Below are 144,179 nucleotides of genomic sequence, written 5' to 3' on the forward strand. Positions count from 1 at the left end.
CCCCAGGTAAGCCCAGCAAGCATGTCTGCACTCAGGAACTGGGAAGCCCAGTCACATCCTTTGAGAAACAGGCTCTATCACTTGCAACATGGAGTTGTCTGCATATTTCAAGCACAGCTCAAACTGGATTTACACTGTGAATATGGAATACAGGGGACAAAGAGCTTCCAGCTTCCTTAAAGCAGTCCTGGAACAGGAATCTGTCCTGTCTTTCTCAACTGCTATGGTGATATCTCTGTTGCTGGAATATCTGTCTCTCACTGTTCCTTAAATAGGTAGTTGTTCTTAGCATGCAGATAGTTTCACCAAAATAAGCAAGGGGCAATGCAAACACTTATGAACTCTATATACAAGCTAAGTTTCCCCTGTGGTTACATTTTCTTCAGTCACTGAAAATACTTCTTTTTGTTCCCTCCATGTCTAGTTAAGTAATTGGGCCTCCTGTTCATATATTCTGCACTGCTTCCACAAACACAACCGAGAACCCCACGTGGGATGTTATTTTTCATCCTTTGGTTATCTGTCAATCACACTAAGACTTCAGCTTGTCCTTCAAATCCTGGTAAATAAGAACTCAGCATTATAAAGTGGAAATCCATGTTTAAAAGGTACTTTGCAATATAACTTGGCCCATGGTGAGTTTCTCTGTCCTCTAATTTCTCAACTTTTTGGTGTTTTCTTGATAGCTATCTAGAAACTATATGACTCACAACTCAAGAATAGAAACTTTAAGAAGATTTAAGAGAAACAAGAAATGTCTCATTGCAGACATGTATTTTAAACTGTTTCCCCAGAGTTAAGAAAAGAACTTAAAACACAGACACATGCAGACACAAACATAATTTAAAATTTTTGAATAACAAGCCTTATGTTTTATGCCAGGAATGTAGACTGGAGCAGAGGGATTACAAACTTGAATGTGTGACTGAAAATATACATACAGATGGGAGGGCATTAGAATCCATGTTGCTTATTTCAGAGCAGATGGAGACTATTTTGTATTACAACTATTATTTGGGGAAAGAACTAAGTTGTGCAATTCCCAAATTTCAGTGTAACTACAACAAAGTAGGCAGTACTTTTTGTGTCAGGAATCAGATGGTTTTAGAGGAAATACATTTTTAAAAAATGCAGCTGAATCATATAAATGGTTCTGTTGCTTTCTCACAGGTGCCTAAGCTTTGGCAAAACAAGAACCTTAATAACTAGTTCACTCCTTGTACTTAATAAGACATTCTAATCTACTCTTGCTTTTAAAAATCTCTTAAACCACTGTTCCCTGGCTCAGGGTTTTCTTATTAATATTGCGGGGTGATTTTAGTACACATATAAAGATGACATGATTACATTAAGATGCAAAAAACTCACAAATACTTAGTTGGAAAATGTCAGGGAAAACTTACTGGGAAAAATTAACTAATTTTTGATTATCAAATCATTTGTCAATGGAAGAAATGGGAACATCAGCTCTTGGGACTAGTTTGTCATGAGACTAAGTAAATTATACAGTAGGTTACTACTCCCTCTAATTCCAGTGATATACTAGTTACTGTGTAGTTTGAAACTGAACTTCAATACAGAGTTCTGTAGAAGTATTTGAACTCTAGAGATTTTACAATGATCTCTGAAAGAAACCAAACTATAGCAGAATGAAGAACACAGATTTGTTTTGGCTTAAATCAATGAAGGAAAAGGTTGTAGGAGTTGTAGGGGAGTGGGTGTTGGTCTCTTCTTCCAAGTATCAAGGATGAGATGGAATGAAATGAAATGAAATGAAATGAAATGAAATGAAATGAAATGAAATGAAATGAAATGAAATGAAATGAAATGAAATGGCCTCAAGTAGCTCCAGGGGATTTGAGATTGGATATTGGGAAAGTTCTTCTCTGAAAAGGTTATCAAGCATTAGAACCAACTGCCCAGGGAAGTGACAGAGTCACTGACCTGGAGACATCTACAGGAGATGCAGATGTCACGCTTAGGAGTGTGGTCCAGTGGTGAACATAGTGGTGCTAGGTTAAGTCTTTGACTTGATGATCTTAAATTCTTTCCCATCCTAAACTATTCTATGATTCTATTGTCAGGACAGGAGGAATGGCCTTACTGCAAACTTAATAAACAGGACAGAAAGGACATTAAGACAGGTTTATTCAGGAGTTTGTCATTAATCTGACCCATTTTAAAAGCCAATAAATGTTGCCCTGTAGAGGATTTACTCTTGAGGCTTTCTGGTTTACAATTACTTTTATAGGTGAAATAAATATGCCTTGGTTATTTAATATATTGCCATTATTGGTATTATTAAAAAAAATAATTGTGCTTGAAAATAATGAACATACTTGGTTGGTGGCTTTTTCAATATGACTGTTCTTGAAGTGTATGTATTAATAAGTCAGCTTAATCATACACTGGAAATATCTTTAACGTTTAATAAACCTCACCCCAAAAAATAATCTAAAAATGTAAAAACATAAATTATATTTCTCAAAGGAAATATTTTCTTTTTATTGTAATTTCCATACAACTGTTTTTATCAGGTGAAATACAACACAAACAGAATTTACAAAGGCCAGACTTGTTGCTTTTCAATTTTCATCTGCCATGACTGTCTTATGATTTTCAAATATCAGAAGCATTTTACAAACAGTACAGTACACCATTATTAACAGTGCAATGCAAAAATTAAATATGATTCCTCAAATTTCTAAGGAAACCTCTGATTCCTCCTCTCCACTGGCTTTAAATTAAAATAAATCCAAGACAGAATGATGAAGCCGATCCACGCAGAAGGACTGTTCACACATTTTCTGAGTTTGATAAGGGGACACCCAGTCACATAATATCAGCCCACTGCTGTATCTAAGCTCAGGTAAATATCCTGCCAAGTGAAGTTTTCAGAGAAGAGGTGGAAGGACAAATTGCCACATCCCGGTTCCAACACTGAGCCATACACAACTGCACATCTCTGAAGGAAACAAAAAGAAGAATATTGTTGTCTCATACTCATTTTAATAAGGGACTCAACGACTTCCTCAAATATTATCACATGTACGTTTCTATATATTTACTGTACAAGGATGTCAATATATTGATTATTGAGTGAGATATTTATGCAGTAATGAGAGCTGCATTTTCTACCACTTCTTGCTCTCACCAATTCTTCTATCTGTGCCTTGTCAGGATCTTACTGGAGGGTTCTATCTTTGATTTTAACTCAGCTAACTCTCTTATGAGCACTGTCTTGTAAGTTAAGATACTTCTTCAGTGTCAAAAGAAAATAATGTATTTTCCATCCATAACCATGTTACTTCTATAACTTTCAGGAAGAAGTCATGCCTGTGTCAAAACTTTTTTATTTTCTTCCCTATACAATGTTTTATGCAGTGTACTTGCTCTGGCTTGTTTTCTCCACAGGGAATTCCCAGTATACAAGAAATTATTTGGACTTCAAAACTACCAAAGGGAGCTTGTCACACCTACTTTTCTGTTACTGCAAGGTCTCCAAGACAGTGCTATCAGCTCTGCAATTAAATGTGCTACAGACAGCCAAAATTGTATCTACTGTGACCACATCATTATTAAAAAAAATTAACTTTCAGCAATATTTCTGAAATATTATTGCCCCTTTCAAAAGCACACTAAAACTACTGAGACAACCAGTTTCACATCAAAACATGCACAGTAAATGAACTGCCCATATGAACTGAGTTTGCCATAGAACTGAAATTTTTCCCATCTTGTTACAGTGTCTCTTTGCCAAAATGGCTCTTCCAGCTTGTGTCTTTTCCATCCTGCTCCTTGGCAAGTATGTGACAGAAGTAGTAATATAAAACAGTTCACAGGTATTTAGCATCTCTTTGCATTCACAGACTCAGTTGTACTACTTTGGAAGGCAGTCTTCTGTTCCAGCTACTATTGCAGACAGAGTCAGAAAATTAAGTTCTGCAGCTGATGTAAATGGTTGTTTGCTCTTTTGAGTAGAAAGAAATAAAATAAGTGTTTCTCCCCAGTTTTCCTTTCCTTGCAGAGTTTCACATCTGAGACTTTTTTCAAAGACAAATTTTCTGTAAGTGAGGGTTTTTTTACTTTCTTGTCATCAGCTCCTTCTTTATTTAAATCAGAAATTAACGGCTTATCAAAATTGCTTGAAGTCCTTAGGGGCCTATGTGGCTGAACATGCTGCCAGACAAGCTACTGAAACTCTGAGGAGGTTAAATTAACTGATGACAAAGATTTCAGACTATGACTGTCTGACTACACTGGCACTCTGGTCTCCGTGCAACCATAGCTCATCTCTTCCCAAAAACCAGTAACTAGTACCCAAGTGATTACTAACATAGTAATAGTCTGTGCACCTATCAAATATAAAGGAATAAAGGACATGGGAGTTATTATAGAAGGAAAAAAATTTCTTAGCTGTACTCTTAGAGTAGAAGGAAACAAAACCTAGGCATGCTGTGAGAGTGTCTCCTATGCCTTGATGTTTTCATCACTTTCTCAAATCCTGTAGCTGCTGGCTGGGTATGCCAGACTTCCTCCCTGGATATTTTAACTTTTTTCAGAATGGCCAGTTGAATCCCTTGGCTGGGATGAGGTTCACATCCCACAGCAGCCCAGTGAGGAAGCAGTGAGCTTTCCCTCAGCAACACAGATTTTGCAGGGAAGTGGTATTTTTCCTTTACAATGCTGCCTCCAGCAGTCTGGATCAGTGTATTAAAGGACAACAGCCATGACCCTGGCAGCACACCTGTGCTGCACAAAGAGGTTTGTGAAACCATGAAAACCAGAAAGTTTTGCAGAACAGAATGAACAAACATCTTTTGGGAACTCTTGAGGTTGCACTGATCCTCTCTTGACATGGGTGGTCATTGAAGACCCACTGTCATACAGACAATGCTCTCTCAAGTGCCATTCACATTCCACTTTTTGAGATTCCCTGATACTTGTATAAAGATACAGTCAAAAAGACAAGGATAACATTGAAAACAATAAAGCCTAAGGTATTAAACAGCAACTGGATCTATACAGTCATTCTTCTGTGGAGAAAAAAACCAACCTTTAGCCAGCCTCCGCTCCTGAGGGACAAAGTGCAAGGTCTAGGAATTAAAGATCATGGGTATGGACTGTTTTCTGTGAATAGATTGCTAAAATCATCTTGTGTTTGTGTTCTGAGGGCATCTTTCTGCTGAAATGATGAAATGGGATGTATTTGGCTTTATGCTATACCACTAGATGGCAAACTGGCAGTGTGATACTCCAGACTGCCTATCACAGACATCTCTAATTAGGCACATTGCAAAAAATGCAGGCCATCTCTATGCAAATTAGCAGACGCTTGATGATACAGAACGAAGAATACCTCAACTTCCATTTTATTCATGATGTTTTAAGTCTGGAAAACATGGATCTTATTGGAATCATTAAAGATTTCTAGGGCAAAGGGTTCACATGGCCTTTCCCTTTTTATCTCCTAAAGCTGGGACTAAGCACAGCTGAGTGTCAGACAACACTGTAGTGGCTTCTTCTGGAAATAAGCCTGGAAAAAGACAAAACCCTAGGAGAGGGGCTGTTCCACTAGACTGAGACCTGTGGAAGTGCTTTGGGACTGCAGTCAGACTCTTTCCAGTATATATATTTTGTAGAGGCACTAAGATCTTCTAGAAGTCAGCACAATTAGAGTAAAATTTCATTATTCATATAGTATTATGAATGTACAAACATTTATTTCAAATCTAACAGACCCAGGAGTGGTGGCAAGGAAAGAAACATTATTTAACATTTCATGTCCTCTTCACCATACACTAGCCAGCACTTGTGATCAAAGCTGCTGGAGAATCATATAAATTGGCCTTTTGATCCCTTCAAAGAATTTTTTACAATAAACCCAGGAAGATGTCTTCTCTGTACCTCTGGCCATGGAACTGAACTTTCCCCATTTGCCTTTGGGATCAGGAACAGCTATAGGAAAAATCATTACATGGTTTGAAGGTTTCTGCCATTGAAATTGCTGCTGCTGCTCTGTCTGCCTTCCCGTGGAGGCCCCTGCAGGGCCAGAGCAAATTTAGAAAAGAGAGGAGAAAGGCTCCAAAAAGTCTCCCAAGAGCTTCCAGTCTTTTCCCCAATGCTAAAATGAAGTCACCTAAGGATGTAATTGCTAACAGTTGGTTTTCCAGCTCATAAAATCTCTTAAGTTACAGAATAAACACTGAAAATACAAAATGCTCTGTAAGGCTACTAGGACGTATGGAAAGTTAGTAAGAGAGAATGTGCCCAAAATGCAACCACGTAATGACTCAAGGACCAAACAGAAGTATATGGTGGAAGAGATGCAAATCACTTGACTTGCTTGGACATATTAGTCCCGTGCATTTGCTTTATATAAGATGATTATGGAATCAGGTATTTCCTTGAACACAAGTGAGAATCTGCAAACTGTATGGACAAAGAAGTTTTGCTTTCCTGTGCACCAGAGAGTCAAAACCCAGAGAGCACTTCTCTTGTCATAGCTCCCAGCCTGTTTTTTCCATAACCATCAGACCCAAACACTTCCTGAACTCTTTCAGGGCCATGGCTATGAACAAATCCTTTTTGGGTTCTTGCCTGATGTCAGTTGACAGAAACAGCAGTTAATCCCCAATTTTTATTCTAATTACAAACTCCTGCACTAACCCCAGTGCCCATGTGCCTCAGCATCTGCCCAGGCTTTTGTACAGTGTTTTTAGGGACTAATTTCCTTCATTTTAGCTGTCATCAAACAGACAGGGAATAAAGATCTCCTTTTGCAGGGCAGGGTTTGAGCAGGATTTGTCTCAGGCAAGAATCCTACCCCCAGAATTTGCAAGTTGCCCTATGGCTCTTTTCATAACAGCAAATTAAAATAAATTTAGTTTTGGAAATGCTATTTTTATTTTATTCACATCTGGGAGATCCAGGGAAAAGCAGTAGATATGTACACAAGTTTTTGGGTACATAACTATATTTTTTGATCTATAACAGTATTTGGAGTGCAAGAAAACTGCTCAGAAGTCACAGCACTTGCTTGTAATGCATTTTTTATGCTTAGCCTGTGTATTTAGGTCTTAAATCATTGAGACTGAGTCTCACACTGTAGAATAAATGTTTTTATCATGTCCTCCACTGTGTAGAATAATTATCTAAAGTGTTGAATTCACTAGGTGTTGAAGGCTGTTCTGGGAAGCTCTCACTGTCTATTTTACCTAAGCTTGAGCTGTGGAAGGGTGAGGCTGTGAGGACTGGGGGGGGCACATGGGATATGGCACATAGGACAATGGTCAGAATTTGGAGAAACAACACCACAGTTCACCTCCAGGCAACAGAAGCAGTAATCTTTGCCCTCTCCACTTTGGACCTGTCCTCAGTCCTCCGCTTTGTTCTGGTCCTTTCTTTTCTGTAACAGAAGCACCCTAGGCTCTGCCAGGCTCCTGTTCATCACCTCTGAGGCAATAAAATCACTGTTGAATGCATCTTTGAGAGAGTACTGGAGCTGACTCAAGTTGTCACATACACACAAATAGCAGACTGCATTAACTGAGCTTCAGCTGCAGTTCTGAAAGCAATGTGATTATAACAGCTTTAAAAGACAGAACAGTCTGTAATTAGCAGAGGGCTTTTCCTGGTAATTACATTAACCTTTAGTTGAATGTTACTCAACCCATCACAGTTATTTTTATGGTCCCTTACCAAAGTATGCCTCTGTAGGACTGTGAACCTGTCTCAGTCAATGGAAAATTCCACATCTTTGCATATATCCTACAAGGGCCTTGCTCAGTCGAGTGCCACCCTGCGCTGTGCCTGTAACTACAAACAACGACCTCTCTGGCTGGAGGGAATCCAGCCCTCATAGTAGCATTGTCAGCCATTCTTTCCCTTGTGCAATGAATGAAGAATGAAAAATGCAGCTATTCACGGAAGCAGCTTTGTCTGATAGTAATGACCTGGGTACTAATGAAACACTTTGTCACACGATATGTTCTGTATATTGTTATTTCCCATAGTGTTTGTTTGCCTCTGTGTTTTCCAAGTACAGAACTGCATAAAGTATTCAATAGAACCCTAGACATCCAGAGAAAACAGGGGCCATGTCTATAACAGAAAACAACTAAGCTGGATAAATATGCAAACATTCCTCATAAAAATCCAATTAAGAGATTAGCTGCACAAATATACAAAAGTTCATGAGAGGTGGTCTGGCACTACAGATTCTTCCTTTGCTCATTTCATCTGATTAAGTTAATTCCACGTAACTGTAGTCTACAGTGCAGTAAAATACCACTGTAACTTAGCTTAGTCCAGGTACAAGTTAAAATTTCATGAGTGCACTTATGAAAACAGAATACTACTATCTCAGAACAAGCTGAATGATCACAGTATGAGGAAAAGTTATTTTTATTTAAAATAAAATTAGAAGAGATAAAAATTTGTAGAATTTTGTCTGCTTTTCTTTCAGAATTAGTAAAATTATAATCCTGATGCAGATCTCTGAGTAAGAGGAAGGAATATCAGCAGAAATAGTCCTGTAAGCTGTTGAGAGTAGAAGCAGTCCCTGGGGATTCAGATCACCAAGCTTTGGTGTCATTCTCTAATTTATCTAGGCCTCAATTGCCTACCAGATAAATGGGCATATGTCTTCCTTTCCCCCAGCCTACTTTGTGTTCAGACCAAAATATTCTTGGGGCACCAAGTTAATTAGCTGTAGACCTCTGGGTTGGGTTCTTTGCAAAACTTCCATGTGCCAGCTGTGATAAACCTGTGATAGATGTGCCGAAATAAAAAGGGGATTTCTCCATAATGTTCATACCAGCATCATTCTGTTGCTGTTTTATCTTTATTTTATAAATGCACACATTTTGGAAGTCTCCCATTCTAGGTGTGTAATATATTCCTTCTTGATGCCCAGGTGGCCCACTCCTGGCACCCTGAGCTGAATACAGAGGTTCAAATGCTGACAGAGGATGGAAAGATGGGCAGCTGCACACCAAACTGGGGGTTCCTCTGAAAACTCAGCTATAGGGACTAGGAAAAGTGGTGCACCTGGTCATGTACTTACTTCATTTCTCAGCACAACCAAAGGACTTCTGTCACACAGCCACTTAGTTCATGAATAAAAATGCCACTTTTATTAATGGGTTCCAGTAGTGATAGTAGTCCTTCTCTACTAGCTTTTGTTTGTTTCTCTAGCTTTTTTTTCTTTGCTAGTTTGTTCTTTGTCATTCCATCTATTTTTTCTTCAACTGGAAGAAACTGGCTTGAAACCAGCATAATTGGCACCTCCATCATTCCTCCAGAAACACGTCATGGACGTGGGCACTGCCATATTGTTCCGGAAGTTCATGCGTGCCACCATATTGTTCTGGATGTCCATGGGCGCCGCCATATTTTTCTGCAAATACGTCGCCAACCTGGATGCCACCGTTTTTACCACCTAACAACACCGGCACCGCCATTTCCTTCCTGAATCACCCCACCACATTCATACACCCCCCAAGCACACCCCAGCAGCCACGCCACGTGCTGCTGCCCCACCGCACCCCAACGTCACAACGCATGGCATAGCAAACCTCCAAAAACCACTGGCAACACTACATGGGCGCCGCCATATTGCACCGGAAGTTCGTAGCTGCCACCATATTGGACCCCTATCACCTAACCACATGGGTGCCGCCATGTTGTTTACCCAAGCACACCACCACAGGGCACCGCCATCTTCATTAGGGTTAGAGTTAGGGTTAGAGTTAGGGTTAGAGGTTTAGGGTTAGGACTTCTGTCACACAGCCACTTAGTTCATGAATAAAAATGCCACTTTTATTAATGCATTCCAGTAGTGAAAGTAGTCCTTCTCTGCTAGGTTTTGTTTCTCTGCTAGTTCGTTCTTTGACATTCCATTTTTTCTCCAACTGAACGGATACTTTAGTTAAATGTCCTACTTTATTAATATTCTTTATGTAATTTTTAACCTGTAATTTGAAGTCTTCCTGGATGCTTTCAAAATTAGTTATAAATAATTCCTCTTTTGTCCTTTCAGCGCTTAGCATCTTTCAAAGTGACAGAAATATGGTAACCAAAGGTGTAGTATCTCTATCTCACATATCATGGTAGACTGAAGAAAACATTATAATTTATGAGTGGAAGTTGTCACCTAATAGCAGACCTTCAAGTCAGGTTTCTAAATTCGTTTACTGGGGAGAGCTGGGCACTTCTGGAGGATGATTCAGCTCTGCTGTATTGAACATCTACACTAATATTAGATGAATTGCATCCTAGAAATACTTACTCCTATTTTAATGACTATAAAAGGAGTCTGGAGGAGTAGTCTACGGTCATCTTCATCATGGACATCCAGAAGTGACTAACATGAATCCCATGCTGAATATCCTAAGTTCCAGAAATTTCAGGAACCCACCTACTCCTGGAATTTAGGAAGACCTATAATATAATTCCAAAATCTCAGGTTATTCAGCAGCTTTTCCAAATATTTTTCTTATTATCAAGCCACAAACTCATAGTCCTCCACTTCAAACTTCTGATGAGCTCAACACTTGAAAGTTGCAGTATGGCAGTTCCTCCTGCTGTGCAGTCACACACCTAGAGATGGAAAGGGCCTCCTACTGCTTTACTGTCTGAGACAAATAAGGCCGTTCTGTGCCACAGGGTACAGGAATACAGGAGTACAAAACTCTGGAGGGTGCCCATGCTGTGGTATACCCAGGTCACGGGATGACAGCTTCCATCTGGAGAACTTCTTATATCCTACCTCTCCACAAAATGACTGTTTTCTCCACCAGCCTGGTTGTGTAGATAGGTATTCTCTGAGTTTTAGTGCCCAGAGGAAACCCCTTCCAGAGGCAACAGAAAGAAGTAGAATTCTACAGACACCAAGTCAGAATGTCTGAGTTACAGTCTCTTCTGGGGCCCTAACTTGGTCTTTCTCAGTCTCTGGATGGAGGGTGAGGAGATTAGCTCCCTGAGGCTGAAGGTGGTTTCTCATCTCTGTGTAAAAAGGTCCTTGAAATGGGAATAATCTATGTTTGATTTATCAGCATTGTGTCTTCCAAACCAGAGCCCCAGATCTCTGTAGTCCTCACCTCAGCTGTTGTCTAGGGCAAAAGTGCAAGACTGAGCTATCATCAACATCTGTGAGCAGAACCAGAATGAGCAGCAACCTGTCACCTAAATCTACCATCACTGGAGAAATGTTCTTCATAATGTGAACCTCTCCTTCCATTTGCTGAAGTCTGAACCATTTTAGAAGGATTTTGATGAATATTGTGTCTTTCCCATGAGTGTATTTAATCAGATCATTTTTCAAAGTTAAAATACCTCAAATAAGCTGAAGGTTAGATCAGGTAGATAGATAAAGCACTTTAATTTCTCACAAATCCTTTCTCATAAGAAAGAATTTTAATCCACAGCACTTAGATTAAAATCTGGAATTTCCAAAGCAGATACAAATAAATCTGTGGTTCTGCTAATAACCTATTTAATGTTCTTCCAGAATTTGGTAGAGAAGTTTATATTTCATTTCTATCTTTATATGAAAATGGCAAATCTTCACCCTAAGCAACAGCACAGAAAGCCACCAGAAGACCAGATGTTTGCAGAGTTTCGATTAAGTACTACAGGATATGCACTGTTAGATCAACAGCAATTGCAAGGCTGGAGACATGTTGTTGTGATATCCCTAATTTCCCATCTCTACAAAAGTTTCATTGTGACTGTAAAGGGCATCAGACTTCATGGTTTATATATAACACTGTGCAGAAGTAACAGTGCAGCTAGAAAAGGGCATCCATGGGATAAATTTGGGCCTGACAGAGCAACAGGAAATTACTTCATATAGATTTGGCTGATAACAATAAATCTTCACATAAAGTCCATATGAGGTCTCTTGTCTTTCCCTTAATCTTTTTTAGAAGTAAGAAAATATTATGTTCTAACCCCTAACAATTCCTGGAGTTAATGGAGTTCTAACATGAATGCCTATTTTAATTTTGGTCTCAAATTTATTTTTTTTTCTTTTAACTTCAAAATAGCATGGGAAGTCCCCAAGAGCACCACAGTTTCACCTAGGTTTTTACATGTAAAAAACATTTTAGTCAGTTTATCACTCAGAAAATTTGCATCAAGATCATAAAATAAATGTCATTATTCCACTTAAAAGTCACAGGGATACAAACTTCATCTCCAACGATAAGTTTTACTTCTGGTCAAAAAAAAATTATAGACTTTTTTCTGTAGGTCTTAGTTGTTCAAGCCATGTCAGGGAGCACTAAAATTTTACAGCTTTGTTTAAAATCAAGTATCACTACTGCCTCTTGTTGATTTTCAAAACCTAGTCATCATCTGTTATGACTACAAAGGACACAGTAAAAGTATTCCTTTAAAATTTTCCAAACCTTCTAAGAGATTAACACTAGGAGGTAAATGATCTTGTAGTCACAGAATATTGAACTTCACTGCTAAAATAGAAATTGATCATGGGAAATCTCACTATTTATAAAAAGAAACATTATTTGATTGTCAGTAGATTTTTAAACACAGATATCCTCTTTAAGACATCATATAACCATCATATACTTGTGGTTGCTCTCCAAGCATTTGTTTGGTGCTAAGTTGCTCATGCAAAAACACTCTTCAAGCAAGAGATTACTCAGACAGATCTTTGTCATATCCTTGTTCAGTTCCCAGGTCTCAGCCCTCAACTTGGTCTTGCAGCACATTTCGGTTTCAGTGCCAAGGTTGCCCGGCTGCCTTGCAGCACAGGTGAGCCAAATCAGAAATGTCTGAGTCTGCTCACAGCAGTGTGGCTGTAGTCTCATATGTAGCAGGGATTCCAATGAGAATTTCATATGGAAAACTCATGAATCAAAAACTATCTGTAAAAAGCCAAACTTGAGCAATTTATTTTTTCTGCTCCCCCCCCCCCCACCTCCGCCAAGGATGTTTCTAACTTAACATTATTATCATCTTTAATGTTTACTAAAAAATAAAGGTTCAATTTTGATGTGTATAGTTAGGTATTTAATATTAGTCTCTTTTCAATGGCACACATTTTTAGCAAAAGAAAGATATACTACCAAAAATGTTAGTGAAAAGAGATTGTTCATTTTTTAATATATATATTTTTAAGATTTTTTCACAGTTCTAAGAAAGAAATTTTTTTTAATGGAATAAAATCATAATTATGGTGATTTTCATAAAAGGAACAATGGAAATCCAGAAATCATATTAAAAAGCTGAGTAAGGATCAACTTCAAAGTTCCTTAGATAGCACTGACTAAGAAATTAGTTAAAACACTAATTTTTATGCCTCATACTGAAACTTATTTACTGCAAAGCCCTTGCTCAAAACCACCGAAGCTCACAGTTTTGTCCACTTTTACTGCCAATCACATTTTTATGTGTGTGGTCATGTTTGATACACCATATGGCAGGTATTGCGCAGCTCCTGGTGGGCAGCAGAAGTTGGAAGAAGTCGCTGGCACCTCGGAGGCAGCAGAGCAAGGACCATGGCTGTGGGAAGAAGGATGTGCAGACTGCCAGTGCTGGAAACTCCAGCAGCACAGCAGCCAAGCTGTAGGTGCCCACAGAAGCACATGCTAAATGGAACCTTATCTCTGCGTTGTACCACAAACAATTTTTTTCCCCTTTATCTGTATTTTTATCTCCAGGCTAGGACTCATTCAGCTCTTTTACAAAGAAAATTCTTGGATAGGATTCAGATTCAAGCTGCTTTTTTTTTTTTCCCCCTCCAGACAAAGCCTTTTTAGAAGTGTTCAGGCATTACACAAGACTCCTTCTTTTTCTAAATTTTCACTGAAGTCTAATCTCTTTGTGCTGTATAATTAGGCAGCATCTGCACTGCAGGCAGACTATGAGACTGTAACTCTCTAGCATCCAAAAATCAGAAAAGGATGCTTTGGGGAATCAGACCACCTCTCTATTTCTTTTCCTCTTTATTTTCCTTTCTAGCTTTAGCTTTAAAAAAACAGCAGTAGAAACTTTCAGGCTCCCCGGGAGTAAAAAAACAATTCAAATAATAATAATTTTAAATTAATATACTTTACTCCCCAGGAGCCTGAAATTTTCTACTGCTGCACCAGACTTATAGTTTTTATTCTTTTTATATACAGTATATAAGGACCCTAATTAGTCCTCCAGCTGTGAGGAACCCATAATCACCTACTCATCCACCCTGACCCACCCCTACTCCCACCTACACCACTAATGACTTAACTAATCACCACCTCAAACCCTAATTACCCAATTACCGCCCCTCGCTGCTGCTCCGCCCCCAAACACCGTGCCCCACTGTGATGTCACACCGCTCCGCCCCATGCGACACATATACAACGTATACAACATCGCCATGTTTGCAAAGATGACATCACTACATTTTATCTGCAATTATTCATTAACAAAATAATTGTTTACTAACATAAGCACCAAATTATCCACACATCTCCCCCCAGCACCACGCCAAATAAAACAGTCCCACATGCCGGGAACCAGTACCACCTGCCGATGGTCCCCCACGCGCCGGCCTGCCGCTGATTTGCTGCAGAGCAGCCCGAAACCAGCATAATTGGCACCACCATCATTCCTCCAGAAACATGTCACGGACATGGGCACCGCCATATTGTTCCAGAAGTCCATGGGTGCCACCATATTGTTCTGGAAGTTCATGGGTGATGTCATATTTTCCAGTAGTTCCCAGACAGCACCATATTTTTTTGGAAGTTCATGGGCGCCGCCATTTTTTCCAGGAGTTCATGGGTGCCGCCATTATTTTCTGGAAGTTCATGGGTGCCGTCGTATTGTTCCAGAAGTTTGTGTGCACCGCCATATTTTTCTGCAAATACGTCACCAACCTGGATGCCACCGTTTTAACCACCTAACAACACCGGCGCCACCATTTCCTTCCTGAATCACCCCACCACATTCATACACCCCCCAAGCACACCCCAGCCGCCATGCCGTGCGCTGCTGCCCCACTGCACCCCAACACCTCAGCGCACAGCATAGAAAACCTCCAAAAACCACCGGCAACACTACACAGGCACTGCTATATTGCACCGGAAGTTTGTAGCCGCCACCATATTGGACCCCTATCACCTAACCACATGGGTGCCGCCATGTTGTTTACCCAAGCACACCACCACAGGGCGCCGCCATCTTGGTTAGGGTTAGGGCTATGGTTAGGGTTAGGATTAGGGTTAGATTCATCTTTGGGGAATCTTACCAAGATTGTACCCTATGTCTTGAATGCATATGCCAGCTAAATTAGATAAACAGCTTTATATATGTAAACAGTGTTGGCATATATCTGCTGAGTAAGTTCTAGAGTATAAACTTGAACAAGGTGAACAGAGGTTAACTGTTTCTAGTTTGGATAATCCAAAATTTGCATGCTTTAATTGCCCTGCATGAATAGTGTGAAACTGAGTTCAGACCATCATGTGTCATTGCATTCCTGGTTTGAGTGTTGGTACAGAATTGACTTGTAGCATCTGCATTGAATTGGTTCTTGCTGCATTTTCTCATTTAAAATGTAACCTCTCAGAAGCCTGAGGGTAAGTAGCAGCTCAAAGGCCTAAGTGCATCGATATAAAAATAATTTCTTTCTCTGACCATGCAGCCAACTGCTACATGTTATTGTGACAGCAACAGCAAAGGAAAATATCAGAAGAGCCTCAAGACTACCTTTGTGTCCCTATGCTCAGCATGTACCATTAGCCTGATAATCAATATATCAGTAAATTTTATTATTCAGCAAATAAAGTTTTTGAATCATTAGAGGGGGCAGGGTGCTGGTGGTTCAGACAGAAAACCATATATGCTGTGCCTTGCTATCACATGAAAGACAGCAGCCTGCTGCTTTTATTGCTTTATTTTTACAAATCGACAGGTTTTTTAATGGCTTTGCACAAGTACAAACTAGGTTATTCACAAGTATCTCAGAATACTCTTGTTCTTTTCCAAGTCACTTGATAATTAAATGTCATAGGAATGTCTCAGAAGTATTGAAGTTCCAAACCCATGGAAAGATTACACAGGGCCACTGTTCCTTTTGCCAAGTTTTGATTTCCTGTAAGTTCCTTTACTATAATTTTAGCAATTTCAATTAAAAGAGATTTGAAATTGTTATTTTAAAAAGTCATAAATTCCTTTAATGTCACAATTACCTAATTCAGCTCTTCCAGCTAGGTGATAGGCTATGTGTTCATGTATTTGTTAAATTAAAGCCACAAGGACCAGCGATATATACAGAAAATGTCATCTTACCTTTGACAAAAGACAAGTTTCCCAGAAAATTATCCAGTCATGAAGGTAACAATAAATGTGGAATTCCCCACTTCCCATGGCAGATCTGTCCCAATAGTGCACAACAATATAAATGTGTCTTTGTCATTAAAGGTTCTTTCTGGATACAGGGAATAATTTTTCCCTACCAGATCAGAACTGGAGCAAGTTCTCTAGGGAAGCTGTGCTTTCCATCTATTCAGGTTTTTAAGACCTGATGGGAGAAAAAGCCCTGAACAACCTGGTCTGAGATCAGAGGTGATGCTGTTTTCCGCAGGAGGCTGAGCAACTTCTGTAACTTCTGAGCAGCCTTCCACTCTGAATTATCCTATGATCTTATGACACTACAATCCCAACATTAATTTCCTGGTCTCCAGTTTAGAGGCACTGGTCTTAATTAGGCCTTTGTCATCTACTAGGCTTACCTCTGCTCAATTACATCTCACTGCAGTGCTCACCCTCTCGCCACCAAGGATTTTCTCACCCCTGGGTCTGCAGCAGATCTCCAAGCTCCCAAGCTGCTGTTGGTGAACCTTGGAAAAGCTCTTACTGCATCACAAAACAGACCAGAGCCACAGACCTTTCACTCCCTGCCAGGCACACTAGCACAAATACATTTTTCTAAAAAAGCACACCACAATTTCCAGGCTGCCATATGCCCAGCTGCAGCAACTAATTGCAAAAAATATTTGATTATATTTTTTAATTATTAAAGAAGTTCAGATATCAAAGCTAATTCAGATCCAGGATTAAGAAAAAGGGATTCTTCAAGACAGGGTAAAAAATCATGCTAATACATGACTTGCTTTCCTATTAAAATAGAAATGGTAAGTTTTGAAATTAAGATGATAGAGTTGTGTATCACATGAAATGAAATTATATATATTTCAGATCCTTTTCTTAAAAATTGCAGCAGAATTCAAAATAAGGGATTTCTTTCAATTAAGAAGCTAGGAAAGAATCATAGTAGAAAAAGTGGGAAAAATATGAGAATAGTTAATATGTTCTCTTTTATCTGTAACAGACATTCTTTAATGTTTTGGAGACAGCAATTAGTCTAAGTACATTAAATCTACTGTTTAAAAAGATTTTTAAGAAGTTAGGAAGTCTGGAAAGAGATAAATAAGTCCAAACAAAATATCTCCATTTCATGTGGTTATCCTTGCCACCTATTAAGGATGTGACTTGCAGTGACCAAGCTCTGTAATGATTTCAGCATGATACAGAGCATCATTTGAATTAAAGAATCCAATTGTTTGAACTTTGGGCTGTATAATAGTCCCTTTCATAGTGAAAGTGTGTTTAATGCATAAAAAATTAGTTTGAAGAGAGAAACTGTCCCAGTTCCCGTTTTTTTTTTTTCTATTCATTTTAGACCTGGAGGTTATCCTACAGTATTCAGAAAACCCCACTCAGAAAATGGGAAAACAAATCTGATCACATTAAAAAAGCATCCTATATTCAATGCATTGCACTACTTTGATAACTACAGTGTTAACATCTGCATTTCCTGCTGAGTTTGGTAAAGCATTCCATGGAGCTATTACAAGGCGCAGATTTTCATTGTAAAGTTTTACATTTCAGTCATGGAGAAGCAAGAAGTGAAGCTGCTATACATCACCCAGGATGAGATCTACATTGCTGTAAACAGAGGAAGTTGCTATATCTTTGTCAGAAGATATGGATCAAAATCTAGTCAGGAAAAACTCTGGGTTAAGTATGAAAGAGTAGTTATTCATCCACTCCTTCTCACTCCTTTTCAGTGGTGTGATCCATCATTACAAAAGAAGCGCCATCATTATTTTTGAAATTTTCTGACTCCTCCACGGGATTTTAGGGTCAAGATCAGAGTCCTAGTTAACAACACAGTGTTTACCTGGTTAGATCTTCTTAAAAGTCATGTGTATCTCCTAGGTCAGAATGACAAATCTTGTTCTTCACTTGTAGCTTTACCATATGAACTGAACAAAGACTTGAGGAGGGGGTGGAATAAGGCTATCATATGGGGACGAGGTTCTGCTCTTAGTTTTTCATCATCTCTTTAAAAGCTTTGCAGGATACAACAGAGAAACAAGATTTCATACAGAAATGCTGATTCAAACCAGAAGGAAAATACATCCCCTTTTGTTACCATGGGTACACTTGAAGAGCTTTTTGCTTCCTGTAGTGCTACAATAGCACACCACTGACACCACAATGCAAAGAGCAAAAGATAACAGAAGAAAGAGTAGAGCATGCCATCCAGACAGCAAGCCCTACCACCCCAATTCCCTGCAATCCCCAAACAACCCCAGCACCAACAGTTTGTCCCTAAATGGTAAATGTAAAAGGTCATTATTAAAAACAGGAAAATAATCTTCAACATGTAGTGACTCAGAGCATATTTCATAGTTGAAATCAACCATATGGTGATTCCTAATAAATTGAATTTAAAAATAAAATATAAAATATGCAATAAAATATAAACCATGAAAAGCCCATTAAAACAGGAACAAGAATGTTGTGTCTAATTTCTCCTCTTTTTGTATTTCTGATTGGCAATTTAAGTATTTCCTTATTTTCTACAACTAAATGCTACAGCATCTTGAATGTTATTTTTTGATGACTTTCTCCTGGGACATAAATAATGTTTTTTCATTGCTTTGTTATCAAAGAGTTTTCACTGTGGATATTTAAAATCTTACTTCTTCAGTCTATCTCATCAGTATTCTCCCCCTGTACTTGGCACTGGTGAGGCAGAGCTCTTATACCACGTTCAGTTTTGGGCCCCTCACTGCTGGAAGGACATTGAGGTGCTAGAGTGTGTCCACAGAAGGAAAATGGTGATGGGTTTGGAGCATAAGTCTTATGTGTGAGAGGAGATGCTGAAGGATCTGGGTGAAACAGTCTGAGAATAAACGAGCCTCAGGGGAAGCCTTGCCGCTCTCTACAACCACCTGACAGGAGGATCTAACAAGGGGGGAGTCTGTCTGTCTCTTCTACCAAGTAATAAGTAATAGACAAGAGGAAATGGATTCAAGTTGCACCAGTGGAGGTTTAGATTGGTGTTAGCAAAAATTTCTTCACCAAAATAGTTGTCAAGCATTGGAACCCAGGCTACCCAGGGAAGTGGTAGAATCACCATCCTGGGAAGTATTTAAAAGATACGTATATGTGGCATTTCAGAGCCTGATTTAGTGGTGGACATGTATTAACAATTTGACTCGATGATCTTGAAAGTCTTCTCCATCCTAAACAATTCTCTGATTCTATTGTCAGGACAGGAGAAATGGCTTTGACAACAATCTTAAGAAACAAAAGAGGAAAGAATCTTACCTGGATCATATGGATTCTCACCAGAGGGTTCATGTCTTACAATTTTTTTAATGTGCATATTAACTGCTGATCTGGAACAGACAGACAACTGCTCATCTGAAAATCTGGACAAAGCTTCACAGTTACAATCACAAAAACTACCATACACCTGAACCCCAACTTTGGCCTCCCCTGCCTCCCACCACTATGACAAAGGGACAAACTTCTCAGGTTGCAGAGAACCAAAGTCATGAGCTCAACAAAAATCCAGGAACGCAGTAAAATAATGTCTAGTTTCAGCATCAGTTACAACATCATTTCCAGTTACAGCTTCCAGGGTTCTGAGTAAGGGTCCAGGAACTTAAAACTCACCTATAAAGATGAAGACTTTGAGATAAATTTTCTGGATGACAGCTTTTGAAGTACACTGGATGGCATTAAGGAGGATTCATGCTACTAGAAAGATATAAAGTATGTTCCCAAAAATCACTGCATTTCCTTTTTATACAAAGTCTGTAGCTTCACACAAGGGAAATCAAACTGTGAACAGTGAAAGGATAAAATATTTTGAGCTTGAAATTCAGCATAGAGTTTTTGTGGGAAAAAAATAATATTGCACAAATCAGGTATAAAAAATACTATTCAAGAGGTTGTGCCCTTACTTAAAAGGACTGGTTAATACTAATAATAAGACATTTAGGCTATGAGGAAGTTAAGACAGCAGAGATCACTGTTTCTATAATTCAAAACAGGGTAGCAGGGTAGCACCAATGATGAACAGGCTTAGTTAGAATGTGATTCAACACTTCCCAGTGGTTCCAGGTGCTCTGGCATCATAATGTACAGTGTAAGGGCCACATGTGTACTAAACTCTTGTGTGGTCCTCAGTCTTACACTCTTCCAAACTGGGAACCAGGGCCAAGATGGTCTAACATGGTCTCTTCTAACTAATTCAGGAGTGCCTGAAGAAACCTAGCAGAGCAGCAGCTCTCAGTGAGAAGCTGCAGCCATTTCCTCATCAAAAGATTGTGTGATGATGATTCCAGTAAAACCAAGGACACAGCAAGTCAGGCCATTCAGGGTACAGGATATACCTCCATAATCTTATCCCTCATGTCTTTCCTACAGCCGGTGCAGAATCACTTTTCTTGCCCAGATACATGAGTTAAATTCTACCTGCTTTTATTTAAGTTATATGAATACTCTGAAACCAGTGTTGCTCCTGAGTCATCTCTCACTCCAGCTGGATCAAATGAGAGTAGCCAAGCAGGGATAGACTGACTCATTACTCAGATTTGAGGAATACCTGCATTAAAGTGACAGAACTGTTATTTACTCTCCTCACTCTTACTAATCGTTTAAGAGGAAGAATGAAATACAAATGTTAATTTTCAGCTCATGAGAGTTATGGTTTTTTACAATAGTCAGAGTTGGGTTCTTTTCTACTTTTCTCTGACACATCAGTGCAAAAAAATAGGTGTTTGGATAGGGAAGGGGAAGAACAGCACTCAAAAATAATAAATGGAAAGGGTTCTTCTTCAAATTTGAATGGAAAAGCAAATTTCATGACTAAATTCTATTTATATATATATATATCTATCTATTTATGCATACGTCAAAAATAATGAAAAATGAGTGGCTCTTCAACCATATTTTCTTTAGCAATGCTGCTCTTTAAAACCCTAACAGAAAAAAGTTCTTCTTGTTTTGACTGCACTAACTCAGCCACAGTTTCCTCCAATAGATTTTATTGTTCCACACCCTCCATTTTCACAACTCAGAGCTTAAACTTTGAAACTTTTATTCACACTGAATGGCCTTAAGCAATCATATCTACTTCGAGTGAGCCTTCAAGGGGGAAGCTCTGTGTTAGCTAAGGTTTCTAAAACTGGCCATGCATGAAAAACTCTTGTGTGAAACCAAGTCATTAGGCTGTATCTCATCATGTACCAACAAGATTGTCAATTCATTTCTGTTTTCACAGATGTTTACCAGTTGTGTCATGCTTACCCTTTAAACATTATTCAGAGCTCCATCTCAAGATGAAGTCATGTCAGATACAAAGCAAGCTGTCACTTATTTTCAGTATGGGTGTTGAAGATGCTAAAGACTATGTCTAAAAAGCAGACAATTAAGGAGAACATTTTTAATGTTGATATCTTGAATTTACTGATGGGGTGCCTGATCTTAGCAGAGAAATTTATCCAAAGCCTTTCATATTGTTCACTTTCACTTTTCCAAACCATTATTAGAAAGAAAATTCATCAGAATTCACTTCTGCTGATAAAAAGAAATTTAAATATTTGGCCCAATTTATGCAAAACTTCATTCCTCATACTAAACTATTTTTGGGAGTGTTTTCTGTTTCCAATTATAAAGCTTATTCATTCCTTGTACACCTAATAAATTTCTCAAGATGTTTAGATTATTTGTTCAGATAGGGAAATTTCAAAAGTGTTCAGTTTGCATCTATTGTTTTAAAAGTGCCCTACAATTTTAGTTCTGTATTACCTTTTTTTTCTCTAAGCTGATCAGGACAAAATTAAAGTAAAGACAGTTTTCACAGCTAGTACCAAATGGATTCTTAGAAGTGATGGTTGCTTGACTTCAGTGTTGTACTTTTACCCTATAAAACTGTAGGAATCGTTGGCAACAATCCAGGCTGGTGAAAAAATCTGTTATCACACAAAAACAAAAAGCTGGAGAGTCACAGTATTACAGAACCATGATGTTCACAAGTCTGTACTGATACCCTGAAGCAGAATTTTCAGCAACATGATTCAACATAAATAATTCTTTGGCAGAATATTCTGGCTAAATTTGTTTGGTGCTTATCCACGTCAGCTGAGAGAAAGAAAACACTTCAACCAGTGGGTGAAATACTAGCTTAGAACAAATATTTACACGCTTTCAGAAATGGTACATAAAATCTCTTACACAACAGGTAAAGCCTTAAAATTTACTGGGTTTTAAGACTAAAAGAAGATCAGCCAAATTACTGCATATGGTTCAACAGCTGTTTCCTTTGACCTGCCAAAATATTTCCTGTTACCATGCTAAAGGAAACCTAGTATTTGTAATTTTAATGAATGAGGAAACTTAAATTGTTGGATTGCCAGAACTATAGCTACAAAATGTAAAGCACTTTTTAGACATATTTATAGATTTTATAGATAATGTCTATTTCTGAAGAGGTCAAACTTTAATGGCACCTCCAAAGGAAAAGGCTCTGGATTGTCTAAGTGTTGTTGGGAAGGCTAAAGTTGGAAACCAACAGTGATATCAGACGAAAGCATCACTGATGTGATGTACCGAGTAGAGGACAAAGAAAATCCATAACACTATCATGATGGGAAAGAGGGAAGGAAATCACAGACTGTGTCAGAAAATCACTGTGAAAATTATCTTGGCTTTGTGTTCTGCTTCACTCCTCACTTCCTATCAACATGACAGTGTTCTGCTTTACATTCTTCATTTATCATCTTTATTAATAAATCCTGTTCTAAAGTAATCATTAACTAGTGATCAGTCATGTTTTCATGACAGCTTGAATTAATCTCTTGCTAATTTATCCTTCCTTGCAATTGCCATGACTTAGAAAAACTTGATTACTTGTTTCTTAAAACTATTTTTTTCAAAATTAGAAATTTGTCTCAGCACAAATGTGAAGTGTGAAATGTAATATGACAATATGTCCCATCCTACCTTAAGTGACCATGAGAGGCAGCTAATTTGGTTTCCTAATTTAAAATGATTTATAAATGTGGATATCCTTTATCTGGAAACTATCACAACTCTGCAGATTAGGCTGGCAATGCTGCATTATCGGGGCACCAATCTTTCAACTAAGACAAAAACAAACTGGAGACTTAGACTTAATCAAGAACTAGCTAAAAATTCACAAGTATTTTTGAAATCCTTTGAAAGGAGGCAAATTAAAAACTCAGAACTTGTTCGGTTATTTTTATTCCATTTAAGAATTATTTATGAAAAACTGAAAACAAAAGACTTTATAAAGTGTATAGAAAGTTTTCTTTCTGAAATTCAACTTATTCCTTTCAGGTACCTTATTTCCACTTTTGGGGATCTTCTGATACACTCTAATAAAAAAGAAATGAAAACTTTGTTTTAAAATCAGAACAAAGAGGAAAAAAGTAACAAATTCAGGGTAATTTTCTGCTATCAAAACTTTTGAGATTCGCTAACTCCAGAAGAGAAATTATGTCTCAGAAAAATATGCCTTTTAATGGGACAGTGACAACAAATAGAAACACAAATAAAAAACAACTCTGCAGTCTTAAATAATTATGTCAGAGCATGAAATAATTAATTTCTTCCTAATACTGGCCTATTGGAAGGCAAAGTCAGAAGGTCTTCTTCCAAGGGTAAATTGTCATTAACAGAGCAAAACTCGATAGTTAAATTGTATATTAGAAAACATCTCCCCAAAGAAAAATATCAAGTTTTACAGCACTCCACTGAGAGTTCTTAAACAGATAAGTTTATGAAATTATGGGACAGCAGGAAAAAAAGGCCAAAAAACCTAGATACAGCAAAGACTTACCATAAGTAAACAGAAGCCAACACTCTGTTTCTCTGCCCAGTGTGGAACAGTCATAAAGAAAATGCAAAAATAAACAATAATGATAGCTGCTGTGTTACAATGGAATGTTGGGCACCATATCTCATTTGAGTAAAACCAGTGATTTTTGTGCTCTCCTGTCAGCCTGACTTGTTTCACCTTCTCCCCATCTGCCAGATTAGCAGTTCCACAAGACCGTTTATCTTACCTACAGTACAATAATATGTCATTTTGAATTTAGGGATGAAAGGTGCATTTAATATTATTGTACAGTTTATAATGATTTCTATGTTGAAATGTTTCAAAGTTTGACTTAGTATGAAGTTAATATCCGTCTTCAGGAAAAAGAAAGTGTCCATACTGTTCAAAGTTATTTTCTGAGGAAGTTCTGAAGTGATCGAAGTGCATGCAGTCCCTCATTAAGCTTTGCTTCAATGTCTGATGGCCTTGAAACTCTTGCATAAACCATTTTTACATGCAGAATTATAACAACATTTCCTTGTTCACTCTTTCTTACGTTGTGTTTCTTAACCTCTATAGTCTCCTCCTTGTCTAACAAGGCCTTTGGAATAGGAACAACTATACTCCTTCACTCCCTGCCCAACCACACATAAACTCACAAGAAAATCTTCAAATCTAAGAGTCCTAGGAACAACCTTCTCTGTAATATTCTCCCATGTATTTCTTCATTTGCAAAATTCAGTGTCTACTGTCAGTGACAGTAGATGGTAGACACCAAGACACAATTTCAGACTCAAGCTTCTACACGCCAGGCTTTTGTCCGCATCTGTCACTTTTCACTCTGAGCAGATTCCTAGGAAGAGCAGGTTGTGATTGACATTTTAATAGCTGTCTTTCATTATAAAATTTCACTGGGGACCCACAAGAAATTATAGTTACTGCTAGGAGCTAATAAAGGCCAGAACATAATTCACTAGGTTCAGCTGGGGAAACTGCAAAAATACAGATTTCATTCTGATGTAATTGCCAATAAGAGATTAACTTTCCTATAGCACTGTCTAGAAACAGTGTAAGACTTCCTCCTGTCAAATCCTTAAAGTGAAGTGCAAAAACTCACACAGATAGTGGGAGAACTTCCCTCCTAGGGCAAATGGCACACATTAACATCAATAAGATTTTGCCAGCTAAAACAACAGAGAGGACCCTGCAGGTTGTCCTCGTAAATGTTTAATACCTGTAGTGTGGATGATGCACCCACTCTTTAGGAGCCTGCGGTCTCCACAGTTTTTATAATTTTATCCTTCTAATGCCAAATCATGTCTAGCCCCGGATTTGGTAAACATTCATAAAAATGAATATGAAGGGTTAAATTATAACCTCCAGGATTTTCAGGATCCAATGTAAATCCATGATCCAAAAAAAATTTTTACCCTGCTTAAGGGTAAAAACCAATTTTTACCCTGCATGAGAAGTCATCTGCCTTGTTGACATTAATCTTTCATCTGCTTTACAGGAGGTGAAGCAAAGCATTCATTCATTTTGCTTTATTTTATCATGTCTTTGATGGTTGTATATTTTTTAATGAAACAAAGAAATTGTAACAGCCACAGCATTTAAGGAATCTTTTCAGAACTTTGAAATTTATGCAATGTATTGAATTTTATCAATGACTGTCCTCAAGACACCTTGCTCCAGATTCCTAACTACTTGGATAATGAGAAAGACTGGACAAGGTGACTTTTTGCAAATGTCTAAAATCCACTGCACTTTATAACCATCTTACAGAAGCAGTCCAGTGACACAGTTCTGTGAATATGTCTTGCAATTAAATTTTTTTAATTTATTTTTTTAATTTTTCCACACCCACAATATTTTGTATTTATTTTAATTATTTTTTAATATATCTACCTAAAATGTAAGTATTATTGCTTAAAATTTTTACACTAAGTATTGCACATCCCTTAAGTCATGCTGAAGGTATTCTCAATGGTTTCCTGAGCAATCATAAGGAAAATTTTAATTTTTTGTTTATTATGTGATCAGCAGTGCCTGGCTGTTTCAGGTGATACAGCAGAATGAAAATCTTTAAAGTAAAAAAAAATCTCTGCTCCCTCCTTCATCGCCATTTTCTTTGCCTCTTTTGCTCTAGAAGGTAATGAAACTCCTCAAACATCAAGTCTCCAAAAGCTTCTTAACATATTCTAAATTTTTTTCTCAGTGATTAATTTCTTAAAGTAAAATAAGAGCACAGTGAAAATGTTGGCACTGTCCAAAATCATTAGTGCATTAATTTGGCCTGGCCCAGCTACAAATAACATTTATATGTAGAAGTGAAGAAGTGTGGGAGGCCAACTGCAGCTGCACCAGCAGCCCAGGCACTCTGGGACAGGTTGCAGGAGGTGAGGAAGAGCCCCCAGGTTGAACACACAGCACCAGGAGGCTGTGGGCAGCAGGGAAAACAGGACCCTGCTACACTGTGTGGGAATGTCGTGGCAGGAGGCAGTGGGAGAAGCTGTGTCTCCCACAAGAGAACAAAGCATTTATGTATGTAAAGCTCAAACAGAAACTGAAACCACAATTTGAGAATGCTCCAAGATGAAAGAGCCAAATTTACCGTTTGGAGAGGGACTAAGTCCCAGTAATAAAATCAGACTAAACAAACAGCGTCTGGACTTCAAAAATATCTTACTTGGCATCCAAGGAAAATAAAAATAGGCTCAAGGCAAAAAAAAAAGGGGGGGTGGGGGGAGCAGAAATCTCTTAAATCTCTTAAAATCACAATTCACAAGAGCAGGTGTTCTTCAGTAAATGATGCAAGTCTAGACAAAGAGATGTTGGAAGGTGATGCAAGAATTTGGATGAATTATCAGCTTTGTAAGAGATTGCAGATAGCATTTCACCATGAAGGACATGGAAAGGAAGATGGAAACAATAAGAATGCTGAAGTCTTCCTAAGATTGTAACCCAACAAAGAGCTGGAAGCAGAAATAGCAGAAGAACATGTCAATACAGAGAAAACAAATGAACATGCATTTATATAACATGTGTAAGGCAGTACAGCACAAGGACTAGAGTGAAAGAACATGAAACATTCAGATCTTACAAAGTGTGGTTCAGTGGAATGCCACAGCAACAGAACACTGTAATTGGCTTAGAAGGGCTCTGAAGTTCTTGTTTTCATGAAAGGCAAGAGCTGGAGAAGAAGAAGAAGAAGGGGCTATCCAGACTAAGAAAGAATTTATAATATCTTTCATAAGGCAGCAAAACTCTCACTAAAATAGATCTGGAAATGGCAGTTTATGTCTCCAAGAAGTTGTGCCTTGCCCTGAAGTTGTGCCTTGCCCTGAAGCTACAAAACAAGCTGCATGGATTCTTGCCTTGGGATACCACAGAGTGGAGAAAAAGGTAAGGGAGGCTTTTACTGTCCTGTGTGAGCTGACTTCCAAAGACAACCCTTTCCCTCAACCAAGAAAGAAAATGACGACACTGAGTACTCTGCCTCTTACCTAAGGTAGCTGCCCCGGGTAGCCCAAAAACTTGAATGCCTGCAGTATCTTCCCCCATCTTCCATGGTCATCCAGGCTAATTAGATGGCATGGCAGCTCCACCACCATTTTAAAAGAAAGCATATACAACTTCATGGAGCAATAAGCTCCTTCTCAATGATTTCTTTTGCTGCATTTTGAGAGCTGAAGCAGGACTGAGCATGTCATAAACAGATGCAGAGTGGTACCTACTTTCTGGCTCCTGACTGAGCTGAGATTTGACTTAGATGTCAAATTGCTCAGACCATTCAGGAAAACTATTCAGAAATGTAAGAGGTATTACTCTAAGCTGTCTAGACAAATTGTAAGATGCTCTTGGAAATTACTCACTCTGAGAAGTCAGGGAGCAACTGAGCATCCTCATCACATATTTTGGACAAAACCACCTAAATTCTGCTTAGTCAATTACTGGAATTAGGCCTGATCAAATACACTAAAAGAAAACATATTTAGGTTTCAACTAGATAGAAATGCCAGGATGGGTGATCAACATCCACGGATTATCCACGCCTGATGCATCAGCAGGGGTCTGATGGGAGAGCTGAAGAAGTAATAGATCATACTTGTTTTCATTCAGCACTCCCCTTGGGAGACACTGTCTGCATCTCAAAAAGCAGCTGCAGTCTGTGGAAATTCCTGAACCCTGTATCTATTTCCCTGATGTTAGGACCTGTGAGAAACCAAGTTCTGGAAAATGGTGAGGAAAATATTGGCTTTCCCAACTTTATATGAGGTAAGAAGAAAGCTGGAAAATGCACCCAGACCAAAGGTCTGCAAAGATCTCCCATACCCAGCTGTTTTGACATAATCACTGTTTGTGTCTTAGACCATGGTCAGAGTTGTTTCAGCTCCAGGTGTTCCACCTGAACCACAGATTTCTCTGTATTTATATTTTAAACAGCTCAATGTGCTAAAGTTTACATAGATTATGTTTTGATCTTTGTATTTATATAACAAAAAGCATGACAGATGGCTCAGAACAACTTGGAAAAAGCCCAGCCTGATGGGTTAATGCTAAACAAACAGGGCAAGAAGTTAAGTTTAGGCAAATGAAAGAGAAAAGTTTACATAGGAAGTTATGCAAAGAGAAGTTACTTGTCCCAGGATTGCTGGAAATAAAAAATTTCCTTGAAATGGTAAACACCCCAGGAAAGCACATCTAATTAGACTTCCTTGGTCAAAGGCCTGCAAGCACTTCAGACCAAAATAAGAGCAGGGGATGAAAGTGATGGCCAAATTCCTGAGACACATCACAGACATTGGCAAGAGCTGAGCGTCACTGCACTCACACAGAAAAGAAGGGCCTGCTTGTGTATTTATTATGGGAAGTGTAGTCACAAGGCAGGCTCAGGATGAAAAAAACAAGTCACAGAGCTTCTAGGCTGAAGCTGGCTCATGCCCTACTGGTCCAGAGCTTGAGCACACTGCATTGGTATCATCCTGCAGTACAGCCCTTGGACATCAAAGGCAATGGCAGCATTTCATTTCAAGCAGAACAGACCTAAAGTGTAGAACATTATGACATTAGTAAGATTCTATATTCGTTTTAGACATGGACTGTAGATGTCACTGTGCCATAGGAAGACATGCATTAGCAGTAATTATCCAGTGCAGTAACATCGGGACAGCAGTTTATACAATCTATCCATCTGAACTTCCAGACTGGATTTTCCCAGCTACGTTGGAGAAGGGGTCTCTCTGTTCCTGCTGTGGAAAGCAGGTCGCTGCCCACTGAGACTGCAAGAGCAGGGAAGCCAGCAGGGATGGATGCTGACTTCAGGCATGCTGTGGGGGCTGGGAGACCACTCCCCCACCCCTTGGCTGCTGGTTAGGGATGCTGCTGTGTAGTATCTGAAGCTCCTGAATAAATCAAGTTGCTGATGGGTACTTAATGAACAGATACACTATAAACATTGTACTATTCTGTGTGCTTCAAAGAATTTAGTGTCCAAGCAGTCTGATTTCTCCTGACTTGGACACCAGAAAGACCAGGAAATGAAAGATGCTTTTGAGATCTGGAGCACAGGCAGATTCAGAGTAAACCTCCTCTGCAATATGATTGATATGTGACTGCAGCACAAACAGATATTTTTCAACCATTTTGGTGCCTGTAGAAATGACATTCCTAGCCAGTCTCAGGGTGTGGAAGTCCCACAACATATCCATTCTGGCCTGGATCTTATAATCCAGAATTTAAACTACCTGCAAGCAACAGCATAATAAGAATAATGTTCTTATTTAGGATATTGGACACAGGCAGGCCTGGATAGAAAGCCAGCATGTTCAGCAGCATTCTTGCTGCCAGCAGGGGCTGTCTGTCTGTAGCAAGAACTATTAGTTATAACCCCCCCCCCACACACACTGTCTTCCCAAAGTTTATTGTCTTTCCTGAAATGCACTTTCCTGGCATTATTGACATCTAGACACAGTACTGCTGCTGGGTAGCTTGTCCAGTTAACCAGTGGAAACCATCCTGGTGGAAACCTCATGGAACAAGTCTGCCAAGTATGCAATGAGAAATACTCTGCACTGTGGCTCAGGTTTACAAGCCAGCATCCAGATTTGGGATTTCAGGGAGAGGGAAATAGAAATTCTTCAAGTAAGCAATGCTATGATCTCCCATGTGATATAGCTCTAATGTTGCTAGCTGCTGTGGGACAGTTTGTGGTGTCTTAAAACCTGTGCTCACCACTGACACATGCCATTGTTGTATTGTTGTCCTGGATATTCAGAAAAATATAGGAAAATATTTGAAAAAGGAGAGGATGGAGCAGTTGCAGTTAATGATGGACCTGTTTTCCACTGGAAACTGGCTTAACTGTCTGCTGAATTATTATTTTAAGAGCACAGTGTAATGAGACATGGACACTGGGAGTCCAATTCTTTTCTTGTGTTAATTTAGAAAAACGTATCTTCATTTCCTTTTGTACCAATGTGACAAGACAATGAGATTTAGGGTTCAGAAACTCACTTGCCCTAAACCAGCACTTTTTTTGTGCTGACAAAACAAGATTTGTCAATCTTGGCCCATATTGTCTTTTACATACCTAACTCTTGGTTATGCTGCCAGCCCAACAGCAGAAGCCCAAAACACAGAAGAAAACACAACATAGACTGACTAAACAGCCTGCCAGCTTGCTGCTGCCCCTCAGACTGGTTCAAACCAGCATTATACCTGTGCCAGAGTACTGTGCCACTCCTGTGGTTGCTGTCCAGATATAGTGCTAGTGCTATCTAAAGGCATTATAACTATAAGGTTAGTGTCAACCTCCTTTTACATTCATCAGAGTGAAACAGGAAGAATTGTAGACATTTGTAGCACAGATTTTGTCCAAAATGTGAAGGGAAAGGGTAAAAATTGAACTTTTCTATAAAAATTGAGCCTTCACAATATTTTTCAGGTAATTCTACATGTAGTTCTACATCCCTTTATAATGACACTGCACTGACTGACAGTAATCTTGGATCATTCATTAACCACACTTTTCTGTCCTGCTATTGACCTGCTGGATTCTAACTGCAGCAGTGCATGTGTGGTCTCCAGAGGGGTTCCCCTGTGAAGAAAAAAAATCAGAGAAGTGCCTCCCATCCATCTTGATTGTAATTGTGAGCAGAAGGCTGTGCAAAGTCACACAGACTAAATTTGTTTCCACTGACTCATGGCTGCCTCTGGGAACTCTGAGCAAATGCAGCTGCTGAGCAAACTTTTAAGCTGTTTGCTTGTAGGTTGATCATAATTGCTATTAGAGAGCCAAGGGATGCAGAGCTTTTATGAGGAGTTCATATACAATATGTTTAGTAGCCCAAGGGGGAAATTTCTACCCAGTGATTTTCTCTGCACATCTGTTCACTTACCTCCTTTTTTGCATACCTATTGCTATTGCTAGATCCTACTCCTCTTGAAAACAAAGAAATAAGGGAATCTTTGCAATGCCACAGAGCCAGATCACTCTTTGATGCTACGGGAGGAAGTGAATCAAAACTCTCAAAAACTGCCTCTTTGTTCGCCTAGTTGAACCTGTAAGAATCACAGGCAGAGCAATTGTTGATCCCAGATTCAACAGGGCCTTGAAGTCAGATCCAGGACTACACTGACAACTTCTTATATTAGGTCTATTGTCATTTTTTTCAAGCCTCATGTGGTATCAGACACTACTCCATCCTTCTGGAACAGAACACAGAACCACGGGGTTATTGGTGAGACATATGCTATGAAACACCAGTGTAGACCAAAACACACAAGCATGTCAAGAGGCACAAACCCTGACAATGTCATTTTTTGTTTCTTGTATTATTACAGATGTCATTCACTTTCTTTAATTTTTACTAAATCAGTATGAAATATGGTGGATACGAAACATCACAGAATCATAGAATTATTAAGGTTGGAAAAGACCTCCAAGATGATCAAGCACCACTATGTCAAATACACCATGCACTAAGTGCCATACCCAGTTTCTTGAACACTTACAGGGATGGTTACTCTACCACTTCCCTGGGCAGCCCATTCCAACCCCAAACATTTCATGATTCTATGAAACTATTCTATGAATGCCTAAATCACTTTACATTGACATTCTTTTTCACTTGTATTATGAATATCAACATATTTTTGTAATTTTTATTTATTGTTTCTGTAACTTCCTATTGGAATGAGTTCCACAGTTTACCTATACTTTCCATATGTGAAAAAAATCTTCACCCATAACATTCATGTAGAAACTCACCATCCACAGTAAAGTGAAAATAAAGCTTCTTAAAAGAGAAGCATAATTGCTGCAATATGATTGGTAATATTGCTTCTGTTTCATGATGCAAATAACTCTCTGTGGTTTATAATATCAAAAATTGGAAAATAATGCAATGAGTGTATAATTTCTACTGAGTAGCTCTCTTATTTTTGATGCATACCCCGGTGTGTTTGTCTTCTGAGCAGGAAAATAGCCATTACAAGAGGTGTCTGGATGCAAGAGGGGCTTGTAGTCAGCTCCCCATCAGCTGTGGGTAGGCAGTGGCCAAGCAGGGGAGAAATCTGCTCCAAAGGGAGCAAAGACCCCAGAGGGCCATCACCCACTGCAGCCCCAGCACCAAACTGACGCTGCTGAAATGATCCTCCAAATGCAGCACCACGCAAAAAGCACCTGATTTGTTTCCATATCTGGCTTGGATCTGGAAATAATTTGGTTGCTTTAAGTGCAACAAACTCTAATAAACATCCTGCAGAAGCTCAGCTAAATGCCATTTCCCCAGACTATGGGTTTATCAATGAACTTTCACCAGCTCCTTATCTTTCTGCTCCAGGGGCTGATGTACTTCTCAGGAATGTTCTGGGAGGGGAAAACCCAGTCCCTGGAGGTCATGATCCCATACAGGTAATTCCCAGTGCCCAGGGCTACTTGTGGCAGAAAACCCTTACAGCCTATGGCATGGGACACTGCTGGGCAGTGCCCAACACACTCATCTGGGCTGGATCCTTGAAAACACTCAGATTTCCATTCCCCATGTAGCAAGTGCTGGCTGGATATGGTCCTATCAAAAAAGTAATGCTCAAACCTCTTGATGAAAGCTGGAGACTGACATTTTAATTGTAATGCTTAGGCCTTCTGCTACTGATTTCTGACATGGGCTTTGGCTTGTTCTGTGGACCTCAAGTGAAACATAAGGATCTGAAGGTAAATCTGAAAGAAGACCACTTTTTTAGAAATGGGAAGGCTGCAAAATGGCCATTTCTCTCATTTTTTGCATTGTGCACTCAAGATTGCATTGTTCAGTGTATTTCTGAGTTGTGACAGTGCATTGAAAGACCATATAATATCCCTGGAAAAAACAAAATACTAATTTATGGGACAAACTGATGGAGAAAACCCAATTTTAAGTTCAGGCACGGAATTGAGCGCAGTCTAAAGAGTTCTCCATCTCAATCCAGACTGCAGACAGAACTTCTAATGTGCTGAACCCTGTACTTTTCTGCTTTTGGCATTTTCTATGGTTTCTTGTTACTTCAAATGGTTTTTGTTAAATATTGAAAATAATGAGACACAATTTTCTTCCCGATGGACCATGACACATAGTGGTTAAATCTGCTAAAAGGAATGTGTGCATACTGCCAGCAATCCAGATGAAGTCAGTGACAAAAGTAGGGTTGAGTGGGAAAAATCCATACACAAAAAATCCATTAACAGTTTTGCTAATTAAATTATTGTGCTCATTAGAATGAGAAGCTAGCCAAGAAGAACAAATGGTTGGTTGCCATTGCTATTTTCTACAGTACTTTTGCATGAAATATTTGCATGCAAAGAAATTGATCATGACTTCAGCAACTGCTCTTGCATGAGACCACAAACTCACTTAAAGAAAACAAGTTGATTTTTCTTAGGGGTGGTCCAAAAGAGCCGAGTGCAATGAGGTTCTGGGCATGTTCCTGTATGCATCAATCTCTGTGCACCTCTCACTGTCCTGGTATTGACAGTCTCCACAGGGCAGTGCCATACATGCAGAAAAGTTTAATCACCTGGCTCAGGTCTGGAAGGTGGCTCAGCACTTCATTAGGAGACTCAGCAGAGCCAGGCATAAGAGTTGCTATGCAAACCAGCTCCTGTCAACGCCGTACAGTCTGGGCACATCCTGATGTAGTGTTTAATTGATAAAAGCTTCAAAGCCTGCCCTTTACATAGATGGATATTATCACTCTTTCAGGAGTAAGGCGCAGAGACAAGAGATGGGCTTTGGTTGAGAGGAAGCAGGTGGCTGAGATAAGTTCAGAACAGAGATTCTCTGGGGGAGAGGTGCCTCTTTTCACTGTTTCAGAAACATTCAGCTCTGAGTACAGCTCTGGGCACGACAGGTCAGGCTGTCCTTCTTCCCTCACCACTTTAGTCTAATGTCACTCGTTGAACCTATTATTAAAATTGCAATGACAGTTCTTCAGGATTTATTTTTCTTTGTGTTTTTTGATAGAAGGAAAGATAATGGAAGTACCAGACACATTATTCAGCAAAGTGACTGCTACATCATAGAGATCCATGTCATGGTTTGTGAAATACAAAGAAAATAAGTGACTGTAGACCCACCTAGGCTGTGTTTCCTCAGAATTCTTGATCTCCATCCCAGACCATTACCATTTCACAGGATATAACAATGATAGTTGTCCTACAAGCCTAGCCATCTGTACATAATAAAAGTTTATATTTTAAGCATTGCAAAACTGATGCAATGCAAACCACAAACCTATTTGGTTTCTCTGGTAAGTGCCAGTCAGCAAGCAGGAACTGAGGATACCTCAATAAAAATCAAGAAGTTTGACTTATCTCTTCTGACCAAGTATAACTTGTCTCTAGATGAGACAGTTTCCTCTTGAGATCACTGGGAACTTGTGGTAAGTCTAGGAAGAATGAAGTTTTTATAAAGAGCAAGAAGGGCAGGTACACAGCTCACAACTAGCTTGCCAGTAAAATAAAAATATTTCTCTTTTTTTTTTTTTAATCATAAATGCCATGTAATCTCAAGGCTGGTTTTCTCAATAAATTTTTCTTCATTCTTCAGTGTGGTGATTTATTGCATCCTTTAACAACATTAATCCCTTAGTCCTGGCCCATGTGCAGTATGTTGTAGTGTTAATGCATTTTTAGATAAATACATGTGGAATTTTTGATCCATATGATATTAGAAGCACTTGAGAACGCTGTCTTTGTTACCCTTGTAATGGCCATGTCCCAGTTTGAAGAATTAAGTCTACTAGATTTAGAAAAATCCACAGAAATCCTGTTATATTCCCAACAATAATCAGAATGTTCTTTACACCCCTATGTGTGGTACCAGTATTTTTGGTGTAAACAGGTTCCTGGACAGCAGGTTTGTACAAATCATACTCATGTCTTTGTTCTGAACTCAGGTCACTAGGACATTGTTAGCACCACAGTTTACACATGTTATCCCTCCCACTGCGACCCAATCAATTGTGTGAGATGTGGTGCTGAGAATAACTGTAGTTTAGCCACTGACAACCAATTTATTTTGGGGTTTGTGCTAATTATGAAAGCTATAACTTATATGGGATTCCAGGCTGAGCAGGCAAAGAGGTTATTTTGTGTTTTATCTGAATCAGAACTAAGAGATTTACACCTAACATCATTTACTTTTGATATTTCAATGTGAAAATGAATCAGCCTTCGTTTCCAATAGATCTGGATGAGTTTGGTTGCTCATTTCCTGCAAGCCACGTAGATTTGAATCTGTCACACCATAAACATAGGTGTTCAATGTCCTTTTCTCATGTTTATAAGACTAATTATATCTTTAGGCTGTAACAAAGTCAACTGTATCTTAATTGGTCTTTTTGCTTCTATTAATTAATTAATTAATTCTGATTAAGTTTTCTAAAGAAATAATTTGTAATTGAATTGGCATAATAGAAACTGAGTGGCATAAAAAAAAAACTTGGCAAAGTTCCCATTTTAGTCTATTAATTCTGCCAAGTGAGTTGATAATAAGATTGAACTGGATTTGAAAGATTAGAGAGACTTGGCTTATGAGATGTGAAGGTTAGTTCCATACAGTTTTTCAGCTCCTAAAAGGGAGACAGTATTTGAGTTTTTGTCTGCAATTTTGTGATGAATTCTTTCTATAATCTTCTTCTGGCGGTGAAAGAAATGGAGCCAAAATTAAAAAAATAAATAAATAAAATAAAATTAGATGAAGATTTTTCTTTTTCCATCAGCTTTGGATGCTGAAATCAGCCCACACACAGTCCCGCAGTTTATTAGCACAGAAGCTTATGTGTCAGGGCCTGAGGGATAACTGATCAGGTGGCCCACATGCTGCAACAGTGTACTGAGACAGCTCAATTTTAAATGTTTTTTATTTTGTGTTGCAAACCATAGGCAGAGGAGCATGGCAAAATTAAATCAAAGGAGTCAGTGCAAGATGACTTGTGGCTTCTTTCTGTGATTTTACAGAAATTGTATCTCCCTGTTTCAAGTACAAGAGAAACTGCACAAATCGTTGAAAATAGAAGTGACTGGCCACAGAAAGAAATAGCTAGAAAAAGCAGACAAACACAACCTTGATGAAATCAGAAGCCTTCTCAGACCATCAGGTTTGTCTGTTTGATGGATGAACAAGCCCTGTTTGCAACTTCTAATGCCTCTTTCAAATTTAGCATTCATAAATCAAAAAGTCTTTGCAAATTCAAATGTGTCTGCAATTTTGTTAAGACAGATGAAAAAAGATCACTTTTCATGTTTGCTTTCAGAAACACTCTTACAAGACATTGCATGAGCCCTATTAAAATTGTTATTCCATAATTGCATCTTTATGTGCATAGTTTTTCCCTGCATTTGTGGCACCCAGGTTAAACATTTGTATAATAAGCCCAAGTAATGCATGAAAGCAAAGAACAAGAGCTATCAGTCCAGTTCATCTAGAAATATGGCATGGTACTCTCCTTTTCAGTTAAAGCCTTGGGGACAGAAACTGTTTATAAAGCCATATAGTCATGGAATTTACTGTTCAAATATGGAACAGGTTGCACAGAAAAGCTGCAGATGTTCCGTCCTTGGAGGTGTTCAAGCCCACACTGGGTGGAGCTCTGAAAAACCTGATGTGGTGGAAGAGGTGTTCCTGGGAGGGGTGTTGGAACTAGGTTATTTTTAAGGTCCCTTCCAATCCAAACCGTTTCAAGGTTCTATGATATTTCCTGAGGTAAGGATTTTGTTTGTCTCTTTTAACAAAATGGGTCAGTTTTAACAAGCCTGGAAATTCATGCTTGTTTCTGGGCCTTCTGAGGGCAGGTGGATGGAAGGAGACCTCCAACAGGGGTTCAATGCTGTGCCATGAAAGTTTTGTGTTCTTCACGATGTGAAAAAAACCTGATGATTCCCCTTAACGATCAAAACCCTGTTAGGATGACATTAATTCACTGTGTCTTGAAACCAGGAGGAAGATACTGTAGTTGCTCCATAATACTGTTATTGTGGGCATTAGACTCTCTGAAAGAAACATCTCCTTCTAATGGGTCTTGCTATTCAGTAAATCTAAATGTTGTGGGTAGAAACATCAGAAGTTCTGGGAGCTGCTGGATAATTGGTCTTTGCTCCATTTCAGGTACTGCATAATACTCCTTCCTAATTCCCCTGCCCGAAGGATGAACCAGGTGTGTGCAGAAAGAAGAAATACGAACTGTGGAAGACAACAACCTGACGTGGAGGTGTGGAAGGGAGCCCACGCAGCATGTCCTGGCATGACCCTGGCCAGAGCTTGCAGGCATCACACAGCCTTGTTTCCATCAAGGAAAGCAAGGCAAACTTAACACACTAGCTCCCATTTCCCCAGCCAGCTGGCTGGACACAAAGCCAAGCAGACTGGAGGAAACAAGTATCTGTGCACCCTGATGTGAGCTGAAATGGAGGACATGAATCAGGTGTTCCCTTCTCCCAGATGTGCCAAAGGTGTTGTAGATTCCCAGAAGTGAAAAAACATGTGCAATGGTGCAGTAAGTGCTGTAGATTCCCAGAAGTGAAAAAACATGTGCAATGGTGCAGTAACACTGTGAAGTTCCTTTGCCACACCTGTCAGAGCCATCAATATTATTTTATAACAGGTTTTCTTTATTTTATGTATTTATTTCTTTATTTATTTTTTTTTATTTATTTTCTCCAGAAAACATATTCAGTAGCCAAGAGTTGTGGGTATGTTCTAGTCCTGCTCTTGATCCCAGGTGTCACCTCTGCATAGCCTTCTTTGAGGTTTCCTTAGATGATGCCTGCCTAAACTTCTGGATGGGACACATCACCCAGCTACTATGGGGCAAAGGACAGAACAAGGGATAGGAACAGAGAAAAAGGTCTCTGTTTTCTTTGGGCTTCTAGTGCAGAGAAGGTGCAAGGTGGATGCATTTGATGTATCTGATGTGTACTGAATTAAAAAGAAAGTCCACAAAAAGGTGACTTAAAAATATAGCTTAGTGGTCCTCATTTAGGTCATGGAGACATTTTGCAACCATAATAAATCTTAAAATAGGTTGATATATCTGCTGTTCAAGATGAAGCACAGTTGTAGAAAAAGGTACAAAATATTTTATTCATAAGTCTAGCAAGACTGGGAACTGGAATCCGATTGACTGTGCTGACCTACTTTTCATGAATACCTGATCTCACACAGCTGTGCTGCTTGTCTCAAAACCAGTAGTACCACAGATGAACCAGCCATTCTGTCCACTTCAGAGTAGTGAGTTAAATATGATTTTTAGCCCCAATGTTTTCTTCTTTGTGTTTTATTACAATTCATTGCCTTGATAGAATGATTTTTCTTTGTTTTTACTGTCTGGTTTTGGTCAGACTTGCTGGCTTAGTACTTGCAGAATATACAAAAAAATCCCTCAGCATGAAGCACTAAAATAACATTGCTGTCTTTCTTGGAGCCTGGAATCGTACCGAGTGTAGCATCATTACAAAAAAATATGCAAAATACGTATTCTTGTTCACTGTGTTTTAAAACCATGTCCTGTCAGTGATACACTATTTCTGCAGTGGAATTCAATATCTTGAAGTGGAAATTTCCTATCAACGAATTCTTTTTAGTATTAATTTATGGATATTCAAATTACTGCCACTTATTTGAAACCTCTTACAAAATGGACTTTGATATTCTACAGATCTCTGTATAAAAAACAAAACTGAATTTGGCACTCCTCCCCATTTTCCTTTTCCTTCTTCTAAGCAATAGCATTTTTCTGTATTTTTGTTCCTCACTGAAACATGGCACTGTCTTTTTTTTTTTTTTAATAAAGAGCAGCATGCTACGTGTTATATGCGCTAATGAATTGGCATTTATAAAACAGAATGTATACCGTATCTAAGACAACTGCTGTGAAAATGCCTGAGTTGCTGCACTCTCTAAATAGAGCACAATTATGGCATACGGTTGGAGTGCTTTTATCTGTACTGCCACTGCTGGAAATTTAACTGTGTATGTGACCTGAATATTTAGAGCTCAATGGAAAATTCCATAAATGTAGTGTAGCTTCAGAGCACCTAACAGCTGTTATAAATATTATACCCATTACACACCATTGCTAAATGATACATGTGAAGCCCCTCTCCCATTCTGGGTGTATTCTATCATGTCTGCAATATTTTAACAGGCCCTTTGAAAAATGCAATGACTAGGTGCTAAATAGCTTGCATAATACTTCAGTGGAAGTCTTTCCTGTCTGTATATTCATACTCCTTCCTGGCTGGGCATAGTTAATTTTCAAACCTAAAAATGCAGGAAGAAACTATATCATAGGTAGACCGCATTTACTGTGTGCTTTTGTTTGCTTAGTTTGATATACATGCTAAAAGCCTCTACTTAGCTGAGCAAATACAAAAAGAGAGGGAGCAGCTCTTCACAGTGTTAGAATGTTTCTTATTATGGTAGGATGGAGCAAAGATGTAGTATATCCATGGATGCTGCCTTTCACTCTTGGTTACTAGAGGATTAAACCAACACTGCAGAGAATTGTTGTAATAGGAAGTGTAGAAACAACAAATGAGACAGTTTATGAGTGCAAAAGAGAGATTTTGTAAAGCATTATGTTTAAAACAACACAGCAGTTTAACTAAGATTACAAAGGCTGCAGATTGGCTTCCTAACTAGCAATTCTTCCTGCCTCCTACTTAGAGTTCTGTTCCTCCTGCTTTTATGCTGTTGCAATGTCTTAAAGGACTCTTTGCTGCAAAGAGGAGCAAGGTGCTAAATGTGGTGCACCCAACAGCCAACCTGCTGCTGTAGCACTGCACTGGCTGCAGAGAGAGACAGGGCAGGTGAGGAAGTGTTAGTTGACATCCACGTAGGAGCTCATGACTGCCAGACTCATCTCAGTAACACAGAGGTGTTAAACTAAAAATAATAGCAGTTTCTCTACCTAAAAGCAAGGATAGTGTGGCAAGGTAGTATCTGCATGAGGAGGAGCCAGGAAGGCTACAAATTCCAAGCACTTGCCCATCACTGAACAAGACATACACTGTTCACATCAGTCCTGACAGTACCTGTCTAGCTTGGTTTCATAGTCTTCCATAGGTGACACCATCTCTCAAGGCCATCTGTTCCAGCACTTCTCTGCCCTTGCCCTTCTAAAGTGGGGCTTTTGTGTCAAATGCCTAACATGAATCTTTATTTTAGCAGTACATGCCCATTACTACTTGCCCTAAAGGAGCAGAAACAGAACAGATTGTTCCCTTCTTCACTGCAATACTGCCTCTGCACATTTCTCCTCAGTATTAATAAGAATCATCTCCTTGATTTATGGAATGGCAAGGACATGGCATGTGTGGCTCTGTCAGTAAAAATGGGAGACCAGAGAAAGAGAGAAGAGCTAACCAGCTGCCATAATCAAGGTAATTGCAAGCTGCCCGACATACTAGGGTATGTCAAAGTACAGCTAAAAATAGTCCTTGCTCCACTGAAGATCTTGCAACATTCCTACAGGAAAACAGTCCTTGAATACTCCCAATCCTTGGGAACATGGTTGTAGGAGACCCAGCCTTATGGATGGATTAGTTCAGTTGGTTAGAGCACGGTGGTAATGATGCCAAGGTCATGGCCACAGGCCATTCATTTAAGAGTTGGACACAATGATCCTTGAGGGTCCCTTCCAACTCAGCATATTCTGTGATTCTGTGATTTATGCAGGAGAGAATCAAATCCAGTTAAACTCATGAGATTTAAAGCCCAAATCATGTTTAAAAGAGGTGATGAGAATTATCTTATTTACTGGTTCACAGCTTAAAACCATGGTCACCTCACACTTCAATACAATTGCATCAGATAATTGCACTACTGAATCCTTCACTGTGTTCCCTGTCCCTGGCTTCTTTTGAATACTGCAGAGGCATCAGAGCAGGTTAATGTCATTGATTATCTCTGTTTTTGAAACACTTTGCATCATCTCCAGGTCTTTACCAAATTCTCTGATGGAACACAAATGTTAAGTCCCATTTTGAGGGTCATAGTCATAGCAAAGGCAGCAGCTAGAAAGCACCATTTGATTTTTGACAGCCACGTCAAAATAATGTAGTCAGATCCAAGAACCTTGTGACAACCAAATTCAGCCAAAGGTGAATTTGATCTCCAAAAATTTAACTTGCAGAAAATATAAAATTTATGAGTATAAAATAAATGAGAAAAATATTTGAGGATATGGCAGGGGATCTTTAATCAAAAGGATCCTGAGAAAAAAAACTTCTTTGGTACAGCAAAGACTGTCTACCACAAAATATCCCTCACCACTTAGGTATGATTTGTAATGCCCTCATATTGTCAGTAGCTTTCTCGGTTCTATGGGATAAATTACATTATGTCATTAAATGTAAAGCAACTCATGCAACTTGCTGAAGCTGCACATAATTAAAATGCAATAGAAATGCCTTAATGAAGGAACTTTCTTATAGTCATTCTCCCTTTAGGTGAGAACAGTGTGTTTGTGTACTGATAGAGAGAAGCAGCTACCTCCTGCACACAGGGACTGAGCAAGGCAAAGACTTGCTCACAAGCTCACACCACCCCTCAGATGGCCCAGGCAAAGAGCCTTCATGCACCGTGGTCTTGCATGCCCTGAGAAACCCTCAGTGGAATAAGCAAAGCTGGTAACTCCATCCCCCACATCACACTGGGTACAAACCTCTCAAGGGGGCCCATGTGCAGAAGGGAGCATGGTCTCAGGGATGTGGAGAGCTTGGGCCAGGGCCCAGCGTGGGCCTGGGAAGGAGGCATTGTGCCAGCCCCAGCTTTGGGTTAATGAAAACATCAGCAACTTCTGAGAGACTCTTTGCACTCACTGGAATTTTAATTTAAAGGCCCAGATCTCTTTCAGTCCAAAACAATTAGCATCACCTGCCACCTATTTCTTTCTAATTGTAATTTCTGATATAAAGCACCTCTCATAGGACTTCGGTGACTTCTCTAAATTTCTCTATTACTATTTGAACATAATAATAACAATTTTGAAACTGTATTTGAGACTCGTTATTTAATTCATATGTAAAACAAAAAATATTGTCAGTGTCAGGCATGTTACTGTCTTTTTATCACAATAAGTTAATAGTCTCAGTCTCTTGAGAAGCTGAATACAAATCCTGGTTGTATAGCATATTAGACTGGCTTTTCTGGGATTAAAATTTTGTCTTTATCTTGAATTTATGACCTGACATTTTTTCAATGTTGTACTCTGCTGCTATCTTTTCTCCTGAGGGTGCATTACTCACTTCATCCAGAGTCACTGGAAGGTATTGTAGAATCGTATTTGATATCATGGAATGTTTTAGGTTGCAAGGGACCTTTGAATATCATCTAGTCCAAACCGTTGTCATGGACAGAGACATCTTCCACTAGACTACGTTTCTGAAAGCCCTAACCAACCTTGTCTTGAACACTTCCAGAAATGGGGCATCCACAGGATCTCTAGGCAAGCAGTTCCAGTGTCTCATCACCCTCATAGCAAAGAATTCCTTCCTTATATCTAATATAAATCTATTCTCTTTTATTTTAAAACCATTAATAATATCAACACCAGAGACTACAGAAACCTTACCCTCAGCAATGACATCATTAATTAGCATTACCCTTTGGGAAGCACTCTTTTGTCAATTCTCCCAGTTTAATTGCAAATCTTTGACAAACTCAGATCCTGGATTTGTGGGACAGGGAATTAAGCATTTTATAAGGAAAAATGTTTAGAAAACGGAAACTATAATGGACTGAAATACCAAAACAGATAAAAATTATTTAAATGTTATTTCAAAGCACTTCTGATTTTAAAACTAACCTGAAAATTTTGCTTCCCTCTGACTCATGATATTAATCACAGTAAATATATCCTAAAACTGTGAATGTTTGTATACATAATTCTAATGCCTTGTGAAAGGAATGCAGTTGACAGCTACCATGGCTGTATGTGGAGCAGTACATGGGCTCATTTTATTTAAGTAAAGGATTTTCTTTCATTGGAGAACAGAAATATAAAATGCTTTCTTGTTGCAGTAATGTGATAAATCTGGGGTTTCCATCAAACCTCCCATCCTTAAATTCTCCCTGATGTCTTTTATAACAAGAAAATCACATTAAGACTCTCTGAAACTGTTTTGTCCCCCACAATTGTTTTGGTTGATGTTGGAAGGGAGGATGACTGGCAGGAGCAGGAAGAGTTGAGGCTCCCAGGCAATACAAAGCACATAAAGTGCTGTTGATCCAGCCCAGCCCAGCAATGACTAATGGCCATGGAAACCATAAAACAACATATAGGAAAGCAGCTGGTGTCTCCCAGCAGTTCTTTCTTGCAAGTCCCAGTGACACTGAGTGGTGACACCTGGCCTGGTGTCTTAGTGTGATAGCCATGCTTGTGCCCAGGCTGGAGCTCCTCGAACCGGTGCTGCTGAGTCTGAACTCGGAGCAGACAAGCAGAATGAGGAGACAAAGTTCTTGCCCCTTCTCCCTGCAGTTGTAGTTGGCTAAACCAGCTGTGCATTAGGACCCCAGCATTTTAGGAGCTCCTCTAGAAAAAGTAACAGAAAAGTGGTAAAATAAATTGTAACAGAAAAGGAATCGCTGCTCTAAGGACTTTCCAGGCTAAATATCCACCCTGTGCATGTACATCCTTCCTTAGGTAACCTAAGGAAGGACCTTCTTCTCATTAGAAGCTTGCTGTCTCAAGCCCCTTCCTCATTAGAAACATTGTCAGCCATTTAAAAGGATAAAAGCTGAGTTTCATCTTTGCTGTCTGGTGCTTATTTCATGGCTCAAAATTCCATACGGATAGTTATTGACCCATGGAGGTTCTTCTGTACTTTTTGATTTCTATCTATGTTACCTTATAAGAAATAAAACCTGAAACTGAGTCAGCACAAAGCATGGAGGCAGCAATTCCCCATCCTATGTTGCATGTATTTAGCAAGAATAAACAGCAGATGTCAGCACTAATCCAGAATTTGAAATTACAGAATCCTAGAATATGTATGGAATTTGATCAGACCCTGCTATATTGTCCTCAAAATTCATATGATTAGACTGTGAAACAATTAATCAAAACTTCGGCTTGGAAACAAAAATATATCTATATTTAAAGAACCTTAATAAATTTTGTGTATCACTTGTATATGAGACCTCTTAAATACTGTAGATAGCAAGGGAGCATGTGCCTGTGCATAGTCTTTTGTTTCAACTGTGCCGTAGAAGATCACTAATTCCATACACCTCCCTAAATTGTTTTTAAAAAGTGGCTTTAGAGGAAAAAGTTTGGTAAAGGGCAAGCACAAGAGTTCAAGGGATACCTAAGGAGAAAGAAGTAGGCCTGAAGGTGAAGGACAGAGAACCAGAAGCCTCCTGGTGCAGATGCCAGGTGGGGGCTGCAGTTCAGCCTTGATTTGGTCTAGAACAGAATGGGACAAGTGAGTGAAATGAGCATAAGAACACAGCTTCTGCAGCCAGTTGTAGAAGACTCCCTGTCTGTGAAACAAGACCTACAAACCACTGGTGATTTTCCTGGAAATAAAGCATAATTTAGCTGTGCAAGTACCCATAAACCATGTGCACCTGCATACTGAACTACATGAAGATGTGAGAATAGGAGAACAGAATCCTCCCTGCCTAGTCACCACTTTGAGGTCAATGCGTGATGGATTCCTTCTGAGGGACATGCAGCATCCACTAACACATTGCCTCCCAATCCCTGGAGACTCTCACCTCTCAAAAAAGAAGAAAAAAGAGCATTTAAAATGTGTTAGAAATTGCATGGGTGTTTCCTGCCAGCATGAAGCACAATGAATTCTTCAGGGTTTTGACCATTGTCACTAGAGACAGAAGAACCTATGCAATATCTAAGATAGAGCCTGAGATTGCTCTTTCTGATATCTGCAGTGGGATCTCTCAAATCCTGCAGCAATCTGATGCCTGCAGCAAATCATCCCTGATAAGGTTGCTCCTAACAGGAATCTTTCAAAAATAGGAAAAAAATACTAGTCAAAAATAGTAGCAATTTTTATATCAGTGCTTAGAAATACGTGGCTTTATTCTGTCATGGGTTTTTTCCTAGCCTTCTGGAGCATGTTCCATCAAAACCAAAAAATTACAGGCTTAATGGATTTATTATCTACAACTATAACTTGGTCTCCAAGGATCACATGTTCCTCAATCGACATTGAATGGAAGAGGACAAGAAATATACCCAGGATCAATTATAAAAGTAAAAATAGCTTGGCTATTTAAAATCATATTGGTTCTCATTACAAAAGCAAATTGACAGCTGTTTACATTATGAACTTAAAAAACTCAGATAGTTCCTCCTGAGCCAAGAGCTAAGTATCAGTTTGAACAAACTGGCAGGTTGCCCACAGCTACCTTTATTTTTCAGCAACTACAACCACATTACATCCAACTGCCTTCTTTGTCATTCTTTGCTACCTGAACTTCTTTACTCTGTTATTAATTTAAAAAAAAAAAAAAAAAAAAAAAAAAAAGAGTAGGCTGTTTTTATTAACTAGTAAAACAATTTAGTTTGATTCATCTTCTCTGACCAGAAGAACATAAGAGGTCATCAATCTTAACTTCTCTGTCAGCACAGGTATGTCAAACCAGAATTAAGTGGTGGAAAAATTGTTGAGGGAGAAAGTTGAAAAAACAAGACAAACAAAATTGAAGACAGTTCTCAGAAGAGGGGAAAAGAAAATAACTACTGCTGAGTTGTTACGCTGCCACTGGTTGATGCTCTGTCAGGCTAGAATATTCATTTTTCACACAAAATCAGAGGAATGTTGATACCTGAGAAGGGCTGCAGGTTTTTAATAAATTCAGCAAAAAATATATAAAATTGAATTTATTCTCCCATGAATTGCAATGTTTTTATCCCCATTTCTATAATAACAAAGAAATTCTCCTTCGTAATTAGTTACATCATCTTTTCTTTGCATGATACTCCATCAGAAGATTACAGTACTCTCCTTCACCTGTGAACTGCTATCCTCAAGGTGTCTTCTCTCATCTTAAGTGGTGATTGGCTCTTTTCCAAACCAAAGCACAAAAGACTGCATTTTTGCTATTTTCAGCACTTTCTTTATGCACAACAGATGCTCTTATACATTACCCCAAGGGAGAGTATGAGCTCTGTTAGACTGTGAAACTGAAGAAATTTCGACAGCTCCACAAATAAAGTTAAATCACACCCTCTGTCTACCATAAATGTCCCACATCTAGACTTCTGATATTAAAAATATTAACAAAAGCTTCAGATGTTCTGTATTACCTCTCCAGCAATGACAGAATAAGAACTGGGTCAAGGTATGTTAGCTCAATAAGTAGTTAAAATTCTCTGACCTTTGAATTCCCTAACAGCCAGAAGAAACATTGAATAGCTGATGGATGACCTTTCATTTACCTCAGTGGCAGGCAAGGTTAGCTCCAAACCCAACACAACACTATTGCCTGACCACACATACCCAAAAGCGAGCTTTATGTCAGAAACTTTTGTAAATACTAACAGGCAAGAGAAAAGAGGATTTTAGCCAGTGAAGAATGTCTAGGAATCTGGGAGACCTTGAGAATAGTGATACAAAGGCATAGTATGTAGAAGGTCCTATCTTGTAGCATATCTTCATATCCAAAGTAATTTCTTTTCCCCATCCATTCAGTATCTTTTCTGTTCCATGTGGACAGGGCTTCAGCCAGACCTTTCTCACCAGAAATGTACCTCATTCATGCACTGAGGGAACAAATAAACAGCATTATCTGTGATCTGAGAGGGAGGAGGGGGGCATTTAAATGGGGCAGTTGTTTATTATTTAAATAGTGTTGACTTTGTGTCCCACGTAATATTGGTCCCTCTGGTTGTTTTGCATGAGAGCAAGCAGCAGTCAGAAGCTAAACCTGCAGAGCACTTCCTCTTCATGTCCCTTCCTCTGAATCCTCCCACGGCGGAGAGGACAGATGTTTCTGGGCCACCGCTGCCCACAGGGACATTCAGATGAAGAGACCCCAAAGTCTATCAGATGTTGCTGACAGTTTCCGGTGAATGAATATAAATTAACATAAATATGCCAAAAACTTCATCCTCGTGGAATGGAACAAGAGAATCACCTAATGTAATGAATGAAGACATTTTCAGTTCACTGTTTGCTTCCTGAAACTGTTCTGGGCTACTAAAATGTAATTGAAGTGTATTGGGTGCTGAAGGGAGCTTAAAAAGCAGAGATTTTATGAAGATAGAGCTGTAATTTGTGTGCAAACAAGCAAGACAGGTTAAATTTTTTCAAGCACTTCAATAAACAAGGTCATTCATGAAATGCTGAGTGAATTGGGAGTAGGTGGTTCTCTCAGGAATGCTGTCTTACATTTTCTTTAAAGGAGCTTCTGACCATTCAGTAGCTCCTTTGTGTGCCTTTATTCCTTATCTGTGATCCCATCTGTCACAAGACCTTTTATGCCCTTAAATATTACCTCTTATGTGACCACTCCAGTACAAAGGAGATTAAATATTTATGTGCCACATAACTATATGCCAGTGGGCAGAGTGAGTGAGTATGAGAATGCAGGCATGTGTGGTTACACAAAGGCATGACTTTGTACAGAAAAAGATGCAACCTCTATCTGCCCGCAGGAATACCAACATTTCTTGCTTATCACTTTTCATCACAGAATCATAGAGTTAACTAGGTTGGAACAGACCTTTGAGATTATCAAATCTAACCTATGACCTAACACCATATATCAACTAAACCATGGCACTGAGTGCCACGTCCAGTCTTCTTTTAAACACCTCCAGGGATGGTGACTCCCCCACCTCCCTGAGCAGACAATTCCAGTGCCCAAAGGAGTTCATCAGAACAGCACGTGGACAGGATTGTGCCATTATCCTTTTTGGCTAAGAACACAGACATTTTTGGATTTTCAGGACATTTGACTGGTTTTAATTATCAACAGTAGAATATATTCAAACAGAGGGTTCTTTAAGCAGAACTCTCAGAAAAGCAGAATTTAGCTCATTCATCCATTCAGAGAGATAAAGTGCTAAAAAGAATTGTGTGTTCTATCTAGTAAAGACTTTTATAATTTCACACTCTTTGTCGCAGTAATATCACTTATACCTTGTTTTAATAATAGATTGCTGCAAAAACATGAGCAGCTCTTAAATATCTTGCTTTCTGTTTACTAGCTACCCACTGATTTCAAGCCTTATTTAAAGAGAGATTGACTCTTTTCCTCCCAACTGACCATAGGGAAAAGTTCAGAATCTTATCTGAGAGCTTCACACACTGGCTGTGAGAAGGCAGGTATTATTGTCCCATCTTTGTATTTGGAGAATTAATGCATTGAAGAACTGAAATCAGATTTACTCAAAACACCTATTTTAAGAAAAGAAGGGTTTGAATGTTACAGCTTCAGTTCTAAACAGTGATTTTGCAATCATTTCAAGTCAAACACTTGAGATACAGCCTCCAGATGCCTCATGACCCTCTTGTTCCTCTCTTCCTGCACTCATGAAAAAGCATCTTTTGCTTCCACATCCTCTCTGCCTTCCACTCCTTTTGCTATGATATATACCCAAACTTCAGAAGAGCCTTTGGGCATAAGGGGATTGAGATTTAATCAAAGCTCAATAGAGAACTGGCTAAGCAGGGATCTGAACTTGAACTTCTCACTTATAAAATCATTATAGCAAAAAAAAAAAAACACCATCTCCATCAATACTTGGACTTAGCTGAATTTGAAAGGAAGCTTGGTTTTGTCAAGCAAGGTAAGTCTGAGAAGTTACTTCATGGAGGGTCTCTTCATTTTTGGATCCTAAATGTTCTCAAAGAAGGTGTAGGAGCTGAATTAGTCTGGTAGAAAATCATGGGCATACCCAGGAAGAGGGTGCTTTCTACCCTGTGTATTTTTATGTGCTTATTATTTACTTCATTTCCTGCTGAATTTTGTGTTCTTTAATGCCTCTAATTCAGTCTTGCTCTGAAGCTGCACCTCTGCCTAACTGCTGCATATTTTATGGTATACCTTTAAAAAATAAATCCTCTCCTTATGTGTCCTCTTCTCAGTACCTCACAGAACTCTCTGTCTCACAGCTTCCATCCTGCTAATCTGCTTTGCTCCATATATTCATACACATTCTCTGGGACATCTCCCATGCCATATTTTGGTTCTTTCTGGCATAGCAAGAGATGGCCTCAGCAGATCCAGTTGTGACATCAGGACATGTCCTTCACATCTCAAAAACAGCTTTCTTTGCTTACCCTGAAACAGCAAGAGCCAGTTGGTTCCCAAGAGTAGATTCCTCTTTCACATAGGAGTGATGTGTCCTCTGTAATATTCGATCCAAAGCCACAGGTGGTGCTCTGCTCTTAGAGTGCAGCAGATCTTAGAGGCAGTCTACAGCAATAGCAGCAGCCTTGGAGGCTCAATGACACTCATGAAACATGCCAAAGAGCTTCTCCTTTTCCACCAAGCTCCCAGCAGGGACCCTGAGGACGGCACCCCTCTCTCCTGTCTCTGGTGCAATCATTTTCCTTGTACTGTTGCACATCAACAGCAAAACCAGAGAACCATTGTACACTGCTTACCTTACCAGGTATATCTACCTCATCCCAGCTCTTGACATGTCCAAGGTTCCAATCCAGCTTCTTACCAATGCATTCTTCTAGTTAACATAAAAAAAAAATACTTTGCAGAAGGTCCCTAACCCGTACAATGCCCAAGTCTAATCCAGTACACCTAAATTTTGCTGAAATTAAGACATAGGTCCAAAACTGCTGCAAAATTTAGAAGGAAACCCAGCCTGGCTTGGCCAGAAACACTGTTCAACTCTGCCATCTCCTCCTTCTGCACCAGCACAAGCAGCCTGCAAGCCCTTCCCATAAGCCTGGTATTTGCATCACAGCGCAACATTCTTGCCTTTTTTAGGACAGGCAGCCAGTGCCATTTGACTTAAGTGTGGAACAAACTGGAAGACCTATGGGAGCAGCGTTAGGTCCAGATTTCTGCTACCTACTGTCCCAGCTGGGAATATCCTGTGGCTGAAAGGACACCCCACTCCTGCCCAGCCCCCAGATGAGGCTGTAGGGCTGATGCATGTGCTTCGTGTCCCAAGTCTCTGTGTGCTGGGGCTGCCCCTCACAAAGGTGGAGATGAACTCATAGGTTCCCACACCCTGCAGCTTCCCTGCCTTGGGACAGCCACAACACTACAACCACACTATTACAATTAGTAACCTGCCATTTTCTTATTCTTCTACATAGTGCATAGCCTCAGAAATGCTGTAAGAAAACTCAGCTGTTGTGTTACTCCTGATGTTACTTCTCATTGTTCTATCACAATCTGCTGAATTAGGCAAAACTATCCCACAGTAACAGATGCAACTGAAATCTAGTTCTTGGAAATAATATTAGTACTTTGGTGCTTAGTCATAGAGGAAACCAAACATTATGAAAAAAAAAATTAGATACCCAGATAAAGAAGACAAGAATGTTCAACATATCTACTTCTTCAGAAAAAAAGCAACATGTTTTTATAAATATAATCACCACATAAGCAAGAGGGGACTGTAACCAGCTATGCTCATACTTTGCATGATTGATAATTTCAATATTTTGATGCCTGATTGATGTTTTTAATATTTTCATGCTTCTAATTTTTACATCCCTTTTTATTTGATTGAGGATATTTGGGGCAGAGTGGGGGTTGTATGCTTTTAAAAACTATTTGAAAACAAGAATACTGGCCTAGAAATTCTTGGAAAGAAGGCAGCTGTGCCATGAAAGGAACAGCTTTGATGTATTCGAGGAAGAGTTCCTGCTGAGCTGGCATTTTATAGTTTGTTTCTGTCCAAACTGAACTGCTTGTGCTGATTCATTAGCAAAGGATCTGCTCTTTGCCAGATCACACTTCTCTATGCCAATCTGCTTTTGCCAGGCACCAGCAGTTCCTCTACATGGCATGTGCATAGCCTCTCCAACAGGGCCATGTATTAAAGTCAGGGGCAAGGGAATACCAGGATTGCTTTTTCCTTTAAAGCAGACTGCTTAAATGTAGGGAAATATTTGTTAGAGTTGCACCAAATTCCAAAGATTTTCAAGACCTGCAGTTTGCATGACTAACGTGCCAAAACCTTTTTTTAATTAAGCAATGTAAACATGTCTATTTCTGCATCAAACCTGCAGAGTGTGTTTTGGTCAGATGCAAAACCATCTTTGTGCTAAATGAACACTTTTTCTAATGTGAAACTCCTAACTCCTTTCCCATTGTTTTAAAACAATTCTGACTATCACCATCTTCATTTTGTTCACCAGCAGCACCTGCCCGCCTTTACTAAAGCTTGTATTTCACTCTGGAGCGTCTACCTCTTATCCCATCTTTGGGGCCATCTTAACACAGATGAGATCTTTGTATTTTGTAAAATGTTATCCTTCTATTTTAGCTGAACCCTAAAAGGGAGAAACTGAAACTCCACCTAGCAACTTCAAAATTTACATCAGGGTCCAAGTTTCCTGCCATCTGCCCTGCTGGCTGAATGTAATATTTCCTTTATCTAAAATAACAGGTTATTTTCTAATTTTCTTAGCAATCCAATATACATAATATTTCTATAAAATTATTATTAAATAATAATTTTTAAAAATATTATTTTGTAAATGTGTCCAAAAAGAAAAGGGAATCTATTATCTCTGATAATGTCACTGGTGTTACAGAAGTGTTTCAAAATGCCTTGGTTTTTAAAAGATGCATCTCACGGGAGTTAAAAGCACCAGTAGGATCACCAATTGCAGTGATGGAAACCTGCAGAGATCCAAGACATGCCCTCCCAGAGAGGAGAGCCCAGAGTTGTGATGGCCAGCGCCGACTGGGAGCTGCCATCTGCAGCAAGGAGCTGCCTCCCCAGGCAGTAGCTGTGCCTGAATATGAGCCTGTCCCCTTTCTGGCTGCCTTTGAGCTTTTCAAACTAACACACTTTGCTTCACCATTGGAGTAGTATAACAGCATTCTGGAGGAAAAATAGGGAGTGCTGAATATTATTTGATACTATGAACTAGGAGGTGTTAGAATGGTTTCGGTATAGAAATGTGGTAGGAGCACCTGACACCCAGGCTGACTTACACTGTTTGCACCAAACTCACTGCATTATTAACATGGATTACCCAGAAAAGGCTTTCATTAAACAAACTGATTTCACTGGATGTCTATTTTGCATCTCTGGAAGTATAACTGTTCCTGTGTAAGCAAGCTGGATGAGACTGCATATGAGAAGGCACAGAAATCCACGTTCAGTGTCTTCCTAGATCAAGGAAACAAGCCATTGTGGAACAAACCAGGCACATCCGAAATTAATTTTCTACATGACCTCCCAAGATTAAAGAGCTTTTCTTGGTCTAGTGTTTGTTTGCAAAATTATGTTAAATTATCCTCTTAAATGTGTGCATAAGATAGATGCATGTTTCAGTATCTGGGTGATACAGGACTGCTTGACGTAGGGGCACGGTGATATTTAGCTAAGCATTAGAGACATGTGAGGAGCTGATGCCTGTCTCTAAAGCTGTGATTTACCATAGCAAACAAGGGGCCAAAGGACACGTGTAGTTTAGCAGTTGATTATGATGGGAGAAGATTTTGAATTACTCTTCAAACTTCCAGCACCATTTCTGCATTCTGCATTAATCCATCATCAGTTAAAGTAAAAAAACAAGTCATGGGAAGGGAAGCTTGAGTCAAGGCAGGTTCTCGGTCCCCAACAGCACTGAAGTTCTCCTGTGCATCCTTTCTCTCCACCCTGCATTTTGGGAAGCCTATGAGTCTAACCAGCAATATGGGCTCCATACAAGAAGATGAGTGAGACGCCAGGAAAAGCTCTAATGTTCAGCCCATGGTACTTAAAAGCCAAGTATGATGACACAGAGATCCTCTGAACTTGATTTCTTCTGCAAACTTATGGATAGCTGAGGTTTTCCAAAAATTGTCATTGAGTTTAGACATTTCTAAGTCAACTTCAAGGCAAAAGCAGATATCTTCCAGGGTGATCTAAACCTAACTCCTTCTCCTTCAACATCTAGGTAGAGAGACTGAAGTATTTCAAAACTGTTTGCAAATGGCAACACAAGACTGTACCATTTGTTCAATTAGTACTTAACACACAGGTAGACTCAAGATTATATGCTTGGCTATATTCCCAAGGTCTTCTGGAAGCAGGCCTCAGCTTACTCTTCATATGTTTCGAACAAAATGAAAGATGTGTGGGTGCAATTCATGGTCAATCTTGAATCCTGACAGTTTATTAGCTTGGGCCACACAGCCCCTGCTGGACTCACAGCATGAGCAAGGGGACAACAGCCTGAAAAATATAATTTAGACATCCACTTATATATTTCTCTGACAACAAAGAGCTACTGATTTCATAACATACAAATTCGAAAAATGTATCCTTTAAATAAAGAAAGGAGGACAAAACATACTTACTGATATATTATCTTCTCCACAGCAAATTCTGCAAATTTAAGAATATGTCTGAGCCACCGAAGATTTAAGTAGCTAAAGAATGAGACACAGTAAGTAAGTGTCTTTCTGAGGAATACAAATAGAAAATTTGAAATAACTGTTATAATTTAAAACAAGATAGAACCTGGATCTTTAGAAATGCGTTTTATACTTTCTACTTCATGACTCCAAGGTGTTGCCAAATTGCATGAGTAGATGGCAGTCAAAGTAATAATGGGCATTTTCACTTGCTCTCTCCTCTGATACACATATTACACATACTTACAGATCAAGAGAGAGAGAAAGAGAGAGGGAGATGATTCATGGAGGTGGAATTTGAATGAAATAATTTCTCAGCATTTGCTTTGCTGTTTGGTTCTCTAAGGTCCTCCATTCTTCTAAGAAAGAGGTCAGACCTTTTTTGTTCCTTGACACATCAAGAAACTTAGATTAACCTTGAATTGAATAGAAATTAAGGATGAATAATGGCATTTAAAAGATGACTAAAATAATATTTGTCTTTTAAATCCTAACTGATTGCAAAGCAGGATCAAGATGTTAAATAATTTCAAGCACTTAAATGCAAAAGAATGTCTAACCCCTCCGTGGCAATACATATCTCCATTTGCTAAACCTCCTTCTTCCTCTTCCACTTCATGTGGTCATCCTGATACCTACATACCTTACATCAAGGCACAGGGAGTCTAAGGGATGAAAGAAAACTAATGCTTGTCCATGTATATGCCAATTAACGTATGGGGAAATTTTAAAAGAACCGCTTTACATTTCTGCAGAAGAAAAGGTTTCAAACACTCAAACCTGGCACTTTGACACCTGAAAGTATTCATCAATTATTCAGGTACCAATATATGTAAATTTCTCTTTTATATAATTTTAAATAAGTAGGTTTATAACGCGCACCAGCAATTTGCATCAATTAAGTCAGTTATTCATTGAGGAAATGGGTTACCAGCTCTCCATCTTGATTTTCATGAGGCATTCATATTTGTATTTTTCTGGCACTTAAAAATATGCTGTCTTGGTTACCTTATCTACTGTGCAATTGATAGTTTTCATTTACTCACCCAGTTTTCTCTCCTTCTGCAACAAGATGATTTGGCTAAAAATTTAGGATCCTCCAAAGGTCCCTTACAACCCAAACCACTTTCTGGGTCTGCAATTCTGTGATTCTGTGGTTCTATGATTTATTCAAAGCAACAGCTATATGCAGAAATTTTTGGACATATTTTCTGTTAAAGCCATTTTATTTTTAATTTAACAAAATTGAATTGCTTTATCTGAAAATATTTCCTAAGTTTCAATGCTTTAATCAACATTAGAAATGTGCTTATACATAGTTGAAATGTCTTGGAAGTTATTTCAATTGATCCACTTTTCTGTAATTTTGAGTTTCATCAAAATGCAGTTTTTCAAGTAATCACTGAAAAAATCAGAAATCAGTGATGGCAAAAATCAATATACAGTGGGTAAAATTTTGCATATGTAGACTCGGGTTTTAGATCATTTCCTTTTCTTATGCAGCTTCTAATGTAATGTTTTACTATAATGGAAATTGCAGCTTCCTTAGTCCCTTTGATGTCAGATTGTAATTAGTTTTAGTGTATGTACTTAATGCTACTTCACTATATTTTCCAAGTTGATATTATTTGTACTCTTCCATGCCCATGATCCAAGAAAGTGTTAATAATTCATATGTTTACATGCTTTCCCAGATATTTTTGAACTGCAAACTAGAATCTGAACTCCACATATATATTGAATGTTTAATTTTTCTTTTCAAACTCAGTGTCTGAATCATCTTTTTCAACTTCAAAATCCAAAAGGTTTCTTTTTTTCAATAATTAGTAATAATTATGATTTAACTATGTTTTAAGTATTTTGTTTACTTCCCACCTAGGACATAAATGTTTCCACAGTGATGAGTAAAATATGTCATCTCATGTTTCACAATAAATAAAACCCGAATAAACATGGGCAAGGTAACAGTTGCTGATTCATTTAACACATATGTCTCTGGTTTTGAAAATTCACTATCAGTCATTAATGGCAACAAAAGTTTTACGATCCCTTTGGTCAACAACTCTGAGTTAATGATAGCCACAAGGTAGGGCAGGTATTCAAGTTCATGAGGTCATCTCCTTTTCTTCTGAATCTGGTTGCATTTTGTTCTCTAGCAAGCCAAGGCAGATTGATTGCAATGAAGTATTGTACTAGTCTCAACTCAGAGAAATCATAACTAGGAACAGTTTTAAATTATCACTAGTTAAATTCCCTTTTTCCCTACATTGTAGATGGAGACTCCAGCATTTTAGTCCTTTCTGCATAATCACATGGTACAGTCTGTGGCAATTTAGCCAGACAGGATGTTTGACTTGTGTCAAATCATTTCATTCCAAGCTTATTTAACCCTTCCTTGACATTGCTGTAGCATTGTGATCAATTTTGAAACTATGTAATTGTTGAAAATAAAAAGTTGTATTTTTTTTTAATTTTTCTAAATAAATATTGAAATTTTCAAGGTACTTCTAGGCTCGAACTGGACCTCAACCCATGATTAGCTTCAGCCCATCTCATACAGGGTATTCTAACTATGCTGGATTTAAACAGTTTTGTCTGTGGGCTCAGAAAGGGTTATAACCTCTTTAAGAGCAATGGGCTACTTCAAAGAAGTGAAAACTAAAATGCCACTCAAGTGTCTGTATCCAATCTTTTCTTCTCCTGTGTTTTATCCTTTGTGTAGGTTTTCCAGAGCTGTCCCTGACAAGAGAGACTGTGGACCTTCCAGGCTATTGAAAATTGTGGTTTGAAAAAATAAATAAATAAAAGCCTACCAAACTAATGATGAATTTATGTTCCTTATACCCTTACATTCATCATGGATTGAAGCTCAAGCAGAACTCATTGGTCCCAGCCTGCACTAATATTAGACTGTCCAATACTCCCCATTACCAGCCTGTCACCTGTGATTTAAGTTCCTTATAACTTTCCAGCTTCATTTGGGTTTGATTTTTCTCACAGCAGATAACAAGCTAAGACTAACACTTTATATGCCTATGCATAATTTCCATGCTTCAACTGTGAATTAGTGATCAATATTAAGAAAAAAAACAATGACCCAGTCAATCTCCTCAATTTTTTAAACAAAATCTAGAACTTTAGCCGTGGGCTTGTTGACCTGGAGGAGCTACCTTCCATTGCCAGCCAAACAAAAACTTGTGGAAAAATTCTTTGTGGGAACAGCAACAGAGAATAGGGGAACATCGTTAAATATTATGCATATTTATAGAAGAGACATGACCTAGGAATTCACTGGCATTCGTGATTCTTACATTTCTAAATCCTTTGAGTTCTTGAACTCACAGCCATAGAATTCTGTTAAGAGAACGTTTGTGTGTATGTCAATGTGTCTATTTCAGGTTTAGTTATAAAATAATCTTTAAAGAGAGATCAGGAATATAAGGCTACATAAACACAAGAAATATCAGCCATAAATGGATTGTATAAAAGTTATATCAGCAAAACAAGCAAGACTGTTCTAGGCATTTAAACATCTTAGTTTCAGATGCTGGTGAAACAGGTTAGGTAAAATAAGATTCTCTCTTCATCTTGCAAATTTTTTCCCAATAATTTTATATAAAACATACATCAGATAATAGAGTTCATGTAAAATATGGTACACTGATTCCTTTCCTAGGAAACAGAACAATTATTCTGAGTCCAGCCACTAATTAGTCCAGTTAAATGCAAAGGAAGACAAATAATTTCACTTCTAACCATGAAATCCTGAGTAGACTCCATTTTACTTTACAAATAAATGCTTCTAACTTGAAATATTTAAAACTGCATTATTCTTAAATATATCCAAATTCAAATCTAGTTCTTACTGAGATTTTGCAGTACCCTGTTTAAATTAGAACTAATATAATTTGCTTAATAAAAGGTAAAACATTAACTATGGCAATACTTCTATTGACATTGCAGTGTTTAGAATAACATTTGTGTGTGTATACATTTTTTATATTTTCTATTTTTATATTATATATTTATATATATATATATAAATAAATAAAGTATTGTAGATGGCTAGATAAGTACCTGAGGCAGATAAGAAAAGTAGACAGTTCTTGTTTCTGTTTTTGGTACTAAATTATTGCCAGAGCCTTTGCAATTTATTTGCAAAGTCTGCATAGATCTTTGGATGTTGGGGCAGTGTCTTGATGGCTGAGTTTGGGGTTCTGGACATATTATAATATTAGCCATCAGACATTTCTTTAGATAAAATAACCTAATTTTCCTCTTATATATTTTCCATGCTCAAACAGAAAGTAAGAACTTCTTCATTCTCTTCATATTGGTATTTTTTGGAATGTCACTATAGTTTTCTTCCCTTGACTTTGTAACACCAATAACCTTGTTATTATGGTTTTCCATCTTCTAAATCAGGCAGACATTAGTAGTTATGGCAGAGATTTTAACTTAGCTGCAGTGAAGCCTGCTCCCTGTACCTGGATCCACCCAGCAGCACTTGCTCACTGGCAAGCACATCTCCCACAAACGCACCAGTGCATTGCAAGCACCAAAAATCTGCCTTTAAATGGTAAGAAAACACCTCGGGCTGCAGCCCAGACCACATTGGGTGCTTGAGCCAGGCTTCTGGTAGCGTGTGAAGGAGATTTTGCTGGCTATGGACCTCTGGCTAGGGCTGCCTGAGACAATCAGGAGTCTGAGTGTTGACACAAGTGTGGAAGATAGATAGAATTTTTTTTTTATCCCATTAGCGTGTTTAATAACATTTTATATTACTTCTCAAGGAATCTCAAGTTCAGGACAGGTCACATTTTATTTAATATGCACTGAAACTTGAATAAATTAACACAGATACTTCTTATTCTATTCTAGACTAACATTAAGATCTCCTGCTTTTAAAATACAGTCATCAGTCTTTTGATATGACAGTGTTTAAGAACATTTAATATATGTAGTTCCTCTAGAAAACAATATTTCTCCATGCTTAACAAAACATTCCTGGAGGAAGAAGTCAGTCTGCATTTCATCCTTCCAGCCTAAGAAATCAACTGTGCTTGCTGCATGTGTGTTTTATTTTGTTTGGCTCCATCTTTCCCTTGGTTTCGAGATCAAAAAAGTGAAGACATTCTGTAAAAATAAGGCCTGTGTGAGTTGAAAGGCAAAAAAAAGGGGAGAGAATGGAGAACATTTCAGTCTATATGAGCTGTACCTAACAGTTTTATTAACAATGTGCTTCAGATGTTTTGCATTAAAACTTAATATAGAGAACGCTGAATGAGTGCCAAAATCAAGGGCATTGTTGGATAAATGCTATCACTGTGCCCCAATTCTGATTTATCCCTACATAAAATTGCTTGCCTGCAATTAAAGGTTCATTATTCTACCCTAAGACATAAGTAAACACTGATAATAAGGATTTAAATTATCATAATGGTTTGTATGAATTGTATCAAATTTTATTTTCTTAGTTTTATGCTTTTAGCAGCCATTATATAGTGATATTAATATTGATAATTACTACAGGAATACATTAAATATTCTTTTTTAGTCTCATCCCAGTATCCGACTGTACTTAGAAGCAGCCTGACTGTCTTCCACAATCTGCTCCAGCATTTTCTTATTGCACATTTTTATTTTTTGCCCTAGATATCCATCTCTCTTCCTGCCAAACCATGCTATCCTCTCACTTGTCCTGTGGCTAACATATATTTTTACACGGTAAAACACAAGAGGGCAGAAAGGAAGGACTGAGGAAGGAAAGGAGGGACCTAAGAGACTCCTGGAAAAAAAAGCATGCTGATTTGCCAAGTGGAGGGATATGACACAGCTGCTGGAACACACTGGCTTAGAACACTGTGACAGTTTCTTATCTATTTTTTGCTGTATTACCACATATCAGTAGCCTCGTAAGCTTTTCCTCTTTCAAAACATCTCCATTTCGGCTCTGAAGGTGAAATGTCCTGGAAGGTTTGAGCTAAAAGAGTGGTAGGTTTTTATGTAGACTCAGATTAATGAAGCCATGCTTTTTTAAAAAATAAACTAACTTGAAAGTGCCAAAAGACTTAAACTCTTGTTATTGACTTATTTTCCTTTGATTTTTTATTTCAAAAGAGAGGAATAACCACAACAGTAAACCTGTAAATACTATTTAATCAAATGAGCAAAGTCTAATAGCTATTTATCAATTAAGAAATCAAGAGGTAGAAAATACCAAAAGTTGCATGACCTTAATTCATTTTTTTAGACATGGCTATTGGTGATTTGTTGAAAATAAATGATGCTGTCCCTACCCCATGTTTACTGAGCTGCCTGCACAGCTCAAGCAGAAGCCACATGGAACAGCTCTTCCCCTCCCACTGCACTGCCTGGAGCAATAGCCCAGCTTTGTCCTTGGGACAGGCTAACATTTTGTGTCCTGACATGCCAATCTCCTACTGAGGCAACATTATATAGGATTTTATAGATTTTAATATATATAAAATTTGAAGCAGATTCTGTACTATAGGACTTTACCTGTTCTTTGTGAACTATTAATCATCACTGTATGATTGTTTGTAGGGATTTGTGAAACATTGATGCTCACAGGTACAATCCTTACTAAAAATGTTCTTCAGTGTGGAGACATCAACATTTGCTTGATGCCATTTTCTTTATGCAATATGTGTTCCTACTGATTAAAAACACTTATCTCCTCTCAATTTTATATCTATAAAATAAAGAGCAGTAATTGAGTGTGTATTGCCTGTATTCCCTAAGTGCATTTCACCCATGTGATGGGCATAGTGTTTAATGGCCAGTTCTAGAGCTAAGAAGACAAGTGCCATGATCAGGGTGCCCATGTGCCCTTTCATCCACTGTTCTGCATATTTTCTGGTATGTCATAGCATGCATTATTTAATTAAATGAGAAACACATTTGTCCTCAGGAAAAGTGTACATTTGCAAGTAAAATGCAAAATATTTTTACGCAGAATCCAATTAATTTCTAAAGGCAATTTGTCTGCATATTTGGGTTTGGGGTTTTTTGAAAGTTGGCCTAGTTAATTATGGTAATCCAGAAGTATTACTCTGCCTTCACTTTCATATTAAGAGCATACTTCTGCTTAAAGAAACTTCCTTTTATTTTTCTCCTTGGGAATGTATGTGGTTTGCACTGGATCATAGCTGGATATTTGTGAGTCTTGGTTAATTTTTCTTGTCAGTAGGCTTGAGAGCAAAAAAGGGATTTAAATTATTTAACATTATCTAGGCAAGAATTAAGTAACTATGTTCATATTATTCTTATGAGAACTTCATTAACCCCAGTGAGAATACTCATCTGAATGGAATGAACAAGATTAAGCTTTCTGATTGCTAACTAATTTGTGTGATGTCAAAATGGATGTCCATGTAGTCTGCATATTAAAAATTGAGCTAAGGATAGAATTTTGATTCAAAGGATCATTCTTCTAATTTAAGTGACTGATAACTCATAAAATGCAAATGTTGTTTCTGATAATGCGATCCAGCAGCTCATCTAATTCAAAAATAAATTTGTCGGTTAATGTGTGAATTTTAGCACTTTTTCCCAAGGAATGTTCTTTGATTACATTTGTACATGCAGGGTTGCAGCCTCAAGGAGTGCAGTGACAGGAGTTTCTCCATTAACCAGAGAGAGACGTGATTTGCAGTTGAACCACCTGGAGCAGTGAGACCTAGGACAGGGTTACAGAAGAATTCACTAAACCCCAAAAATTCAAAACTAAACTGAGACTTTGTCCTGTATTCATCAGATGTCACAAGTTCTTGCAACAGGTCTTACATAACCTGCAGCAGATGCTGTAATACATAAACAAATTGTATTGAGCTAAGAGAAAAAAGAGTCAATGTCTTAACTTTGAATGTCTTTGGTTTCGTGAATTCGGGTTTACTCCTAAAAAGAGCTACTTTTTCAACAGTGGGAAAGATTTACAGAGGCTCAGAGTTAACAGATGCATTTTCTGCATTTAGATTTTTACCCCTTGGGCAGAAAAAAGTGAACATTCAGATTGTTGCAACTGTTAAAATTAGAACTCAACTACATATTTGCAGAAGTAACCTAAAAAAATTACATCAAAAATAGAACTTAAGTTTTATTAAGCCAAACCAAGCACAAAGAAATTTCTTCTAGAGGAAATTCTGTGTATGTAAATCTCTGGTTTGTGTGGAAGCTATTTTAATTAGCTTTTGTAATTATCTTCCTTTTCTCGTAGTCCACAGGTCAGTGCATATCCAGTGAGCCAAATTACATTTAAGATAAAAGATAAAGTTCCACTAAATATCTCTTTCATCAAACCCAAGGAGACAATGAAGACATTAACATTTCACACAGGATGTATCTGCAGAAGGAACTCTAAATTCCAGTGCACATTCCCCATGGCTCAGTGTTTCTTCTCCTGTTAAAGTTGTCCTGTTTTAAAGTAGAAATCATTTTTCAGCTTTGCTTCTCAGTGCTCATCAGGCTCTCTGGGAGGATTGCAGCATCACTGTGTGATGAGCTCAGTGCTCTCAGCACAGCTGGTGGCATGGGGTGGCAGGGGACAGCCAGTGGAAGAGGCAGGCAGTACTGGACAGCTGACAATCTAGACGTCAGCAGGTCACCATGAACTTTACTTGTCCCTAAGAACCAACAGTACTGTAGCTGATTATTTCTCAGAGAATTTTGGGATTTTGTGGTCCCCAGCCTGAAAGAGCTCCAGGGGCAGCAGTCTGTTATGCATTACCTTCTCTCTATTCTTTAATAAATGAGAAATAAAACACAGTGAATTATGGGATTGAGCAGCTGAACCTGTGTTCTGCCAACTGAAGACCCACTGCAGACAGGGCAGGGGGCTTTGTGTGTGCCTTTGGATACAATCTCTCTTTGCCTGACCTCACCTGTTATCATTTTCCTGGGAGTATTTCTCACCTATCATGTGCCTCTGTACTTCTGACTGGCAACAGGAGTAATTGCAGCTTCTGAGAAACCACTGGGGCACCTTTTATGACTGCTGTCAGGCCTTGTGCCCTCTCTGCTTTGCCAACATTTCTCTGCCCTGTGTAACTCCTGTCCTTGCAAGGAGTGAGTTGTTCTCCCATGACAGGCTTCATGGCAGCGGAGGGTGTTTGTGTTTGAGTGAAGTGGGTTCCTGACCTCTGCAGAGACACTCTCTTCCCAGTGGAGGCTGAACATCTCAAAGTTTTTGTGCTCTGTCCAAAAGGATTTTACACCTATCAGACTACTGCTGAGAACGTGTATTTGCTGACTATGATATGGAAGATTGACTTCAAAAGAATTTTAGAAGGTTTTGTAACTAATTGCAAAAAAACTGGCTGAGACTTCCTAGATTTCATCTGCTACCCCACAAATACAGAAGCAGAAGGGTGAGCATATATCCAAGACAGCCCAACTGTTTGCAGAGCTGTGTTGGGACCTGGCTTGAAAGAGATAAGCTTGGGACCTCCACAGGACACCCCTCCACCCAATGCACGCAAAAGTCTCAACATCAATACAAGCATCAGGGCACAAACAGCTCCAAGAGGGCAGAAACACAAGAGTCCAGCACTGCTGACAGGGAAAAAGGCTATGCAGCCACAGCCACAAACACCTCAGCTGGATTGATCTACAGGCTGAACTGGAAAGACCGAATGGGAAAAGGTTGTGCAGGAACAGCAAGCAATGAGATGTCCCACCCCAACCCTCCTATGAGCATTTGTTTCAAAGAACAGCTGTTTTCTATAAAGCTGACTTGAAAATTGGTATCTTCCTACTTTTGAGAGAATTCATTCACTTTATCTTTTTACTGGCAAAACTACTGTTGTTTCTTTACATTCTTCCCAGCCCTGCAGAGCCACCTCAGCACTCAGGAGGTGAACCAGAGTCTATTTTGGCATAAAGCAGAAACGACACAGCGTGATCTCAGATCCCAGGGTGGATTTTTCAGTGCTGGCAGTCAAGAAAGTCAAGGTTTTATTTGTAAATTAAAAGAGGGGTCAACAGGAAAGTCATTGGAGAAAAAAAAAAAGAAAAACCGATATGAAACCCTACCATGCCATTTATAGTCTCTTTATAGATGAGAACATAGTTTGTGGAATGTAATTTGAGTTATAAATAATATTATTGTTTGTTTCAGCCAAAAAGCTGTAGGTTGTTCAATTAAGAGAATGGATGTGTTTGTGTTGTGTTACTCATTTCTTCATTGTAAAATATATCTGTAATGATAATCTATGGAAATTTTCCTGCAGTGACAAGGAAAAGGATAGTAAAAGAACTTACACAGACTTCTTCCAGTAAGAAAAATACCTGAGGATTATTTGATCTCTTTGTTCCCTTAAATCAAATAGCTGCAAACAAACAAACAAGAAGCCAACCCTATAGCCAAAAAAAAGCCAAAAAACCCAAACCTGAAAAAATAAACAAAACAAAACAACAAAAGCCAAGCAAATTTTAAAGAAACATAAATAAGGGAAGAAATGTGAATTGGTAAATTTTATTATGGAGTTCAGTGTTAAAAAGGGACCATTTGTACAAATCTGGGAAAGAAGTTTAGTTATTTTTAGTTGTTTTCTAAATCTGTTCATCTCTCAGGGTATCCCATTCCCTTGGGTGGTGTGAGGAGCAGCAGTGAGCCACATATTATATCAACCCTTAATGCTCGCTTGTTTCAAGCACCATGGATGAGGAATTACTGTATGATGTCAAACAGAAATGTTCACTGCAAAAGAGAAAGAAACATTCTTTTTGAAATATTTCAGTTGAAAACACTATGCAAAAACACAGTTACAGCAAGTAATAAGTCATGCTGTCCAGAAATCTGAGATGGAAATAGCAATAGCAAAAGATTTATGGTACTTCTCTGAGCCATGTAATGCTGACTTTTCATTTTTACAAAGCTGATGATTTTTCTTCCCATTAAAAAGATTAAGAAATTCAGTTTTAAGAAAAATTAAACATGAAGCACTATAAAACAATAGTTTTAACACCAGGTTGTAATATGTGGAATAGATTACTTCCATCAGGAATGAGGCAGGTGGGAGAAAAGTCAAGATGAAATGCATTTTTGTGAGGGAAGGATAATGAGGGAAGGGGATGTGATTTTACTTTTAATGAATGAGTTCACCCAGTGAATATCTACAGGAAGTCATGAACCATTTCCACAGCTCCATAAGTGGCTGTTGTTTTGTACAGGGTAAAGGTAGAGTGTGGGAGACAGACAGGGCTCTCCCTAGTGGATCCAGAGACCAAAGACCAAGCTCTGGTTTGTCCTGGTGCCAAAGGCCATTTTCAATAAATAGGAATAGTTATAAATAGAAACTCTGTTGAATGCAGGGTCTCAAAGACAGCTGAATGTGATGCTGGCCACATCACATTCACTAGACTGTCACTAGTTTCAGAAAATGGTACACATTGGTCATGTTGGTTTGGAGAGCCATGTAGGCAGACATTTCTCATTTTGATGCAGTTTGTGAGGGGTTTTAGTGATCTGGATTTACAATAGCAAGTGCAAGTGTGGTTATATCCTTGTGATAGTTAATCACAAGGGTCTCAATCTAATATTAGAAACTCAATGCCATGGTCACTAGGTTTTTCCATCAGTTAAACTGAAGTAAGAGTGTAAACCTGGATCATGAGAAGTAATCTAGAATGTGATTGTTTCATAATAAATATGTTTTGGCTGCATTATTATTAGCATTTCAGTCATCTGAGGACCACAACCAGCAACTCCCCATTTCAGGAGCTCATAAACTTGTGGTGGTGTATTTTGAATCAATCAGCCAGGCAAAAAAACAAACAAAAATCCAACCGCAAACAAGCCAAAAAACCTAGGAGTACTACAGACATAAAGAAGCCAAGGAAGAGCACAAATACCCTGTGGCAATCTCTGCCAGCACAGAGTCACAATTAACATTATCCCTAAGGTGAGCAAAGGGACAGTCAAAACTAAGCACAGTGATCAGCTTAAAGGGAGTTTTGAATGATAGCAAAGGTGGAAATTGTCAGGCAGCTTCTCAGGCAGGCATTTTGTATCACCCATGCTGGCTGAACCACCCCTTCTCACCTCAGCAGCTGCACGTTTTGCACCACTAGGTAGCCATGGCGAGGGAATAAAAACCAGAGATTAAATACAACTCCTTGCACAGCTGGGAGGAGGCCAGCAGTCCTGGTGAGTGTATAAGCCAAACAGTTCTCCCAGGCTCTGGGGCAGTCAGCCTCAGCTCCCACCAAAATCAAGGCACCATCCCAGGAAACACAGCCAGGGCAGGAGCTCCACCAAGGAAGACTTGGAACCCAACTCATGGGAAAGGTGAACCCTTGAACCCCATCATAACCAGGGTTACCTGGGACCAGAGCATGTCCCCAGTGCACAGAAACACCAGGGACCAGCCATTCAGTCACTGTACATCAACCCTTACCCCAAGTATAAATAACCCTCTGAAAAAATACAGCAAACCAATGGAGAAGTGGTGTTGTAGTGAAAATAAGTTGCATGTAACGGGATGTGTTTTATCAGTAGATTTCTTAAACAGATTTTTTAACATCTTCAATGAAAAAACTTGTTGGCTTGAAAGAATAAAAAACCTTTTCTTTCTGATAAAATGTAGATATGCAGATTGGCAATGAGGTTTTTGGGCCTAATAAAACCTTTGAGGTTTTAATTAAACCTCTGCTACCAAAAATATTCAAAATTTATTTAGGGTTCCTGCATTTCTGTACCACAGAGACAAAACCTTGAACACTGATGAAAGAAAGTATGGAGACAACTACATGTGTCAGTCCAGAATACTTGCTGTCTTCTTCATCGGTCATCTCAGGCAGTGTGAGAAAATGGGTGCTCCTCCTCTACAAGTGAAATCTGGGAAGAGACAATAGGGTTGCTTAATATCAAGCAAAAATCCAAAGCAATATGATCACTTAGTTCTCCTTGCAGGAGTAAATTCTGCCATGATTTGTGAGGTAAAGTATAATAAAGATACAGGAGGTATAGCAACCCACTGGATATCATCAAGTTCTCACCTTAGGCATAGCCTAAGTGGTTTGAAGGTGAAAGTGAAAACACTTAAGGGAAAAAAAAAAAACCAAAAAACAACAAGCAGTAACTTTGTAAAATACAATGACAGATTTTTTTATGCAAACCAAGAAAAGCCAACCTGAATAAAGATAAATTGAAGGGACATACATTCACTGATAAAATTCAAGATGCAGAGGGATAATGAAGAGGAAACAATAAAGTGTCTAAAAGTGGGAAAAAATACTGTTTAGAAGAAAACCCACTTTCAACTTTAACTATATTCACAAAATTCTGCTGAATACCTTACGGTGAACATTAGTATTATTGCAAGATCTCAGAACATCAGCAGGAGGTGACTTGAATCAGACAGGTGAGTTTCCTGGATTCCTAAGGAGTGTAAGGATTCACAGCAATATTTACAAGGAGCTCAATAGTGTGTTTGTCACTATTTTTGCTATAGTGAATTGGGGAGTTATCTATATTCTGAGCCAAAAGTTGTAACACAATGAAAATACCATCCAGTAATACATTAACTTAGAGAGCATCAAGTTGTGCTGTTTTTTGTTATACTGTATAGCAAAGTGTTTTTGAAACACAATTTGGAATTGATAGATGTTTACCTCATATTCATGTGTATTTCTTCAGATACATTTGCCGTATCTTAGAAGCAGCATATCTGCAATGTGATGCAGGGGTTGCTATGGTGAGTTCACATCTCTTATTTAATCCTGTACCTGAGTAAATACACATTGTAACAACCTCTGTTAAAGGTGCTATTAGTAAAGTTATGTCAGCATTTCCACGAAAAATACTTGTTTTCCTGTTATGACTTGGCCAAAAAACAAAGAAGCTATTCCTAAATGAAATCACAGAAGCCCTTTGTACTCTTCCAGTGTATTTTTAGCACAGCATCAATACCTTTCTGAAGTCTTCAGTCATAAAAATTAAATATAAAAAATCAATGCAATTTTTCTATTCTTTAGTAGTTAGCAATTTTGATAACAGTTATGGGATTTCTCATTTAGAAAAATCTTTAGGAAAATTTGTGAGTTAGTTTCATTTCACTGTTCCAGTCAGTACCAGTGATCATTCAGTCAGGCATTAATTGCAGCGCTTGTTTTACAGCCCATCGGTACTGCCAGAGTCACATAAAGACACTTCTGTACAAAGGAGAACCAGGTCCTTACTTCTTGTATTTAATTATTCAATTTAACTAATCTGTAGACTCCAGTGCATTATTTTTGAGCCATTATTTGAGTGACTTTCCAGCCTAACACTTAAGAAATTACTGCTTAGTTGGAAGTAATTGAATACTTTTATTTTTGGCACTTATTTACTGTCCTAATCATTTGCTTTGAAAAAGAGTAAGTTTCTTAGACTATTTCTCTCCATGAGCTACCCTGTGTATGACAGGAGAATTCTTGTATACATTTTTAGGTTTACCTGATTAAATGTTTTCCTTTAGTGGGCATGTCTAACAAACTTTTACGGGTAATATCTATATTTTGAAAAAATCTCTTACAACAGATAATAGTATTTTTGAAGCAAAATTGTTTCAAAAATATTTCTAAATACATATGTGTTTAAGCTATCAAGCTTAGTTTATCAAGCTATAGGTCTTAAGGACCTGGGTGGAAAAGTCAAAATTTACCATAAAAAAGCAAATAAGTTTATCCAAATTGTCCATAAGGTCTGATTATTATCCTGGGACTTACATGTGTGTTTTCATGTTGACCTTGTAAAAGCTGTACTTTTAAATGAAATACCTTCTTCTGTGCTTCATGTCAGGCAGTAAGAGTGGATGGTCATTTCTGAAGTGGATAAACAGTGTGGCTGAACAGACACATCTTCCTCAAAAGTCAGGAAGAGCATCGTTGGATGGAGAAACTCAGATCATAAATGTGAATCATTAGCTGGTAATGAGAAGGGAAGGTTATTTTCTGAGAATTTAGTCCAACAGTCAGAAAGAGAGATGTGTGATAGATTTAAGATATTGCCCTGGCATAAACCATAGAAGCTGGGTCTTTTGCACAGCTTAAATTAGGGCCCTTCATCTTAAATGAAGTCATAGATATCATTGAAATAATGTTGATGGTGTTTTGGGGAGTGTCTCCAAGTTTTAAATGTTACGGTATTTGGATGTTACTGCCCAACTTGTTGCTCAGTTCCTGCATAGGATAGACCTCAAGCTCTATAAAAATCAAGTATTACAACACTAGAAGATGAGAAATGTCCTTTCAATCTTCTGCTGTAAGGCCTTCATTCCAAAGACAGGCCTATATCTGACACTGCAGTATTTGGATCAAAAGCAGCAACACTAAAAATTTTAGAAAATACTCTCCAATAACATAAACAAAGGAATAGTAGAACATAGTGAATTTTACTTTTCTTGTGGTATGTGCCTATGAGTTGAACAAAGGTACTAGCCTACCCACATTTCAAAATAATTATTACTAAGAAGACTAGTAATTAAGCTTTTTTTCTTTTATTGGGATGCTTTATTCATATTTTCCATACCAATTATCTCCATTTGTATTAATTAATGTACAAAGAAATTCTTCTAAGACAATAAGTCAGTGTTGTTTCTTTCTATTTCTCTTTCCTTCACTTGTGCATAAAAGAATTGTGGCAAAGGAGGACTGGAATGAATGAAATAAGTTCTACATTTAAGGATCTTCATCGGAAAATTTTCACACCCCAAAGAGTGAATACTCATGTAATAGCAAAGTCTGGTAGCTCTGTCCATCTCATGTATGATAAGACAAAAATGAGTTTTTCAAATAAATAGATCCCAGAAAACAGCATCTGAGCTCTCTGGAGAAAAGCAAGAGAAAACAACATGTTTCACCAGAGCCACCTCCCACCATCCCTCAGGTCATCAGCATGTGTACATGTTGAAAGAGTTGACACCTCTGGCTTCCTGATGTCCATTACCTTTAGAATACATTCAAGAATACATGGAAGAGATTAAAAAAAAATCTTGGTCCATGGTTAAAAATTTTTACCATCATGATAGCATTTGTTGTACGTATCACTTTGCTGAGTCACAATAAATTGTTTTGAAGTTATCAATACATATTCATTGCTTTTGCTTAGTGGTAAGTCCAGAACTTCTTTGTGGCAGCCATTGGTGGCTAAAATTTCTGGATGCTACCTTCTTTATTCTTATGGCAGAAAATTTCAAGTATCCAATTAAAAGGTTCATGTTCATGCAGCATATTAGCTAATAAAAAAATTCTACAAACAGTAACTGATTTTCATAAAATCATTGTGAAAAGGAGAAAAAATTATTGTCACACTTTCCTTCTCATCAGAACTGAAAATTACATCTTAAAACATCTCTCACATCACTACAACTGATTGGTCTTATAAATAGTAGTAGTAATAGTCAAGATTACCATCTGGTCTTGATGATTCAATTTAGATTTCATAACCACCATGGACAGCTTCTCTATGCACTATCCACACTAAACTATCATTTCTCTTCAAGACGAAGTTTTCTTCAAAGTAAATAGAAAATTTAAAAACATTGCAACAACAGGTATAACACCTTGCTTCCTAGAAATCTAAAAATCATGTTCATTTACAAAGTACCAGTGATTCCTAATACGGATAATTTTCTGTTTTTTTAATTTATACAGAAATTGGATCTGAAAATTTAAAAGCAATTTTTCAGGAATTCCTGTTAAAGTCATTGCAGGGGATGAGAAAAGATGGGGTAAGTTAGCCAGAACCAGAAAACTCCACCATGAAACCAAAGATTGACATCTAAGGAGTAAACCTGTGTTCCTCAAGCTCACCACAAGTCCTGTTAGAAAGCATGGTTTTACCCTTCTTCTTTCAAAGCAGATTAGCGGGTGATGTTCTGATTATTGAAACTGAGAGAAGCAAAATCGCTGGATGCTGCAGGAATATGATTTTTTAGTATATTTCTTTTTTATTTAATTTTTTTACAGTGAAAAAATTAGGGGATGACAAAGCTACTCAGACAGACCTTTGCCAGTAACAAGACTTCAGTCTGAATAGATATCTCAGGATTCAGCCCATGTTTCTACTTTATGATTTATTGCCTACAAACTCCAAAGCAAGTGAAACACAGAGCAAACAAAAAAGTGGCTGATAGACATTTTTGGTTCTGTTTGAAACAGGTGTCACAGGACTTCACACACCTTAAAAGCACAACTCATCTTGTACCTTTCGTTTCGTTTCTATTTTACTATGGAAAATATCATTCCTACTCTGAGAAAGTTTATTTTGTATCACTTAGTGTACCCTCAGATCAGATCTTTCTCCATGAAAGAATGAAGTTTGTCACATGCATAAGTGCTGCCCACAGGAGTAGAAAGGATATTGAGTCAAGTCCTTTCCGATAATTTACATCATTGTCCAGTGGTGGAGGAGAAGATGAGTGACACCACCTCAGCTATGGTCATTCCCAATTCCTTTGGCTTTGGAGGTAGAATGATTGCAGAAACAGTTCTAAGAGAGAAGGAGCACTTTAGAAATTTCTTCTGCCAATTTAAGTTGTTCACTGGGTGAAGGGAATCCCATCCAGAAAATGACAGAGAAAAGGCGAAAACAGAGTCCAGAAAGAAAGTGTAAAATATAACTGGTTCAGAAGGCACAAATTTTCCCCTCTAGGTGAAAGCATCAAACTTAGCACAGAACTGGGGCATTTGAAAAATCTCTGTTATCACTCTTCCTATTCAGGATGCTGCATGAAACTTCAGTGATAACTAGTCCAGCTGCACACATCATAAAACCCATATTATAAATCTCAATTGTTTACAGCTTAACATAAATCAGAACCAGACTGAAACACATTGTATAGCTTGGAATTACAGTCTCGACACAAGGAATACTTGTTTCCTCTTGCCAGAGTGGTGAAGCTAGAGTAGCAGATCTTTAACATCAAGCCAAATATGGACAAGAAGAAGCTCTATATACAAACCCTTCTAGAAATAGAAGTATATTCATTTTCAAATAGAAATATCACTGAGCAGTACTCACAGACATTGCATCTGTACAGGAAATGGACATTTCCCACCCTCATAATTACATAGGACTATAGAAAGTAAATTTCTCACTTACCACATAGCACTACTTGCAATAGCAAAACAAATTTTATCTTCTGAGTCTCCTTATTTTACTGGAATGGAGGTGGGGGAAAATCCAGCTCAGTTCATCAGCATGTTTAAATAGTGTCTTTGAGAAAGGATTCAGAAGCAAATATGTACCGTTGCACTGGGCAGCTGCTCTTGTGGATTTCCAGTTAAACAAACATCTATTGCAAGGTATGTCTCGTAAAGAGGTTGTTTTCTCTAGGCTTTTTCTAGGGTCATGGTCATCACCTGGGAATTGTGGTTTTCAGATTTATGAAATTACTAGTCGATATTTGTGCACATTTGCCAAATAGTATAATGAACAATAGAGGTGTATGAGTATGCAGCACCTATAAGCAGAACATTAATTTCCTGTGAGAATTGTTGTTTTCCAGATTTTACTTCAAACCCTACTTAAGAGAGTCAAGCAGAGTAAGCAACAAAACTTCTACCATGTTAAACAAATTTTAACATTTGATGGGAAAAATCTAAATGGAAACTAATGGTGACAAAATAAATACATAATGCATCTCTGTTTTATCAATACCAGTATATTTAATTTCTGATTATTTTCAACAGACAAGAGCAGAGTAAAGAATGATGAGTCTTTGCAGGAATGGTGCCTGCTCATTACACTGGGCTCACAATCTTCCCTGCCATGTTCATTTAATCTGTTGAGCCAGGAAAAATTCTACTTACTAATAGAATTTGATTTTAAAAAATATTAATTCTGTACTGGAAGTCAAGAGCCACCTTTAGTACTTTGGGGATTTTCATTTTTTTAAAAAAAAAGCTAATATATGAAGAGATTTTTCTCATTAAGTACCATTTTGACCAGCAAGGTAAATACATTTGTTTTCAACTTCAGAAGGACAAAACTCTCCAATTTAGAGATTTTTTTTTTTTTTAGTTCTTCTACAACTGTTCAGAAATACAAGGTCTCAGCTACTGCCAAGCCTCTGTACTCACTTCTGAGTGAGTGCTCAAAGTGGAGTGAAGTGTCTGGCTTCTTATCTCTGATTTTCAGCAGCTGTGTTTGAATTACAAGTTTGATTGACAATTATCTCACTTTGACAGAAGCTTGATTACTTGGGCTATGAAAAGATTCTTTATGCTGTTTTGTAATAAACAGTTATTTTTTTTTATCACAGGTTTTTAGCATTAACTCTTACTTGCTCTTGAACAGCCACAACTAGTATTTTTTTAATTAAACCAAAAACATTAGGGAGCCTGTGCCTTAGTGTCTAGTTACTACTTGTTTTTTCCTTATTTTGATGAAGTTTTAGCACAGGTAAAATACAAAATCAAATATTCTCCAAGAGTTCTAGTGAGCAAGGACTTTGATAAACTCTGCTAATTTAGGATTAAAGAGAACTAAAAGCCTGAAGTTAAGGCCCTTTGATAGCAGTGGGGGATGAGTAATGGAAAATATCTTGCTGTGGACTAATCAGAGTGTAATTGCTAAAGGAACCAATCTTTCATTAATTGCAAAGGCAGTAAACTCAATCAGTCATAGTGTCAAAATATTGCAATTCAGTTGAAGAATTTTATTGAACAAATTGATTTAATTGTTTTAAGTAATGCCATTATAAGTGTCATTATTAAGAAACATTATTCTCAATATAATTTTCTGAAACATAAAAACTTTTTATGAGGCAACTGATTTTCATTTTAAAAAAAAGATGAGGCAATGGTTTTGATTTAAAAGAGCATCTTGACTAGGCTATGTTTTATTAGAATCTAGCAGTACTTGATTTTGGATGTCACCACAGATAGTGTGAAGCTCTTTGCAATTAAGGGCTTCTTTAGGTACATTTAGACTAGCTTGAACAGGTCTGATGGCATTTTCTGAGTCAGAAAATTTGTTTCATCTAATCTTCCTAATCCAGATATAATGGACCAGGGATGTCTGCCTTGTGCTTTTGCACACCTTCCTTCCACTCTTGTTTAGCCATGAGGGGACATTGTACAAGTGCTGTAATTTTCTTGCTAGTTCCAGAATTCATTTAAACTGTAATAACCAGTCCTGGCTTACCTTCCACTCCTCTGCCTGCTTATTGCCATGTGCATGTCTCTCCTTCCCATCTGCCAGATGTTCATGCAGCCACACAGTGAGTGGGAACAGGACAGTGCTCTGAGTTAAAACCAACCCTTCTTTTTCCCCCCCTCCCATATGTATATATGACTATTTGCAGTCACTGGGGAAGCAAAGAGAGTGAAAACATTGATTGGGTCAGTAGGAAGTTGGCACTGCCTCTTTTAGCATCAGCATTTGCTTATGTTGACCTAAGGGAGTTATGGCACTACACAATTAGCATCACTCCTATGAGGTTCAAATCCAGCTGGGATCTGTGGAGCAAGAAACAGGAACACAGATACATCAGCCACTGGTTCCCTTCCTCTCACAACAGTGCCTGGGCTGAATGAAAAATTCATCTCACTGACACCATTTCTGATGCAATATCTCTTAAATTCAAAGCCAGAGGGAGAGTGCTGCATGAAACCCTATAAAAACTGCAAGTGCAGTATCCTGGCTGTATCTGTGTAATCTTTCTGTGTCTGTGACAGTGACAATAAATATTGACATCATTGCAAAGCCAAGAAAAGTGTTTGGGAGGTTCTCATGCAACCATGAACCTTTTGCATGTTTCTAGCAATATCCCTTTGGTTATTGAGTCACAGACAAACCTGATTATGTAAGTTTTTGAGGGGGAGGTAATGTAACTTATTAGATCCAATGGTAGAAATCAGGAGGAAACAATCACATTTCTAGATGTCCAAAGACAGAGCTTGCTAGTCTTTCAGAAGTGGTACAAATTCAAGGAGTGAACAGTGAGTGAGTTCTCATAAGATGACTTTCTTTGACTGTTATTTGTGTTCAGAATGTGATTTGACAGATTTCTTGCCATCAAGCTGTGGAGTCAGCATAGCTCAGGGGTTCAAAAGGCTTCAGTCAAAATGCCTTAAAAGCCTCTTGGTCCAAGATATGCAGAAACTCACTACAGCTGCAACATGAAAATAGGGTTGTCATTACTGTTACTTTACCAGTGTTATTTTTAGCTATTGTATATATGTCTCCCGTGGCCTTTCCTCTCAATCAAATGCTATTATGCCATAACAACCATACAGGCAGGTAGTACGACTCTTTCTAATTCACATTTTTTGAGTAATGAATAGAGCTTAAAACTCAGGAAATTTTAGGATTGGAAGTCACAAAGGCTCTTCCCCATGAAAGTCCTCTCAGGATTAGGTGTGGTACTGAGGGGGAGGACACTTCTGGGTCAGATACAGGCTGCCACCACATGAGGCAGCTAAACTCGGCGGATCAGTGGCTTGATCAGAGAGAGCAGAGCCTTGCAGAATTTTCACAATTTGGTCAGTGCAAAAGTATGTTTTGCACAAGGTAGCAGGAGGGATATAAAAACATGACAGTGTAATAAACATGTTTCAGCTAGTATAATAAACAGAATTTGGAGCCTTCAGAGCTGAGCCAGATTTCTCTTTCAAAAGAGGAAAAGTGCATAGCCAGGCATTGTCTCATATGACAAATGATAATAATGAGCAATAACAATAACATGAATCATAGTTATAAGTCATCTGATGATTTAAAAAAAAAATTTTACAAACTATAAAGCATTATAGAAAGTCACTACCATGGGGTGTGGTATAATATCAATAGAAGTATGTGGAACTGATAGAGGTAAAGTTTTTCTAGCTATGAAGTTTCAAAAGAAAATATTGTAGGAACAAGAATGTGTCACATAGCATACATTTTTAATCTTTTTGCATTGCCTTTTGTTTCCTGTGCCTTTTTTACATCATTAAATAGCTGATAAATGGCAGACAGCTTTTCCTGAGGACTTTGCATGCTCCTCTGCTGCTTAGCCTTGAACGTACTTATCCTTACAATGTCCAAATGAAACAGAGACATACTACATTCCCAGTTCTGCAGACTGAGAACTGTGGAGCAGAGAGTGAATTAAACTCACCATGGACATTGCAACACTTGATTCTGAGCTGTTGTGAGTTTATGTGAAAGGTATGTTTTGGACAGACATGTACTGGCACTGCCCATGCTCAAAGTCAGTCCAGCCCATGGAACCCTTAGGAGTGCAACAGAGGAGAACTGAAGCTTTGTTAGGCTATCACATCCCACACCAGTAGGTGTATGCTTGGCATCCTTTTAACAGATTGGGCAGATTGAGCAGTGAAGAAACATTGACTTTAGAGAGCCTGAGTTACCCAGGAGCAAAGCTGCTTAGCCCTGCCCAGGCAGTGGCCATGCCAGACAAGACACTCTCTCCCCAGGGAAAATGTCAGTGCCTAACACACTGGCGTGTGAGTGCTGGCTGCTGCTCTGGTGCCTAAGCTCTCTGTGAATGTTGCCTTAGAGGTGTGTTCAATAAGAAGGAAAAGTCTGCAGCAGAACCAGGAATTAAGTTGTTTTTTTTTCCCTGCACAAACTGCAGGACCCCGGGGAGTACTCTGGGAGTACACCATATCCCTCTCACTGCCAGAAGAGTGTAATGGGCTCAGACTTTGCTGGGCCAGAAATGTGTTGGTTTCACCTCTCTTTCATAGATTTTAATAAATGGGAAATTGTTGTAAGGTGACAACACCCATGTGTCCCCAAAGGCTTGCTTTTGCCCTTGTATGAAGATCAACCTTTTTAATATCTCATTGTGTCTGCTTCTAAAGATCTGACTCTGCTTTCAGGGTCTGACAAATGCTGTTAAGTGGTGCAAAGAATTATATACTGTTCAGACACCACAAAGAGCAATACTGGTCTCCAACAAAGTCTGCTAATGAAAGAGGAATCTGATTGCTGTTTCAGGCCGGTTTTAATTGCACCTAGTTTACCTTAACATCTTGTTACTCTTATAAAGAGAACTGTAGTATTACTAGTGAAACTTAGTTATCAGTAGCTTTCTTTGCAAGTTTTATAAAACTTATGCCTCTCTGCTTCCAAGGAGAACCTGTCTCTCTTCTCATATTTCCATTAGGTTGCTGTAGACAGCAGTCATATATATACTTATGCTTTTTTCTGCAGGCTAACTCCTTCAACCTTACCTTGTATGCCTTGCACTCCACCAGCATCTTGTACTCCTCCTTGGGGGAGAAAAACTCAGAGTTGCCTGATGGAGGAGTATAATCTCTTCCACACTTTTGACCTGCTGGCTGTACTCCAGCTAATAAAATCCAGATGGTTTTATGAGAAGTCTTCCAGGCCTTCACTCTGTGACCATGGGGTTAGGAGTCATGATGGCCAGGCCTTCCATCCCAGCACATCATGTTGGCACATACAGAGGCATTTGAGAACTGTACACTACTAAACAAATACAGGCTCCTCTAGCTCACTAAATGTGAACAAAAATGAATGTATATCTTCCATGTGTTTCCTATTAAATGATAAACAGTGAGTTCTTCCCAGTCTGTGTGACTGGGAGTGTGTTTATCTCACAGTAGCTAACTGCAGATACAGGCTATATTGGACACATCTGGTTATGCAATGGGACAGGCACTGGGCCCCAGCAAAGAGGGAGCTGTAAGCAGGCTAGCCTAGATTGTAATCCTGCTGGAAACCTTTCCTTACTCACTGGAGCTGAAGGGCCTCCATGAGAGGTGGCAGCGGAGGTGGAAACCACTCACATGAAATGTTCTGGCAGGTTGGATCTGAGCTGGGCCAGTTCTGATGAATTGTTTAGGATTTAGCAAGTCATTGCAGCTGCTGCAAAAATTAGCCTCCTAAAATAAGGCTGGAAATCAAAATATTAAACTGAGTTTAACTCCCTTTCTTTCTGGACATGCATGTTTTCCAAATCTTAAAAGAAGCAGATGTTCCAAAACCATGTCTAATATGATGCTCCTAGAGCTCCTGAGTCACACCAGCTCTCGCTGCCCCAGTCACAGCTATCAAACCAGTGGTGCATCTGAGAGCCTGAATCACTTGCTCTCATTTGGGCAGAACATTGCAGCAGCTGTGAGAAGCCCCAGGTGCTCTGGGGCATTTCAGCTGAAAATGCAGTTGTCTACCTTTAGTAAAAGGCGGAGTGAAAAGAGACTGAATAAATTGCAATAAATCTTCTCATAGACATCAGTACAGAAAGGGATATAATAGCTCAATATTACTCAGCTGTTATATTTAAAACCACATAAAATCATAGTTTTATACTCTGTAATATGCAGCAGCGCCAATCTACTACTTAGTGAATTCATCATTCTTTTGCCGTGCAGCTTTGTTTGCTCAGCTTCATTCCATGCAGAGCATGGACAATATGTTCTTTCTAGCATACATGGACACTTTCAGAGCAAACAATAGACACAGGCTTGTGGTGAAAATATTCAGGTAGCCCCTGCCTTTGCTCAGGCAATGCATGAAGCCAGGAATAATTGCCCTGACAGTGCAAGATGTTCCCAAATGTATTCTGAAAATAATGGAGGGGGGAAATGGCACGACTGAAGTAAACTTTTATAGGTGAAGACATAGAACAAGAGAAAGCATGGGGTAAAAATCTAGAGGATTTTTTTCCTCTGTTCCCGACATCATTAAAATAGAAAGAAGACAAAAAGAAAATTTTGTGGCAAGTTCTTCTTCAAAATAGTATGAGTAATACCTTATACCCTTCCCAAAGCCTAGACTCATAGTGCAAACCTTTAAGCAGCAGTTTGAAGTGCATTAAAGAATCTAGCTAGTGGCCATAAGCCCCTTCTAGGGGGTTTAAGTAATTTTCAGAGATATTCCTCTCTCCCTCTATTGAGATTATACAGACAGTGAGGTAAATTGCTACCATTCTTAGTCATTGCAGCGAATTGCCTTTTGTAAGGTGTTATGAACCTCCAGTATTCCTTTTTACTTAAAAATATTGGTCAGCAATAAATACACTTTGCAGTGGCAGGAACCATTGCAACAGGAAGAGGTAGTAATGTCACAAAGGAAATATCCTTTGCTGTCTGTAGTCATACTTAATATTATAAGCACACTAAGTCAAGAAGTACAGTAGAAAAGCAGTTAATATATAGTAAATTATAGTCATGACTGAAACTTGTGTTTGTTATTAGGAATTCTATTTCATAAAATTAATCACATGAGCTTTATTTAATATTCTTCTTCTCCTCTTAGTTCACTGAAGCCAATTGCAAATGCAGCTTTTCATGCTTGCCCTGCAAAGATCATTATTGCAGAGAGACTGAAATAAACTTGGGGATAAGAAGAAATTCTGGTTTTGGAAAGGAAACATGGGATGTTGCAACCTTTTTCAGAACATGCCAGCTATTTTGCTACACATAACTTAATACATTTACCACCTATCCTCAGTTTTGTTTTGCAAAATTTGTGAATATTAATATTTTAAAAGAGCACTTTGAGTTCTTTTGTGGGTAGATATGTATTTGCAGTGTATGTGTGAAGACAAAAAACTACTTAAGCCAAAACCTGCCCACTTTCTTCAGCAAATCTCTTCAAGTCAATGGACTATTGAATTCCTCAGTAAGACCTTTTTATAACTTGTTTCTGGCACATGGAGTGTTGTTTGCCTAACGTCTGGCCATGTCTCACCTAATTGCATTCCTGCCATCAGTATTTTTGAGAGCATCTTTAATACCTTTGTGTCTATGGCACTAAGCAGTTTCACAGACTCATCCATACACTGGTTGTAAGAGACTTGTGGAGAGCAGCTGGTCCAGCTTCCTCCACAAGGAGCGACCGACATGAACCCCAGGTCATCTCACACATGACTTTGCCTTGAAAAGCCTCAAAAACATTCAAGGACAGTGGCTCTGCAGCCTCTGCTCCCTCAGTAACATGTTCCAAATTTTCACTACCATTCTCCTCGTGTCCAATCTGAACTTCCCACACTCTGGTGGCTTCTGCCCCACATCTGGGCTTCCTGGCCCAACTGAGAAGCATCTGCCTCTGTAATCTTTGTAATTACCCTTCAAATAGCTGTAGCTTGCTCTTGTGCCTCCCTTTATTTTCTCCCAGCTTAAACAAAAATCCCTTTCCCAAACTTTTCTCTTTTGAAAAATTCAAATGTTCCTGTCCAGGTGAAATCATGCAGCACCTTGAATCTGCAAGATCTAAGAGAGAAGTCAGGTGCTTGAGATGCAGAAGATATTATTGCTCCTCTTAGGCTTAAACTTTAGAAAACTGAGAAAAAAACACTAATCCTTAATGGGTGCTTCTAAGGGTAAAACATAGCAAGAGTCAAATAATACTGAATCCCGCAAAAAGATTCATAACCTTTTTAAGGCGGGGTTTGTACCTGTGTATACATGGATATGTAGGGTCAGGTGATTTGAATGCAGCTGTTTTATCACCACTGGGATTACTTTTACTTGTAGTGTATTAGCATAGAGCAGACAGCCACAACAATATTGCAAAATACACTTCAGTTTACCCTGCACACTGTCTCAGTGCCAATGACAATGAAAACAGAGTGAAAACTAAACACAGAGCTACAACAAAATCTTCAACTTCAGAAGACAGTATTTGAGCAAGAAGCAAACACAGACAGATAAAGGCTCTTGTGTCAAGAGGAATGTAGCATGAGTCAGAGAGAGGCAATTACTACAAAATAGGAAAATGTTAATGAAACATTTAACATGACCTCAAGCTCCATAAAAACAAGGCCAAAATACAGGGGGAAAAATGTCCTTAGTATTTTGGTAATAACATCTACATCATGTTCAATGTATTATTTTATGCTGTAAAGTCATTTTGTCAGCCTAGGCCCCGGACACAGCCACGTAAACAGCCACAAGGGCAGCAGCACAGCCCTGACCTGTGTTGCCCATGTCCAGATCCCGGAGGCTGACCACCAGCTGCATAGGGGACAAAAGCTGGGGCAGAAGAACATGCTGGACTTCCCCCAGCAGTGATCCCCATGTTTGGGAGATCAATCTCAAGTACCAAGCTCTAGGCCAGCACCTCCAGTTTACACAAGCAGACCAACTGTGATTACTCTGGCTCAGACAAGGGCTCTGAGCAATGGTTGAGAGGTTTTGCTCCCTAAAAAGCATTATAGTGTTCAGAAAATGGAACCAGAAAATGGAATATGATTGTGTGGCAAATGTGGGAGGTTGTGCCTGGGGGCCAAAGGACCTCTGAGCCTTTTTTAATGGCATTGCCACCACTGCCACCACTGCCAGCTCTAGGTTCTGCCAAAAATCTCTGCTCTGGAAACACCCTTCTAACTCTAGAAGACCCTGGAAATACACACTTATGGCTACAGAATATTGCTCCTGCTTTCTCTGTTCAGGAAATGTGGTCTCAGGCCTGCTGTGCCTGGAAATTTCTCCTGTCAGCCAATGACAGGTATTACTGCAACAGGACTATTTTGTATGAGCCATAAGGTAGCCAAAAAGCACCAGAAGAGTAAAATATAACATCTACCAACTATCATAATTTTAACTGTAGTTAATCTGGTTTCCTCAGAGAAAGGGTAAACAGAGGTCTGGGTTGGGCAAACACTCCCTGGTGAGCTTCAGGGTGCTCCATAGGCACTTAAGTAACTAACAGAGCTTGTAGTCTGATCCCACAAATTAAAAAAAGAAGAAGAGCTTTTCTTAAAGCTTCTCTTAAAGAAGAGCTTTATTTAGTAGCTTTTGGTGGAAAAGCCAAGAGTATGCTTGGCCCTTTTTTTGAATGTAAGTGGAGGTACTCTGACTGCATGACTGTGGCAGAGACGTGTCACACAGAAAGCTAGATCCAGCTACAAGAGGCAAGGGTGGATATCACAAGGTTGTGCTTTCTTTCCCAACATTCTAATCAAGAATTTAATCCTGTTCTTTGTCAGAAAACAAAAAGAAAGTGTATTTTTTTTTCTTTGAACTCTTGCATGACCTCAAGCAATACTAGAAAATACGAAGTTTTCTTTACAAATAGTGAAATCAAACACAGCCAAGCTGAAGACAAAACAGAAAGGGTTTTGAATTAACATGTGCCTCCCTTCAGTGTCAAGATTGGACACTGACATTTGTGCTCTGCTGAATGAAGTCTTTTCTGATGAAAATTAAGCAGTGATTTCTAGTTAGGGATAGGCAGAAAGAACTGGCAGAGTCAAAAAAACTGTGTTAAAAAACTGTGTTAGCTGGCTCTTCTCTGCAGAAAAAATTACATGCAGAAGAATTGTAATTACAATGCATTACAATTCACTTGCAGAAGGCATGTGAACGGCTTCTTCCAGCTCCACCTGCCTGCACACCTTGCCTGGCATCTTTGAGGCATCAGGGACAGGGGCACTGCTGAGCATCATCAACCCTGATGACTCCATTCCCCATGCACTGAGGAAAGATCCACACAGCTACCATGATGTGGCTACAGATAGAATTGTGCCACACTGCTTATACTCAGTGGGAATCAGAGATAGACATGGATATTTGTGGTATTTGAAAGGAAATTACCTCTAATCTTGATTATTATTTATTTAATCAGGTTCAAAAAATGCATCATAAGTAATTTTCACAGCTGTTGCTGATTTGTTAGTACATCTGTCCCCAAATCTCCCTGCTGTTTTCTTTATGGTTTGCAGTCTTATTTTCCTTTGTTTAAAGAAATGTTTTTCTCTCCCCTATTGTTACATGAAACAGCCACATGAGCAACAGTGCAACAAGGAGGCTGCCCATACCCACAGCCCTGTCAAGTGTGTGAAAGCAAACAGCAGAGCTCAGCTGCCTCCTCCAGCTCCCCCAGCAGCTCTGCTCCCTTACCCTAGCAATCGCATAGGACAACTTGCTGCCAAACTTCTGCTGAGAGCAGCCTTAATGCATTGAGGACACCTATTCTTGGTCATATGCCTTAGAGGGAAAGCCTGTTACCCTCATTAGATCAACTGATGAAATGGAAAACACAGGGAGCTTTCAGACTCAAAGTCCATTCAACCAGTCTAGGACCAAAAATTTGTTCATTTTTCCAGCTATGTACTAGGTTTAAATCAAGATAGGGCCTCTGGCTCCAAACCTTGCACCTCTTAATCTTTGGATTGCACTACTTTTGGCATTGTATGGCATGACTGGCCTTACAATCAGTTGTCTTCTCATGGGAATGTAGAACTGAGGGAGACAGAGCTTATTTTGTTAAACTATTTGTCTGAGTCTATATTGGAACTCAGATTTCTTTTTTTTTAGATGGGGGAGTAACTCTGAAACCAGCACATCACAGCCGGTGCTGGCAGCAAGCAAGCAGAAGGCTTGGTCACATTGGAGCAGGGTTGAGTTCCCACAGGTTGTCACCCAGCCTGAGCTAAAGCAGTCTGAGTGCTCCACAGGAAACTCTAAGAATTTGAAATTACATCCCCTCACTTGCCCTCCTGCCTTCACAGTCAGGCCAGTCTGAGGGCTTTAATCACAAAGCCTGCATGGGTGGGAGGGCCGAGAGTTAGCTGTGGGTTTTAATTGTGGTCGTTATGTAATTGGATAAAATTCTACTATAAATTTTGCAGTATAACAGGCACTTCATAGACAATAAAATACTTCTGCAAAGGCCTTTATTGTCATTCATTGAATAACATTTGTCACTGGACATATATCTCCTCAGCTGAAATTACATTAAATATTTCAACTGGGAAACTAAGGCACAGGTCAAACAGCCCCTTTGAAAGCACATAGTTCGGACCATGTCCAGAGAGCCATTGCAAGATGTAGCTCTGTTGTCGCAGAGATAAGAGCAATGTGGGAGCAAATAGGTATTTCTCCCAGAACTTATTTTCCAGGCTCATTGTTACTGTGCTACTGCAAGTTTAATGCATGTGCATTATTCAAAAATCCAGACTGTCAAATGAAAGTGTGATCAAGCCTGGGTGAAGCACTCTGAGGATAAGCGTTTTGAAATAGGGCTAAGCTCAGAGAGCAAATAGCTCTGGTAACTGAGATGTTTGCCCTCAGTGTGCTCCAATAAACTGATTTACCTTTCTACTTTTTTCCCTTTTTTTTTTAAAAGAGCTGACGCAAGTTTGTCAAAGGGAGTTGTTGGGTGTAGCAGCTGTTGATTGGTTCATCCCATACACTCCCATTTGTCTTTAAATCACTGTTCAACTGCTCTAGGTTGCATATGAGTAAACTTTTTCTTACAGGTGGAATTCCTCAAAGATATAACCTGCCAAACAAGTGAGGAAAGGAACCTGCTCAGCTCAGAGGTAGACTTCTTTTCTTTATAAAATTTTATCAATGTATTTCAGACACTAGCCACATCTTCAGAAATTGGGAATTACAAATTTAATTAATCTGTAAATGTAAGTGCAATATGAAGGATGGGCTCCTTAAGATTTACTGACATGGTAATTTGTGCTGGCAAATATCTCTGATATTTCTTCAGGAATGAAAAGTAGTCTTCTCTTTTGTACAGAAAATCAAAACCTAAGCAACCATGGAAGCAGCAAAAGTATTCAAAATTGCCCAGTCAATTAAGAAATGAATGATTGCTTTCTTTTACAGCCCTTGGCTATCTTCTGAGAATTTTTTTTCCAGAGTCTTGAGTTACTTGGCTAATACCTCTTTAAACAAATTAATGTAGGAAAGTGGGCTTTGCATTTTATTTGTTTTTTTCACAGCTGAAACATTTATTTTATTTTGAAATTGCCACATAGATAATAATTTTATAAAGTCACTGTCATGAAGACAAAGAATCTGGGAAAATCTGCTAAATTGGATACCATGGCAGAGATTACAAATACTGATATTGCAAAACGCATGAAAGTGTTAGTCATATCTATGACCTGGCATTATTTGCCCAGTGGTTGTCCATTCGCCTAATGTTCTGACTGCAGACTGGACAGAAATCAATAACATTGTGAAATCAGATGCCAAAAATTTCATCATTTTCTGAATCATTGCTGAAAACCATTACTTAATAAATGATGCAGAGCAGTAGCCTATACTTGAAGAGGAAAAATAGCTTTATAGAGATAAATAACTGTCCTCTAATAATGAGTGAATTTTTTTTGCAATGGATATTTCCATTTTAATACCACACTTCAGGAAAAATCTTTTCTGTTCAGCCAAATGCTACAAGAGGCAGAAAAACCATCACTTTATTGAAGGCAAGTTTGAGGAACGATGGAAATCTAAGAGGCTTCTCTTCTATGTTTAGGCATCAAAATCATAACTCTGAAGCAGAAAGCATTAAATCCCAGGGAAGCTGAAGCAGATAACCTTTGGTGTTTCTCCTCCAATATTACAGGCAAAGCTTCTGGCAGGACCCAGGCCTGCCCAGCCCTGGTAGCTGTGCTTTCATGCCATCCCTGCCCTAGTTCCTGGCCATCCCCTCAGGAGCAGCACAAACCCCTGAAGGGTGCAACTGAGCGCCCATTGCCCGTGCATTCCCCTTTATTGAAATACCTTGCAGGCCGAGTAATGACTCCAGAAGTACAGGCTCACACCCTGTCCCCCTCAGGTGAAGAAGTGACAGCTCTGCCTCTTCTATGTTATTTGTGGGGAGAACATGCTACCAGTGCCTGTACATCTCCCAGACACCTCAGTATCTGCAGCATTAGGAACCTGAAGATATGGATTGCCACCAGCTGAAGACTAGATCTGCCAAGTTCTACCAAAGTTCAAAGGCACCATTGGTCATAATCACAGTTTATTAGTGTTTGCAGGATTCAAATCTAATAGCAAGCCTCATTTATGGGTCTCATTCTCCCCACATTTATGCCAATGGCTCTCTGCTTATGGTTTGCAAACCTCTGGAGTTCTACCAACTTCTCCCTAAAAAGTTACAACTGCAAGAAAGCAGCTTCTCAACAGACTTAATTATGCCACCTAAGGTTTTGTACTGTTGCCAGAAGACTTTTAGGAATTCACAGATTAAAAACAATAAAATAAAACAGAAAATCACTGTTTTATGCAGTAATTCCACAGCCTCTTGAGGTGACATCCATGAATCAGATGACTTCTGTAAATGTTTGACAGGGCAATGTCCAGATAATTCTTATGCTGTAACATGTATTTTCAGTCAATTTTTCCAAATTGTTTGCTGTGCTGCACAAGCTTTCATCCTCAGCTTAATCTTTGTGCGGCTTAACTCCTGGCAACTTTTTTGTTTACTTTTCCTCCATTTCCCATCTCTTTGAAGATCTGTATTTTTTGGACTGCCACTCCTGGAAAATATATTTCTCCAACAACAGTAAGGCAGTGCACACAGGGGAGGTTTTACCCTTTACCAGAACAGGGATAAGCACAGATAGAATTGTTTGCCTGACTTTGACACCACATTAAAAATAAGCATCAAGAATTGGAAAACTCTCTTTCTCAGACAGGGCAGTGTCTGTGTTTGAAGACGGTTCTGTGAATGAAACCACAGTTGTTAGGGCCCTGTTGGGGGTGGAGGGGTGAGGAAGGAGTGTTATTGGTTTTTTATCTCATGGAGTTATTCATATCCTGAGTGGACAGGGTCCCCCAGGCGCTGGAATGTGAGTGCCAGCAGCTCTGCCCTGAGTCACTCATCCCTTCACACACCCCAACACTCCATGAGGCAGTAGAAAGAATTAAAGCCAGCCACTCTCTCTGGTCGGAAACTTCTTAATGCACTATGATGTTGATTCTCCTTTTCAGTTATCTGGTCTGGGTGAATGCTTTTAGTAAGAAGCAAGGAATTTTACATTAATCTCTGGCCTAGAGTCAATTTTAACCTCCAGGGCTAGTATTTAAAGTTTATATTAGCATTTTAAACACATGCACTCCAACATCTTGCCACTACAGATATGCTTGTAGATGTTCTTAAGGGTAGCATATGATCAGTACCAGAGGATAACGAAGGTCTGGTCATTGAGCTGGACCTGTACACCCACAAAAGCAAACCCAGGAGAAAGGCTATTAAATAATTACAGATTTAGTGTTGCAAGACTTAGAAATTATTTGTTGCAGTGTTTTCTGATATTTTTATTATGGAGCACCGAGCTGCATTTGGCATGTCATATTTATGAAAATTGGTCTTGAATCTGTCCAGTGTGCCTGATTTCAAGACAGTAGGTAAATGGTCAGGAAACTGTAACTCTGGCCCCAGAGTGGGGAATGGAAATATAGAATACATCAAGGAATATCTTTGGGAAAAGAGAAGAATTGTAGAACTGCAACATTTCTTGCATAGTGTTTTCCTCTTGAAACTGATAATAAATGAATTCACATGTGTATTTACATACGAGTCTCTGGCACACAGCTGCTGAAATCCCAGAGGTGAAGCTCTCTTTGTAAATTTGGGTCATACAGTTTCATTTGGCCCATACATGAAATAAAGAGTTGAGCATTTATTCATATGATTTTTAAGAGTCAAGAATTTTTCTCATGAGGTAAAGATAATCAGTCTAATATTTATGTAATAATCATGTGTGAGACAGAGCTTCCAGTGATGGGTCAAGTAAGAATTGAACACTTCAAAACCGCAACTGGCCTTCTAGAATTGCACCTCCTAGTTGTCAAAAAATGATCATACAGACATGCTCATCTCTGTCAGATCCCAGTGAAAGGGACAAATCTACAAAACATTTAAACATGTGATAACATTAATATTGCAATAAATGGGAAAGCCAGCTATACTCCTGGTTTTATCAGAAAGCATTTCTGCATCACCCTCTCTTAGAACTCAAAAGCAGCAGTTCAGGAAATTATTTTCTGCTGGCTTTGTATTTTTTCCAGATGCTGGATATCCACTGTGCATCTGTTGGCCTCTGCACCCTTTACCATTTGAAGGGAGACAGGAGAACCAAGTGCTGGCATATAAAAAGACTTTTATGCTTGCCCAGAATTTTCCCAGTCCACAACAGTTTCCCCTCTTAATGCTACTACAAAGATCAAACACAAGCCAAACAATTCACACTGGTTTATCTAATTTGAAGAAAACTCTAATGAGTTCTGTTGTGTTTTGTTTGCAGAACAGAGTGTTCTGGCAGTCCCTGCATGATAGAGAGGACCTGCAAGCAGACGGCACAGTGCTGTTTACCCTGAAGAAGCGAGTGTGTGTGCTGGAAAGCGCTGACCGTCCTAATGGACCGCATGGAGCTGCAAAAAGTCAACATCGAACCTGATGACCAGAGCAACAGTGGGGAAAGCCTCGAAGACAACTACACAGAGCCAGCTGATTCAGAAAAGGCTGCAATTAGCAGGTAAGCATTTAGCTCTTCTCTAAGGCTAGAAAGCAGGAATCAATAAACTATCTTCACTAACGGCATCTGGGAAGTTTCCCCAGAGCCTGACTGTCCCTGCTCTGTGCTCTGGAGGACAGTGTGCCTGGAACAGCAAGGCAGCTCAGTCCCCCCTTGCCTGCCATCACCTGGACAGGCACCTGCAGGCTCCCAGCACAGAGCACCCCTTGGCAATTTCCAGCTACTCCAGTGGGATAGTGCATGTGTAAATTAATGCACTCTCAGAGCAGTTCAGCCTGAGCACAATGAGGGGGAATGCTCCCCGGGGCAAGGTATGGAGGGCAGCAGAACCCACTGTAACACTAGCACCTGTGTAGCTGGAAAAAGATGTCTCAAAACCAGCCATCAGTCTCTAGCTCTTAGCTTGCTGCACCTTGCAGCACGTATCTCCAACACAGCAAGGCCCTTTGCTCCCCAGACATGAAGTATGTACTCAGCTTTAGCACGTTACTGGCAGTACGGATCTGCTTTCCAACAGCTGCAAATAAACGTAATTTGAAGATTACTGGGCCTAAAACTAAATTCCAAATCAAAGCAAAGATCTACTAAACATGCCATTGGAGATGAGAACTTTACAGGAGAACAGGGCTTTTTCTGAAGGATTTTTAAATATTCACAGCAATGTCAAAGGAAAATTTCCACTGATGACAAAAAACACTAATCAAATAAAATGCATCATGAGCTTTATCTAATATTTTCTTATTTTTCTTTGTGTTCAGTCCCTTTGCTAGTGATGATGTAGAAAGTCAGAAGTTCCTTACAAATGGCTATCTGGATAAAAAGAAATTGGAAGACTATAATGAAGAATATGTAAGTTTTATTTGTTATGAATGAATGAATGAATGAATGAATGAATGAATGAATGAAGAATGAATGATTACAAAGTAGATCTGATTGACCTGAATTTTTTCTAAAAGTGTCAGTAAGCAAAATTACTCTGGAGCCTGCCCAGCGTAATCTTGGCTTTCAAAGAATAAACACATTTTCTAACATTTTCACAGTTAGTGCAGCAAACCCCTTCTGTTGTCTTACAAGTAAAACTGAGTCTTTCCTTCACAAGTGATCAGAAAAATTTCTCAGGTCACACTTTAACTTCAGTAACACCTCCATGTAATCTCAGCTGAGATGGGCAGACAGAGTGGGATTGCACCCATATTTCTGACAGGACATTGGGCTCAGAAGGACCTTGCTGTTCCTACAGCCAGGTAGATCTGTGCCTTTGTGCATACAAGCTTGAATTTCTAGTTTCCAGCATCAGTGATGATGTTCCAGCATCAGAAATGAATCTACAGGCAGCTGCATTTCTTTAAAGAAAGGGCATTATTGTTTTTGCTTTATGATGCAGAGCATTACATGGTCAGCGCACCTCCAACTCTCTAGACAGCTCCACATGCAAATGAAAGCACAGCACCAGTTCCTGGGGCATGCACGTGGATCCCTTTCTGCTGAGGATTTAACGTTACTCAATTTTTAGTGAATTTGATGAAATGAAAGGCATTATTTTATCAGTTGTGTTGCAGATTTTATCAAGGAATGATCACATAAAATCAAAAATATTATTTGTGATTGTAAACTAAAACTAAGAGCCATGTTTCATTTTCTTTTCCACTTGGTGTCAGTTGTAACTCACACACCATCCCCTCTCTCCTAGGTTTTGTTCTCTTCCATTCTTCTGCTTCCTGCCCTGGGCACACAGCGCTCTTTTCTTTCCTCCCCCAGACACATTTTTAGTTCCCCAAAGAAAAAAGCACAATCTACTTGGAGACAAATTCAATAATCTGTTGTATCCAATTTTTTTTATTTTTTTTTTTTTTTAAAAATCAATAACTGAGAAGTCTATTTGATAACAGCATGAATTTCCATAAAGGTTGGCCAGCGCAGCCAGTGTAACTGTGTCACCTCAGTCACCTGTCGGGAATGTAAGCCTCCTCCTCACTGAGGCAATGAAGGAGTGGGAAGAGGAAAACACTACCAGCACAACTCTCTTTGGGGGTAGAGAGACTCTGGTGGCCAGTGCCTTTGGGCTTGGGAACCTTGAAAAAGCTGCACCTCTAGGGATCAGGGGAGCAGTACAGGGAATACAGAAATGAGGATAATTAGCCAGCCATGCTCAGTGAAACACAAATGAATTGCCATTTTCTGTTCTTGTGCTCAACAGCACAGTGGTAGAACTTCCTTCGGAATGTCCTCGTTCAACCTCAGCAATGCCATTATGGGCAGCGGCATTTTAGGTCTCTCCTATGCCATGGCCAACACAGGAATTATCCTTTTCATGTAAGTACATAAAAAATGAAGCAAACAGAATATAAACAAGGGGCTGGAGCTGAAGTTTTTATGGTTAGAGAGATATGTTAAGCTTGGTTTGTTAGCTGAAGATTCTTGTAAGATCCTCTCTAATGAAAGCACTTCAGCTTCACCACAAGGAACCATCCACTGCTGTAAATCCTTTTATTTTTTAATATTTTAGACTTCCTTTGTGTTAGGAATGCAACTGTGAATTGATACTGTGCAATGAAAAAACAGAAGAACAGCATGCTGGTCCTAAAATAACAAGGCTGATCTTGCCAGTTGATTATGGAAATCCAACAAGAGAATTAAATCACCCATAAATATGTTTGCATCACCCCAATTATCTAACCACTATGTAGAAATGGAAGAAGAGGATTCTATATAATCTGAAATGGCAACATGCAGTGAGTGCAAAAGCATTCACAGATTAAATGCTGTTGCTTCAAGTCTGTCTGTACCCAATGTGCACAAAGGACAGCATTGGTCTGTGACTGACAAAAAGTACCCACACAGAATGGGTTTCAAAAGACAGTAACATAGAGCCATGGGAAGTTTTTCAATCGATGGCTAACATCCAACTCCTCTTAATGAGACAAACTGTATCAAAAATAAATTTTGGGTGTGTTTTTATTAACTGATTTTAATTTTAACTGAAGCCTTCATTTTAGCCTCCCACGAGACTGGAATAAACCATGATATTTCTGTGTGACAATAAGCTGTGTTTTGACATTACTCAAATCTAGCATGTTTTTATAGAGTTTCTTGCGTGTGGGGACTGTGTAAATATGACAGCAACAGCATTTGAAATGTTACATGTGGCTTCTAGTTGCTAAGAAACATCTCCTGTTTTGCCAATGTAATTTTTAACTGAAAGTTAATTGTAGATTCAAATGTTGTTCTGTGTAAGAGCTTCATAACACCTGCACTCAACTGGTTTAGATATAGTATTTGCAAAGCAAAAAATGGAAGCCAGTTCTTAAATTGACATTGTTTCAGGGTCAGAAAAATGTAGGATTTTTTTCTCCTCCAACTTTCTCTGAGCACTTGTACTAACTGCTATGTTCATAAATAATCACTGGAAAGAAAACTGTGGTATGTTAAGCTTCACTAACAGGAAAAAATATTACCTTTATAATATCTTTATTTTGAAACTCTGCTCATACAGACTGGCAGTTAAAAATTCTCATACAAGTCTAATAACATTAGCTCTGTTGGCAGTGCTAAAGTAGGGAGTAATGCTAAAGCAAAAAAAAACAAAGGTAGCTCACTTTCTTTACTATGGTATTTCCATACTTCCTGCATGAGAATATTCTCTCTTCTGGAAGAGAGTTTTATTTAAAAGTATAGACTTGTGTGTAGATATTGTTACCCGCACAGCAGTTATCTACTTGCTTGAAGTTCCTCTGTTTTCACATATCATGATGTTAGTGTTAGTCGGACAGAAACATCCCCTCTACTAAATGGAAACTAGTGGACATGAATTCTAATTTAGATTATGCTGACATCATCACCTAATTTTTTGTAATTTACTGTTCTCATGTTGCCCAAGTACTTTCATGCTGGAAGGTGTTCAACAGGGTAAAGGCAAATAGAAGGCTCATAAAACTCAGAAGCTCCCCAAAAGTTCCCATTACATCCTTCCCACAAGGGAGGTTTACAGTGGCACGGAACCTGCACCACAGGAACACTTATGCTGCCCAGCATGATTTAGCAAGTGCAACCAGGAGGACTTTGCTTTATCCCACCTCGTGTGCCAGGACACGTAGGTCATGTCTCTGACCAGCAGCTGTATGGGCACCCCTGATCAAGGAGGGTGCCACCTCAGCAGGATGCACTGTCACCTCAGACATGATCCCCCCTCACCGCATTGCACGAGCCCACAGCAGGAGACAACCCTGCCCATATGAAGGTGGTAACACTGTCTGTCTCTCTTGAAGAGGGAAACTTCAGAGGAAATTGATGGTCTGGTGGTAATCTCCCAGCCCCTCTGCTCCTAGACTGTAATTCATTTACAAACTTGGCTGTCAGTGTCTCCTATATCTAGCAAACCAAGTGCTCAGTGGAGTGGACAGTGCAGGCACAACCTTCTGCTCAGTCATGGGATAAAGTGCATCCATATTTTCTATCTCTGTCATGTTATCATGGCCTTCTCTTCCTCACCAGCACCTGGGCAGGCTGATGACAAGATGGTTCTGGTAATAAGACATGCTGTCCACATTGCTGTGCCCTGAAAATGTCATACAAAGATACATTTTTCACAAGCAGTTTACAAGAGGCAGATAGCTGAAATCACAAAGGAGGCACCTGTTGTGTGGAAGGAACATGGCAGTAATCAGAATTACTGAATTCAGGTACTGGTACTTTCAAGAAGACTAGGACTACGAGCTACCAGTGCTCCAAGAGCAGGTTTTTCAGTGTTGTGCTTTAACATTATGCAAGATTTTTAATGTACTTACACAGCAGGCAACTAACCTCCACTGCACAGTGATATGGCAGAAGTCAAAAGCAGTGGCCAGCCAAGAGGTAGCATGGAAGTTGTCCCAGTCACAATTTGGTTTTGGGCTTCATTTTTGTGGGGTTTTTTTGACAGTTCTGATTAAGAAGAGATTTGAAAATGAGAGGTCAGTGGGCAGGTGAGAGTCCAAATACCAGATTCTTGCACAGAAATCTGCTTGCTTTAGTGGGATCTTGTCTTGTTAAGATATAAGATTCTGTCCTTGTGGACTAGCACAGAACTGGCACTTACTGGACTTAAAAAAGCCTTCAGGGACTTTTAGAGTGTATAAAGTGCAACTGTACTCACAAGTAAGCTACAGCTGGCACTTAGCTGTGCATTTAGCACTGGGAGACCAAAGAATAAACCTGCTAAAAACTATTTACTACTTGAACTTCATGAGAACGAACAAGTGTATGTTCAAATCAATCAAGTGTCTCTAATGTCCTGCTTAGGATTCTGATTTCTGCTTTGCCTTGCAGAGTTTTGCTGCTCAGCGTAGCAATATTGTCACTCTACTCGGTCCACCTTTTACTGAAGATATCTAAAGAAGGAGGTAGGATGCTGTGATTGAAAGAGAGTCTGTATTGCATGCATGTATTTTACCTTGGAATACAATCGATACAATTTATCAAATATGTCCAATGTAGTGGCCCACGTTTCTTTTTTGGTTTTGATTTTGTTTGGGGTTTTTTTTTTCAGGATCATTAATATATGAAAAACTGGGAGCAAAAGCATTTGGCTGGCCTGGGAAGTGTGGTGTTTTCATTTCAGTCACAATGCAGAATATTGGAGGTAAGAGATGAGTGTTTTCTAGATTCCAATGCTCTTCCTACAGAACACAAGTGATTTCTTTCTCTCCTCTGTCTGGCTAAATGGCATCAAAGATGAGCCAGACACAGTATACATTGTATTGTAAAGATGAAGGATATGAGGAATTCATCTCACTTTTTTCAGCTACCTGACACTTCTGTGTATGATGAAAGACAGCTGCCTGGGATCTCTCCATGGCCAGTGAAGAGGCTTCAATGATGGCTAAAGTGGACTGACTGACTGTCCTCAAGCAACTGGCCATTCTCTTAATTGAGTATGGCTCAGACTGTTCCTAGCATCTAGTTAAAGCATCTGCTTCAACTTAGAAAAGATTAGTTTGACCTAAAAGGAGCAGCACAGGGTTCTGACTTCTCCATAAAAGGCTCTTCAGTAGTTCATTTTTCAGCTGAATTCTCTCCTTCAAATAACAGTTGGGTTGTGTTATTCCTATAATGTGTGCTTAAAGTAATTTTTGAATGTACTCATCCACAAAGAAACTTCCTGTGAAATATCTGTCAAGTAACCTACATCCTCACAGAACAGGATACTTACCAATATAAACAATAGAGATAGACTGTACATTCATTCAACAAAGCTTTTTTCCTTTACTATCCTGGAAGAAGCCTTTTAGGAAGCTGAAGAACACCAGGTCTGAAAGCAAAAGGGAGTTTGTAATTTTTTTACAGATTCCTTAAGGTATTTGGTACCTAAGAGACAACTGAAATTTAAATTAAATATGCCAATCTCCATCAATAGATCAATTCTGTCCTGTTATAGCAACTTTGCTACACAAACAGAGGTAGTTCACATCTCTGTACTACAAAAGACTTTTTGATTTTGTTCATAAAAGGTGTTATTCTATGGCATTCCTTTCCTTCCTCAAGCCTGGATATAAAATTTGTTGAATTCAGAAATGAAGTATGCTTCGCTATTAAAGAGGAATAGCTGTTCCTCTAGCTCTTGTCTGGATTGATCCATAGGTCTCCAGAGACCTCTCTGTAACAAAGGTAAAACAAATGAAAAAAGCATTACTTCTGGCAGCACATTTTAAATGAGAAGTCGACTCTTACATCAGGGATCTTGGCAGCTAGTTGATTTCTTTATATATCAAAAAGATACTGGAAGAAGGAAATTGAAAGTAGGAAGGATAAGGTAGCTAAGGAGATCTAGAGGAAGCAACAAGTAAAGTTACTACAGAATGGATATGGATAGCAGCCACTGGAAAAAAAAAACATATATATAACAAAAAGGCAAAAGGAAAATTAAAGAGTGATCTAAGTATGCTATAAATTCAGTGGTAACTGTATTGTATTCTAATGCAGAATGCTAGATGTCATGCTCATAGCAATATAAAGGATTTAGTTAGTTAGTTAGTTAGTTACACTGCTATTTAAAAAAAAAAAACCTCATTTATCTACTTTAGCAAAAACTTTTCTCTTTTTTGGAACTCCGATTGTCTCTGAAGGTGTTTGTTTTCTTTGGGTTTTTTTTCCAGCAATGTCAAGCTACCTCTTTATTATTAAATATGAACTTCCTGAAGTCATCAGAGCATTTATGAAGCTTGAGGAGAATTCTGGGTAGGTGCCTTTTCCCAGCCCGAACCTGAGATGATAAATTTTCACTTTGATGTCAATGATGATTGTTTTTATTTTTATTCTTCCTCTTTAGAGAATGGTACCTTAATGGGAACTACCTCGTCATACTTGTAACGGTCGTGATTATTCTTCCCCTCTCCCTCCTCAAAAGCTTAGGTAAGCTTGATGCCCTGCTTAAGCTCATTTCTTACTCCTGTTAGGATTGTGAATTTCTATGTAACTGAACCATTTTGTTCTGTTTTGTTCTGTTTTTCTTGCTGCACAGGTTATCTTGGTTATACGAGTGGGTTTTCGCTGACGTGTATGGTTTTCTTTGTCAGTGTGGTAGGTGACTGTTTGGGTATTGTCTCCAGCCAAATACAGACTCTGTAAACCTTAAACACTTTTATACTTCATACTATGACAATTTAATGTGGATGTTAGAATAGCCCCTGCAAGTGAATCAAATCAACATCCTATTGCTGAATGAAGTCAGAATAAAAAAAAAAAATCAGTTTAAAACACACTTGAGAATAAAAAATAAACCAGGAAAACAGCAGAGGCAAAGTAAAAACAAATATTTGCAGAAGAAGCAGAATTGGTAGCTTCCTCTCTTTCTCAGTGTCTTTTTATGCTTCTGTTGGAATATCATAGGTGTGTAATCTCCTGTAGTGGCACTCTTCTGATAACATTATCTACTTTTTTGTAGGTGATCTTCAAGAAATCCCAAATACCCTGTCCTCTTCCCATCATGGACCACGGGGTTGAAAACTGGACCGCCACCAATAGCACAGTGCCAATGCACCTGGTCATGTTATCAAATGGGTCACTCAGCTCTGGTGTGAATTTCATGATGGATAACACAGCTGGGCACTTCCCAAGCCTTGAGGAGCCAAAAGATACCTCCCTGAAAAGCGGTGTAGAGTATGAAGCGCACAGCGACAATAGTGACAAGTGCCAGCCAAAATACTTTGTGTTCAACTCACGGGTAAGGGAGATTCTGTAGAATTTGTCTTCTTACCACAGCTAAACTGCTGCCTGCCAAAAGTCAGAGGTGCAGCTGTGACCATTCTTACTAATGGGAGCTTTATTTTACAGACTGCCTATGCAATACCCATCCTGGCATTTGCATTCGTATGCCACCCTGAGGTGCTACCAATATACAGTGAACTCAAAGAGTAAGGTTCTTAAATTTTGTCCAATACTTCCAGTTAACCATTGATAAAGATCACTTTCTACATGTTGTCCCTTGATTGCTGGCGTGTAAACACGCACATGATAATGATTTATTGCTTTTCATAGTAAGCAGATTTTAGCTGTGCTTTGATCTTCTAGTCAGATATCGGTGACAGAGAACCACTGTTCTCTGATCAATATTACTTAGTAAAGGAGGAATCTGGACAGCCCTTCAAATGATCTGAAGTACACTGGGGAACTTGGTTGCACTAAAAACAGCTAATTGTGGTTTCTAATAATACCTGAATGTGTTCTGTGTCAGTTGCTGCTTACACTTAAAGTTTCTTGGGATGCCATTGGTTTGGGTGTCTTAATCTCCTCACTCAGCCAGTTTTGCTTTACAAACATCAAAAATCAAATACACTTGCTTAAAACAGCACAGAGTTGATAGCTGGGAAGGGCTAATAGAAGGCATTTATTGAACAGCGAAAGTTGCATTACAGGAGGGTGTGTTGCAAAACTCAATGAAGCTAAGAACCATTACCTTCAATTTCAGTAGCTTTAACCTCAGAAGCAATAAAAATTCTCATATGCCTTGGGAAAATGCTTGCAGGTCCTATAAGATGAAGATTTTCTTTAACCAAAGGACTTATGAAGAAAGAATGTGATCTGCAAGGGGTTCTTGAGCCTGCAGAACAGCCCTATGTAGATATAAGGGTATGTTCATAAAGAGATGGCTGAAAACTCTTGTCTATCATTATTAACAGACCTGTAATTCTAGTCCCTTCATTTTCTTTAATCTAAAATATACCATTTGAGATTGACATTTAATGAATAATGATATACAAAATAATGTGGCACATTTTTATGTTGCCACGGAGAAAGCACTAGAAATACAGTTTCAACACATTTTATAAATCTGTGCTACTCTGCACAGAGATGTAAAGCATCAAGAGCTCTATGTAACCAATAGTTGCTACAAACTTACTATCCAGTGAGGGTATGTCAGAGAGCTAAGACACATCAGAGGACTTCTTGTACAAATAGAGGCTTTATAGGACTGTCATTCTCTCTTTTGTACTTCAGTCGCTCCCGAAAGCGGATGCAGAATGTCTCAAATATCTCCATCACTGGCATGCTTATCATGTATCTTCTGGCTGCCCTCTTCGGATACCTCACCTTCTATGGTAGGTCAAAACCCTGTTCTCAGCAGACTTTTACCTCACTTTTTACTGAAGGCAATCGGGTTCTATCACAAAGACTCAAGTATTAATGCATTTTCTGGGGACCCGAATCCAAGTTTAAGCAACATTCAATTATAATACAGTGTGTAACCTCCTGAATGAACTGTGGGACTTATCCAACTGTCAGGCCACGAGTTCCTCACCTCGTGAGACTCAGAGGCACCTACTAGGGGAACTAGTTTTGTTTCCTTGACTTTGTGAACTCAGACAAGAAACTGCTGAAAACTTGACTCTTGGCAAAGGCCAAGGGTACTAAAAATACCCTAGCACTAAACAATTTTACATGACACTATTAAGTGCTATCCAATCTGTCTCTGACGCCACTAGTTCAGTTTCGTGTATGCTGAAAAACAGGTGCAAATCATCCTAGTGTAAAAAAAATCCAGATGAGCTAAACTAACTGATAGGCAAACAGAGTAGTCCCTCTATTAGCACACCATTTTGTGCAAACGCCACCTCTTTTTACCTTGTTAGTTCCTCCATACAGCAGAGAAATGAATGATACAGCACAATCTGCTCCCTATCACTGGGGCAAGAGGGCTCTGTTTGAGAGCTGGGACATCTGGGGGGAGGTAAAAAGGAGCTGTTATCAGTACAGTGAGTTGTTTCATATCTCAGAAATTATTTTTACTTCAGGTTCTACATCCACTTAATGACTTTCTCAAAGTCATCTCAAAGATACTAGAGTACAAAGCATCACCTTAGCGCTGTATTACCCTCATCATCTCTGAATGATGGACTTGTATCAGTCACAGTGGGAAAATTCCTCTTCCACGTCTAGCCCATAACTTGTATCTAATGTATCTTATGACCGCAGCTGGGATAAAGTTAATCTTATCTCTTTTCTGGCTACAGTATAAAGATCCTTCTAAATGTGCAAGGTAGTGCTCAAGTGATTTATCTCCTTTCTGTTACCTTTTCTTAGGGGAAGTTGAAGATGAGCTACTTCATACATACACTAAAGTGTACACCTTCGACACCCTTTTGCTGTCAGTGCGCCTGGCAGTGCTGGTGGCTGTAACCTTGACCGTGCCCCTTGTCCTTTTCCCTGTAAGTAACAGAGCTGAAATCAGGGCTAACCCATATACAGTGACTGAATGGGATCAGCACAGACAGATTTTAACACTGAAGAAAAGTAAGCTCAAGCTTTTCATTTAGAGAGGTCTTTTTTTTTTTTTCTCATATGCAGTTTCACCAGAGCATGGACCTAAGGCAGTTAGGGTTGCAAAATTTGAAAGACTGAAATAAATCAGTCTTTATAAATAAATCAGGAATGACTTCTCTGTCTCTCTCTGGCTTTTCTGTACTATATTTATCAGAGCAGTGCTAAGTATTCCAAAGTCTTGGAGATATACTGGAACCACTTATGAGATTTCCTAATACAGACAAGGCACCTACTATAGCATCCAAACTTAGGACAAGCACACGGAGCTCAGGCACCGCATAGTGCAGGACTCCCACACTGGGCTGCCAAAGTACAGGGACAGAGTGCTCACCTTACAGGCTTGAGTCTATGGACAGCTGAGGAAAACTAAATGCCAGAAAAAAAGACATGAAAGAGCTGCATAGTCAGTTGTCTGAGCAAAGCTTGAAGCTTCTGTGTGCTCTTCACTGGGAAAAACGTAAGAACCACAGTAGCAGAGACAGAAAGATACAGCTAAAGAAATTGTTCTGCAGAGGGACCAATCCGCCTCAGGGATCAGTCTCCCCTAGTGAGCAGAACTCCAGGCTCCTGACTACATAAGACTGTGCCCCATGCCTTCCCTGAGCTGCCATGCAGCAGAGGAGAAAATAGATGATCCTCATCACTTGGTTTTGGGACACTGGTGTGTCACTGGTACAGCATGTACAAGCCCAGCATCATGCTGCTGGAGGGCTCCCAGCAAGCTGCATCACACCACAGTGCTCCCATCTGAGTAACCCAGGGGTCCTGTTGCTCCCTTTCCCTGGATGCAACACACCCTCTGCGTAGATTCTGTTTCCAGGCTAGCTGACAAATGCCTAAGAACAGTGATCACTGTTCAATGTTGTCTACTAAATAAAAAATTAGAAAGTTCAGCTATAAAGCACCCAGAGTAGTCAGTCCCTCAAGTTTGAGAGCTCCAGTGCCCTGCCTTAAACGTCAAGTTTAAACACCAAGTAAACATCAAGTTAAACAACATGTTCAAACCAGTGGCTAAATGTTTAAATTAATCTTAACAAATTGATCAGTCTTCATGGGAAAACAAGCTAATGGCATTGCAAAAGCCTGTCTGTCAGGTGTAGCATTTTGTATTTTTAGATTTCTGCATAATCACTTTTATATTTGAATAGTTAGGAGTTACATACCACAGCACTGACTGTTCCATCAGAAGAACTCCTGAGAAAATATGATTCGCTTGGAAACCGGAATATCAAAGAGCTTTACACATTCTATCAGGACAGCCAGCTCAGCAGATCTTATTACTTCAAATAAGCAGCATAATAGTATCAACTATTTTTATTTTTTTTTTATGAATCATCCCATTTGTATTTTCTTAAAGTAGTCAGAGTCTTTTATTTAAAAAAAAAAAAAAAAGTTATTGCATTGCCAAAAAAATAAATTAAATATAGATCTATATACCATTAGTCATTGTAAAACTTCAGTTTGATACCTTCTTTTTAAGGACCGTGTCATGAAAAGGGATAATGCACAATATGCTGACAGTAAGTTCACAGGAATGCAGGCAGAAGTTTTTTTTCTGTAATAAACCTGTTTTACACCAACTCAAAAACTGGACAAAATATTTTCAATCTGCCTACTTCTTCCTAATATTGGTTTATGTCAACCTGAAAAACATGAAATACAAAACTCATGGTGTTTACTACACTGAGAGAACCCCATATATTTATTCAATTGCCAAACTCACACAGAGGCAGTTTTATATTATCTTAAAATAACCAAACAGAAGTGCATTTGGAGCTTTTTTGAGTGTAAAAATATTTTTGTTCAATTTCTAAATATCAACTTTTAAGTTAATTGTGGTACTTGAGAATAACATTATCTCCAGTCACCAAATGGATTTGCTTTTGACCTCTTTTCTACTTACCATCTTTTATGCTGTAAAAGCAAAAAAAATCCATGATGTGTGAGAAAGTGAGTGAAGCAAAAAAGGATCTTCTGCAAAAGGTTTTAGGATTATAATTTCCAAGTTGCATTGAAAAATATGCTTTTCTTTTCAGATATGTATATGTATATATTTAATGATTAATTAAAACAGCTTCCTCTATGTCTCAGAAAATTAGATGACAGAATTCTTGTGGGATTTTCGTCAGGTTCAGGAATACAGCAATTCGTATTTCACACATACTCTTCTTTTTGCCTGCTGATTAGTACTTATAGTGGGGGGTTCTTTGAGGACTTTTTTTGCTGATATAAGCATCTTTCAGTTGAACAGATTTCATGTCCCTGATTTTACACCCTATTTACTTGACTTTCTCCTACACTGCAAATATTTGTGTTTCTGCATTAAACTGTGAACCTAGTTCTCAAAAACCTACATCAGAGTGAGATTACATTATGGGAATCAAAGACTGAAAACACATTTTTTCAGTCAGAACTTCTCACAGCAGAAGTAACTAATATAGATCATTTTTTTAAGTGCAAGCAAAGATAAATTGTTGTTTTACTTTGCCTGCTGTTTTTCATCTTGCAGATCCGTTCATCTATCAGTGCGTTGCTGTTTCCCAAAAGGCCATTCAGCTGGATAAGACATTTCCTGATTGCAGCAGTAATTTTGGCTTTTAATAATCTGCTTGTAATTTTTGTCCCAACTATTAAAGACATTTTTGGATTTATCGGTAGGTTTCATAAATACTTTTTGTTGGCTTGTTATCGCTCTTTTATCCTTTCTACAACATATTTACATTTATGGACTGAAGGTCAATCTCTGCTTGGGTCTTACAGTAGAGTAATATGAACAGAAATTGAAGTTATAGGGGATTCCCAAACAGCTGACAGACAAAGCTACAGGCTACTTAGCTTTGTTGTTATTTTGCACAAGAGGCACAAGAAATTCAATAACCGGATATAAAAACTGGTAAGGAATTCCCATTTTGACCAAAAGGGAATTAAATATATGTGGAGGAGAGGAAAGTCACCTTTGGTTTTCAAGCACCTATAGCATGAAAAAATGTGTTGATTTCCAAACTGTTGTGCGATAAAAAGAAGAAAAGTGACACATTTCTTCTGACATTAACAGTTCTCTCCCTACTACTTTCTTTTGGTCAGTTTTGGCCACTGAACAAAGAGGTCCATGAAGAGCCTCCATGCTCGGAAGTGCTTGAGGACTCAGGGATGCAGATGCCCTTGAGAAAGGCATGGGGGTTCTGCAGCTGGTGTGCTCCTCCCTTCCTTTTATACCCAGTCTCCATGCTAGATTCTGCTGAGCAGAGAGGAGTAGGCACTTCTTAGGCACAGATCATCCACTCTCTTTTTCAATACCTGCTTTCCAGGGTCATCCCACCCTGGGAATGTCTATTTGTCCTTGCTTCACCAAGCATGGTGAAGACATGCAGACATCTCCACCACAGGCAGCCACACCACTTTCTAAAAACCCTCCCAGGAACAAGTGTCTTTTCAGGCTCCAAGCACCCAAATAAATGTTTGGACATCTACAGCTCTCCATGAATGCTGTCTTCGCAGAGACCCCTTTGTACAGTTGGTCTCAGAATGGCAACTGCCTCCCCACAGGCTCTCTTGCAGGTGCACCACTCTGCTTTTCTGTCAAATGGTGCAGCACTCAGCTCTGCTCTCTTTTCCAGGAGCCTCTTCCGCTACAATGTTGATTTTCATCCTTCCTGGTGCCTTCTACCTGCGAATTGTTAAGAAGGAACCCCTGAGGTCTCCCCAGAAGATTGGGGTAAGAGGACTGGGGGCAGTTGCAAAAGAAAGGGTGGGAGGGTGTGGAGAGTGACTTCACTCTTCACTATTACTCAGACCTTTGACTTGCAACATTTGGCACTTGTTCCTAAGTGGTAGTGTCTCACTCAAAATACCATTTGGGCCGTAGGATTCATCTGAGGCTTCTCAAGACAAAGCCTTTAGTGCCCTACTGCCCCTGACAATATCCTACGTATTTAGGATAAAGAGTGTCTTAAACCTCTAGAAAAAGGGACTTACTTAATCTGATCTAAACTCCAGTTAACGCCTGCATTTGCATAAATAGCGCCAAGACAGTCTATAAGAAGCTGTTGGTTCATGCTAGAAGACCAGCTGTGGATAAACAGAAAGATTTGCGGTCAAGGTTAAGAAGGAAGTTGTACTGCAGAGAGAAATAAGTGATAGTGAGCTCTTCTCTGAAATAGATCCACACACCTATAGGATACATATATGACAGTCTATCATTTATGCACAGCATGTGTCCGTATGTCATGCTGGACTGCCACTGCAATACCTTTCATCCCAAACATCAATAACTGTGTACACATTTAACTATCATGGAGGAGCTCTTCTTTGAAAATGTAATTAGTAAAGTTATTGATGAAATATATATATATATTTCACATAATGTAAGCAGATGGGCATATATACATATACATATATATATATACACTCACAAAAGTTATGTGAGTTAACTGATACATACTTCAAGTATAAAAGAAATGTATTATGATGAAATTATTTCTATAGTGTCTTTTGTAGCTGTTATTGTAGAGAGACTATGAATATTTTTTCATGTGTCTTTGTTGACTCTTCATGTTGATGTTTTAGGCACATCTAGAAATTCACACTCTGCACTGAAATCACATACAATATTTATCTTTGTTTCACAAGACAGAGGATTTTTAAGTATGGGCAGATTATGGCAAACTAAAGCTCCACTAAAGCAAAGGGTGACTACAAGCATCTGAATCACTTGAATATATACAGAAATACTGTCAGATAAGACATATGGGCTTACCTGTTTGTCCAATAAGGATTAGGCATATTAACTCTGAAGTTGTTCTTAATGTCAGAGACTATGATCATGGACTGAAAATTTGTCATTTTTTAAAGATGAAAAAACAAAGTTGTTTTTTTGTTATATTTTTTATTATTGTTCACAGTACCAAAGTAGGTTGTTTTCAGGTCTAGCTGTGTAAGGTCCATCTCTCTTGAACTGAAATTCACACAGAATGAACTTTGATTCATTTATCCCTGTACACCATTACATGGGCTTTAGTCACACAGAATAAACCAAACTCAGGCCACAAGTATTACACTAATGCAAATCCAGTGGGACAATCTGTGAGCTACCGCCTGCTCAGTCACTTGCTTTATTAATTAAATTTCATTTTCCAATTTCAGGCTCTTATTTTCCTCATAGCTGGCATAATCTTCATGATTGTGAGTATGACTCTTATTGTAATGGACTGGATTTACAATCCCCCAAGTTCAAGACATCATTAACCTGTGAAGACAACCCACTGCCTTTTATAATATAAATATTTGTATTGTGTGCTCTGAAGAACATCTAAATGGGATTGTTATTCCTAGCTAGTAACTGCAGTACTTTGAAGACAGTTTCTGGTAAGGCCACAAGAACCCAATGGAGTCTACAACATCCTTGTCAATAAGGATAGTTATTTATGCATTAGGAATCTGAGCTTAGCATTTCTGGCCAGGTGAAATGAAAAGTGTGGTGTGAATCCTTTCTATTTTCAAAACCAAAATAACTTTGTACATAGTCCTCAAAAATAGCTTGGTGTCACCCCTTTCAAAATCTCCCATGACGTAACCACAGTTCCTAGGGCCTTGGAAAGGTAATGGCCAGAAACCAGCCAGTGCCTTGTTTTCGATCTGAAGATCATGGGAGTGGCTTCCCAGGTCCGAGAGAAATGGTACCGTTTCTGGAGGGGATCTGGAAGGTGATTCCTCCCTGCCTGATTGACTGACCTGCCTATCAGAAAAACAGTGGCTTTGGCAAGCCAGTGGACAAAGCTGAGTGTTAGATTTGTTGCCCAGATTCATCACCCAGCTGTTGTACAGAATAAAGCTCTCTGACACAGATTCTCTCTTGGGGCACATGCTTGAAGAACAGTAGAGTACTCTTGTTTTGTTTTTAAAGATGCCTGTGCTGGAAATATCAGTCATTTCTGCTGTAGGGTTTTTTTTGTTCTTTAATTTTTAATTATTGTGAGAGCTTGCATCACTGAACAAGTTGTATCCTCCATAAAACTTGTCTTCCACTTTCACAGGAATTTAAGGAGACCACAAGGTGTGACAAAGCACCCTATCCAGTATTGTTCAGTACTTGTGTATTTGATAAAAGTTCAGTGCAGGAAACTGTAATTTGCTATATATAAAAATATATGTATTTATGTACATAATTTTTTGTTTTCCTCTCGTCATAAAAATGTTACCCTGTGGTACATGATTTTTGTTTTTTTTTTTTAATGTGTCACACTGTTTTCGTAGCCACACACTTAATACTGTTTTGAAGGAAACATATTGAATTGGTGGGTTTGTAAAAGGTGGGTTTGTAAAAGGTTCATTTGTATTCACCAGTGGTTGAAATAAACCTGTAGCAAGCCCTAACATCTACCTGTGTAAAAACACATTCATATGTTTACTACTTACATTATAATAAATCTCAAGATGTTTTCCTCTTGAGAATTTTTAATGCATGTCTTAAAGTTTTGTTTTATTATACACCACAAATTTGAATTAGATGCTCGATTGCTGTATGCATTCATCAGCATACAACAACATCCTGTCTAGTTAAGTTATGCAAGGCTAACAGCATTACTGGCTATCTCAAGTGTATCATGCTACACAGCTGTGCAAGACAGGAAAAAAAGGGCTTCATTCCATGTTATATTCATGCTTAATTAACAGTCAAATCATGAATTGGGCTGTGTTGTGGAGTACTCACTACATATGTTCTCTGCATACACCAAGGAAAATCAGTCAGAGAGGTCTTGCTGACTCCTCAGCAGAGAGAATGAGTGGGAAGGTGGAACTGTTGGGTTTACTACACTAACACAAATCCAAGCTCATGTAATTGGAGTTTTCATTTTCTGACTTAGAAATCTGTTGAGTACACACCTGTGAATTCAGAAGGCTGTGAAGCACTCTAAAGTTGTCTCTGCTCTCCCCTTGCCTTCACACAAATTCTGTTTGTGTGTCTATGTGAGTATATATTTTGTACACTTACAGATTAGCTGGAAAGAAACATCAAATATATATTCCATGTCAAATGCTACCTTGCTGAGCAGTATTATCTGCCCACTTGAGTACTGTGTCCTTAACATATGGGATAACACTTCCTCATGAACGTTGTCTGGCTTTGTAATTTTTAAAGAAAACAGTGTCGATAATATTTTTCTCTATTTTAAGCAGACTAATACAAAAAAAAATGTTGTTTTATTACTGAAGAAACCTTTAACATGGACTAGAATTAATAGTAAAACACCACCATACCTCTCTTCCTGTTATCACTACTGAGAGTTATATGAAATTGTAACTGCATCTTTACTTCAGTGTAAAAACACATATTGTGATTACAGCTGAGTGTAGACACTTAGGAATACCTGTAGTCCACCAAAAATATATAGATGACCTTAAGAAAAGTAACAGAACTATGGAACAATGGCATAAGTCACTGCCTTTTTATGGCAAAAGAAGACAGAGGTAGAGGGGCTGTAAAATGTCAAGTTTTTGAGTTAAAATATATTGCTCACAGTGATATGCAGCTGCTGCAAACTCTGGGAGTAAAGGCAGTATTGCTCACTAACTATTAGCACTGCTGGGAATGCTAGATGTTGGAGTTTTTTATTCATTTTTAACATTGGCAATAGTCTTGGTGGGGATTTTTATTATTCGACCATCCATGAATGTATAATAAATGATTTTTCGAAGACTGCAGATTATTCTTCATCTGCTTTAGTTCTAGCAGGAGAAGAATTTTAGTTTGAAAACCAAGCAGAGTCAGGATGGTAGCCTAAACACAGGTATTGCTAAAATTACATTCCCCTTCAAGAGAGAAATTTGTGTATCCATGTATTCGCAGATGAGCAAGATGGCAGCTCCTTCATATAATAGCCTTTGGCATTCCCTGTTTTCTGTCTATTCATGGCTCTGCATTGATGTCATCGGGTATGGTGAATGGCTGGTGTTAAAAGTGGGGTTATCTGTGAGATATTGAATAATATCTGTGAGATATTGAATGTCCTCATTCTTTGGATTAGCTGGGACACAGGGTACACCAACTAAATATAGAATGGGAGTATATATATCACTGACTATAGAATAGGGGAGCACACCACATGGTGCCACTGTGTATAAATACTTCCTATCATTGCAGCTGCAGGTTTTCCCGCTGTTACATACTTGTCTGATGTATACTCATAGCCCAAAATATACTGGGCTACACACAGCTCCAACATCAATGAGCTCATGTGAAAACCATGCCCACAGCCAGCCAGCATTTGCAACCTGCCCACTAATGAGGGAGGCACTGCAGCCCCAGACATATACACCGCACCTATTCCGCAAACATCTCCCCTGATTTCTGCTTCCCTTCTAGTTAGGCAGCCTTCATTCCCTAGAGCATCAGCTCTGCTGTGTCTTAATGATGCTTGAGGTATAATTTTCTTGTGTCAGGAGGCTGTTTTAATTAAACAATTACAGCTGTAGTAAATGAATGAGGGGAGTTAAAGAAAAGTAAAAGGTTATGTCTTCAAGGACAGAAATAAATCAATGAAAATGTTAGAAATTTTAGTGGCCATAGATGTGTGTCATTAAATGTATGTGTCAAGAGTGTCAGAAGTGATACAGGAAAAAAACAAAAACAGAAGTAATTAATAGTTCAGCTCTGGATTTAGTAAGGGGCAGAAAATGGAACATTCATTGGAGGGCAAAATCATCTCTAGTCCATAAATAATCAAAAACTCCATTCAATAACATCTAGCTTAAAGAAGGGCAGCAGGCCTAGGTAAGTCAGAGTAGCTGGGTCTGACGTTCATTTTCATTAAACCCTGCTGGTTCTCAATGGCTGACATAATAGTAAATGAAACTAATCAGCAATTACTCACTAAGAGGTCTAAGTGGTGCTATAGATGGAATATTTCCATTCATTTGACTTCCAATTTCAATGGAAGTTTTACTGAAATTGTGCTATTGCAACAAAATTCTGGCAGAGCCTCATCTGTTTTCCACTAACCTGCCTGGTAAAGCACTGTGGGCTCCAGAGGAGCTTAAAGTTCTTGGCCCCCACCTCTCCTGGCAAAGGGCAAGTGCCAACCCACTCACACCCAGCAGGGACAGCCCCGGTGCTTTGGCTGAGGGTCCAGGGTAAGCTCAGGGCAGAGCTTCCTTCTGTGGAGCTCAACCTTGGTGCTGTAGTGGCAAGACTCTCAATATTTCCATGGCGTATTGTGTTTTCTAGTACCACCCTGGGGGAGAAAAAAAAGGCATAGTTTTAGTTAACTTAATCTTAAAATCTTGTACTGAATCTGGGTAATAAAAACTGTTTTCTTAAGAGTATGAGATATATGAAGCTGAAAGGGGTCTCAGGTAGACTCCTATCCCACCCCTGGATTAGATAGTGTTAAACTAGTGTTTGAAGCCAACAACATTGGCTCCAACTGTTCATTTCTAACATTTAATTAAGTCAAAGAAAAAAAACTGGATGTGCTAACTGGCTCACAACCTTTACAGTGTGTAATGGATGTTGTTTCCAGCTATGCAGGACACATCACAGATACCTCACTACCCTCTGGACAAAGAAGTGCTGGGAGCATTCACAGTGCTGCAGAGCTGCTGCCTTCATTGGCAAAGCACTAGCACTAACAGGAGTTATGTCCTGTGGAGCCTAATCCCCTTGCCCACCACTTGAACTAAGTTCCAAACCCAATGCATCACATAATGATAAATAACTTTAGAAATCAAGTTGATGTCCTAATTTTGCTACATAAAATGGGAAGACGATCTTATGCTGTTACTAACAGTGAAACAGAAGGTGTTTATCTCCCAGCAGAAGCAAAACTAAACATGAAAGGATGCTTCCTTGGCTGCAGCTCTCCAGGACACTTTGAAGTGGATGTTTCACAGTTCCACACACTCAAATGGAAAGTGTCCACAGCATTCATTCAGCTTTACATGTAGCACGCACCTTTTCTGGCTCATTTATTTTGAGGCTTGGGAAAGTTATCCTATCCTCAGTACCAGATTGCCTACACATAAATTATTACCTGTTTATTCCCAAAAGGAGGATCTGTACCTCCTCTCAGGGGGAAGCTTGCACATAGCAGGAAGCAAAGACTGTGTGCCATCAGCATCACCCTCCTTTTCATTCTCTGACCTATGTGGAACTGCTGTCTCTTCTACCTCAGACAATCCAACTCTTCCCACCCTTGCTTTCCGAGATGGCTGAGTTTAGCTTTTTCACTAGCAGCTCAAGCAATTGAGCCCGTTTTCACACAGTCAGACTAACCCACCAAACTCCACATGCATGAGTTAATACAAGTGCTCATATTAGGATTGACATTTCTCCTTTGAATCCCCACCTTTGACTTGGTCTATCCTAAGCAAAGTTAAATGGTTTGGCACAAAACATTCCTGAACTTCCCCAGGAAGAAGCAGCTGCTGAGGCAGGCACCTTTACATATACCTCATCTTATTTACTGTTTCCTATGGGTCACTTGATTGTCTCCCCTTGGCTTGTAACACCTCCTCACCATTCAGAGGCACTTCAGCCTACTATATCACTAGTGGACAGAAATAGGTGCCCTACTTACATTCTCAAAGCCCTGGTTCAGGAGTTAGGAGCCACCTGTTTCCCTCCTTCAGCTACAGAGTGATATAACTTACATCTATCTAGAATTTGCAATGAACTGATATAAATCTTCTGATGGTGCCTGAGCTGTCTTTATTTACCCCTTTTGCTCTTAATAATTCTTTTGCACTCTAAAGTTCTTCTTATAAACTTTCTGCAAAATGGCAAATTAGCCCTTTTTACAACCCAGCCTCAAAGAAAACAAACATATGAATTACCTCTGCTTTTACACCTGTAAGTAACTGGGCAGATACAAGCTGAACAGAAAATTATTTCTTCATTATTTTCTCCAGAAAATTGGATGCCAAACCCCAGGCTGTTGCAGGAAATGTGGCTGTTCCTGGTATTGCCAATCAGGAGTCTGCAATACATTGAATACTCTTCCTAACCTCCCTATAGCAAGCTGGGCAAACTTTCACACAATTTGTGGCTGAAAGAGTTGTCAATTAAAGCAGCTGTGCTCTTAGAAGCTATTGGGAAATCAAAGATAAGATTACTCAGAAGACAAGTTTCCCTGAAATTGTCTCCAATGCCCAAGACCTCATAGTGCTATGTGAAGTACATAGAATTGCATTCAGACTAGCACACTCCCAGTGGGCTGACTCAGGCAATCTTGTCTGGGATGACTCATTTTCCTACATACAGTCATATACATGGCCAAAGACATGAACATGTATTTTGCTTAAATGGGAATATTCTATCTGGCTTCAGATACAAAAGAAAGACAAGGACAAGTTCAGTATTTCAGTAAAATAAAAATGTATGTATATCACCATTATTCTCTGGATGGAACTGAAACCATTTCCCTCCTATGGACACTGTGCCACCAGCAGCAAAAGGGAACAGCCCTTAACTTCAGAAATTGGGAGCATGCAGTTAACACCACCTCACTCTGAAGCACAGCCACCACCAGGGGTAGGTTATTTATGCAGCAGGGGGAAGTCTGATATCCTTTGACTTAACTGGAGTCCAATATCTTCCAGATTCAATGCCAAATCAGAAAAAGATTTCACAGCTGTGTGCGCATGTGAAAAAGCTTTTTGCAATGCTTAGTATAACCTGATAGAATATTTTGATTTGTTTTCACTGCAAATACCACGAAGCAAATCACTAGAATGAGAATAAGAAAAGGCTCCTACAGTCAAGCTGGACTACTTCCCTGACAAAGGAAATTTCTTTTCAGTTCCATGTTTGGTTTTTCTATTAACCATATGCCTCACCATCACTGAATAATATGAGCTAAGCCAGTGTATGGGTACTAGCAATAAACTGTAAATCCCAGGAGCAGAGGACCTGCAAGGCCTTCTGAGCATTGCTTTCTGGCACCATGGGGCCAGGCACAGCATTTTCTGTTCTTTAATCAGCAGCCAGTAATAAAGGCAACTCTTTTGCCCTGTTGGACTCAAAAAATAACCCCACTTCGGAACAGAGTTATAAAACCTCTCTCCTTCAGTTAGAGTGCAGAAGGTGAGGAAGCATGGAAATATTAACTTTTCTACAACATCTGATTAAGTATCACCCCTGTGTTTCACTTTTCTCATTCCTGAACACAGAAATGCTTTGTTCATGACAATTCTCATGCAAGGAGATGACCTGAAAAGCACCGATGTGCAAATGAATTCATCAGGATGATTGCTGCCGCTTTGGGGAGACTTGCAAGCTGTGACAGATAATAATAGACAAACACAGATTGCTATAGCAACACTTACACAAATATATATTTGCAGAAAGGTCCAACCCCCAAGGGATTTATTAAAGTCTTCATGAAAAGTTTCAGCTTGCCAGTGAGAGAGCAGACACAATCCCATGAGATGGAGGCGGCCAACACACCATATATTGTAGGAATTACTGGTCACTTGGGGCTGAAACAAGTGATGGAAAATAGTTTGTGAGAAATCCAACATCTGACTGAAACCCTCCAGAACTAAGGAAAACAAAAGTATTCATAAAAATATATCATCTTCCTATTACAATGCACATCAGTTAGGAAATATGGGGTTAAATGTTTGCCTTGAAGAGTTAGATAATCTCTGCTAAAGTATGCAGACTTGATGCAACATATATCTGTCAATGGCTGGCATGAAGTTGCTCCAATAAAAGAAGTAGAAAAATTCACATACACCCAAAGACAAGTGGCAACCAAAATAGGAAGGAATATATTCTGCATATTCCTGAAATAATTTTCCTGCTTCTGTTTTAAGGATCCCCATGTATTAATTTATAATGAAAAACAATTATGAACACACTAAGCATGTGGTTTATTCATAGAGTCTGTCACCTCTATTAAAGCAAAATCCTCTGGCTTTCTTCTGGGGTGTCACTGTTTTCTGATTTTCATTGAAACCATGAACACAAGACGTGATATGCCAAGCATGTGACTTACTGAAACAAATGTGCAATATTTCTAACCTGTGGGTTGAAATCACCTTATATTTACATTTACCCTGCACACAGATACTTGAGTTGAATATGAAATTGTACTTTTGGATTTATTTTCCATTGATCTACTGATAATATTAACATACTTGTCCTTTGAAAGCATTCTGCTAAATTACATCCAAAATTCTTATAGATTTTAAGCTCGATGAGCTAAATCCCAGTCAGAAACAAAATGTGTAAAGCTGTGGTGGTAGTAGTAGTAGTAGTAAAAATGAAATTTTGTCCCATCTTTAAGAAAACATTTAGCAGTTGCCCTCTGTCATATCTGTCTACGGTTACATCCTTACATTTGATAGGCAGAAAGAAGGAAGGCAGGGGTGAAACCCAACAGCAAAAAAATCAAGAATCCAATCCTGAAATTTATGCAATAGAAGGAATTGTATTTTGCCTTTTCTTTTACAGTGTCTGTCATCACACTGATGAGTCTCAGCCTAAAACAATGCCATTTTTCAGACCAGCTTATGTGGGTGGCTATTCTAAACATTATTGGACAAAGTTGCATATGATGGAGGTCACACAATTGGAGGAAGCTGTAGCCATGTGCCCAACACATTGCTGACACAAGGCAAGATGTCTTTGTTTACTAGACACTGATTAGATCTCTTTCTTTGTGTTAAATGCCCTTTCCTAATTGGCATTGCTCACTGGCATGTTTCCATGCTAGACCCAGCAACAGCCTTTAGTCAAAGGAATCAGAAACAGCCAGACACTTGCCCTGACTGGTGCCTGTGGATAATTCTGCCGACACTTCTGCCTGGAGAAAGCATGCAGCCACATATCTCTGACAAGAGTTTTCAGCATTAGCAAAAACTTATAAACTTCTAATAGTCAGACTTTCCAGAAGAAGGGAGAGAAGTGAACCTAGTGACAACAGACACAGATGCTGGTTGGCCATCGGGATCACCTGCCCCAGTGCTGCACCCAGCAGTGACCAGGCATCCTCTCCAGAGCTTGCCAGAGCAACTTGAACCTAGCAGGCAGATCATGTTCTGAAACCCTGGATGAGCACTCACACATCCCTTCCAGTGGCTCTGCCATGGGACAGCATTTCCAGCGAAGGAAATAGCAGTAATATGGCAGAAGACAAGTGCTGAAGTCCTGTCTCCAGTGAACACATGCTCATCTGTCATCATATGTAGGATCACTGAAGGCAGCCATCTGATATCCTTTGAATTCCAGGTTATGAGTAAAATTGATGCTCAAACAAATCAACTGATACCTGTTATTTGAGTTAATCTGTCTATTGTAACCAACAAAACTGCTTCTGCTTGCATTTGATGTTCTGTATGAGGAAAGAAAATTTCTCTGACATTTCTGGCAATGTTAAATAGCTCTGCACTCAGTAACCCACAATTTGCACAAGAAAAATGTGTATTTTATCTATAATGCTGTTTCCCTACGGCTCATCCCTGTGTAAGGAGTATAACAGTTTCTTGAGTTCCTGCAAAGAATGACATATTAATCCTCACAACTACCACTAACGAGCTGATGAGGATTTTCTGCCATACCCACTCCTGTCTCTTAAAACATCACCCTCAAAAGTATTGAATAAGAGCTGAGTATGAAGACAGATCATACACAGTCACTATTGCTCTATGCCACCATGCAGAGAGTAGTGGTGTGCTGTCTCTCCAACTCTTTGACTCATGTTTTGAGGAAGCCACCATGAGCTGCTACATGCAGAATAATTTCACATGACTGTTGAGGTATTAGGCAGTCAGCAGAAGTGGGGAAGTGGGGTATCTGACTTCAAAATGACAAATTTTCCACAATAGATTCTAGATGGGGAAAAAAAGCGTTTTCCCAATTATAGCTGATGAAAATGCCAGGCCAGTCCCTAGGCTAAAGTACTTTTGAACTGGGAGAGAGACAGTGCATCTATCTTCACTCTATAGGGGGAAGACATATTTTATGTTGTTGATCTCAAGAAAAAGGAAAGAAGGAAGAACAACTTTAGATGGTATTTATAGGTAGGAAAAAAACATAATTTAACATATTGGGATCCATAAGTACAAAGCCACTAAAATTTTAATTACTGCTGCCACAAGTAGTAAGAAAGGTAGCAGAACTTGAAGCCATCATATTCAAGTGCACAAAAATTCTGTCCTTGCCTTGACTGGGAAAATGGCAGCACTGTGTTGGCCAGGAAAAGAAGTTTTGCAAATAGCATTGAACTGGTAAGGAACTGAGGCTAAGTACATCACAGAACCTAAAATGTAGGGAGAAATTATTCAAAACCATAGCAGGATCATCTCATTTGTTCCACAGGAAAAAGGATTCACTCCATCACCTCTGAGACTTTCCATGAGGTGCATCTAGGGTAAGTTTGGAGGGGATCCTGAGAGCATGCAGATGTAGCAGCAGAAGAAGGGATTCCTGAGCAGTTCAGCCCTTGATGATTACCCAGGGCACCAGGCCAGTGCTGCAGCTCATGGTGCTGGAGCTCACACTGATACCTGAAAAGGGGAAGCCATGTAAGGTACGGTCATGCTGAGGAGCAGAAAGGCTCTGCAACGTGATCTGTTCTGTCTGCTCTCCCTCACCAGCCAGCAATTTAATCCCTCTGCAGATAACACCTCACAGGACAGAAAGAACAAAGCTGTCTCTACTCAGGCAGTGTGGCTCCATGCAATACCACATAGATCATGTCCATATGGGCAAATTTACTTTCAACCCAGACTAAGATGACTATGTCAATTCTGCCTCGAGCACATGCACTCAGAATTGTCCCTGTCTATCTTGGTCTGCAGGAGAGTTAATTAGCACAGGGGAAAATCAGCTGAGAAGTGTGTGAATAATTAAGGATGCCCGTCAGAGTTCATAATATCCTAATATTTCTAGTATGGTTGAGGCACCCAAATCAGTTTCATTTTGTTTGGGCACAGCTCTGTTCCCACTGAGCCAGCTGAAAGCATCACTTCCACAGCCCCAGAGCACAGCACCAGGAGCTGGTACATTGGGCAGGCTCCATGCCTGACTCCCCTCCTGCTTCCTGCTCCAGGAGCAATGGCCATGATCCCACCTCAGCTAGTTTCCAGTACCCACAGGACAGCACACAATAATTGGGAAGCCCTCCCTGAATGATTTCACCTGGCAGCATCATGCAGAAATTCAAGCTGGCTTTTTGTGGAGCTGCTTTGGGAAGCCATGGTATCTGTATGACTCAGATATTTCATCCCCATTTTCCCCTGGATAATTAGAGCTGACAGACATAACAGCAGTAATGAAACATGCAAAAGCTGTGGCTACAGACTATCATCCAGGAAAGGACTGATTATATCAGGAAAAAAAATTAATTTGCATTTTTAGCTTCTATTGCAGGACTTTTGTTTGGTACAGTTTCTGCGTCCTTCACATGCATATTAAATGATGTAGAGCTCGATCCTGCAGCTTTTATGCATTCATTTATTTTGAGTTCCTGCTTATGCAAGAGGGTGTGTACCTGCAAGACTAAGGTCTAAGTGATCATTCCCATCTCCTTCTTTGTATTTTATTGATATCTCTGTACTTTTGCCTTATTTCCCCTGGCAAAGCCTTTCAAAGCCAAAGGAAATGAAACAATACTTCCCTCTACTGGGAGACCCCAGAATTCTGGAAATTAGTGTGAAGTGTTAAATTTTTCTGAGCTACTTTTGCTACGTTGAAGGACAGGCCATAGCAGCAGAGGGCAAAGAAGACAAAACAGAGGTAGAAATTTTTTTTGTTTTGTTCTTATCTCTGGATTAAAGCTTTGGGGAGTTCTTATATAACTCACCCTTTTTCCTTCAAATTTTAGTCAATGTGCCAGGTTTATTTTAATTGTCAATGCAACTCTGAAAATCCTTGTGCCACTCAGGCAATATGTTAAGACTTTTTAAATTTTGCTGTGTAATTTTCTGGATCTGTTTCATAGTTGTTAGATTTTCTCAGGCTGCAATTACGTGGTCTATTCTAGGTGACAGTTTTGGAAAAAAAATCAATCACGGCAAATGAACATCTTTGAAACCCCCTTTGGGGGTATGATTCAACGGCTAGCTGGGGGAAGTCTCCAGGGGACATGGAAAATTTCACTTGTGGCTTATAGATCTTCTTGAGAAGACTGTTCCACAGGGCTGCAAAGGGTGATTCCCACTGGAGTCGTGGGAGCCCTGAGATTTCCAGCTTTTTTTACAAATCAGGATCAAGTAAAGCAAGGTCAAGCACCAGCTGTCTCATTCCTGATTTCCAGGCATCATCTACTGGCAGCTGTCCATAAGCTTTTCTATAGATAGAGAGATTTCTACTGGTTGTGGAGGCCACAGGGAAATTTGATAATAGGGGAGATTTATACCAAGTAATTCCCAGATACCTCTGTTACTAGTTTTGTCTCTGTCAGGCTGCCTCCCAGCCTCTCTCAGGGTTCAGCACAATGCTTATGTTACCTTCCATACTTTCTGATTGTTCTTAACTTACTTCTGTAATCAAATTAGGGCAATGAATGTAAGTTTGTTCAACAGGCTTAATGTCTACAATTCTATCTTCATATGAAATCCAAAGTGTCCTGGATTGCTCTTTAAGTGACTGAGTATCATTATCTAACACCTCTTTAACCAATGAGGTAACAGATGAGGTATTTCAGCCGCTAGTAAAAGTTACCATTTCTGGGCTGAAACACAGAACTACGCTACAGCAGAACTGCAGGCAGGAAAACGGCCACAAAAACAAATTTTTCAAATGAGAACAGGAAGAATTATAGGTAAGACCTCTGTGGTCAGACCCTGAGACCATCTTTGGTTTGTATCCAGCTCTTATTGAAGCAAAGCTTTTACCAGTTCAATAGGTAGTTGCTCGAGGATGGAAGCTCTAATCCGGGATTTGCGTTTTGCCAGTCCTCTGGAATAAACACCTGCTGCTTTGGAAAAATCACAGTGGTGTCCCTCAGGGGCTACAAGAGGTCAGACTGCCCTTTCCTGCCTCCTAAGACCCACTCAAATCATGGGATTAGCACGCTGACTAAAAAAACCACCAAAAGGCAATAACACAATTTGATTCATGGGTTTGACATGCTCAGCTGAGGACTCTTCCCCCACTTTTTGTTGTTAGTCAGTTCCTCTCTTTCACATGGGACCTAGGATACTGTGTTTCTTTCCTGTGTCCAGGAACATAGTTGCCCTAAATCTGAAAAGGAAGGAAAATGTACTGTTGCTAAAAATGACCATATGGTCATTGCAGGCAGGTCATGAGCTCTTTACGCCAGCAGCTAAGCAGTCATGCTCAGCTAGCTCCATTTGATGAAATCAGGTTGCATGTATGAGTAACTACTTATTCAGCCTCATATTGAATTCAAAATCTGGTCATTTAAAGTCAGAATCAGAAATCAGAACATCATAGCAGATCACAAGGCCTAAGTCACATTGTAGGAAAGGACTTTCTGTTCTTAATTATTCAGAGCAGTGGGACCTCAAGACTTGGCATCTCACATTGAGGAGAAAAAAGGGCCCTTTTTTTTCAGGAAAACAGCACAGCAACCTCCCAGAAACAACATAACTGGAAAGAATAGAGCTGGGAGATTTCCTTTTAGGGCAAATCCCTCAACCATTCACTGATTTATTATTAACATTTGTACTGCTGCTGTGCTAAAAGGTCCCGGCTGGCTTGGGCTCCACTAGGCTAAGTACCATGCTGATGGCTTTATCTGCAACTTCAGGCTGCAGTTCAGCCTGTAGCCCAAAAACCAAGATCAGTGATACTTCACACAGCTGAAGGGTGACCTGCTTGTCCTTTAAGACAGAAAATTGTGGCAGAGGAGATGTTCCCAGGTGAAGGCTGTCCTTTCAGCTAGAGTGGTCACTACTGTCTTAATGCTTTTCATTCTGAAATTGAGACCAAATTTGAGCAAAATAAATGAACACTCCAGCCTCTTCAGACTTTCACATCTGATTTTTAAGACCTGTATGTATTGCTACTGAACACAGAGATCCATCATTCCTCATTATAAATAGACATTTGCCAAATGGGGGGAAATTTCAACCGGGTTTATGAGATAAACCTAAATGTGGCAGCAACTGCTTTTAAAAGGCTTGATAATACCTCACTGCATTTGTGGCACTGGTCTCACATGGCTTTGTTCACAGTGGGTAATAAAGTTGTAAATTCAACCACTGCAACATGTTTGACTCAATGACCTAAGAGATCTTTTCCAATCTTAACGATTTTGTAATGCTTTTGGGTTTTTTGGTGACTCTTGCCCACATGTGGAACTTGTTCAGTCACGTTCCTCAGATGGCACATCCCCAGTGTGACTGGAAAAATATTGTGCATCCTCTTCATGGTACCACCTACGACTAACCTGCCTGGTTTGACCATTTTTTAACTCTCAAAAGGCATAAGCTGAGGCAATAGCACCCTTCAGCCTTGCACAAAACTACCTGAGCTGTTCCCTGCTGAACTTATATTTGGCTGGACAGATGGAGATAATTCTTTCAGGCTGGAGAGCACTGGAAACCATGGCTTAAAGTAGTTGGGAACTGCTAAAATAAGTTTCATTATTTCCTGTTTGTTTACTTGAAAGTAAAGATGTAGAGTCCCAGGACTTGAGGTGAGGCTGCAGCACCTGGGGGTTGGTTAGCAGTGTGTGTTCATGAAGCCAAGCTTCAGCCTTATGGGTGCTGCAGGGTACCATGGAACAGTCATGGGGAGGCTAATCCTAGATGGCTTTTCTGTAGTTCTGCCCCTGGGTAACTATAGCCAGTAAGATTGCTGTAAGTGCAGGACTTTGCAGATTTTTGCCCTTTATTACCACTTTTTTCTGGTTTCTGGCTCCCAGACAATGAATGATTGGCTGCTTCAGATTGGCTATTGTTGAACAGTCTTCAAAGAGAATGTAGTTAACATTTTACATGTCCTTCCTGTGAATTATTAAACTTCACTGCACAAAGGAGCCTAAGAAGAGCTTTCGAAGATTAAGAAGTTAGAAGTTAGCCCACTTGGCCTCTGTTTGCCAAAACAGCCTTGGAAGGAATCCCTTGTCAAAGGGTCTCCATTTTCTGATGCAATAATATGGCACAACACTATGAAATCCCCTTTTTTATTTTCTTGTCACAGGTACTAGATACCACACTCTGCCAAGGACCACAGGATGTGCCCTGATCATCCTCCATCCAAAGTCTGAAACCCAGAACCCCATTGTGGTTCTCTGGGAGCAAACCCAGTGGTCACACCAACAACATCAGAGTTGTCCTACTTCCAAAGTCTTATTTCAAGGTGGTAGGCCATTCTGGAACATGTGTCCTAGGCAGCCACATGACATCAAATATGAAGCAGGTTTTGCAGCAAGAAATTCTGAGGCATGTGCAAGCCAAGCTAAATATTCAGCATAGTTCACTAAAATAGCCACTCTCCATGTTTGATTTTTTTTTTTTCTCAGCTGCCTTAAACAGAACATTCAACCCAAATAAATGCATATTGTCCTCAGCCTTTTTTATAGGGCCTGTTTTCTAAACCCTTCGAGTTTCTCTTTTGCACACCTTTGGTCTCCACCTATTTTGTCTGCATTTGCTATTCCAGATACTGTTTATATGCTCCAGAATCACTTTAAAATAGCAGAATAAGTTTAATAGAGCAAGTCCAGAGGATGGGAGGATAAGTAAGAAGCTTACCTCAATGCTCACTGGTGCTGCTCAGTAAGCACAGCGGAAGGGCAGTGTGTCCCCATGCTCTCTATGCTCTCTGCTCTGGCTCTGCATGTGGCTGGCTGCTGTTTGCTTTGCACTCCACTACAGCCCCCAGTTCCCCACGGACTTGCTTTGTTGCAACATAAATTCCTGCATCTTGTAATTCTACATCTGATTTCACTTCACTAGACACAGAACTTCTTCCCTGATGATCTTAGAGATCTTTTACAACCTTAACAACTCTATGATTCTGTAAATCAATCAGCTGAAGTTTAATAATGACATTTCCCCAATGGATTTAACTTGGAATTCTCCTGCTCTCCTCAGTAAATCCCATCCATTTCAGATTGATTATGCCTTGCATTTCTCCACTAGATCATGATAAAATTCATCAGTCCCTGTTAAGACAACTAATTTATCAAAATGTTTGCTGTTCTAGTGCATATACAGATTTCCTCATGGTTAAAACTATGTTGAAACCAGAAATCTGGAGGAAAAAAAAACCTAATGTGGGTTATTTCAGACCCATCTTATTCTTTGTAGACTGGTCAAAGGAAAGAAAACAGATATTGTTTTGACACATGAGATATATTTCTTTCTAGGACAAGAAAAAGTTTTCAGACATGGACAAAATATTTCATATCTGGTGATTTTAAACCTGGATAAACCTGGATAAATGTGGATGAATTAGGAACACAGCTTTTTTGCTGGGTCTATTACGGTTCATGAATCTTCCTCAGTGAGAAATTAATTGGCATGCTTCTTCCTCTATTTCAGATGTGTTTCCAGATTTTTTTTCATCTCTAAACTGTCACTCATGTTCTCCTTATTTAATCCTGATACATTTTAAGGCTAAGGATTGCTATGTACCCTCTCCTCATGTCAGCACAGGCTAGCGGGCTCCCTGAATTCTTGTGGTGATAAAAGATCAAGCCTTGGGGTAAGGATTTCTGGTGCTGGAGTCTCTACTACTGCCATAACTAAGCAGTTCCAACTGCCTGCCTCCTGGCAAATAAGAAAATGGTGTCTTGATTTAAGTGTCCTACAATCCAACAACAGTACCAGGAGGAGAGCCCAGCCACCTTGTTGGCCAAGAATCTACCTGTCTCTTCAGCACCACCACCTCTGAAAATCTAGGTCTTTCCAATGTGCTTCTTTGGCTGTACCTCTACATTTGAAACTGAACACAACCTACCAAATACTATTGATTTAAACATTATGTTATCATATTACTTTCAGTAGCACTCTACTCCAAACCAAAATAGCATTTGCCTTTGATCCCCTGTACCAGATGTTTTCACTGAGCTATCCACAATGACATCTGATTTTCTGAGTGACTAAAAATCATTTCCAACTCAAATTACTCTTTCCACATGCATATGCAGTATTTAATATGATGTAAAATTGTGTTGGGTAGCTAAGTTTGGTCCATCGGACTAGTGAGTTACACAGTATTTTTATTAAGCTAGAAAAACCATTATGTGCAAGATTAATGTCTGTTTTTCTTCACTCTCTCTTCCACCAGCTTACAAAGACAAATAGTTTAAAACCATCAGTCAAGACAGATCTATGTGTTATCAAGTCAGATCCTTCTGGTTTTTAACTGGTTATATCATGAGGTCTGACATTTATCCCCTGGTTTACTGAATAGCTAACTGGGGGAACTTTTGTCAAATCCCTGTTCAAAAGAAAGCATATGCACTACCACTACATCACCTTGCCTCTCTAAGAAGAAAGGTGGCACCACACTAGTAGAACTGCATGAAAACTTTCCATTTCTTCTGAGATTTCAAATTCTGATTCATCTCCTCTAGGATACAGGTTTTAAAAAAAGAGGTGCTTGGAAAGATAAAACCATACAGGACTATTAAGTTGTCATACATAATAAATCTTCAGAACAGAAATGCAAATTTTTTAGGTAGTCTGAGGCAAAAGGTCAAATTAAAACCATGGTTTATCAGTGCTATTCATGTGAGGGTGGCTCAATTCATTGAGAATCTTTTACAATGGATCCATTGGGAAAGCTCCTTGACAGCTTTTGAACTCTGCTCCAACAACAAAAGAATTCGGGCACATAAAAGTAGGATCTATACAGTCCAGTCACAAAACACATTTCTTCACATCCCTGTTGAGCTTCTATCTACTCCGCCATGCACAAAGTGAGTGGGAGTGAGAGCTGGCCAGAGAACTGCTACACTGCTGGTCTCTGCAAGATCGTGGGGACATTGCTGGCACAAGGAAGAGTGTAAGCTTGAGTGGTAACAAGGAGTAGATGGTGGAGATGCATGAGGGCATAAAGGCATAGCCTGCAGTTCCACAAATCACATTATCTGTTATATATTTTCACTACTCAGATTGGACTGATAGGATAAAAATCTTCCTGCTAGCCCAGGTTCCCATGGAAATGAAGATTATGTAATTTCTCTTTCTCTCTCCAGCAGCTCTCCCTGCAGTTTTCTGGACCAATTTTTGGCTTGTTTTAATGCAATCTGGCAGGACCTTACAGTCCTCAAAAAATAAATGTTTTTAAGAGTTGCATGAAAATCAGCATCTAGAGAGAGAAGAGTTCAAATCTTCACTAGAGGGAAGATTTCAAATCAAGCCTTCTTCCTCTGGCCTATTTGGCTATTTGGCCATGTCTCCAGCCAGACACAAAAAGTCTTGCCTCTTGCCCAGACAGTAGTTAGGTTAAAGAGCAGGAAGCTATAGAGAGGTCTAAAGAACATGTTGGGAAAAAGCAAAAAAGATTGACAAGAGTTACAGGGATCATTATTTCCACAGACACAGAGGAGCAGCCCGGTTCAGTTAGCACAGAGGCAGCTGCTCCCAGCTCTCCTGGGCTTCTGTGTACAGCAGCAACTAGGAGCATCTGAGGCAAAATACCTCCAGTGGGGCCCTAAAACAACCTCACTGCCTTCTTCTAGTGTGAGCTCTACCTCACCAAGGTAAAGAGTCAGGTTCTGGGTTTCTCACAGTGGACAGCAGCTGCCGATTCCCTTCTAGATTGATCCCAAGAGCAGCCTTCAATTTTGAAGTCCTTAAGTCTGTTTTCCAAAGTGGTTCTACCTTGCAAGGGAATCTCACTGAGAGCAGAGAGTGAGGATGTCCTGGGTGACTCAGTAGGTTCTCAACACTTAGTAAGGCTGGGAGAAGGTCTGGGCTCCCATACAACCTCCAAAAACTGCCTCTGCATTTTATCCAAACAATGTGGATTATTAAAGAAAAAGTATGTTGGACATGTTCAAACCAGCTTGTCTGATGCAAAGCATTGTGCAAACAGAAGTAGAAATAAGGTCATTTTGCAATCTTGATTTGTCCCAACACAGTGAACAAGACCAGCCAACCAGTGCCATCTGAAAAGCCTCAGACATTTTATAGAGTCATCTTTGCCCTTCAGGGACAGAAAAAAAGAAAGGAGGAGGGGAGAGGAGGAGGTAGGGGAAGAGAACAATCTTTTCTACATCTGTTTAAGGAAAACACTAGATAGTGCTCCATTTCGCATTTGTGGGAGAATTATTATGGCCAAAGGATTGATACATGGTTTTACAGCACAGAAAGATATTCTGGGGCATTTTACAGCCACTAAAAATGTTGTGTTCTGGTATGGATAAACACTCCATTATCTGAGAAGCTGATTCATTATTCCTCAGTGGTAGTGTCATGACATATTTTTAATTGTGAGCTTGTGGTGATAACAACTAAAAGTGCATCATCTTTTCCAGGAAGCTTGTCTAATGCAGAGATCCATTTGATCTGATTTCTCTATCGACTTGTGCTGCATGCCAAAATAACAAGTCATGCCTTCATGTCACCACTAGAAATGAGCTTAGCCAGAGTCCATCTCCAGACAGAAAACATACCCAGAGTCTGGAGGGATTTGAAATCACTAAATCATAGATCAGGAAATAGCTTCCAACAACAGAGATCAGAAGAATTTGGTAGGATGGGAATAGATGTTGGGGAAAAACAAAGAGCAGGAAATTGAGATAAAATTTTGGAGATCAATGAAAGCACTTTAAATGCAGTTTTGTTATGATACTTTAAGTAATTAAAGGCTAGTGAATGTGACGAGAAGAATTTATGCCAACATGCTAAAAATATGAAGACAGAGTGTGCAGAAATACAGACGAGAGATTTTGGGTTCATTCTGATAGCCCCCTGAGCACTGCTGCTGCTACTGCTGCACCACAAAACTGGCCAGCTGCAGGGAAGCTGGGGACTCCATCTCACTGTTACAGCTTAGACACTCTATCTTTCACCTAAGTGAAGCTGCAAACTCTACCTTAAGAAAGTATCTCAATCATTCATAGTGAAGAACCCGAAAATTTTTGGGTAGTTTGTTCACCTGTAAGAATATCTTGAAGTGTTTTACTGACAGCACTCTCCAGAAGCCTTTTTTGGAGTGTCTAACTCCAAGGACAGGAGCAGATGGCAGTAACATTATGACTTTCTTGGCTAGCACTTTGCCACACATTGCATCCCTGGCTTGCATGACGTGTGCAATAGACCTCTCTTCCCCAAGATATTTACTTCAAGGCCTCATCCTTCTGATTCTGCTGAGGCCAGGCAGAGGGTCCCCACGTCCCACCGCTCTCGTGTGTGTGTCGCAGGTTTGCCACTAGAGGACACTGAATCAACATGAGACCTTGCTGAGGGCTGGAGTGGGGGCTGCTGCTAGGCAGGGGATGGGGGGGCTCTGTGGGCACACACCACTGCCTTCTCCCGCTTATGAAAACTCTGGGAAAGCTGGAAACTGGATGGGGGTGGGTCTCAGCTACATCAGTGGTGGTTTGCCACTCGAGGGTATGACTTTCTTGGATGATTTCCATCCCTTTGGGATTCTTTCATTTTATATTTGGGGTGCATTTTTTATACCGCTGGGGAGGAAAACTGGGAAATCAATGTTATTTTGCATTGTGCAAAGCTCTATGTGTTTGTTTATGATGGGCTTTTTACCAGGGAGCCCATTCAAAAGGAATTGTGAAAGAAACCAAACAGGAAAGGGTGGAACAATAATCTCGATAAGAAGCATCACAGGCAATGCTCAAACACAATAGTCAGATTTACAGCCTGGAAGATGTGAAGGCTCTGCCCCAACCCAATGAAATTGTTGTTTTTCCAGGGCTGTAGATCCGGAGATCAAAGGGTAAAGATCAAGCCTGCAGAAGATGCAGGAGAGAGGGGGGCTGCAAAAGTTCTTTAGCATTCTGAGGCTGACAGATGCATGAAGTTCTGACTTGGCCTCCAAGAGAGCAAAGTCTCACCCACTTACATAATTCTTCACTATGAAGAAGCTCTTTCATGGTAGGCAAAAACCCAGAACTGTCCATGCCTTCTCCCAGGAGGGGCTTCCTACCTCACCACAGCTGTTGCTCTGTGATGGGTATCACACTTCATGAATGAGGAGCTGGACCCAGTGAAATTCTTAGGGATGGCTGCCTGGAAGGGGCTGCACCAAATGCCAGAACACCAACAAAGTGCATCCAGCAGGGCTGGTTTCTGGTGTAGGCAAGAACAGGCAGCAGACTTCTTGAGGAGATCAGAATAGACCAGGGCCTTTGTCCTCGGTCTCTCTCAGGACAGCCAGTGTAGCTGGTGACACCAAGGGAAGATAAGTCAGGCAGGTGAGTCAACAGCTCTCTCAAGGAGCCAGGACTCTGCCACAACACACATTCTTGCTTCCCCCTCTGCACTTCTCACAGATGCCCATGCAAGGAAGATCTGTGCCTTTCTAAGGTACCCCTCATGAAACCACCAAGGTGCTAAACCTTTCCCAGTAGCTCTCCATTCTCAATGCAGGCAACTTAACTCTGCAAGGGATGGGTGCCATCAGGGGTGGCCTAAAGCCAGCTCTAAGCAAAGCCTTGGCAAGGCACCTGAGGAGGAGCCATCACCAAAATTAAATCACCATGGAAATGACACCAAGGCACCACCAACAACAACTCTGGGAGAGGAGAATAAATAGCTTCTCCATGAAAAGCATGCACCGACCCTGTGCCAGTGGAAAGGGACAAGCATGCTTGTGTGCAAGAGGGAGCAGCCACTGCACCAGAGTGCAGCTACACTGGCAGTGCTGCCAATGGAAGAGAGGACTAGCACCTGTCACATTCCAGCAGGGAAACCCATGCTAAGTTTGTGGGAGTATTCATAGCACTGTGGTGGGTACACAGTGTCTCAGAGCTGATGATGGAAATACAAGGTCCCTTATGACACTTCTCTTAATTTTTCTTCTTTGGACAAATAACTTAGGGCAGAGTCAATTCCTGTTCATCACCATTAAACACAGTAGAGCAGTTTTTGCACCTAATATTGCTACTGGCAAATATCTTCAGCTGCTAAATCTTGCAGCAGAGAACAGAAGGGCAATAGGAGCATGCAAACAATACTGCTCTTCCCAGGCTGTTCTCAGAAGCTACCCATAGTGTCTCTCATGATGGGTGAGAGCTGAGGTACAATGAGAAGAGAAAAATGGAAGAAAATAATTTTTTCTTTTTAATTGATGGCAAATATTAACCTTTATTGAGTTACTGTATTTTTCATGGCACTAGACAACATGCTGTTACCCCAAAGCTGCTGGAGACATTCCACCCAATTTCCTATTCCCAGTAGGTAGAACAAGCTCAGAGAGGGGAAACAGGTCCAATTCAGAGAAGGCTTGCAAACCACAATCTCAGGAAGAATCCCAGCCAGGTTAGTAGAGGATGTTTGATGGGAGAAGGGGGAAAAGAGGCTGACTTCACCAGTTACCACCTAAGCTTTCGGCTTCTTTTTTTAAGTGTTCTATGTAGCAAATCTGGTTTCTTTCTGAAACATCAAAGCAAACCATTCATAAAATTATGAGACATTCTTCCCTGTTCTTTTCATCCATACTCTTGTCAAGCTTATCTCAATACATAGGCAGCCCATGATAAGCTAAAGATGCATTTGTAGGGCACAGGCTATTTGATGACAGAAAATAAAAATCCAGCTGTTTTAATATCCAAATGGGTTTTAAGCAAGAGAAATTTATTTATTTTTTCAAACAGAGACAAAGAAGGAAAATTTAAAAATTCATTATCTGGAAAACTTGCCCATGTCAAAATCCTCACAGCCACCAAGAGGCAAGAATACAGCTCTAAATCACAGCATGAGACAGGAGGGGCTGCACATCCTTGTCATGCACAGCCAAAATCAAGAGTCTGAAAGGAATCTAGATAAATCCTATATTGACATAACTCTTACTTTCTTTTACCTCTCTGGCCCCATCCCTTAGGATTGTATCAACTTAGACTGTCACAGAATTATCCAAATTCTGCATTACTCAATTCCATGTGGGTGCAACCCCCACCTCACCTACCCCTCACCTCTGCTCTCTGGCCCTGACCTCCATGGGAGCTCAAGGTGGAGTCTCTCACATACCTCCAGTCTCACTCCAGAGACTCTAATGACAACATCCAATGCTTGTTTAACTTCTGGGATTGCCAGAAAGAGCTATATTTAGGAAAAAATCTGAAAAGTTGCCCCTTTGACTTGTGCTCTAGGGAAGTTCCTGGCTCCCGCGAGTCTCCCTGTACGAAAGCTAACTATTAAGCTCTTGTTATTGTAGCTCATTTCAGTAACAGCAGTTGCCCAGCAAGCACTACATTCAAACTGCAAAAACCTTCTGGAATTCACATTAACATATAAAGCACATTTTGTTGTATCAAAACACTTCCACTTCTTAATTCTCTGCTGTTATTCACATACATGAAATGGGGACAATTAGCAGCCAAAAATGTTTCACAACTTCCAAAAGGTAACAGTTGTATCAGCTGTATCAAATATCTTCCTAGCAGCATGTGTACATATTTTTTAGTATTCATTTCTTGCTTATTTAAAAAAAAATGAATTGAAATTAAGACACCTGCTGGTATTCAACCTCTACCTAATTTCAATTACCACAAGCACATAATAGAAGAGCAAATACAGGCAATTTCAGATAGCTCTATCATTTGCCATCATATTCCATCTCTTGTTTAAAAGAGTACTAGCTATTTTGATGGAAAAAAGTTAATTTTATGTTCTGATTTCCTTTTTTGTTGCAGAAGATAGAGATGTACAAGATTTCAAAGGCACACAAATTGAACAGTTTTACAACGTTGCAGCACAATTACAATCTCCATTCCATGCATATTCAGAAGCAATGAGCAGAAGATTTTGAGAGATATTCAGAAATATAGTTATGGGATGAGCTTTTGTAATCAAAACCATCAGCTTGAAATTTTGAGTATTATTCATTCACTGCTCATTCCAGTATTCATGTTAATGAAAAGGGCTGTGAAAATTCCTGTCCCAGCTGATTAATAATAAAACTTTCAGACAGGAACATCAGCATATGGCACGTGTTAAAGATAGTACAAAATTCTCAAATATTTTTTTAATTAATTTTTGTGGAAGTACATTGTGAAGAATAAGCTTCAACTGTGGTGTTGGCTGAAAATAAGTAATCCAACCTGTTGGATACAAACTCCTTGCAGTGGACAACTTTTTAACTGTGTTGCACCATCTAGAAATACCACTGGGCTGGAGCATAACAGGTTCTTGCTGGTGCTGCTTGTCAAAGAACTGGAGGAGAGCAACTTGGAAGAGGTCAGGTTTAGGTGTTTAATACCTCCTCAAACATTTAAGTTTACAAAATAAACACAGTTTTTGTGATGATGGTTATTATTATTATTACTACTATTACTATTACTATTATTGCTACTGCTAGAACTCACATATGGAAAGTAAAGCTATGTGCAATTGTACCAGGAATTCAGCTGCCAGACATGTTTTTTTCAAAATTTTCTTCTCAAACCATCTTTCAACTTTTTCCTAATAGATCAATAACTCAAAGATTACAGCTCTTCTGACACCCAAGGCAGCCACTTTCATCAGGAGTCAGGCTCAGTCCTAGTCTTACATGTTCAGGGGGTCCACAACTATATATTAACTTACAGCTGAGTTTGGGGTAGTTCTGAGAATAAAAGACACAAGTTCAGCTTACTATGAAAGAGCAGAGTATGCCTGGTCTGACATCTATCAACATCTGAACAGATTGCACACCTCCTTACCTTGTGCTAAGCAATGAAATACAATGTCAAATGGTACAGGCTGTGCACATCCTACATCCTGCCTTTACAGTCTCTGCCACAAAGCCTCTTTCTTTAGTAAAGTAGGAGTGGAGGCAGAAAGCAGGGCCTCCTGGTGCCGATCTTCTCCAGACAATATCCACAAGGAGACAAGCCCCACATCCAGCACTGTTGTGAGACCAGCAGCTGTCCAGGCATACCCTGGACCAAAAGAGCCAGTCTGGCTGCAGGAGCGCAGCAGCAGTGAGGATCTGAGCTGGACAAGGAAAGGACCGTGGTTCATTAGCTAACAAGCTAACAACAAATGTGCACAGAGGCAGCCCATGCTGGGACTGCTCAGTGTATGGTTTGAACCAAAGGTCTCTGCAGAAAACAGCATCCAGGAGTAGATGGGTCTGGCTTGGAAATGATCCCAGGTACATCCAAGCCCAACACTCTGCTTCACTAGCCTCACTTCTTTTAAAAGTCTCTTCACATTGAATGTAAAATTTGATTGGAAGTTTTTCAAATCCATGCATATATTTTCTCATTTAACAGCTATTGTTTCTTCCTTTTTGTGGCATGGCTGTTTAAGAGGGTACACTAAGCAAGTGTAGTTTTAAGGGACTCTAACTTTTCTACTTACAGATATTTCTTATTGTCAAGCTGCTGTGAAATGCTATTTTCTACTATTAAAATATTCTTTATCTTTATGTCAGTTTTGTGGTGTAAGCAGGACTTCCATTCTCTTATCAGCACATGACAGCACAGCTACAACACATGAATATACTGAAGCATCTCTCCAAGATTTATTGCAGCCTCAATGGGGTTTTGGGCTTAAAAGGCTTAAGCCCTCTGCAACAAACAGAAATAATAATTCAGGGTCAGGTGAAAACACAACTTTGCAACTATAGACAGTCTATATTTTCCCCAAACTAGCAAAACTATAAGAAGCAGTAGGTGGGGTCAGCTGCAGGTGCACATTGGGAGATTACAGGGTGTAGGTATGCAGCACCTCTCCAAACAAAACTGTTTCAAAGTACATCTGCAGTTAGACAGGCAATCTATGAAAAAATACCTGGGCCTTAAGCCTAAAAAGACAAGATGGGCAATGAAATCCCTAAGGCCTTTTAAACTATTTTGAAAAATTACAGATTAAGCAGAGGAAAACATTTTAAGCAGGATTTTAAACCATTTATTAAAGCAGCATAAACCTTCTGGATATAATCATCATCAAAACACAGGTCTGCCTGCAATGCTAAAAAGGTGATGGGGAGGGAATTATTGAGGAATTTTTTACCAGAAAAAATAATAAAATTTCCTTCTTAATGTCAAAAAAATTAATGGCAAACATGACAAATTTCTAGTGCAGTTAAAGCTCCTGTTAAGAATGGAGGGAAATAGAAATGGAGTTCTCAGCTCTTGGTTCACAGGGTCTCTGCTAAACAGCAGCAAGGATGAAGACTGCTTTCTTCATCCGTCTGTCTCTGCATCACTTTGCTTCTGCTCTTTGCTGGAAGTTTCCACCTCACAGTTTACAAGCTGATCACAACCTGCTGCATGTAAAGGAAAGGAGACAGGTGTTTTAGTATTTTCTGTCTTCCTTATTAATGTTGTCACAAGCTAGGCATCTGGGAGACCATCCAAAGATGACCTTTGTTTCTCATCATCTTAAAGGCATACCTCCTTTTTTTTTTACCCAATTCCCATGCTGTTTAGCTTGCACTGTCCTATTTAGTTTCTCCTGGAAAGGGCTCAGCATCCACACAATCTCTCAGATGTCTCATCCCTCTCTCTTGGTAAACAACCAAGAACGTGCTACATTTAATCTCCCCATTTCAAACCACCACAACAGAAACCCTAGTACTACTTGCTCGGGTCAAATGGATAATTTAGGAAAGCAAGATGTCTGTCTGTCTGATACAAATGCCACACAAATTCCATGCCTTCTTAAACGGTATATGCAAGTTTTCCATGCGCCAAATGCCATCATTGCACCTCTTCTTGTTGCTACACCAACAGGGTGGTTGTGATTCTCCTTCCTCTTAAAGCACAGAGGAGCTGGCAGAAATCCTTGCTCTCTGAAGAAAACTCTCTCCTTCCACATGTTCATAAGTTAATAGCACTTCCAGAAGCACCACGATGAATTTGAGGATGCCAGAAGCATATTCAGTGGTGCTGGCTACATGCAGTTTTGGAATGAGGAGATGCTCAATTCCTCTGCCTTCAGTTGCTCAGTGAGAGAGTCAGGGGGAGTATTTGATACCCTCACTGAGTCAGCTCTGTTTTGGTGAAAGTCTTGGAGTCTTCATCTGCTTTGTCATGTTTATGACACCACATTGGTCTAATTACGGAATCCTCTTCAGCAATGACCAGATACTTTCCAATGGCCCTGTACATTTCACCTTGCCAAGCTCATGGCAAGAGAGCTCCTCACAGCCAAAAGCTCTGGGTTTATCGACAGCTTTATAATCATTTACAAAATAGCATCACTCCTGAAACCCCCGCCTAAGAGCCTGGAGTACCACTGGCTTTCCTCATCTGCACACCTCCAGAGCCAGTTCTGAGAAAGACTACCAGTTCTGCTCAAGGCTTTGCATCCTCCTCTGAAGTTCATCCCTCACCTGTGGTTTCTGCATCCTCTTCTTCCTTTCTAACACCTGTTGGTGAACAATATTTGCATCATTGCTTTGTGTGCCATGAACTAAAATTTTATACTGGTCTCACAGTCTAAAATACTTTTTGAGCCCTAAACTGTCCACTAGACATGCTACATTTCTCTAGCCATCTTTTATCATCAAGGCTTTTTTACAAAGATAATCCGTTAAACAATAGTTGAGGAAATAATTCCTACCCTGTGTCACCAGGGCTCAGTTACCTGAACACAGCACACATCGCAATATCATCACACACTTGCACAGCCTTGGCTCAAACACAACTGCCACTGAAAATGGCCTCTTTGTCAATGCTCCAGTAGCTACACACAGCAGAATAAAAGGCACACAATTCAGGACTCAGTGGATATTCTCAGTCAGTCAAATAAATTATTCCAAAATATTTAATTTGCTAGAGCTGCACATTCCTCTTATAAGCATATACTCCCCTAAGAGCAGATTCCTAGTCCATGTCACTGAGGCTGCAGTAATACAGCTGATCTTTCCCTGGTCAAGAAGCACTGTCATTTCTTCAAGACATCTTCCATCCTAGGTAGGAAGTCTTCAGGCATTTTTTCACTGGGCTCTGCCAAAGCCAGCTGATTGACCAGCTCTCACCCATACCATTGGATCACTGCATTCGAAAGTCATTTGTCTGTTTTTTATGAATGAAAATTAATAGGTCATTGTCCAGTTTTAGTGGCTATCAGAGATCACTATCTAAACAGCACTAATTTTGCTCACAACAACTTCAGCTTCCCATATTTAACACAACACAGAGTTCTAATTTTTAAATCACTACAGACTTTTGCCACAATTCTTTTACATAGGAGATCTTGCCAGGTTCTGGTGACAGCCCTGTCCAGCTGTGTCAAAGCCTTTGGAAGGACTTCTTCCCCTAAATTATATGCAGACCAGTTCTGACTCAATATCAAACATCACCTTCTAAATTTCACAAAGAGCTGAAGTCACACCAAAACATGATGAGATTTGCTTGTTGGTTTGGCTTTTTTACCAGAAAGAACTTGTGAGTAATGAAGCCTGGCAAGCCAATGATGAACAGTCAAAATGTACTCTAGTTATTATGTAGTAATTGCAGCAATTATTAATTACCTGCCATTCTGCTGTGCCAGAGAATTTCCTTTTCCTGACAGTCTCTTCCTCCTGGATCTTATTAATGACTTCTGACAATGAACCTCTCCTATTTTATCCTTGCTATATGAGATTCCCTTCACATCAAAAATTTTTAATAAATCATATAATTGCTTTGGACAAAAGCTTTAGAACATATAAAACTTCCAAAAAACATGCTACAATTTATAAATCCACAGAGACCAAAATTGCAGTTATAAAACCCCTGATGATCCTAACCCACAGGCATCCTCTTTCTCTCCTCAGCACAGTGGGGAAACTGTGTGCCTGCATCTCTGTATTCCACAGGTACCAAGTTCTACATCCCGCAGGAAAACAGGGCAAGCAGAGCAAGGGGCTCTCTCAGTCCCGGTGTTTTGCTCCCCGCAGGACCCCTGCTCCTCATGCGGGCAGGATCAGGGCCCCCACCACATCAGCAGAGAGGTTTGCAGGATGGTTCCCCTCAGCACCTCCCACACCAGGTCCTTTACTCTCAGGTAGACAGATTTGGGTAGTAGGAAAGATGGAGAAATGTCTACAGACATCAGCAAAAGTGTCTTCACCCCCAGAAGCTGTATTTAGAGTTCACACACACACACGTTTTACTAACACTCATCAAATTGACTTCTGAGATTAAGTCAATAACGACGGTAAAAACCCCAGCATTTTAAGATGCACCAATGTAGTCAACACAAGGAAAGACACGATTTCCAAGTATGACTTTTAAAAAAAATCTCTGTCATGTGATGAAGACATGCTAGAATGTGACTTGTTCTTATTTTCACCCACTCATACTCAAAAGTTTTGGCTTAACTAACAATAATAATAGCAGTAATGAGCATTATTTCCCTACCACCAAGTGCTATGCTTACCTAAACAAAAACAGATACGTTTTAAAATAAAACTCTGTCACTGTATTAAACAAATGAGTGCTTAAAATTAATTTTTTGGCAAGTGCCAATGAGTTTTTCCATACTGGTGGATGTATCACACGCCAACAGAAAAACTGAGCACTTGCTTGAAAACATGCTGAAAGAAAACAAACAAACAAGCAAACAAAAAAAATCCAACCAACCAGAAAACAGCATGGTATACATAGAAATGGGATAATGAAAGAAAAACACATATATTTTGTAGCCCATTACCCGTTCTATTCAGCCTGTTGTCTGACGTAAATGCAAAGGGCATCTTTAATGTCAGTAGCTGTTTCAGGAGGAAGTATCCTCCATTCAGCCACTGCTTCAGTCAAGCCTCATTGTCTGTTGTGGGCACATTTTGAACATCCCTGATTTACCTGACACACTACTGATAGGAGAAAATGATGCACTCAGCCCTTTCCATACACAATTTCTCATTTATGAATTAAAGTTCTTATTTTAGAAAGAGTGGGCTTTTCATTTTTAGTATTTTGATGGAAGAGAGCATTCAAAAGAGTTCTTACAGAGTCATATGATGGGCCTTCCCATGCCTCCAGCTGACCCCCCTTCCCAGGGTATCAGGCCCTGGACCACACAGACTCACTTCAGTGTCTGAATTCCAGACATGAAAATATTTCTTCTGTTGTTAAAATTCACTAAAGTGGACGGACACAGCCTATATCACCATAGCAATCACAACTTTAAAAACACCAAGACATTTAACACAATGGAGTTTGGGTATTTTCCCTGGCACATTTTTACTGATTTTTAAGATTTGATTGGCACTATACTCTCCAAAATTTGCCAACTTAGAGACAGGTATTCTTTATGCAAGTTGTTTTTTCCTACTGTAGTGTAAGCAAGAGCTGCATTTGTCATTGGGGGCATATTTACAGCCTCCTTGAAGTAAGGAGAGGCTCTTCAGCGCTGCCCAGTCATGGCAGATAAATTAGTGCCTGCCAGGTCAGGTTCAAGGAGTCCAGAGGCAGCACATTATTCCCAGCCACGTGGCAGAGAGAAGCTTTTATCTAGTTTTTGTTTAAAGTGTAAGAAGAGACTGCTTGGCTTTAGCCAGCCTACTTAGCTGAGCCATGTAGTTTCTTTATATAAAGCTGAAAGGCTTTGAATCGTATTAGACACTTTGGCAGACACTTCAGCTCCTTTGCTCCATAACAACCATCTTTTCTCTCATACACAATAGTAGATCTCCCTCAAACTTGATTTATTTAACAGATACATAAAAGACACCTCTCTCCATTCAACCACCCGCTTTCTTTAGGCTCATGAAACCTTGAAACAGTGCCACTGCTTGTCACAAGCAACCAGCCCTGGCTGAAGTGTTATTTGCCACCACAGGGACAGACTGTCCCCTTGCCTTCCATGGGGACCAACCTCACTGCAGCACAGCAAAGCTGTTGCTGGTGAGCCCATGCAGGGACCACAGTATGTCCAGTCCCTCCTTCTAAATCCTGCAGGAACCATGATGTATGTTCCCATGGTCTTCCTGGGTTCTCATACCAGCACTCTGCTTACAGAAAATGTCCAGATAAGTAAGGGACAAACTCACCTAATTAATGTATTTATCATGTTTCCAACTCCCTTTTTAATTCCTGTAATGAAGCAGCAGCCAGCTCCACCATGGGTGGAAGCAGGGGATTTGGACATCTTTTTCCCAGCTGCACAGCAAAATTCTCTGCAGCACCAGGAAAAAGCAGTACCTATGGCAGAAAAAATTCTCTCTCTGATGAGAGCATCATCATTCATGAGGAATACTAATTTTAGCCAGCTCCTAAACATTACAGTTTGTTTCAGTTCTGTTTTCCCTGAACACTAATGGTGGGGCAAGGGGGGAGAAGGGGAAATTTGAGACTGCTCTTGATTTTCTTTTTGGGGTCTTGCCCTTCATGTGAGAGAAGTGGCCCAAAAAAATGCCAGGACTCTTGGGGAGAGTTGAAGGTTAGGGTGGTATGCTCAGCAGCTTCCTGCAGGGAGGATGTATCCTCCAGGGTACCCCACATGCTGGCAATCCCTGTGATGGCAGATCTGCCACAGCCAGGGAGAGAGCTTGAAGGAACACAGCTGTTTTCAGTTAGGTCCCTGTATTTGTTACTGTTAAGGGCAAATTTGGGAGGACATTTCCAAAGGGATCCTTCTAGAAAGCAGATTCAAGTGGCCCTTCTGTTAACTGGTTTGGGAAAAGATTTCTCTGGAGAAAAGTGGAAAAAAAAAATGTTTATTTAACCAGTAAAGTATTTACAAGCATAAAAAATGTATAATATTAAACAATAAAACTTCTCGCTGTTTTGAAGAGATGGTAAATTCAGAAAGTCCTTGTCATGGGATGTAGCTTGGCTCACTCAAGTTCTTATTAGTCCCTTCTGCACTGGAAAATGCCACATCCCAGGCCCCAGTGGGTTACAGGTGTGAGCTCCCAGTGGGTTTTTTTGGGGTTTCAGTCTAGAGCAGGGCCAATTAGTTTTAAGAAAAGCCCCAGTCTGGGGAACTTCTCTGCATCAGCTAAAATTAAAAAACTAATTAAAAGCAAAGGAGAGTTTTTCTCACTGTCTCTGCTGCAGACAACACAGTCCATGAGAGAGAATGTGGGGGAGAAAGTGCAGTTTCTGCAAACAAACTGTGTGCTTCTTTTCCCCCTCTTCCCCCTTGGAACCAGTCTTAAAGGTGCAGAACTTAATATCCAGAATCAACAGAACAGATAAGTGGGGATACAAGCATCATAAAGTCACCTTAGGACAGTCCCTGAAACGCATAAGCTGCAATTTGGCATCTCACTGCAGGTTTTAAGAGCATCCTGGGGTAACAAGAGGAGAAGGGGGGGCTGTGATGAAAAACAGCATTGTGTTTATTAAAATATATCCCTAGTCATCCAGGTTGTTTCTGCTTTTCTTCATCTCCACGTTGGATTTTCATGTCAGTGCACAAGCTGAAGGAACAGGCTTTGTCCTTGGAAGCAAGAAGCTGACTCCTAAAAACCATACCATGATCTGGGAGGCTCCTAGCTGCCCAACCCTACTGCTGGCTGATGGAGGTAGACTGCAGCCACCTCCATCTGGGGAGCTCACTCTCCGGGCTTTACCAGACCATGCCTCACATTTGAGGCAAACTCTGCAACCTACTAAGGAAAAGCATAATAAGGAAAACTTAAGGGTGAATATTATCTTGGTAAAATGGCACCACATGTTACCTCTCAGATGTGCCTGGGAAGGCTGGTCCCTGAGCCAAGCAGGCAAGACCTGCAGTAGCACCACACCACACCTCGGCACAGCCCCATCAACAGCATGGCTAGGTGTGACCAGCCACAAATAATTCACACAGGGATAAGAAATGGGGGAGCCCAACTACTATCAACTCATTTTTCAGTGCTAGTTACAGCCAGGATGATCTTTTCGTAAGAGTTAGTACTTGAAAGGTGGAGTCCACATGTGGCTCTGGGCAGCAGCTATAGGAGTGGACACACGGGGCTGAGCATGGTCTCAGGGGCCTCCACCACACTCCAGGGTGCCCAGCCCCATTGGAGATGTGCCCCATGGATGCAGTACAGGCATTCAGGAGGCACAGAGCCCAAAAGCTGGCCTAGGGAATATATGTCTAAACCTGAAGCCTTTTAAAAAAGCCTATGCCCGTTGCAAGGCAAGAAAACATCGCTGTGAAACGTCTCATGCAGCCAAAACTTCCTCCTTCAAAAGAGAGGGAAGCAGGCTCCCATGCCTATCAATCCTTGGCAGATTAAAATATTCAGTTGGTACTGGGTAGATCACTTCTCTGTTGCAGTGGAGGCAGAGCAGTGCTACAGCCCCTGTGGTGGTCCCCAGGCTTGCAGTGCCAAAAGGCCCTAGGCCCTGCAGATGCTGCCTGTGCTTCTGGGGACATGTTCAGCTGCCCATCATGAGCTGCCAGTCAAGGCACTGCCTTGATGGCCAGGGGATGTTCCAACCACTCCTGCACCTGCATCCAAAATTCAGTTTTGTATTTGTCCCTGCCTGTCCCAGCTCTCAGAAGCTCGGCTGTGCTGTGCGCTGCTCTGCTATGCTGTGCTCACCACAGATGATCTCTTCCAGCTGCCTCTCCTGGCACATGAAAGAGCCATAGAGCCTGGGCTCAGCTACTCAGGCACTTGTCTCTCAATTAAAATACAGGTGGAGAACAGAGCTGTGCTCCAGCCTCTCACAAAATAGCCCAGTACAGCGCTGCTCCTCTCAAATGGTGGGAAACCACTGCCTCAGGCCACTCCTTTCAGCTATAACCACTTTTTCTGAGAGGTATGCACTGGCAGGAGCTGCACACCACTCCTCCCTTTGCTGCTCTTCAGTTTTGCACAAGTTTTGTAAAGGCAGTGTCATTCTCATCCACCAAGGCTCTTGGGCACAGGGAAAGACAATGTTTCTCCCTTGAATCCTGCCCCCACAGAATGGTTTATAGCCCAGTGCTTTGGGACTAGCAGAAAGGAGTTGGCTTGAGAACCCTCTCAGACAGAGACCCAAATCCTGCCTTATTCCCGACATGAAGGTGTCTAGGCATGGAGCTACAGTATACTGATGGCAATCATCCACTTTATTATAAGACAAACCTCTTTCCACAAACATTCAATTCTCCTCCTGGAATAGGAAGACAGCCCAGGATGACTAGCCAACACACTGGCGCCACAACTGTGGAGCTAAGTCTCCAGATTTGATGCTGAGCCACATGTACATAGTCTTGGCTGGGAGAAGCACTTTGCAGCCCATCACTTAGCCAGCTTTGCAGTTCTGGCATGTGCTGTGCCACCAAACTGAGAGCACCTCTAGGAAATTGCTAGTAAAAACTAAAGCACCTCTAGGCCAATGGATATTCAATTAAATGCATTTTCAGGTAGGGTTTAGTTGTCTTTGTGGCTGTGGTCATTGTCTAGGATTATAGTGCAGAAAGGACTGATACCTGCATCACTATGATGCTCTGCCTGGGCTTATGAGCCTTTCTATGCACTAGAACACACCTGCCCCAGCACAGTACCACACTAAAGCAGCCCCAGCATGAAGCTGACTCACAGCCAGGCATCCCTGGAAGCAGAAACTGTCCCCACTCCCTGGCTGCTTGCCCCTCCACCAGCACAGCAGCAACCCCTTACATTCTTTCTTTTCACCAGGCAGCTCCATGCAATGCTCAGGAGATTTACCAGTCTCCAGTAATTTTCACACAACACAGAAATACGATTCTGAAAGAGGAACAGAGCAAATGGGTGGACAGAGTAATTGATGTTTTCTCCTTTTTATTTCAGATAATTCCCAAAAATATGTCTAAGTCCAATGTTTGTAAAATGGTTGTGCCATGACCAATGCCAGCTGGACATACATGAGGTGAAACAGTGTTTTAATCTAGGGAAGCTGAGCCTTACTGCGACCCCAGCTGCTCTAAGCAGCCACCAGCTCACAGCAGTGAGTCCCATCCAAGCATGGGCAATTTCATTTCACGACAACACAAGCTCCAAACACTAAACACTCTCACTATAATTGGTCATTCTTTCTCCCATAACTGTGTCAGCATGGCTCTGTCTATTCTGTCATTGACAGAGGCAACCAGATTAGTACAGGAGGACCTACAGCAGTGAAAACAAGACAAAACTTCAAGGAGCAGATGAATGGCTACCACCTACTGTTGGTCATGTTCCCATTTTTATTGGCTTGGCATGCTCTTTAATGTAATGTAAAGCTGGGTTAACCAAGGCATGAGGCTGCCTATATTATTCTGGCTGCTGTTGCAAGGGTACAAGCCAAGAAAGCAACCTTCCTGAGGAAGAGCAACAGTGTTGTCATGCTACGAAATAAAATTACATTTCTGAACCCCAAAACTGCTTAGTTCCTATTTCATTCCTCCAGAAGGTCAATCAGCTAACCCAGCAGGCGGTGCAATCAACCCCTCAGCTGCTGAAACCAGTGTGACCTAGCCACTGGGCAGCAGCCCTTGAGCCTGTGGGATTAGACACCCTAGGTGTCTGTGGTCTGTAAACATGAAGGGTTTTGCTTTAGCTGGGAAGTCTGCTGAAGCACACACCCAGCAGTTCCATCCCTCCGCTGGCAGGTCAAACGCAGTTCCTCAGCCTCAGTCCCTCAGCACCACTCACACTCATTGCCCTGCTCCTGATAGACCCAAACAGCCAACACGTGCTCCCAGCCCACAGAGCCGAGAGAAGGCAGCAAAGCTTTGGCAGGTGGCTCCATAAAAAAAGGAAACGTGACTGTGTAAATGCTCCATCATAAACAGAGCTGTAGCCATATGAGCAAGGCAGACCAGCTGCCACAGCAAACAAATACACTGGGAGCAGCTACTCTGCTCTCATTATGCTGACACAGTCAGAGGAACTCCTCCGTGAACCGAGGACTTATCTAGAAAAGGTGCTTACAGGGATTAGGACTTCATTCCTGTTTCACAGTCACACAAGCTCTGCCCTTGACTTCAGAGGCTTGGGAGGTTGCACTGGGCCAAGGATAGGCAGGGAGGGTTTGGACTGTGACCTTCATGACAAAATCAATAGTGCTCACGTGGCTGATGCCGCTGTGTAAATTAGAGGCTTGTGAATCGCAGGGAGTGGTCTTCTAAAATGAAAAAACATCACAACAAGACATATGCCCTCCTCCAGCATGTCTTAAATAATTCTGAAAAGTTAATGTATTCTAAAAGTGATACAGAATTTGTAGATTTGTAAGTACCTTTTAAAAGAGGACTAAGAATCATACATAAATACATTAAAAACATTAGCGAAATATGACTGAGTCAAATGTATCAAGGGGATGCAAAGATTTTAACTCCTCCTCCTGCTGCTATATTTGTAATTTGGGACTCTTTTGGTTTTAAAAGCAGATAACTCTTACAGAGAAACCAGTTCAGGGAGGCTGCTTCACTAAACACTTATTGGGGAGAATTTGTGCAAAGAGCTGACTACAAGTGCAAGCAGACAATGTAGTCTGTGACAGACACAGGTGGATTACCTGGCAGTCTTTTTCACTCTGACGTGTGGAAATCAGATCTGTCAGCAGTTATTTTTAGTAAACGTGGGGCCATGAAGTGCTCACTACAAAATTTTTGTATGATTTCACTTGCCAATACTTAATAATACCTGCATCAAACTTGGAGGCAATGTAAACTTCTGCAATTTGTGAAAACAAGGATCATAGGTATACAATTCCTACAGGTAGGAGTTGGTTGATACAACAAAGCCAGAGGTCCCAATTAATATGTTTTGTGTAAAACTAGGAAGCAGCTGGCTTGGGTTTCATAAAAGTTACCACAACAGTTTCAATGGAAGGGGCAAGCAGAGACACATCCAGACTGAGCACCCTTTATCCAAATCATAGCACACACTGTTCCCAAGACAGGCCTGTCCAGAAACCAGCTTTGGCAGCTGCTGTGTCAAGTGTCAAGAAAGGGATTGTGCACAAAACATAACCTAATCAGAGGCTGAAATAAACTACATAATATGCAAGATCTGTTGCTGTTAATCTACCTGAAGCACAAAAATCAACTTGGAAAATTGCTGGTTAGACTAATATCAGAATTTCCTGTCCCTCTGGCTTAGTAAGGGGCTCACATTCCCTAGGAGTCATTCAGGTGTGACTGCAGTGAGGTGATGGCCCTCAGTGGGTGGAAATTCATCAGCCTTTGAGTGTCTTCCTCGTTGTCATGGCAGAGAAACTGTGCAGAACTGAGATGCCTGGACCAAACCCTGCCTTTCTCCCTTTTCACCTGGTCACCAGTGCCCCTGGAGAGGAGCTCCTTTTCCAGACCAACTGGAGAATTTCATGATTGCACTATAGGTGACCAGTGTGCCTTAGTGCCTTTTGCACCACCCTTTCCTTTGAGCTTGGGTACAAGGAGCTGGACAGAAGCCAAAAGGATGGAGGAAGATGTGGTCACATCACAGCAGGTTTTAATTGGTCTTCCCAATATCCAAATTCTGCAAGTAGTAGTAGTAGTACACAGAATACTGTGTTATACTGGGTTATAACCAGCTCTCCAAGCATCGGTCACCCAACAGACCTTGCTTACAGTGAAGAACTTGACCCACTAGGACTTGACCCATTAGAATGTGTGTGGACTTGCAGAAGATGAGATTAGGTTACAACTTTAACTAATATAAATATTAGTCAAGGAGTCCTTAAGAGATAAAAAAAAAAAAAAAAAAAAAAAAAAAATGCCCGAGAGGTTGCTACATCTAGTTATGCTTATTGTCAGAAGTCGAGTACATCCAGAACAGACTTGGGTACAAGGGCCACTAAAGAACCACTAGTGCAAACACTACTGCTTTCTCATCTCTGCAACTTGTGTAATTGCTCTTTTTGTCCCACTTAACTTTAGAAAGTCTCACTCTTATTGCCTAGAATTTTAAGTGGTTCCCTGGGAACATAGATAGAGGAGTCGCCTTCATGGTATTAGCTCATAGGTAATCTTTTTGTCTAGAAAACTCACCAGAAGGGATAATTACACTAATCCTACAGTGGAACCTATGAATTGTTCTATGTGGAGAAGAAAATGTGTATCTGTACTCTGTGGAGTAGACAACAGACATGCACCCTTGAAAAGCAGAAGTCTTGATACCTTAGCAAATTGTAAGGTAAGATTGAACCCCCAATTATCTGTAGAGGTGTCTGGGCCTCCCTGGTTAGGGGAGAACCAAGGAGCATACCATTGGCTCTCCCATCCACTCAGCTTACAATAGATAAAAAAGGATTTCACTGGACTGGAGTGCAGCTCTTTGGTCCCTGGAGGATTTCACAATCATTCCCAGCCATGCACAGAGACACAGCTATGGAAAGATCCTTCCTGGAAGAGTACAGCTGAGGTTCAAAGGGTCACCCAAAAAAATCCTGAATGCATTGACTGTTAGCAGTGAGGACCTGATTCAAATCAACCCATTAAAAAAAAAAAAATAAATTCAATTCTATCTAAACAGAGAGGCAGTGTCTGAGGAGCTGGCCAGGTAGTCGTCTGCAGGCAGCAAAGACACAGCAGGAAATGGTGCCTTAGAGAGCTTGTGAACAACATCCAGGTTCCAGAGATCCATGAGCCTGTGCTTCCCTGGGCTCTCTCCCTGGGGTGGCAGTGGGAGGATACAGAGAGGTCAAACAGCTTTATACTGAAGCATTAGTGTGGTAATGGCTTTTGAAAACATAGATTGGGAAAAATAATGTATTTTTTTTCCTTTTTCACAGAAACCAGGATATTGGTCTTACAGCTTTCATGTTTGTTTGTTGTTGGTTTTTTTTTTCCTTCAACAGCAGTTTGTCCTTTAAAAAAATCAAAGAAAAAAAATATTCCATAGTTTTGACCACAGGAAAAAATTTTCAGCTGACAGGAAAGAGACATAAATTTCAAAGCTTTTCTTTAACACAAACTTCGCCCCTCCCTCTTTGCCACCACCTCTCCCACCAACAATGGACACTAGGAGCTGTGATTTGAACAACTTGTGAAAATCACACAGGCTGAGGCAGCAAACACACCCTGAGGTTTGCAACACTGCCTGCACAAGGCTGATGTGGCTGAATCAGGTTTTCAGGAGACAGGATCACAGCTAGTCATGCAGCCTTTGAGGAAGCGTAGTCGCAAGCCTGCTCTTGCCACTTCCCCAGGCAGGTTTGGTGGCAGTCTTCATGGTGGCTCCCAGCTTCCTCCAGGGCATCCAGAGGCCCCTGGAATGGTCATGTCAAGCACAAGAGCCAGAGCATGACATAATTCAGTTATATGTTGGGTGAATTAATTCCAGACCTGGTCCCTGCACTGCAGTGATGCTCCAGAGGCTTTTTTCTGGCAAAGGGGCAGGTTCTCCATGCCACTTTACTTTGTTCACTTACAAAATAAGAGGAAAGCCAGAGTTTTTCAGAGCAGAGAAATGTGACTTGCCAAAAAGAAAGAAAATGAAGGCCTATCAAACTCCAGAGTGAAATAACATTAATAAATTACATTAATTGCTTGCTTAAGTATTTTTCATGTCATAGTTTTTTTTTTTCTCTAACCTAGTTAGCAAAATGAGACAGCTCATGATTAATATAAGCCTTTGGCTTGTACATTTGTCATTTACCCATGTGATGGTTTACTTCAGACTTTGGGATATAGGAAATAATCTAGCTTTTAAATAAATATTGATATTACACTGCAGTGATATACATTAAGATGCCTTCCCCTCACTCAACAGTAATCAGTCAGTGAAATAATATCTGATACACAGATTCCATTTGAAAACTGTTATCATGCACCTCTACATTTATCCTCGTGTGTGAACATCCCTGTGCTCCTCTCTGGGACCACTCCACCTGCACTTGTTATTACCCAGCATCTCCAAGGATTCCTTAAAATGCACGTGGCTGGCAGAGCACCCAAGTGTTGGCAGTACTGAGGAAGAGCAAAGGACAAGGTGAAAGGACACAATAGGTATTACTTCTTCCTGCTGCAGTGTACCTTTCTAATCTGTGGTTTCAACAAATGGAGACTGAGCAAATTATCTTTTGCTCTAAGGCA

The 144,179-nt window shown here is 39.7% G+C and overlaps 1 protein-coding gene and 1 long non-coding RNA gene across 3 annotated transcripts; one reads left to right on the plus strand and one right to left on the minus strand.

Moving 5' to 3' along the window:
• Positions 1 to 66,004: 66,004 nt before the first annotated feature.
• LOC131591680 (uncharacterized) lies at positions 66,005 to 69,110 on the minus strand. Of its 2 annotated transcripts, none has more exons than XR_009280447.1 (3): positions 69,001 to 69,110; positions 67,855 to 67,968; positions 66,005 to 67,078 (listed from the first exon to the last, which is right to left on the minus strand). It is a non-coding gene; the product is annotated as an uncharacterized LOC131591680 (long non-coding RNA). The 2 variants fall into 2 exon arrangements; XR_009280446.1 differs by having other exon boundaries at positions 68,950 to 69,110.
• Positions 69,111 to 84,345: 15,235 nt separating this feature from the next.
• Positions 84,346 to 104,748, plus strand: LOC131591679 (sodium-coupled neutral amino acid transporter 4-like). Its single transcript, XM_058862611.1, has 16 exons — positions 84,346 to 84,467; positions 88,200 to 88,430; positions 89,189 to 89,279; positions 90,628 to 90,743; positions 93,735 to 93,808; positions 93,955 to 94,047; positions 95,561 to 95,642; positions 95,734 to 95,816; positions 95,926 to 95,984; positions 96,349 to 96,627; positions 96,738 to 96,817; positions 97,902 to 98,002; positions 98,985 to 99,109; positions 101,734 to 101,878; positions 102,842 to 102,939; positions 104,367 to 104,748. The coding sequence occupies exons 2-16, from the start codon at positions 88,312 to 88,314 to the stop codon at positions 104,466 to 104,468; spliced, it is 1,647 nt and encodes a 548-aa protein (XP_058718594.1). The 5' UTR covers positions 84,346 to 84,467; positions 88,200 to 88,311; the 3' UTR covers positions 104,469 to 104,748.
• Positions 104,749 to 144,179: the final 39,431 nt, after the last annotated feature.

This window comes from Poecile atricapillus, chromosome W (assembly GCF_030490865.1).
Source record: "Poecile atricapillus isolate bPoeAtr1 chromosome W, bPoeAtr1.hap1, whole genome shotgun sequence".
NCBI classification, from domain to species: domain Eukaryota; kingdom Metazoa; phylum Chordata; class Aves; order Passeriformes; family Paridae; genus Poecile; species Poecile atricapillus.

What these genes read in the sequence shown, in the direction of transcription:
- LOC131591679 (XM_058862611.1), top strand. Translation starts at nt 88,312, where the DNA reads ATGGACCGCATGGAGCTGCAAAAAGTCAACATCGAACCTGATGACCAG. An exon ending in ACAGGAATTATCCTTTTCAT is followed by an intron (nt 90,744 to 93,734) that starts GTAAGTACATAA and finishes TTTGCCTTGCAG; the next exon opens with AGTTTTGCTGCTCAGCGTAG. An exon ending in ACTTTGTGTTCAACTCACGG is followed by an intron (nt 96,628 to 96,737) that starts GTAAGGGAGATT and finishes TTTATTTTACAG; the next exon opens with ACTGCCTATGCAATACCCAT.